The sequence below is a fragment of the Budorcas taxicolor genome, chromosome 2 (genome assembly GCF_023091745.1).
Source record: "Budorcas taxicolor isolate Tak-1 chromosome 2, Takin1.1, whole genome shotgun sequence".
Taxonomy (NCBI): Eukaryota; Metazoa; Chordata; class Mammalia; order Artiodactyla; family Bovidae; genus Budorcas; species Budorcas taxicolor.
The window spans coordinates 44,378,371-44,522,549 of NC_068911.1; the positions used below are offsets into that span (position 1 = coordinate 44,378,371).

The 144,179-nt window shown below is 38.4% G+C and overlaps 1 protein-coding gene and 1 pseudogene across 1 annotated transcript; one reads left to right on the plus strand and one right to left on the minus strand.

Moving 5' to 3' along the window:
* Positions 1–14,051: 14,051 nt before the first annotated feature.
* Positions 14,052–69,086, minus strand: LOC128060352 (olfactory receptor 5D13-like; annotated as a pseudogene).
* Positions 69,087–101,508: 32,422 nt separating this feature from the next.
* Positions 101,509–132,157, plus strand: LGSN (lengsin, lens protein with glutamine synthetase domain). The gene is given in 6 exon segments (XM_052652768.1): positions 101,509–101,586; positions 107,512–107,648; positions 117,846–117,875; positions 117,877–118,028; positions 128,924–129,090; positions 130,958–132,157. Coding segments are annotated over 6 exon segments (1,764 nt in total).
* Positions 132,158–144,179: the final 12,022 nt, after the last annotated feature.

Here is a 144,179-nt window from a genome sequence, read left to right on the forward strand (position 1 = left end):
ACTATTTTGCCTCCAGAGTGTTTCTGATCTCATTTATTGCATTATTCATTATATATTGACTCTTTTTTATTTCTTCTAAGTCCTTGTTAAACCTTTCTTGCATCTTTTCAATCCTTGTCTCCAGGCTGTTTATCTGTGATTCCATTTTGATTTCAAGATTTTGGATCATTTTCACTATCAATATTTGAAATTCTTTCTCAGGTAGATTCCCCTATCTCTTCCTCTTTTGTTTGGTTTGGTGGGCATTTCTCCTGTTCCTTTACCTGCTGAGTATTCCTCTGTCTCTTCATCTTGGTTATATTGCTGCGTTTGGGGTGGCCTTTCTATATTCTGGGAATTTGTGGAATTCTCTTTATTATGGAGTTCCCTCACTGTGGGTGGAGTTGTATCAGTGGCTTGTCAAGGTTTTTTGGTTAGGGAGGCTTGTGTTAGAGTTCTGGTGGGTGGAGCTGGGTTTATTCTCTCTGGAGTGCAATGAAGTGGCCAGTAATGTGTTATGAAATGTCAGTGGTTTTGGATTAACTTTGAGCTGCCTGTATATTGAAGCTCAGGGATGTGTTCCTGTGTTTCTGGAGAATTTGTGTGGTATGTCTTGCTCTGGAACTTGTTGGCCCTTGGGTCGTGCTTGGTTTCAGTGTCAGTATGGAGACGTTTAATGAGCTCCTATTGATTAATGTTCCCTGGACTCAGGAGTTCTCTGATGTTCTCAGGATTTGGACTTAAGCCTCCTGCTTCCAGTTTTCAGTTTTATTTTTGCAGTAGCATCAAGACTTCTCCATCTATACAGCACTGATGATAAAAACATCTAGGTTAAAGATGAAAAGTTTCTCCACATTAAGGGACACCCAGAGAGGTTCACTGAGTTACATGGAGAAGAGAAGAGGGATGGGGTAGTTAGAGGTGACTGGAATGAGATGAGGTGGGATCAAAAGAGGAGGCAGCAAGCTAGCCAGTAATCACTTCCTTATGTGTGCTCCTCAGTCTGGATCACTCAAAGATGTTCACGGAGTTATACAGGGAAAAGGAGAGGGAGGAAGTAGACAGAGGTGGCCAGGAGGATAAAAGATGGAAATGAAAAGGAGAGAGACAGATCCAGCCAGTAACCAGTTCCCTAAGTGTTCTCCACCGTCTGGAACACACAGAGATTCACAGAGTGGGTAGAGAAGAGAAGGAGGAGGGAAGAGACAGAGGCCACCTGGTGGAGAAAAAGGAGAGTCCAAAGGAGAAGAGAGTGGTCAAGCCAGTAATCCCGCTCTCAGGTAAAATTGAGTACTGAAGATTAGGTTTTTAAATGTACAAAATTGACAACAAATACCAAAAAACAAAGATTAAAAATCTAGAGTAGAGGTTTGATTTTCAAAAATACAATATTAAGGAAAAGAAGAAGAAGGAAAAGAAAGAAAAAAAATTTTTTTAAGCCACATGAATTATTAAAAAACAACAACAACCACAAAAAGAGTATATATGGCATTTGCTTTAAAAATAGGGTCATTTTTTTTTGAAAAGTAATAGTAGATTATGAAAATAAAAATTAAAGGAGAAATAGAGGACTTAAAATTTAAAAAGGTTTAAAAAAAGAAGAGGAAAAAGAAAAGAAAAAGCAATCACACAACAGTATCAACAAAAAAAAAAAATGATCATAAAAATAGTAAAGATATACCTGGTTCTTTCTCTGGTGTTGTGGGCAGTGTGGGGTCACTTCCAAGGTGGTTCCCTCTGTTTAACTTCTGTTTGCTGGTCTCTTCAGTGTCTGATTTCCTCCCTGTCACGGAGAGCGCGGTGGTGGACACTTCTTGTTTTTTAGGCTCACTTGTTCAGTCACGCTGTGGGGAGGGAGGGATGCTGCAAACAAGTACCACTGGCATGTGATTGCAGTGTCTCAGCCCCACTGGGCCTGCCCCTGCTCGCGGTGCACACCGCTCAGGCTCTACATTGCTCCACCAGGAACCATCTGAGGCCGGCCCTAGGCTACATGCACCTCCCCGGTTTAAGCTGCTTAGGCTTGGCGCTCAGGTAGCCCTCAGAGTTGCAGATTTGGTTGGGCCTGCGTTTTGTGCCCTTCCCAGTTCCGAGTAGCACAGGTGTTTGGTGAGTGCAGTCACTGGGACTTATCACCTTTCCCATCTCTGCTGCTCAGTTTTTTGGGTGTAACACTGGCATCCCTTTTCTGGAGGCTGATGACTGTCCAGAACCCCCAGAAGTCTTAGTTAGCAAAGAAGCCTGCTTGCATTTTGGTAGGTAATGTCTCTCTTGGGCTACAATTGCCCCCTTCCAGCCCTTATGGCTCTGGCTGCCTGTCACTAGAGGGGGATGGTCTGCAGCTGGTTATTTCTGTTCCATCCTTTGTTCTGTGTGCGGTCCTGGCAGTGTCTTATGTTCAAGCTTTTAGCATGGTAGCTATCCCACAGTCTGGTTTGCTAATCATAGTTTGCTCTGGTTATGCATGGGGCGTTCCAGCCCGAATCTTACAAAGCACTGCAGCCCGCGCCTCTGGCACCTCCCTGCCCAGCCCCCACTTGCTAGTGGCGGATGCAGGCGTCTGCACTGCTTCTCCGCTAGGAGAGTTACTGTTGGGCTCGTAATCTGTTGGGTTTAATTATTTATTTATTTTTCCTTCCTGTTATGTTGCCCTCTGTGCTTCCAAGGCTCGCCACAGACTTGGGAGTGAGAGTGTTTCCTGGTGTTTGGAAACCTCTCTTCTTAAGATTCCCTTCCTGGGACGGAGCTCCCTCACTACCTCCTTTGTCTCCTTTTTCATCTTTTATATTTTTTCCTACCTGTTTTTGAAGACAATGATCTGCTTTCCTGGGTGCCTGATGTCCTCTACCAGCATTCAGTAGTTTTGTGGAATTTATTCAGCGTTGAAATGTTCTTTTGATGAATTTGTGAGGGAGAAAGTGGTCTCCCCATCCTATTCCTCTGCCATCTTAGGACCGCACCCTTTTCTGAGTATTCTTGCTACCTCTTCTGCTTCTGTTAGGTCCATGCGATTTCTGCCCTTTATCGAGCCCATCTTTGCATGAAATATTCCCTTGCTATCTCTAATTTTCTTGAAGAGATCTCTAGTCTTTCCCATTCTGTTGTTTTCTTCTATTTCTTTGCAATGATCGCTGAAGAAGGCTTTCTTATCTCTTCTTGCTATTCTTTGGAACTCTGCATTCACATGCTTATATCTTTCCTTTTCTCCTTTGCTTTTCATCTCTCTTCTTTTCACAGCTATTTGTAAGGCCTACCAAGACAGCCATTTTGCTTTTTTACATTTCTTTTCCATGGGGATGGTCTTGATCCCTGTCTCCTGTACAATGTCACGAACCTCATTCCATAGTTCATCAGGCACTCTATCTATCAGATCTAGACCCTTAAATCTATTTCTCACTTCCACTGTATAATCATAAGGGATTTGATTTAGGTCATACCTGAATGGTCTAGCGGTTTTCCCTACTTTCTTCAATTTAAGTCTGAATTTGGCAATAAGGAGTTCATGATGTGAGCCACAGTCAGCTCCTGGTCTTGTTTTTGTTGACTGTATAGAGCTTCTCCATCTTTGGCTGCAAAGAATATAATCAATCTGATTTCAGTGTTGACCATCTGGTGATGTCCATGTGTAGAGTCTTCTCTTGTGTTGTTGGAAGAGAGTGTTTGCTATGACCAGTGCATCTTCTTGGCAAAACTATTAGTCTTTGCCCTGCTTCATTCTGCATTCCAAGGCCAAATTTGCCTGTTACTCCAGGTGTTTCTTGACTTCCTACCTTTGCATTCCATTTCCCTATAATTAAAAGGACAACTTTTTTGGGTGTTAGTTCTAAAAGATCTTGTAGGTCTTCATAGAACCATTCAACTTCAGCTTCTTCAGTGTTACTGGTTGGGGGATAGACTTGGATTACTGTGATATTGAATGGTTTGACTTGTAAACAAACAGAGATCATTCCATAGTTTTTAAGACTGCATCCAAGTACTGCATTTTGGGCTCTTTTGTTGACCATGATGGCTACTCCATTTCTTCTGAGCGAATCCTGCCCACAGTAGTAGATATAACCGATATAACTGTCATCTGAGTTAAATTCACCCATTCCAGTCCATTTTAGTTTGCTGATTTCTAGAATGTTGACGTTCACTCTTGCCATCTCTTGTTTGACCACTTCCAATTTGCCTTGATTCATTGGACCTGACATTCCAGGTTCCTATGCAATATTGCTCTTTACAGCATCAGACCTTGCTTCTATCACCAGACACATCCACAGCTGGGTACTGTTTTTGCTTTGGCTCCATCCCTTCATTCTTTCTGGAGTTTTTTCTCCACTGATTTCAAGTAGCATATTGGGTGCCTATTGACCTGGGGAGTTCCTCTTTCAGTATCCTCTCATTTTGCCTTTTCATACTGTTTATGGGGTTCACAACTCAAGAATACTGAAGTGGTTTGCCATTCCCTTCTCCAGTGGATCACATTCTGTCAGACCTCTCTACCATGACCCTCCCGTCCTGTGTTGTCCTGCGGGCATGGCTTAGTTTCATTGAGTTAGACAAGGCTGTGATCCTAGTGTGATTAGATTGACTAGTTTTCTGTGAGTATGGTTTCACTGTGTCTGCCCTCAGAAAGCATTAAACAGAGTTACATTTCTCACGGAGCAAAAGTGCAGTGAGTTACAACAAAAAAGAATCAATTAGCTCAAAGGTGTGATATGGTTAATTCCAAGGCTATTGCTTGTTTTTCTTAAATTCCAACTACATTAACTATTGCACTCCCAGGTGTGCAGTGGATAAGAGATATGGAACTTAGCAGCAAGCATTGGCTCAACAATGAAATCCTACACCAGCACTACTCTAATAGCTTTTAACTCTTTCAAAGGCTCTATATTTTTAGAATGTTTTAGGCTTCCCATGCCTCTCACAGTTAGGAGGCTGTGAATAATCACATACGTAGTTGCAAAGTCTGGATAAACATGTCAGGCAAGCTAGAATGCCAATAGAAGGGGTTTGAATTGAAATATTCCTTTCATGTCCAGGAGACTTATTAACTAGAGCCCTAAGTTGATTTTTTCAGAGATAGGTGGTCAGGGATAGCCCACTGTTAATGTCAGAAGAGTTGGTGAAGGGCACAAAATAGTAAGACAGACAGATTCTGATTTTGTGGTAGATGCTTGAGCAGGTCCAGGCATCCCTCGAGTCCTGATCCGCCTTGCTCACCAAGTCTCTTCAAATGACCTTGTCATGGGTGGAATCTCCCTTGCTGGCTCCCGACACTATGAAGTTTCAACAGGGGAGTCAGGCCTCATCTCGTGTGGAGACATACAAGTCAGCTTTCCTCTCAAGCTGTAAAAATAGGGTCAGGCTTCCTGTCAAGTTCACATTGGGAACTGTGACTTTCTCTCGAGGTGCCACAGGGCTGTCACACCAGCCATCATGTTTGGAGTCAATATTTGGAGTGATAGTCGAGTCAGTTCAGGGGAATTAGGTGTACCTGGAGTGGACTGGGACATCGGTGTCTTTGAATTGTGTCAAAACCCCTGGAGTTTCTCAGGAGTTTCAAGTTGAAACCGCCTCCTCGCGAGGTGCAACGGGAACGCTGGGATTCCTTTCCCAATGAAGCAGGGATGTGCACCTTATCTCGAGATGGGGAGGTAAAAATGGGGCTTTCATGAGTTGTGGTTGGACACTCGGTGTTTCTCTCGAATGGAGACGGATATGTCGGGGAACTTCTTGAGTTGCATCAAGGTTCTCAAGGACCCTTTCGAGGCTCAAGAGAGAAGTTGGGATTTCCCTCGAGACGCTGCAGCAGTAAAGGGCCTCATCTCGCATTGAGGTGAGAATCTCATGGTTTTTCTCGAGTTGCGGCAGGAAACTTGGTGTTCCTCTCAAGTTATGATGGGGACCTCAGGGACCCGCTCGTGTTGCCTCAGGAAAGTCACGTCTCCATGCGAGTTTCAAAGGGCTTCTCGGGATTCCTGTCCAGTTGGTGCCAGGTCGCAGTCCTCATCTGGAGTTGAGGCTGGAACCTCAGGTTTCCTCTCCAGTGCTGATATGGATCTTCGAGTTCCTATGTGCCAGAGTCCAGCCCCCGCAGGACCCAAGTGTACCCTCCGGAGAGATGGCATTGGTGAAGAGATTTAGAGAAATAAAGAAAGAATATTGCAGATAAAAAAATAGAGGATATAAAGAGGCTGATTTTCCTTGGTTTTGACCAAAAGTCAATAAAGCCCCAAGACAAGGGACTTGTCTGTTCATGTAGGCCGCATGCACCCTCCCTGTCTCCCAAGGGAGTGAAGATGAAGAGTGCCTTCCCGTTCAGGTCTTAGAAGCCCAGGCAGGAAAGTGAATGCAGAGAGCCTCTGTGCTCCAAGGGATCAACCTGAAAAAGAGAGTAAGAGAGAGAAAGAAAGAAAGAAAGACAGACAGACAGACAGACACGGGGTGATGAAGCTTCAGTGAGTGAGGCCCAGAACTTTATTTTCAAAGGGGACATTCATACCTTGACTTGTATATAGAGGGAAATGAAAGATGCCAAGTCATACAGAGTCAGCCCAAACATTACATCTGTTTTGTCTTTATCAAAACCAAGATTTTTTTTCTGCATACCTTTTCCATAAACAATGCATGTATATTATCTTCTGGCCTTGGAGGCCTGTGAACTTTTTATGACCCTCTTTTGATAAAGGCTGCTCAACCAGAAAACTTATTTTCCCTTGAAATGTTTTTTCTTTATATTTTTTATCTATGTCAGCCTCAGAAAGTATTAAACAGAGTTACATTTCTCACAGAGCAAAGGTGCAGTGAGTTATAACAAAAAAGAAACAATTAGCTCAAAGGTCTGATATGGTTAATTCCAAGGCTATTGCTTGTTTTTCTTAAATTCCAACTACATTAACTATTGCACTCCCAGGTGTGCAGTGACTAAGAGATATAGAACTTAGCAGCAAGCATTGGCTCAACAATGAAATCCTACACCAGCACTACACTAATAGTTTTTAACTCTTCAAAAGTCTCTATATTTTTAGAATGTTTTAGGCTTCCAGTGCCTCTCACAGATGGGAGGTAGTGAATAATCACATACGTAGTTGCAAAGTCTGGATAAACCTGTCAGGCAAGCTAGAATGCCTACAGAGGGAATTTGAATTGAAATATTCCTTTCATGTCCAGGAGACTTATTAGCTAGAGCCCTAAGTTGATTTTTTCCAGAGAAAAGTGGTCGGGGATAGCCCCCTGTTAATGTCAGAAGAGTTGGTGAAAGGCACAAAATAGTAAGACAGACAGATTCTGATTTTGTGGTAGATGCTCAAGCAGGTCCAGGGATCCCTCGAGTCCTGATCCACCGTGCTCGCCAAGTCTCTTCAAATGACCTTGTCATGGGTGGGATCTCCCTTGCTGACTCCTGGCGCTATGGAGTTTCAACAGGGGAGTCAGGCCTCTTCTCATGTGGAGACATGGAAGTCTGCTTTCCTCTTGAGCTGTAAAAGTAATGTCAGGCTTCCTGTCATGTTGACATAGGGAACTGTGACTTTATCCCGAGGTGCTGTCACACCCCCATCGTGTTTTGAGTCGATACTCGGGATGACAGTCAAGTCAGTGCAGGGGAATCAGGTCTATCTGGAGTGGATTGGGACTTCAGGGTCTTTTTGAATTGTGGCACGACCCCTGGAGTTCCTTTCGAGATTCAAGTTGAGACTGCCTCCACTTGAGGTGTGACGGGAAAGCCGGGATTCCTTTCCCAATGAAGCAGGGAAATGGACCCTCATCTCAAGATGAAGAGGGGAAAATGGAGCTCTTCTTGAGTTGTTGCAGGACCCTCGGTGTTCCTCTCGAGTACACACGGGTATGTCGGGGAACTTCTTGAGTTGTATCAAGGGTGTCAAGGACCCTTTCAATGGTCAAGAAGGAATGTGGAATTTCTCTCGAGATGCTGCTGTTGGAAAGGGCCTCATCTCACGTTGAGGGGAGAATCTCCTGGTTTTTCTCAAGTTGCGGCAGGAAGCTTGGTGTTCCTCTCGAGTTACTGTGGGGACCTCAGTGACCCTCTCGTGTTCCCTCAGGAAAGTCAAGTCTCCATGCAAGTTGCGAGGGGCCTCTCGGGATTCGTCATCATTCAGTGCAGGGTCCTAGGTCCTCATCTGGAGTTGAAGCTGGAACATCAGGTTTCCTCTCTAGTGCTTACATGGATCTCGGGGTTCCTCTGGAGTTTCAACAGGGGAGTCAGGCCTCGTCACTTGTGGTGACATGGAAGTCCGCTTTCCTCTTGAGCTATAAAAGTAGTTTCAAGATTCCTGTCGAGTTGACATAGGGATCTGTGGCTTTCTCTCGAGGTGCCACAGGGCTGTCACACCTCCCATCCTGTTTTGAGTCGATACTCGCTGTGACTGTCAAGTCAGTGCAGGGGAATCAGGTTTATCTGGAGTGGATTGGGACATCCTGTCTTTTGGAATTGTGGCACGACCCCTGGAGTTCCTCTCGAGTTTCAAGTTGAGACCACCTCCTCTTGAGGTGCGACGGGAATGCTGGGATTCCTTTCCCAACGAAGCAGGGAAAGGGACCCTCATCTCGAGATGAGGAGGTGAAAACGGGGCTCTTCTTGAGTTGTGGTGGGACTCTCGGTGTTCCTCTCGAGTGCAGATGGGTATGTCAGGTGCCCGGAGCCAACACAGGCGATCCCACCCATTACAAGGTCATGTGGAAAAGCCTGACAGGGCAAAGTGGTTCAGGTCTCAAGTGGTCCTCTGCCTGAGCATCTACCTCACAACCAAAATCTGTCTGTTTACCATCTGCTATACTACACTCTTCTTACATTAACAGAGTCTATCCCTGACCACCGTTCTCTGGAAAATTAACTTAGAGCCTCCAGTTAATAGTCTCCTACATACAAAAGGAGTGTTTCATCTCAGACCTCTCTGCTGGCTGTCTAGCTTGTGTGACAAGTTTATCCACACTCTTGCTACTACAGACATGATTGTTTATGACTTCTCAACCATAAACAGCACAGAGAGTTTGGAGTATTTTTAAAGTCTTAGTTAGCATAGGGTTTTTCTAGAGATAAAAACCATGTTGGTGAAGGGTTTCATTGCTGAGTTAATGATTGCTGCCTGCCCTCCATACCCTTAGGCACCCGGGAGTATGTTAATCAATGTAATTGGAATATAAAAAAGGAAATATAGTAGTTTTGATGTAAGCAGTACTAGACTTTTGAGTTAATGAAATTTCTCTTTGTTATAAATTACTGTACTCCTCTTTCTTTGTATAAATCATTTTATCCTTGCTATGTAAGAATGTAACTTTATCACTTTCTTAAGACTGAGCAGATTTCAGAAAAAGAAAAAAAAACATCTTAAGGGAAAACAAGTTTTCTGATTGACTAACCTTTATCAATAGAAAGAAAGATGGGCCATAAAATGTTAATTGGTCTCCAGACCAGAAGATATTGTTAACAAACTTAAGACCCTTGTAAGAACAAAGATATGCAAAGAACACTCTGTCTTTAGATATGGGTCAGAGCAACTGACCCTGCGTGACTCTGCTTCTTATATTTATCTCTATGTACAACTTAAAGTATAAAAGCTTCCCTGAAAAATAAAGAGACCAACCAGTTCCTTGAAAGACTGGTTTCCCCTGTGTCGTTCTTGCTTTCTCTCCTTTTCAGGCTGATTTCTTGGAGTGCAGGGGCTCGCAGTGTTCAGTTTCTTGCCTGGGCTTCCAAGACCTGAATGGGAAGGCGCTCTGCATCTTCACTCCATCAGGAAACTGGGAGGGTGCCTGCAGCCTATGCGAATGGTACAAGTTCCTTGTCTGGAACTTTATTGGCTTTCTGCGTAAACCAAGGAATATCAGCCTCTTTCTCTCCTATATTTTCCTAACTGCTATATTCCTTCTTTATCTCTTTCGATATCTATAAATAAATCATTCATATAGGTCACCGACACCGTCCCCTTGAGGATACCCTGGATCCAACCAGGGCTGGACCCCGGTAAGTGGTGCCTGGAACAGGCTATCCGAAGGTAGGTCTCCCCCAGTGTGCAGTTTTTGGACAGCTAGGCCCCCACTCAGGGTGCTGCGGACCCCCCTGCATAAGGTAGGTAGGGAAAGAAGGGTGGAAAGCTTTGGGTTAGAAACCCGGTTGATAGGTTGAAGGAAACCTGAAGTGTTGATTCTTGCAATACAAGACAAGAAATCTGTACTGAAATCTTAAATCTTTCTCTGTAAAATTTCTGACATGGGTACCAGTAAATCTGAAGAACGACAGCTTTTTATAGGAGTAATCTTGTGGTTGTTAAACAAGAGAGTAATTAAAGTTAAGAAAACCAATATTCAATCCCTTTTTACATTTGTATAAGAACAATGTCCTTGGTTTTCAGAAGAGGGCACTGTTAATTTAGATACTTGGGTGAAGCTAGGATAACAGCTAAAAACTTATTATACTTTGCATGGGCCTGTAGATGCTTTTGCTCTGTGGAATATGATTAGAAGTGTTCTGGACCCCCATCATGAGGCTGTTAGATAGCCTATGGGAGAGGCTATAGCGGTGGATGGTGGTGGGTCTCCACTTTCTACGCAGATATTTTCTGTCATTGACGAAGAAAAGGAGGAAGACTGTGATCTACCTCCCAAGGAAGGAGAGGGCTTACAGGAAGTTGTGGCCGGGGGCCCTGGTGATCCCCCTCCCCCTCTACACAAACCTTTAAAAATTTATCCACCACTTTCTGATTTAAAGCGACCACCACCACCTATGCTTGCACCTTCCAGAGCCCAGGAATTCCCCACTTTGCCTCCAAAGCCTCCCAGAACACTGCCTAATGCTGAAAAAGATAAAGAGATTTTTTTTTTAACAAAGGGGATTTTAAAACAGATGCATACACTCCTTGGGGAAAAAAAAATAAGAGAAAAAGAGAAAAAAATCATAATAAAAAGGATTCTACAAATAAAAAAATGTTTATCTTATGGCCAAATGGGGCATTTTTGCCGGCAATGTCCTGCTAAACAGAGACAACAAGCTGTGCCAATCAACCCCAGGTAGCTCAGGACTAGACCTCAGTTCCATCACCACAACAATATTAACCCCTGATGTGCCAGTTACTCTGATTCCAAAGGGAGCGGCTGGCCCCCTGCATTAGGACATTCTTGACTTGTGCTAGGGCGTAGCTTGCTTTCTTTTCAAGGAATTTCGGTGGTGCCTGGTGTAGTAGATTCTGATTATACTGGGGAAATTAAAGTTTTTATCTCGCCACCTGCTAAAACTGCACAAATTAATAAAGGTCAAAGAATAGCACAGCTCTTGCTTTTACCTTATTATCAGATAAGAAAAACCTTGACTTCTCAAGCTAGGGGCCCCAGAAGATTTGGATCTAGTGATCTAGCTTTTGGGGTGCAGGAAATTACCGCTTCTAGTCCTTTAGCCCCCACAGTAGTTAAGAGTTCAAAAATATTAGATTGACATTTTGAGGATACCTGTGGAACTTCCCAACCCTATGTAGTTCCTTCGCTCCCCTTTAGCTTATGAGGGAGGGCCATGCTGTCTCAAATGGGAGTGCTACTTTTTAGCCCTGATGACAAAGTGACCTCCCAAATGCTTCATATGGGCTATGACCCATTAAAAGGATTAGGTAAACAACAGACAGGAATAACTGAGCCAATCTGTCCAACTCCTCGACAGCTATGTACTGGACTGAGGCATCCAAATTTATAATGGAGGCCATTGTTTTCGCTGCCGACCCCATTACATGGAAATCTCAATATCCAGTGTGGGTAGAACAATGGCCTCTGCCTAAAGAAAACTTACTGGCAGCTAAAATGTTAATCTTTGAACAACTACAATTGGGACATATTGAGCCCTCCAATAGTCCCTGGAACACTCCTATTTTTGTCATTAAGAAAACAATCTGGCAAGTGGCGACTTTTACAAGATTTGAGAGCAATTAATACCACCATGGAAGACATGGGGGCCTTACAGCCTGGGCTCCCTTCCCCAGTAGCCATTCCAGAGGGATGTAATATAATTGTAATTGATTTATAAGACCGTTTTTTTTTTCACCATTCCCTTAAGTGCTGAGGATAAAAAGCGATTTCCCTTTAGTCTTCCATCAAAAAATCTTAAACAGCCTTATTTGAGGTTTCAATGGAAAGTGTTGCCTCAGGGAATGAAAAATAGCCCTACCTTATATCAAAAATTTGTTAATGCCACTCTAGAAGATATTAGGGCTAGATATAAACAAGTATATATGATCCATTACATAGATGATATTTTAATAGCTCATCCGGATAGAGCTCATTTGCAAACTGTCCTCCAAGATTTAACTCAAGCATTGTCAGCCTCTATAAGAAGCAAAAGTTTTCAAACCTTGCTTTTGAGTTTAGACACTATTTTTTTTCCTTTGATCTGTAAAAAGTTAATAGATGAGACCCAAACAGGGACTTAATTTAAACATGAGAATGGTCCAAGGAGGATGATTTTCAGACAAGTCTGTAAACTGAAGATTAGTTGGTCTGATTAGCTCAGCCTTGAAGCTCGAGTGACCTGCCTCATATCAGCAGAGCTACCCCAATAAATTTACTATTTCAAAGAAAGCTGTTGTTGCAACCTACTGGAGTTCATAAATTGTCAGGGAACATTTAACAGGAGGATTCCTACATGCTGTCTCTCATAAATCCTCCATTCCTTATCAGTTCCTGGCAACAGGAATGAGTGGAATGGCATGTGACTCCCAGGACTGAGGTCATAGGATGAGACACATGCATGAATCTCCTTCAGGAAACATTGTCCTTACGACAAAACTGCTTAGTCTCGATCCTCTTTCTTAAGATATGGATTGTTTCCTGACCCTATGACCATTGTTAATCCCTTGTTCCCTTGACAACGGTTGCTGTATGGTTGTTTGGTTTTCTGATCTTTATCATTGTTGAAAGAAATTCCTTGTACAACAGCCTATATATACTCACAGAAAAATCATTAAAGCACCCTTGCTCCACCAGAGGCTTGGGTCCCCGTGTCTTTCTTTCTTTCTCTCTCTCTCTCTCCCCTCCTCTCCCTCTCTCTCTCTCCCTCCCTCCAGTTAATTCTCTGGAGAGTGGAAACCCACCGAGCTCACTCTGCTGCTTGGGCTTTAAAGACCTCCTCTCGAGGGCGCCCTGTGCCTTTGTGAGCAGTGCAAGCCCTGTTCTAGGGGTTTTATTGGTTCTCTGTATAAACCAGGGAATATTAGCTTCTTTCTCTCTTTCATTTTCTTATCGTCGACTCCAGACCATCAGGTTCCGGTCCATTAAAGGACCGCGACAATAAATGTTTCTTTTTCATCAGTGAATACCTAATGCTTTATTGAAACCTGTATATTAAATCATAATCAATTTCTCTGTTGTTATTTAAACTTTAAACCATGGGAGAAATGATTTAAAGATGCCATAACTTATAATGAATCAAAAATAACCTCAGTAAAATTTCCAGTAAAATAAATAGATAAATAAATTTTAAAATGTACAACCACAATGACGTAAGTGGAAAAACTTAAGTGATAGATATATATATCTCCAACATTTGTATCATTTTCTTGTACTAGCATATAGAAAATATTTTACATCTGTTTATATTGTCAATTATAGTTTATGCCATATTCTGAACTATTTAAGGTAGACATATTTCTTATTTGTCTTTATTTGCCTAGGAATCTCCCAAAGCCAAAGTGGTTTTTTATGGAATTAATAAAGTCTTTCTTAAGATACTTACAGTTTTATGCTGAGCAGCTCTTAACTTACTACTTTTATATTAAAAAGTAAACTTCCTTATTGTAGGCTATAACTCTTTAGATCATTTCAAAAGTCCTACAGTTCACATGATTTAGATCAAACTGAAGTTTAACCAGGACAATTACAAGGTCAGATATTATACACAGAAGAAAATTACAATTCTGTATCAAAAATTTAGTTTAAGTAATCTTTTATTTCTATTTTAATTTCTAATTTTAAAGTTACTTTAATAAAATAAAAGAGTGAACAGAAATTGGCCTATCAATTGCAAGGTTAAACTAGGTTCATGGTTCAATCTGCTATTGAGATACTCTTACTCTCAAAAAATCTTTCTAGCTTTACATTTTATCATAGAACAATTTAATATTCATTACTTTCTTCACTGACTCTTTCACATCTTTATTCCTGAGGCTGTAGATCAGTGGGTTCAGCATGGGGATGATCACTCTGTAAAAGACAGAGGCCACCTTGACCATGAGCCATGAACTTCTGGAGTTAGGAACACAGTAGAGGAAAAGGGTGATCCCATCAAAGACGGTAATGGCGGTCAGGTGAGAGGCACAGGTGGATAAGACTTTGTCGCACCAACCAGTTAAGGCATCCTTAAGAGAGTGATAAAAATGCAAACATAGGAGGTGAGAATAATCATCAGGCTGCTTATTTCATTGAACGTGGCAGAGACTAAAGTGATCTCCTGGCTGATGTAGAGGTCAGAGCAGGAAACAGCCACTATGGCAGCATGCTCACAGACAAAGTTATTTATGAACTTAGTCCCACAAAAGGATAACGTTGACAAAAAGTATGTGTATATTAAGGAACAGGCTATACTCCAAGAGTATGATGCAGACACCAACAAGGAACAAAGCTTCTGGGACATGACAATTGCATAGAGAAGAGGGTTTCAAATGGCTACAAATCAGTCATATGCCATTACTGCCAAGAGGAATGTCTCTGTCACCACAAATATGCAGACAAAGAAGAACTGCATGAGGCATCCTATGAAGGAGATTATTCTGTCTTCTAAAATCAAGGTTTCTAGTAGCTTGGGTGTAACTACTGCCGACTAACAGAAATCAAAAAAAGATAAGTGGCTGAGAAAGAAGCACATGGGCGTGTGGACCCTGGAACTGGACTTGATGATCAGGATCATGCCCAGGTTCCCCAGCACAGTGACTGTGTAGATGGTCAGGAAGACTAGGAACAGGAGCAGATGGAGCTGAGGAGAGTCTGAGAAGCCCGAGACAATGAAAGTGACCTCAGCACTCTGGTTTGCTTGGTTCCTGTGGACAAAATACGAATGTTGATCTACAGGGGTAAGAACCAAAACTTGAAATAGTAAGAGATCAGAAAATGTGTTGAGAAGCTCAGTGGGTCTCCGTTAAGAGTGTTGCTGAAAATGCCAGACTCCCACTTTATTTCAATAGCTAGTGTCACTTAAATAGTAATTCCACCGTGAATGATAATTTTGTGTTGACATAATTATCGAAAACAAAGAACTAAAACAGACTAAGCCCTGCTTGCTCTATTTCAAATAATAAAATCCAGTATTTATTTATTTAGTTTTGACTGTGCTGGGTCCTGGCTGCTGCACACGGGGTCCCCCCACTGCTAGCTGTGGTTCTGGGTCTCTCATTGAGATGACGACCCCTACCCCTTGCTGCAGAGCACTGGCTCTAAAGCAAGCAGAATTCAGTAAGGGCGGCTTGCTGGCTCTCGAGAGCAGGTGCAGTAGTTGTGGAGACAGGCCCCGCTGCCCTATTGCATGGACTCTTCCTGGACCAGGGACTGAACCCATGGGTGTCCCTTACTGGTAGGCAGCCTCCCAATCACTGGACCATTAGAGAAGTCCATCAAATAATAAAATTCAGTATTATCCATTGAATTCTGGAACACTCTCTTTGCATGAATTTGAGCTTAATGAAAACAGTTCAATTGGAGGAAAAACATGAGATTCTACAATTTCTTTCCTGACACTTCTTTAGCTCTGAGACAAATTACTTTAAACTATTAAATTTTTAAATGATAGCATCCCTGAAAAATAGTTAAAAGTTTTCTTTGGTATTCTGACTTTGTACTTCTAGTAACCTAAAATCTTCAACCCTTTCGGGAATTGTGGTGTGAAAGCAAACTTTTTCACTTACGTTGAATTAATTTTGAAAATGTTTAAATGCTATTATTCATATCCTATTTTATTATTCACCGGGAGGTTCAGTCAATTCAGTCACTCAGTCGTGTGTGACTCTTTGTGACCCCATGAATCACAGCACTTCAGGCCTTCCTGTCCATCACCAACTCCCAGAGTCTACCCAAACTCATGTGCATTGAGTCGGTGATGCCATCCCACCATCTCATCCTCTGTCGTCCCCTTCTCCTCCTGCCTCCAATCCCTCCCAGCATCAGAGTCTTTTCCAATGAGTCAACTCTTTGTATGAGGTGGCCAAAGTATTGGAGTTTCAGTTTTAGCATCAGTCCTTCCAATGAACACCCAGGACGGGTCTCCTTCAGAATGGACTGGTTGGATCTCCTTGCAGTCCAAGGGACTATCAAGAGTCTGCTCCAACACCACAGCTCAAAAGCATCAATTCTTTGGCGCTCAGCTTTCTTCACAGTCCAACTCTCCCATCCATACATGACTACTGAAAAAACCATAGCCTTGACTAGACGGACCAACTTGTTGGCAAAGTAAAGTCCCTGCTTTTGAATATACTATCTAGGTTGGTCATGACTTTCCTTCCAAGGAGTAAGCGTCTTTTAATTTCATGGCTGCAATCACCATCTGCAGTGATTTGGGAGCCCCCAAAAATAAAGTCTGACACTGTTTCCACTATTTCCCCATCTATTTCCCATGAAGTGACGGGACCAGATGCCATGATCTTCGTTTTCTGAATGTTGAGCTTTAAGCCAACTTTTTCACTCTCTTCTTTCAGCAACAAAATAAGTGCTATACCTGCTATGATAATAGCTGAAACTATCTTGGACAAAAAGCTTTTCTTTTTCCAGCAGAGCACATTGTGGAATTTGGTTGACAAAAATAAGAATTATGAAGCTACTGGACAGAGTATATAAATTTCAAGATGCAATAAACCATGTATTATTGCATTTTAAGTTTTTAGCTTTTTCAAAGAAAATTGTCTGGAAAAAACCTATTTCAAATGGAACATCAGAACATTTCTTGATTATTACTGTCACAAGACATATCCTCAATAATAAGATGAGAATATTAGTATAAACTTTGAATCACCAGAATGGAACTAGATATTTCAATAATGAATCCAAAGATTATAAGACAAGGTGTGATGCATAGTAGATATTTAGCTTTCTTATTTATTTGAATTATGAGTAACAGCTATGATTTCAAAAAACTTATATGTTGTGAAAATCAGGCACAAACAGGGACAGCTGTCAATTGGTGCACACATTTGGGAAGATAGTGTAGACATCCTTTCCCCTAGAGCCCACATAATAGAAACACTACAGAATTTCATTTAAACACTTAGTCTACAATGCATAATTATATTTCTTATGTCCTATAGGTTTTCTTACCATGTTACAGCTTTCTCTGGTCCCCACATTCTGACCTTGTGGGAAAGATATCTTCCAAACACCATTCCCATACTAGATCCTCTGTAACAATAGTGTAAGGTCTCTGTACTCCTTCGCTTAATATATTCTGTGCAAGATCATGAGAATAATTTTCCATGATTACTTTAACCTGACATTCAGTGACTTTAAGATTCCAAACAAATCATATTAGTGAATGCATGACATTTCTATTATTCAGTTTGATTTTTTTCAAAACTGCTTGGATCTATAAAGATGATTATATCACTTAACGCATTCTTGCTTAGTGAAAGTTAACAGTCTATCAAACTGTTGCATAGCACATGCCATTTCCTTATATTAATACTTTGTCTCCCCACTTTATTCTCTCACTTCTAGTGTTTTATTTTACCACCTACTATTATAGACAGTGCTCCTTGTTTTGTCCCCTCTGTATACATACAAACATCCATGTTTATAACTCATAAGTATGATATGCTCTATTATTTGATTTATAAATATGATTGTTACTGTCACTTTATTTCTTGACGATTACAGGAAAAAGTGAAAAAAGTGCCCACTTTTTTTTTATTATTCTTCATTTGCCAAAATGTTTATTTTATTTCTGACTATATATTGGAAACCCAATGAGAAAACCAGGATGAATATTATTTGAAGAAAGAAAGTATCAGAATACACTACCACAAACACTTAAAATCAAACTAAATGGATTTGTGGGTACTTTGTTCTAAACATATATGTGTCTCCTGCAAAGATTGTTGTAACTCTGTATTTTCTTTTTAAAATAAAACTAGAGTATGAATCAACTCCCCTAAATACAGAAGCCCTTGAATGAATCATTTACTGAAGAACTCCTTGCTAAGAAGTAAACACCTGGAATGCTGCTGCTTAGTATTTAATAGAAATAGATCTGAAAAGGGTAGCGCAACCCACCAGTATATTTATTAGCTATTTCATATATTACTATTTTCATATATATATATATATTACATATATCACTACTATTTTACATATATTACTATTGATAAAACTCCCAGATACCAAAGGTAAGATCAAAATAAATCCTGACACCAAACTGCATCACAAATATATACCATCAAGGCCTTAGGGATGTGGAGACAGAGAATATAACTGAAGTGTTGCCTTACTGACTCAAGTAATTAGATGTTAACACTGTCTCATGTGGTATCTTGATTGTATATTATTTCCCTAAAGCCTTAGGGCATTTGAATTATTGGCTTGTTTAATCTTAAAACATAAACAAAATCGTATCTGTTTCTTGATTTTATATGGGTGCAAAATATAAAAATATTCAAGAGAAAAGTAATCTATTTGACAGTATTGTAGAAATAGCTTTGATTAAACCTTGTTTAATTTATTTTTCTATTTTCTTATGACAGTATACACTTCATGTTGTCTTATGCTTTTAAAAATAGAGTTGCTAAACAGTAGGCCATATCATTTATTTTGTACATTACACTGTTTATATTGTAAATTTCATATTATATTTATACTTTATTTTATCAAGAGATAACAACTTTCATTGGCTTTTCAAATGTAAATACAGTGTTCTTAGACATTTATATTTACTATCAAATCTTGAAAACCAACTCAATGGACATGAATTTGAGCAAACTCTGGAAGATAGTGGAGGACAGTGAAGCCCGGTGTGCTACATTCCATGGGGTAGCAAAGAGTTGGACAGGACTTAGCGACTGAACAACAACAGCATACCAAATCCACAAAATTTTTGTGTGTTAAATCCCTCTTAGATATGATATATTATCTTATTTTATATATCAATGAACTAATTTGCTATTTGAACTGGTTGCCCATGTTTATTTATGATATATTATTCTGTACATTTCTTATCTGGTGATACTGTCATCATACAATAAGTTATAAAACATCCTCTTCTTATTTTACAGAGAGGCAAAGTTTATGCAAGATTGACAACGATATCTTCTTAATGTGGAATCTTCCTTGAGGATAATACTATAATATTTATGAAGACTTTTCTGGAGTTTAGATAATAACAGTAGGAAATAAACACCAAATGTAATTAGAAAATTAATTTTTTTCCACAGAGATTGAGAATTTATTTTTTTGATGATATCCTGAATCAAAACATACAGTGTTCTTTGAGGAATGTCTAGCTGACACTGAAATCATGTTTAAAAAAACATTATTCTGTAAGGCTTTTTATTTATTTTTCTCTTTTCTTTTATTATTATTATTATTATTACTTTACAATACTGTATTGGTTTTGCCATACATTGACATGAATCCGCCACGGGTGTACATGAGTTCCCAATCCTGAACCCCCCTCCCACCACCCTCCCCATATCATCTTTCTGGGTCATCCCAGTGGACCAGCCCCAAGGATTCTGTATCCTGTATCGAACCTACACTGGCGATTCGTTTCTTACAAGATAGTATACATGTTTCAATGCCATTCTCCCAAATCTTCCCACCCACTCCCTCTCCCACAGAATCCAAAGTCTGTTCTATACATCTGTGTCTCTTTTGCTGTCTTGCATACAGGGTTATAGTTACCATCTTTCTAAATTCCATATATGTGTGTTAGTATACTGTATTGGTGTTTTTCTTTCTGGCTTACTTCACTCTGTATAATCAGCTCCAGTTTCGTCCACCTCATTAGAACAGATTCAAATGTATTCTTTTTTATTATTTTTTACTTTACAATACTGTATTGGTTTTGCCATACATTGACATGAATCTGCCACCGGTGTACATGAGTTCCCAGCCCTGAACCCTCCTCCCACCACCCTCCCCATATCATCTTTCTGGGTCATCCCAGTGCCCCAGCCCCAAGCATCCTGTATCCTGTATCAACCCTAGACTAGTGATTCGTTTCTTACCCGATAGTATACATGTCTCAATGCCATTCTCCCAAATCATCCCACCCTCTCCCTCTCCCTCAGAGTCCAAAAGTCTGTTCTTTACATCTGTGTCTCTTTTGCTGTCTCACATAAAGGGTTATCATTACCATCTTTCTAAATTCCATATATATGTGTTAGTATACTGCATTGGTGTTTTTCTTTCTGGCTTACTTCATTCTGTATAATCAGTTCCAGTTTCATCCACCTCATTAGAACTGATTCAAATGTATTCTTTTTAATGGCTGAGTAATACTCCATTGTGTATATGTACCACAGCTTTCTTATCCATTCATCTGCTGATGGACATCTAGGTTACTTCCATGTCCTGGGTATATAAACAGTGCTGTGATGAACATTGGGGTACACGTGTCTCTTTCAATTCTGATTTCCTCGGTGTGTGTGCCCATCAATGGGATTGCTGGGTCATAAGGCAGTTCTAAGCATTTCCCCTAAAGTCAGGAACAAGATAAGGATGCCCACTTTCACCGCTACTATTCAACATAGTTCTGGAAGTTTTGGCCATAGCAATCAGGGCAGAAAAATAAATAAAAGGAATCCAAGTTGGAAAAGAAGAAGTAAAACTCTCACTGTTTGCAGATGACATGATCCTCTACATAGAAAACCCTAAAGACTCCACCAGAAGAGCTAATCAATGACTATAGTAAAGTTGCAGGATATAAAATCAACACACAGAAATCCCTTGCATTTCTATATGCTAATAATGAGAAAGTAGAAAAAGAAATTAAGGAAACAATTCCATTCACCATTGCAATAAAAAGAATAAAATACTTAGGAATATATCTACCTAAAGAAACTAAAGACCTATATATAGAAAACTATAAAACACTGATGAAAGAAATCAAAGAGGACACTAATAAATGGAGAAATATACCATGTTCATGGATCAGAAGAATCAATACAGTGAAAATGAGTATACTACCCAAAGCAATCTACAGATTCAATGCAATCCCTATCAAGCTACCAGCAGTATAGTTCACAGAACTAGAATAAATAATTTCAAGATTTGTATGGAAATACAAAAAACCTCGAATAGCCAAAGCAATCTTGAGAAAGAAGAATGGAACTGGAGGAATCAACTTGCCAGATCAGGGTCTACTACAGAGCCACAGTCATCAAGACAGTATGGTACTGGCACAAAGACAGAAATATAGATCAACGGAACAAAATAGAAAGCCCAGAGTTAAATCCACACACCTATGGACACCTTATCTTTGACAAAGGAGACAAGAATATACAATGGATTAAAAACAATCTCTTTAACAAGTGGTGCTGAAAATTACTCTTAGTTGTTTCTTCTTTCAGGCTCTTCTTTCAAACTCAGGGTTATTTTTATTTACTTTCTGTTGAGTATTATCTTTGTTCTTAGAATGAAGCTATTTTTCATCTACAAAACTGTCCTTGAACTTGAATGAACTATGTATCTAGGCAGCAATATGCAGGAAAAATAGCATTGAAAAAGTGTTCCACAATCTGTTCCCCTATGAGCCCATCTAAGTTTTTCTTTATCTCTTTCAGGGATATATTTTTTAAGATGATGAATAGTAGTGAAAACCAGTAATGCAATAAAAATGTAACCTACTATCTGTGGAGTATATGTATCATATAACAGTTTCCCAGCATCAACAAATTTGCTGAAATTTTATTAATATATATGGTATGAAAATTAGTATTACCTAATGAGGTTTACAGGCTTTTGTAGAGGCTCAGGCAGTAAAGATTCTGTCTGAAATGCAGGAGAACATATTCCCCTGGAGAAGGGAATGGCTACCCACTCCAGTATTCTTGCTTGAAAAATTTCATGGACAGAGGAGCTTGTGGGCTATATCCATGGGGTTGCAAAGAGTCAGAAAAAATTGAACAACTACCATGATGAGGTTTATATTGAACTTATAACATTTTCTCCATTAGAAGGCTATTCTGTACATTCTTTGTTTATCTTATGAATAATTTCATTAAAAATATTGCCCCAACTCTTTAGAAACAACCAAAAAAAGCTGTACTTATGCAAACCACCAAGAAGAATTTAAAGTTAAAAGAGTATAATTCATTTATGGAAATAAAGAATTCATCATTAGGACTTTGTAGAACAGACTATAAAATCATTTATATTAATGGATTTCAATCTTAAAATCTTTACATTCATAGTAAAAATTTACTGTCAAAATTTATGGAGAATTTTTGGGTTAAATTTGTGTAAATAAATGTCCATTCAAAGTATTTTCCAAAGTAACAAACATTCTATTCTACAAGATTCTGCAGCCATCCAGACTTTTTTTTCTTTATAATTTATTCTGGTTTCTCTTAAAAGACAGAAACCCAGTTACAGTTTCAAAATTATACTTTACCTGAATTCTATCATCTATTTTTTTAAGATTAGAATCTTAAATATAAGGTTGTGTAACATATGTCAAGCATAATTCATTCTGTAAACTTCAGGTAAGTTTGCTAGCTTTGCAAAATTAAATCAGGTTAACCAAGATGCTCTAGCTGATATTAGCAGGGCTTCCATTCAGTCCACCAATAATGTAACTTACCAATGAAGTTCTGTTATTTTGTCATTATATACCAAAAGCATATTATACTCAATTTATGATTGACATGAAAGACTGCTTTAGATTTTGATGGAACTATTTCTGAAGTGTGACGTTCCTAATTTTATTTTTGATGTTTTATGTACAAAAAGCTAATAAATTTTATATTAACAAGTACAGTTTGACCACATCACATTCAGGACTTTGTGGGGAGAGAGATATGACATCTTTGAACTTACAATGTACTGATGTTTCTTGTGTGGGATTAAATAAATATGTCCTTTATATTTAGTGTCTTAGTGTTGAACAATTCTCAGTTTACTATATTTCTGTTGATGCAACTCTCTCATACATTTCCTATAAATTTAGCTATAAATTAGCTCTAACTTTTAGCTATACATTTTCAGGCTTCTGCTGCTGCTACGTTGCTTCAGTCATGTCTGACTCAGTGCGACCCCATAGATGGCAGCCCACCAGGCTCCCCCGTCCCTGGGATTCTCCAGGCAAGAACACTGGAGTGGGTTGCCATTTCCTTCGCCAATGCATGAAACTGAAAAGTGAAAGTGAAGTCGCTCAGTCATGTCCATCTCTTCAGGACCCCATGGACTGCAGCCTACCAGGCTCCTGCATCCATGGGATTTTCCAGACGTTTTCAGGACAACTCTATAAATTCATTGTTCGATGACTGTGCCTTGGCAGCAAATGGTAATGTGCACTTACTCAGAAAACTTTATATGACAAACCATCTAGAGACTTAATTTAAATGGTCCAGATTTTAATTATTTATTGTTTGTTATTTTATAGGTAACTACTGCGGGCAGGAATCCCTCAGGAGAAATGGAGTAGCCATCATGGTCAACAAAAGAGTCCAAAATGCAGTACTTGGATGCAATCTCAACAACGACAGAATGATCTCTCTTCGTCTCCAAGGCAAACCATTCAGTATCGCAATTATCCAAGCCTATGTCCCAACCAGTAACGTTGAAGAAGCTGAAGTTGAACGGTTCTATGAAGACCTACAAGATCTTTTAGAACACCCGAAAAAGTTGTCCTTTTAATTATAGGGGACAGGAATGCAAAAGCAGGAAGTCAAGAAACACCTGGAGTAACAGGCAAATTTGGCCTTGGAATGCGGAATGAAGCAGGGCAAAGACTAACAGAGTTTTGCCAAGAAGATGCACTGGTCATAGCAAACACCCTCTTCCAACAACACAAGAGAAGACTCTACACATGGACATCACCAGATGGTCAACACCGAAATCAGGTTGATTATGTTCTTTGCAGCCAAAGATGGAGAAGCTCTATACAGTCAACAAAAACAAGACAGGAGCCAACTGTATCAGATCATGAATTCCTAATTACCAAACTCAGATTTAAATTGAAGAAAGTAGGGAAAACCGCTAGACCATTCAGTTATGACCTAAATCAAATCTCTTAAGATTATACAGTGGAAGTGAGAAATAGATTTAAGGGCCTAGATCTGATAGATAGAGTGCCTGATGAACTATGGAATGAGGTTCGTGACATTGTACAAGACACAGGGATCAAGACCATCCCCATGGAAAAGAAATGCAAAAAAGCAAAATGGCTGTCTGGGGAAAACTTAAAATAGCTGTGAAAAGAAGAAAGGTGAAAAGCAAAGGAGAAAACAAAAGATATAAGCATGTGAATGCAGAGTTCCAGAGAAGAGCAAGAAGAGATAAAGCCTTCTTTAGCAATCAATGCAAAGAAATAGAGGAAAACAACAGAATGGGAAAGACTAGAGATCTCTTCAAGAAAATTAGAGATAGCAAGGGAACATTTCATGCAAAGATGGGCTCGATAAAGGACAGAAATGGTATGGACCTAACAGATGCAGAAGATATTAAGAAGAGGTGACAAGAATACACAGAAGAACTGTACAAAAAAGATTTTCACGACCCAGATAATCATGATGATGTGATCACTAATCTAGAGCCAGACATCCTGGAATGTGAAGTAAAGTGGGCCTTGGAAAGCATCGCTATGAACAAAGCTAGTGGAGGTAATGGAATTCCAGTTGAGCTGTTTCAAATCCTGAAAGATGATGGTGAGAAAGTGCTGCACTCACTATGCCAGCAAATTTGGAAAACTCAGCAGTGGCCACAAGACTGGAAAAAGTCAGTTTTCATTCCAATTCCACAGAAAGGCAATGCAAAAGAATGCTCAAACTACGGCAAAATTGCACTCATCTCACATGCTAGTAAAGTAATGCTCAAAATTCTCCAAGCCAGATTTCAGCAGTACGTGAACCGTGAACTTCCTGATGTTCAAGCTGGTCTTAGAAAAGGCAGAGGAACCAGAGATCAAATTGCCAACATCCGCTGGATCATGGAAAAAGCAAGAGAGTTCCAGAAAAACATCTCCTTCTGCTTTATTGACTATGCCAAAGCCTTTGACTGTGTGGATCACAATAAACTGTGGAAAATTCTGAAAGAGATGGGAATACCAGACCACCTCACCTGCCTCTTCAGAAACCTATATGCAGGTCAGGAAGCAACCGTTAGAACTGAACATGGAACAACAGACTGGTTCCAAATAGGAAAAGGAGTATGTCAAGGCTGTATATTGTTACCCTGCTTATTTAACTTCTATGCAGAGTACATCATGATAAATGCTGGACTGGAGGAAGCACAAACTGGAATCAAGATTGCTGGGAGAAATATCAATAACCTCACATATGCAGATGGCATCACTCTTAGGGCACAAAGTGAGGAGGAACTAAAAACGCCTTGATGAGTGTGAAAGAGGAAAAGGAAAAAGTTGGCTTAAAGCTCAATAGTCGGAAAACGAAGATCATGGCATCTGGTCCATCACTTTATGGCAAATAGATGGGGAAACAGTGGAAACAGTGTCAGACTTTACTTTCTTGGGCTCCAAAATCACTGCAGATTGTGATTAATTTCATGGGCCATGAAATTAAAAGACGCTTACTCCTTGGAAGGAAAGTTATGACCAACCTAGATAGCATATTGAAAAGCAGAAACATTACTTTGCCAACAAAGGTCCGTCTAGTCAAGGCTATGGTTTTTCCAGTAGTCATGTATGGACGTGAGTGTTGGACTGTGAAGAAAGTGGTGTGCCGAAGAATTGATGCTTTTGAACTGTGGTGTTGGAGAAGACTCTTGAGAGTCCCTTGGACTGCAAGGGGATCCAACCAGTCCATTCTGAAGGAGATCAACCCTGGGTGTTCTTTGGAAGGAATGATGCTAAAGCTGAAATTCCAGTACTTTGGCCACCTCATGCGAAGGGTTGACTCATTGGAAAAGACTCTGATGCTGTGAGGAATTGGGGGAAGAAGGAGAAGGGGATGACAGAGGATGAGATGGCTTGATGGCATCACCGACTCTATGGATGTGAGTCTGAGTGAACTCCAGGTGTTGGTGATGGACAGGGAGTCCTAGTGTGCTGCAATTCATGAGATGGCAAAGGGTCGGACACGACTGAGTGATTGAACTGAATTGAACTGAATAGACTGGTTCCAAGTAGGAAAAGGAGTACATCAAGGCTGCATATTGTCACCCTGCTTATTAAACTTATATGCAGAGTACATCATGAGAAACGCTGGGCTGGAAGAAGCACCACTGGAATCAAAATTGCCAGGAGAAATATCAATAACCTCAGATATGCAAATGACACCACCTTTATGGAAGAAAGTGAAGGCTAACTAAAAACCTCTAGATGAAAGTGAAAGAAGAGAGTGAAAAAGTTGGCCTAAAGCTCAACATTCAGAAAACGAAGATCATGGCATCTGGTCCCATCACTTCATGGGAAATAGAAGGGGAAACAATGGAAACAGTGTCAGAACTTTTTTGGGGGAGCTTCAAAATCACTGCAGATGGTAATTGCAGCCATGAAATTTAAAGACGCTTACTCCTTGGAAGGAAAGTTATGACCAACCTAGATAACATATTCAAAAGCAGAGACATTACTTTGCCAACACAGGTCCATCTAGCCAAGGCTATGGTTTTTCCAGTGGTCATGTATTGATGGGAGAGTTGGACTGTGCAGAAAGCTGAGCACTGAAGAATTAATGCTTTTGAACCGTGGTGTTGGAGAAGACTCTTGAGAGTCCCTTGGACTGCAGGGAGGTCCAACCAGTCCATCTTAAAGATCAGTCCTGGGTGTTCATTGGAAAGACTGATTTTGAAGCTGAAACTACAATACTTGGGCCACATCATGTGAAGAGTTGACTCATTGGAAAGGACCCTGATGCTGGGAGGGATTGAGGGTAGGAGGAGAAGGGGACGACAGAGGATGAGATGGCTGGATGGCATCACTGACTTGATGGACATGAGTTTGATTATACTCTGGGAGTTGGTGATGGACAGGGAGGCCTAGCATGCTGGGATTCATGGTGACACAAAGAGACGTACACGACTGAGTGAACTGAACTGAACTGAACATCTCTGCAAAACAGTTAATATAATATTTTCTTGGTTGTCCTATTTCCTTTCAATTCATTTCTTACTCCTTCAGTTCAGTTGCTCAGTCGTGTCCGACTCTTTGCGACCCCATGGATCACAGCACACCAGGCCTCCCTGTCCATCACCAACTCTCAGAGTTCACTCAGACTCATGTCCATCGAGTCAGTGATGCCATCCAGCCATCTCATCCTCTGTCGTCCCCTTCTCCTCCTGCCCCTAATCCCTCCCAGCATCAGAGTCTTTTCCAATGAGTCAACTCTTCGCATGAGGTGGCCAAAGTACTGGAATTTCAGCTTTAGCATCATTCCTTCCAAAGAACACCCAGGGTTGATCTCCTTCAGAATGGAATGGTTGGATCCCCTTGCACTCCAAGGGACTCTAAAGAGTCTTCTCCAACACCACAGTTCAAAAGCATTAATTCTTCAGTGCTCAGCCTTCTTCACAGTCCAACTCTCACATCCATACATGACCACAGGAAAAATCATAGCCTTGACTAGACGGACCTTAGTCGGCAAAGTATGTCTCTGCTCTTGAAAATGCTATCTAGGTTGATTATAACTTTTCTTCCAAGGAGTAAGCGTATTTTAATTTCATGGCTGCAGTCACCATCTGCAGTGAATTTGGAGCCCCCCAAAATAAAATCTGACACCGTTTCCACTGTTTCCCCATCTATTTGCCATAAAGTGATGGACCAGATGCCATGATCTTCATTTTCTAACTATTGAGCTTTAAGCCAACATTTTCACTCTCCTCTTTCACCTTCATCAAGAGGCTTTTTAGTTCCTCTTCTCTTTCTGCCATAAGGGTGGTGTCATCTGCATATCTGAGGTTATTTATATTTCTTCCAGCAATCTTGATTCCAGCTTGTGTTTCTTCCAGTCCAGTGTTTCTCATGATGTACTCTGCATAGAAGTTAAATAAGCAGGGTGACAATATACAGCCTTGACATACTCCTTTTCCTATTTGGAACCAGTCTGTTGTTTCATGTCTAGTTCTAACTGTTGCTTCCTGACCTGCATACAGATTTCTCAAGAGGCAGGTCAGGTGGTCTGGTATTCCCATCTCTTTCAGAATTTTCCACAGTTTATTGTGATCCACACAGTTAAAGGCTTTGGCATAGTCAATAAAGCAGAAATAGTTGTTTTTTTGGAACTCTCTTGCTTTTTCCATGATCTGATGGATTTGGCAATGGACTGCAGCAAGCCAGGCCTCCTTGTCCATCACCAACTCCCATAGTTTACTCAAACTCATGAGCATTGGTTTGATGACGTCATCCAACCATCTTTCCTCTGTCATCCCATTCTCTTCCCACCTTCAATCCTTCCCAGGATCATGGTCTTTTCCAAGAATCAGTTCCTCACTTCAGATGGCCAAAGTACTGGAGTTTCAGCTTCAGCATCAGTCCTCCCAATGAATATTCAGGACTGATATTCTTTATGATGGACTGGTTGGATCTCCTAGCTACCCAAGAAACTCTCAAGAGTCTTGTCAAACACCACTGTTTAAAAGCATCAATTCCTCGGTGCTCAGCTTTCTTTATAGTCCAACTCTCACATCCATACATGACTGCTAGAGAAAGCATAGCTTTGACTAGACAGACCTTTGTTGGCAAAGTAATGTCTCTGCTTTTTAATATGCTGTCTAGATTGGTCATAACTTTTCTTCCAAGGAGTAAGCGTCTTTTAATTTCATAGATGCAGTCACCATCTGCAGTGATTTTTGGAGCTCCAAAACAGTCTGTCACTGTTTCCCCATGTATTTGCCATGAAATGACAGGGCCAGATGTCATGATTTTAGTTTTCTGAACGCTGAGTTTTAAACCAACATTTTCATTCTCTTCTTTCACTTTCATCAAAAGGCTCTTTAGCTCTTCTTCACTTTCTGCCATAAGGGTGGTGTCATCTGCATATATGAGGTTATTGACATTTCTCCCAGCAATCTTGATTCCAGCTTGTGCATCATCCAGGCCAGCCTTTCTCATGATGTACTCTGCAAATCAGTTAAATGACTAGGGTGACAATATACAGCCTTGATGTACTCCTTGCCTAACTTGGAACCAGTCTGTTCTTCCATGTCAGTCAGTTCTAACCATTGCTTCCTGACTTGCATACAGATTTCTCAAGAGGCAGGTCAGGTGGTCTGACATTCCCATCTCTTTCAGAATTTTCCACAATTTATTGTGATCCACACAGTCAAAGATTTTGGCATAGTCAATAAAGCAGAAGTAGGTGTTTTTCTGTAACTTTCTTGCATTATGTGATTTATTGCAACCGATGTTGGCAATTTTTTCTCTGGTCCTTTTGCCTTTTCTAAATCCACTTTGAACATCAGGAAGTCCATGTACTGTTGAAGCCTGGCTTGGAGAATTTTGAGCATTACTTTGCTAGTGTGTGAGATGAGTGCAATTGTGTGGTAGTTTGAACATTCTCTGGCATTGCCTTTCTTTGGGATTGGAATGAAAACTGACCTTTTTCAGCCACTGCTGAGTTTTCCAAATTTGCTAACATATTGCATGTAGCACATTTACAGCATCATCTTTTAGTATTTGAAATAGCTCAGCTGGAATTCCATCACCTCCACTAGCTTTGTTCGTAGTGATGCTTCCTAAGGCCCACTTTACTTCACATTACAGGATGTCTGGTTCTAAGTGAGCAATCACACCATCGTGATTATCTGGGTCATGAAGATCATTTTTGTATAGTTCTTCTGAGTATTCTTGCAACCTCTTTTTAATATCTTCTGCTTCTGTTAGGTCCATGTCATTTCTGTCCTTTATTGTGTCCATTTGCATCAAATATTTCCTTGGTATCTCTAGTCTTTCCCATTCTATTATTTTCCTCTTTTTTTTTTTTTCTGCATTGATCACTCTGGAAGGCTTACTTAATCTCTCCTGGCTATTCTTTGAAACTCTCCATTCAAATGGGTATATCATTTCTTTTCTCCTTTGCCTTTCACTCTCTTCTTATCTCAGCCATTTGGAAGCCTTCATGAGACAACCATTTTGCCTTTTTGCATTTCTTTTTCTTGGGGATGGTGTTGATCACTGCCTCCTGTTCAATGTCATGAACTTCCATCCATAGTTCTTCAGGCATGCTATCAGATCTAATCCCTTGAATCTATTTCTCACTTGCACTGTATAAAGGTAAGGGATTTGATTTATGTCATACCCGAATGGTCTAGTTATCTTCCCTACTTTCTTCAATTGAAGTCTGAATTTGGCAATAGGGATTTCATGATCTGAGCCACAGTCAGCTCCTGCCCTTGTTTTTTCTTACTTTATAGAGCTTCCCCATCTTTGGCCGGAAAGAATATAATCAGTCTGATTTTGATATTAACCATCTGGTAGATGTGTAATTCTACACATTCCATGTGTAGAATCTTCTCTTGTGTTGCAGGAAGAAGGTGTTTGCTATGACCAGTGCATTCTCCTGGCAAAACTCTATTAGCCTTTGCCCTGCTTCATTCTGTACTCCAAGGCGAAATTTGCCTGTTATTCCAGGTATTTCTTGACTTCCTACTTTTGCATTCCAGTCCCCTATAATGAAAAAGATATCTTTCTTTGGTGTTAGTTCTAAAAGGTCATATAGGTTTTCATAGAACCATTCAGCTTCAGCCTCTTCATCATTACTAGTTGGGGCATACACTTGGAATACTGTGATATTTAATGGTTTGCCTTGGAGAGGAATAGAGGTCATTCTGTTATTTTTGAGATTGCATCCAAGTACTGCATTTCAGACTGTTTTGTTGACTATGAAGACTTCTCCATTTCTTCTAAGGGATTCTTGGCCACAGAGGTAGGTATAATGGTCATATGAGTTAAATTCACTTATTCCAGTGCTTTTTAGTTCGCTGATCCCTAAAATGTCAACATCCACTCTTACCATCTCCTGCTTGACCAGTTCCAATTTGCCTTGATTCATGGACCTAACATTACCGATTCCTTTGCACTATTGCTCTTTACAGCTTCAGACTTTACTTCCATCACCAGTTATACCAACAACTGGATGTTGTTTTTGTTTTGGCTCCGACTCTTTATTCTTCCTGGAGTTATTTCTCCACTGTTTATTCCCACTGATCTCCAGTAGCATATTGGGAATCTACCAACCTGGGGAGTTCATCTTCCAATGTCCCATCTTTTGCCTTTTCATATTGTTCATGGGGTTCTCATGGCAATAATACAGATGGCTAAAAAACACGTGAAAAGATGGTCAATATCACTCATTATTAGAGAAATGAAAATTCAAACCACAATGAGATATCACCTCACACCAGTCAAGATGCCATCATCAAAAAGTCTACAATCAATAAATGATGGAGAGGGTGTAGAGAGAAGTGAATGCTCTTGTACTTTTCTTGGGAATGTAAATTGATACAGCCACAATGGAAGATGGTATGAAGATTCCTTAAAAAACAAGGAATAAAACCACCATTGATCCAGCAATCCCACTCTTAGGCGTATACCCCAAGGAAACAAAAATCTAAAGAGACACATGTGTCCCATTGTTCACTGCAGCATTATTTATAATAGTTGGAACATGGAAGCAACCTAGATGTCCAACAACAGATGAATGAATAAAGAAGTTGTGGTACATATGCCAATGGAATATTACTCAGCCATAAAAAGGAATACATATGAGTCATTTCCAATAAGGTGGATGAAACTTAACCTATTATGCATAGTGAAGTAAGTCAGAAAGTGAAAAGTAAATATTTTAATGTAACACATAGGATATGGGTTTGGGTGAACTCTGGGAGTTGATGATGGACAGGGAGGCCTGGAGTGCTGCAGTTCATGGGGTCACAAAGAGTCGGACACGACTGAGCGACGGAACTGAATTGAACACATATATACAGAATCTATAAAAATTGTACTGAGGAATTTATTTATAGGGCCACAATAGAGAAACAGACATAGAAAATAGATTTATTGTCATAGGGAAGGGGAGGAGAGGATGAGATGTATGGAAAAAGTAACATGGAAACTTACATTACCATATGTAAAATAGATTACCAATGGGAACTTAGTGTATGGCTCAGGAAAGTCAAACAGGGGCTCTGTATCAATCTAGATGGATTGGATGGGGAGGGAGATTCAAAAGGGAAGGGATATGTGTATACCTATGGCTGATCCATGTTGAGGTTTGACAGAAAACAGCAAAATTCTGTAAAGCAGTTACCCTTAAATGAAAAATAAATAAATTAGAATAAAAGATGGCAATAAGAAACTATAAATCAATACTATCCATAGATGCAAATGGAGCAAATGATCCAACTAAAAGAAACAGAGTGATTGAATGAACACAAAACCAAGATACTGAGACTCTTTTCAGATATTAACATGCACAGACAAAAAGGAAGAGATGGAAAAAGGAAATGGAAGTCAGTATGGAATGAAAGTCAATAGAAGGTCAGGGTATCAATATGTAGAAAAAATAGACTTTAAATATATCAAAATAGCAAAGAAGGATGCTATATAATGATCAAGGAGTCAATTCAAGAAGATATAATATCAAACATAGGAGCAACTAATAGGCAAAGCAAATACTTAAAGACATAATGGGGGATAATATAATGATACAATAAATGAACTCATCCAGACAGAAAAATCAATGAGGCCTTAAATGAAACTTTAGACCAGATGGATATAATAGATATACATATAAACTATTCCATCTGGAAGTAACAGAATACATATTCTTTACAAGTGCACATGAACATTCTTCTGGATAAATCACATACTAAGTCACAGAATTAGTCTTGGTAGATTTAAGAAAATGGAAAGATGCTAAGCATCTTTTCCAAATCACAATGCTATGAGACTAGAAACAAACTACAAGGGAAAAAAACTTCAAAAAAAAAAAGAAGAAGAAGAATGTGTGGATGCTAAACTATATGCTATGAAGAAATCAATGGATCACTGAAGGAATGAAAGAGAAAATTTTTAAAAAATAATTGAAGACAAACAAACAAAAAAACAATCCAAAATGTATGGGTGGAAAAAAATCAACTCTAAGATTCTACAGTGGAGGTGAGGAATATATTCAAGGAACTAGATCTAGTAGATGGAGGGCCTAAAGAACTATGGATGGAGGTTTGTAACATTGTACAGTAAATGGTGACCAAAACCATCCACAAGAAAAGGAAATGCAGCAAGCCAAAATAGTTTTCTGAGGAGGCCCTAAAAATAGCAGAGGAAAGAAGAGAAGTGAAAGGCAAGTAGGAAAGGAAAGATATACCTAATTCAGTGCAGAATTCCAGAGATGGAAAGGAGAGATAAGAAGGTCTTCTTAAATGAACAATGCAAAGAAATAGAGAAAAGCAATAGAATTTCTAGAGATTTCCTCAAGAAATTGGAGATATCCAGGAAACATTTCATGCAAAGTGAAAGTGAAGTCGTTCAGTCATGTTTGACTCTTTGCAACCCCATGAACTAAGCCTACCATGCTCCTCCGTCCATGGGATTCCCCAGGCAAGAATATTGGAGTGAGTTGCCATTTTCTTCTCCAAGGGATCTTTCCAACCCAGGGATAGAACCCAGGTCTCCTGCACTGCAGGCAGATGCTTTACCCTCTGAGCCAGCAAAGATGGGCACAATAAAGGACAGAAACAGCAAGGACCTAACAGAAGCAAAAGAGATAAAGAAGAGGTGGCAAGAATATACAGAAGAACTGTACAAAAAATGACCTGGAAACCACAATGGTGTGGTCACTTACCTTAGAGCTAGACATCCTGGAGTGTGAAGTACCAAGCTATTGGAGGTGATGGAATTCCAGCTGAGCTATTTAAAATCATAAAAGACGATGCTGTTAATGTCCTACAATGCAATATGCCAACAAATTAGGAAAATTAATCAGTGGAAACAGGACAGAGAAAAGGTCAGTTTTCATTCCAATCTCAAGGAAAGGCAAAGCCAAAGAATATTCAAATTCTGTACAATTGCACTCAGTTCACATTCTAGCAATGTAATGCTCAAAATCCTTCAAACTAGGCTTCAGCCCTATGTGAACTGAGAACTTTCATATGTACAAGCTGGATCTAGTGAGAGGGTAACAGGCAGGAAGGCCAGGGGTCTCCAAATGGAGGAAATAGTCTGCAAGTGTCAGACATTTTTATCTCTTAAGCGGCAGGAGAAAACAAACTAGCGATATTTTTTCCTTCTCTATACAAATTTAAAAGGAGGTGTCTCTTAAAATACTGTTTTGCCATAATGACACCTGGTTTCACCTGAAGTTAACTATTCTTAAACCTACAGATAACCAATACATTTCTCTTATGGAAATGTTTATCTTAAGCTATGCTAATGTACTATGCATTTACCCCAAACTCTGTCCTCAAGTCAGTTCCACCTCTTGGCTCAGAATCTACTTGACAAACCAGTATGTTATACTCAGATATTGTTCCCCTAATCTATGAAAACGAAATTATTTGTATGGTGATCTTCTTCAAGTCAAGTTAATCATTTTATGGCTCAGGATGAACCATTTGGTGCCAAGATTATCCCAAAATGCATCTTATGGGTGAAGGACCTGGTGCCATTCTGTGTTTTAAGACATTCCTTTCTTTTATTAACAGACTGCTAATGACTATATATTTGACTATATATTTGGAGAAGGAAATGGCAACCCACTCCAGTGTTCTTGACTGGAGAATCCCAGGGACGGGGGAGCCTGGTGGGCTGCTGTCTATGGGGTCGCACAGAGTCAGACACAACTGAAGCGACTTAGCAGCAGCAGTGACTATATAACATCCAGCTGAAGACTAGTAGGGGACTCTTCTTTCTGCCCCTTTTTGATGCCTATGCCAGAAGCTTTCTCCATCTCCTTTATACTTTAATAAAACTTTATTACACAAAAGCTGTGAGCGATCAAGCCTTGTCTCTGGCCCCTCATTGAATTCTTCTCCTCCAGGGGCCAAGAATCCCAGCATCTTTGCGTGATTCAACAACCTTTCATTAGAAAAAGCAGAGAAGCCAGAGATCAAATTGCCAATATCTACTAGATCATAGAAAATGCAAGGAAATGAATAAACAAACAAACAAACTACCTCTGTTCCATTGACTATGCTAAAGGCTTTGACTCTGTGGATCAGAACAAACTGTGGGAAATTCTTAGAGAGATGGGAATACCAGACCACCTTACCTATCTCCTGAGAAACCTGTATGCAGCACAAGAAGCAACAGTTACAACTGGACAAGAGACATTGGACGGGTCCAAATTGGGAAAGGATTACATCAAGGCTGTGTTTTGTCACCCTGCTTGTTTAATTTATATGCAGAATATATCATGTGAAATGTCAGGCTGAATGACTCACAAGCTGGAATCAAGATTGCTGGGAGAAATAGCAACAACCTCACATATCCAGATTATACCACCCTAATAGGAGTTATAATTGACAGCAGAGAAATACAAAAGATCAGAAGAGACTACTACAGACAACCATATGCCAATAAAATAGACAACCTAGAATAAATGCATAAAGCCTTAGAAAAACCTCCTGACTGAAACAAAAGTAGAAAATATGAATGGACAATTTAACAGCAATAAAATGGAATCAGTAATTTAAAAACTGTCCCCCAAAATAGTTTAGGACCACATTGCTTCACAGTGGATTCTACCAAACAGTTAGAGAAGAGTTGACATGTATTTTTCTGAAACTATTCCAAAGAATTGTGGGAAAAAGGAATGCTTTCAAACTCATACTATGAGGCTAATCTCACTCTGATACCAAAATGAGACTAAGATATCACACACACAAAGAAAATTTCAGACCAATACTACTGATGCAGGTATATGCAAAAATCCTCAACAAATACTACCAAACTGAATCCAACAATACAGGAAAAGATGAAAACATTCATACACCATGATCTTCATACTTATGATATGTTTTCTTGTACCAGGATACCAGTAAATATTTTTTTCTAAGATCAGGAACAAGACAAAAATGACCATTCTTGCCACTTCTACTGAATATAGTATTGAAAGTCCTAGCCACATCAATTAGACAAGAAAAAGGAATAATAGGAATCCAAAATGGAAAGGAAGCAGTAAAACAGTCACTGTTTGTAGATGATATAAACTATACAGAGAAAATCCTAAAGATAATACCAGAAAACTGCTGCTGCTGCCGCTCCTGCTGCTGTTGCTAAGTCACTTCAGTCATGTCCGACTCTGTGTGACGCCATCGACAGCAGCCCACCAAGCTCGCCCATCCCCAGGATATTCCAGGCAAGAATACTGAATTTGGTAAAGTTTCAGGTTATAAAATTAATATACAGAAATCTGTTGCATTTCTACACACTTAAACTCTCAGAAGGAGAAATTAAGGAAATAATCCCATTTAACATTGCATGAAAATAATAAAATACCTATGTATAAGCCTGTGTAATGGAAGTAAAAGATCTGTATTCAGAAATTGTAAAGCACTGATGAATGAAATAATTATGACACAGATGGAAAGATATGCCATGTTCAAAAATTGTAAGATTTTATATTGTTAAAATGACCATAGTACTCAAGAAAATCTATGGACTCATTGAAATTCCAACCAAAATATCAATGACATTTTTCATAGAACTAGAACAAATAGTTTTAAAGTTTATGTGGGAACACAAAAGATCCTAAATACCCAAAACAATCTTGGGAAAAAATATCAAAGTTGGAGTTATCATACTCTCTGATTTCAAGCAATATTATACAGTGACAATATGCATGGGTAATGGCACACATGCATGCATGCACACACACCACACACACACACAAATAGACACATAAATCAAGAGAACAGAATAAAGAGCCTCCCCAAATCACCCACACGCTTGAGGTCAATTAATATATGACAAAGGAGGCGACAATATGCAATGGATCAAATACAATCTCTTCAATAAGTGGTGCTGGTAACACTGGACAGCTATGTGTTAAGGAACAAAGTCAGAACATTTCTCATATCATATATGAAAATAAACTCAAAATGGGTAAATACCTAAATGTAAGGCTAGAAACCATAAGAAGAAAAAATAAAACACTCTTCGACATAAATGTTAGCAATATTATTTTGGATCTGTCTCTTAAAAGAAAGGAAATAAAAGCAAAAATAAACAAATGGGACCTAACTAGACTTCAAAGCTTTTGTGCAGCACAGAAAATCATGGACAAAATGAAAAGACAAGTTACTGAATAAGATAAAACATTTGTAAATATGACAGAAAAGTCATTAATACTCAGAATATATAAAGAGTTCATAAAAGTCAACAGTTGATGAAATTAACAAAACTACAAACAATGCAATCATGAAATGTGCAGGGAACATGAATATACATTTTTTCCACAGAAGACATGCAGCTAGCTAATAGGCACATGGGAAAAATCCTTAACATTACTAATCATTCAGTTCAGTTCAGTCTCTCAGTCATATCCGACTCTTTGTGACCCCATGAATCGCAGCACGCCAGGCCTCCTTGTCCATCACCAACTCCCAGAGTTTACACAAATTCACGTCCATCAAGTTGGTGATGCCATCCAGCCATCTCATCTTCTGTCATCCCCTTCTGATCCTGCCCCAAATTCCTCCCAGCATCAGGGTCTTTTCCAATGAGTCAACTCTTCACACGCAGTGGCCCAAGTATTGGAGTTTCAGCCTCAGCATCAGCCCTTCCAATCAACACCCAGAGCTGATCTCCTTTAGGATGGACTGGTTGTATCGCCTTGCAGTCCAAGGGACTCTCAAGAGTCTTCTCCAACACCACAGTGCAAAAGCATCAGTTCTTCAGCACTCAGCTTCCTTAACAGTCCAACTCTTACATCCATACATGACCACTGGGAAAACCATAGTCTTGACCAGACAGACTTTTGTTGGCAAAGTAATGTCTCTGCTTTTCAATATGCTATCTAGATTGGTCATAACTTTTCTTCCAAGGAGTAAGCGTCTTTTAATTTCATGGCTGCAATCACCATCTGCAGTGATTTGGGAGCCCCCCAAAATAAATTCTGACACTGTTTCCACTGTTTCCCCATCTATTTCCCATGAAGTGATGGGACCAGATGCCATGATCTTTGTTTTCTGAATGTTGAGATTTAAGCCAACTTTTTCACTCTCCTCTTTCACTTTCATCAAGAGGGCTTTTAGTTCCTCTTCACTTTCTGCCATAAGGGTGGTGTCATCTGCATATATGAGGTTATTGATATTTCTCCTGGCAATCTTGATTCCACCTGGTGCTTCTTCCAGCCAAGCTTTGCTCATGATGTACTCTGCATATACGTTAAATAAGCAGGGTGACAATATACAGCCTTGACGTACTCCTTTTCCTATTTGGAACCAGTCTGTTGTTCCATGTCCAGTTCTAACGGTTGCTTCCTGACCTGCATATAGGGTTTCTCAAGAGGCAGATCAGGTGGTCTTGTATTCCCATCTCTTTCAGAATTTTCCACAGTTTATTGTGATCTACACAGTCAAAGGCTTTATCATAGTCAATAAAGCAGAAAAAGATGTTTTCTGGAACTCTCTTGCTTTTTCCATAATCCAACGGATGTTGGCAACTTGATCTCTGGTTCCTCTGTCTTTTCCAAAACTAGCTTGAACATCAGGAAGTTCACAGTTCACGTATTGCTGAAGCCTGGCTTGGAGAATTTTGAGCATTACTTTACTTGCGTGTGAGGTGAGTGCAATTGTGTGGTAGTTTGAGAATTCTTTGGTATTGCCTTTCTTTGGGACTGGAATGAAAACTGACCTTTTCCAGTCCTGTGGCCACTGCTGAGTATTAGAGGAATGTAAAATCCAGAATGAGATAGCATCTCACACATCTGAACACGACTATCATAAAAAAGACCATGAATAAAAATGTTGGGGAGGATGTGGGAAAATGGGAGCCTACATAAACTGTTGCTGGGAGTGTAAATTCGTGCAGCCACTGGAGAAAATCATATGCTAGTCTCTTTAAAAAACAAAAGTAAAATAGAATTACCATGTGATCCAGAAATTCCAATTCTAGCTACATATATTTTTAAAAATTGAAACACTGATTTTAAAAGATGCATGCATCTCAATTTTCTCAATATTACTATTTATAATCGCCCATTTAAGAGCTCCTAATTTTCAAATTCAGAGATAAAAGAAAGTAGGGAAAACCAGTAGGCCATTCACACATGACCTAAATCGAATCCTTTATGATTATCCAGTGGAAGAGACAAATAGAGTCACAGGATTAAATCTCATAGATAAGAGTGCCTGAAGAATTATGGACAGAGGTTCATAACATTTTGTAGGATGCAGTGATTGAAAACCTCCCCAAGAAAAAGAAATGCAACAAGGCAAAATGGTTATCTGAGGAGGCCTTATAAGTATATGATAAAAGAAGAGCAGCAAAAGGAAAAGGATAAAAAGAAAGATACGTGTCTCTTTCAATTCTGGTTTCCTTGGTGTGTATGCCCAGCAGTGGGGTTGCTGGGTCATAAAGCAGTTCTATTTGAAATTTTTTAAGGAATATCCACACTGTTCTCCATAGTGGTTGTACTAATTTGCATTACCACCAACATTGTAAGAGGGTTCCCTTTTCTGCACACCCTCTCCAGCATTTATTGCTTGTAGACTTTTGGATCACAGCCATTCTGACTGGTGTGAAATGGTACCTCACTGTGGTTTTGATTTGCATTTCTCTGATAATGAGTGATGTTAAGCATCTTTTCATGTGTTTGTTAGCCATCCATATTTCTTCTTTGAAGAAATGTCTATTTAGTACTTTGGCCCATTTTTTTGATTGGGTCATTTATTTTTCTGGAATTGAGCTGCATAAGTTGCTTGTATATTCTTGAGATTAGTTGTTTGTCAGTTGCTTCATTTGCCATTATTTTCTCCCATTCAGAAGGCTATCTTTTCACTTTGCTTATAGTTTCCTTTGTTGTGCCGAAGCTTTTAACACACCGAGAAAACCAGAATTGAAAGAGACGTGTACCCCAATGTTCATCGCAGCACTGTTTACAATAGCCAGGACATGGAAACAACCTAGATGTCCATCAGCAGATGAATGGATAATAAAGCTGTAGTACAGGGAGGTCCTAAGATGGCAGAAGAATAGGACGGGAAGACCACTTTCTCCCTCACAAATTCCTCAAAAGAACATTTCAACACTGAGCAAACTCCACAAAACAACTTCTGAATGCTGGCAGAGGACATCAGGCAACCAGAAAAGCAGACCATTGTCTTCAAAAACAGGTAGGAAAAAATATAAAAGATGAAAAGAGAGACAAAGGAGGTGGGGAGGGAGTTCCATCCCAGGAAGGGAAGCCTGTACCGGGAAGGGAATTTTAAGAAGAGAGGTTTCCAAACACCTGGAAACACTCTCCCTGCCGAGTCTGTGGTGAGCCTTGGAAACACAGAGGGCAACATAACAGGAAGGAAAAATAAATAAATAATTAAAACCAACAGATTACAAGCCCAACAGTAACTCCCCCAGCGGAAAAGCAACACAGATGCCTGCATCCGCCACTAGCGAGTGGGGGCAGGGCAGGGAAGCGTGGGAGGCGTGGGCTGCAGAGATTTGTAAGAATCGGGCAGGAATGCCCCATGCATAACCAAAATGATCTAACTTGGGCTAGAAACCAGACTGTGGGATAGCTACCACGCGAAAAGCTCAAACATAAGACACCACCAGGACCATGCACAGAACAAAGGACTAAACGGAAATAGCCGGCTGCAGACCATCCCCCGCTGGGGACAGGCAGCCAGAGCTATAAGGGCTGGAAAGAGGCAATTGCGGCCCCGGAGAGACTTTACCTACCAAACTGCAGGCAGACTTCTTTGCTAAGACTTCTGGGGGTGCTGGACAGTCACCATCTGCCTCACAAGGGGCGCCAGCGGTACACTCAGAAAACTGAGCAGCAGAGACAGAAAAGGTGACAGGTCACAGCGACCGCGCTTGCCAAACTCCTGAGCTACTCGGACCTGGGAAGGGCACAAAACGCAATCCCAACAGAATCTGAGCCTCTGAGGGTTACCTGAGTGCTGAACCTGAGCGGCTTAGATCAGGGAGGTGCATGCAGCCTAAGGCTGGCCTCAGATGGTTCCCGGCTGAGCATCGTAGAACCAGAGTGGTTTGTGCACTGCGAGAAGGGACAGGTCCAGCGGGGCTGAGACACTGTGTGCACACGACAGTGCTATTTGTTTGCAGCATCCCCCCCTCCCCACAGCGCGACTGAACTAAGGAGCCTAAAAAACCAGCAAACAGAAGAACTTAAACAGAGGGAACCGCCTTGGAAGTGACCCCACACTGCCCACAACATCAGAGAAGGGCCAGATATATTTTTACTATTTTTACAGTCATTCCTTTTTTTTTTTTCCCTCTTTTTTTTCTTTTCTTATTTTCTTTTTTTTTCTTTCTAACTTTTTTTTAAAATTGTCAACTCTTCTATTTCTCCTTTAATTTTTATTTCTATAACCTACTATTACTTTTCAAAACAAAGACTCTATTTTTTTAAGGCAAACACCATGTATAGGCTTTATGTGGTTGTTGTTGGAGTTTTTTAATAATTCTTGTGGCTTTTTTTTTCTTTTTTCTTTTTTCCTTCTGCTTCATTTCTTTAATATTGTATTTTTGAAAATCCAACCTCTACTCTAGATTTTTAATCTTTGCTTTTTGGTTTCTGTTGTCAATTTTGTACATTTAAAAACCCAAACTTCACTACCCAAGTTTACCTGAGAGCGAGATTACTGGCTTGACCACTCTCTCCTCCTTTGGACTCTCATTTTTCTCCACCAGGTGGCCTCTGTCTCTTTCCTCCCCCATCTCTTCTCTATCCAACGCTGTGAATCTCTGTGTGTTCTAGACGGTGGAGAACACCTAATGAACTGGTTACTGGCAGGATTTGTCTCTCTCCTTTTCATTCCTCTCTCTTATCCTCCTGGCCACATCTGTCTACTTCCTCCCTCTCATCTTCCCTGTATAACTCCATAAATACCTCTGAGCAGTCCAGACTATGGAGAGCACATAAGGAAGTGACTACCAGCTAGCTTGCTCTCTCCTCTTTTGATCTCACTGCATCTCATTCCAGTCACCTCTAACTACCCCCTCCCTCTTCTCTACTCCATGTAACTCAGTGAACCTCTCTGGGTGTCCCTCAGTGTGGAGAAACTTTTCATCTTTAACCTAGATATTTTATCATTGGTGCTGTATAGATGGAGAAATCTAGAGGCTACTGTAAAAATAAAACTGAAAACCAGAAGCAGGAGGCTTAAGTCCAAAGCCTGAGAACATCAGATAACTCCTGAATTCAGGGAACATTAAGCAATAGGAGCTCATCAAACGCCTCCATACCAACACTGAAACCAAGCTCCACCCAAGGGCCGACAATTTCCAGAGCAAGACATATCACGCAAATTCTCCAGCAACACAGGAACACATCCCTGAGCTTCAATATACAGGCAGTTCAAAGCTCCTCCAAAACCTTTGACGTCTCATAACCCATTAATGGTCACTCCACTGCACTCCAGAGAGAAGAAACCCAGCTCCACCCACCAGAACTCCAACACAAGCCTCCCTAACCAGGAAACCTTGACAAGCCACTGATACAACCCCACCCACAGTGAGGAAGCTCCATAATAAAGAGAACTCTACAAATTACCAGAATATTAAAAGGCCACCCCAAACGCAGCAATATGACCAAGATGAAGAGATAGAGGAATACTCAGCAGGTAAAGGAACAGGAGAAATGCCCACAAAACCAAGCAAAAGAGGAAGAGGTAGGGAATCTACCTGAGAAGGAATTCCGAATATTGACAGTGAAAATGATCCAAAATCTTGAAATTAAAATGGAATCACAGATAAATAGCCTAGAGACAAGGATTGAGAAGATGCAAGAAAGGTTTAACAAGGACTTAGAAGAAGTAAAAAAGAGTCAATATATAAGGAATAATGCAATAAATGAGACCAGAAACACTCTGGAGGCAAAATAGTAGAATAACGAGGCAGAAGATAGGATTCGTGAAATAGAGGATAGAATGGTGGAAATAAATGAATCAGAGAGGAAAAAGAAAAACGAATTAAAAGAAATGAGGAAAATCTCAGAGACTTCCAAGACAACATGAAACGCTCCAACATTCGAATTATAGGAGTCCCAGAAGAAGAAGACAAAAAGAAAGACCATGAGAAAATCCTTGAGGAGATAATAGTTGAAAACTTCCCTAAAATGGGGAAGGAAATAATCGCCCAAGTCCAAGAAACACAGAGAGTTCTAAACAGGATAAACCCAAGGGGAAACACCCCAAGACACATATTAATCAAATTAACAAAGATCAAACACAAAGAACAAATATTAAAAGCAGCAAGGGAAAAACAACAAATAACACACAAGGGGATTCCCATAAGGATAACAGCTGACCTTTCAATAGAAACTCTTCAGGCCAGGAGGGAATGGCAAGACATACTTAAAGTGATGAAAGAAAATAACCTACAGCCCAGATTACTGTACCCAGCAAGGATCTCATTCAAATACGAAGGAGAAATCAAAAGCTTTACAGACAAGCAAAAGCTGAGAGAATTCAGCACCACCAAGCAGCTCTCCAACAAATTCTAAAAGATATTCTCTAGGCAGGAAACACAAAAAGGGTGTATAAACCCGAACACAAAACAATTAAGTAAATGGTAATGCGACCATACTTATCAATAATTACCTTAAACGTAAATGGGTTGAATGCCCCAACCAAAAGACAAAGACTGACTGAATGGATACAAAAACAAGACCCCTCTGTATGCTGCTTACAAGAGACCCACCTCAAAACAAGGGACGCATACAGACTGAAAATGAAGGGCTGGAAAAAGATATTCCACGCAAATAGAGACCAAAAGAAAGCAGGAGTGGCAATACTCATATCCGATAAAATAAACTTTAAAATAAAGGCTGTGAAAAGAGACAAAGAAGGCCACTACATAATGATCAAAGGATCAATCCAAGAAAAAGATATAGCAATTATAAATATATATGCACCCAATATAGGAGCACAGCAAAATGTAAGGCAAATGCTAACAAGTATGAAAGGGGAAATTAACAATAACACAATAATAGTGGGAGACTTTAATACACCACTCACACCTATGGACAGATCAACTAAACAGAAAATTAACAAAGAAACGCAAACTTTAAATGATACATTAGACCAGTTAGACCTAATTGATATCTATAGGACATTTCACCCCAAAACAATGAATTTCACCTTTTTCTCAAGTGCTCATGGAACCTTCTCCAGGATAGATCACATCCTGGGCCATAAATCTAACCTTGATAAATTTTAAAAAATCGAAATCATTCCAAGCATCTTTTCTGACCATAATGCATTAAGATTAGATCTCAATTACAGGAGAAAAACTATTAAAAATTCCAACATAAGGAGGTTGAACAACACACTTCTGAATAACCAACAAATCACAGAAGAAATCAAAAAAGAAATCAAAATATGCATAGAAACTAATGAAAATGAAAACACAACAACCCCAAACCTGTGGGACACTATAAAAGCAGTGCTAAGAGGAAAGTTCATAGCAATACAGGCATACCTCAAGAAACAAGAAAAAATTCAAATAAATAACCTAACTCTACACCTAAAGCAACTAGAAAAGGAAGAATTGGAGAACCCCAGAGTTAGTAGCAGGAAATAAATCTTAAAAATTGGGGCAGAAATAAATGCAAAAGAAACAAAAGAGACCATAGCAAAAATCAACAAAGCCAAAAGCTGGTTCTTTGAAAGGATAAATAAAATTGACAAACCATTAGCTAGACTCATCAAGAAGCAAAGAGAGAAAAATGAAATCAATAAAATTAGAAATGAAAATGGAGAGATCACAACAGACAACACAGAAATACAAAGGATCATAAGAGACTACTATCAGCAATTATATGCCAATAAAATGGACAACGTGGAAGAAATGGACAAATTCTTAGAAAAGTACAATTTTCCAAAACTGAACCAGGAAGAAATAGAAAATCTGAACAGACCAATCACAAGCACAGAAATTGAAACAGTAATCAGAAATCTTCCAGCAAACAAAGGCCCAGGTCCAGACGGCTTCACAGCTGAATTCTACCAAAAATTTCGAGAAGAGCTAACACCTATCCTACTCAAACTCTTCCAGAAAATTGCAGAGGAAGGTAAATTTCCAAACTCATTCTATGAGGCCACCGTCACCCTAATACCAAAACCTGAAAAAGATACTACAAAAAAAAGAAAACTACAGGCCAATATCACTGATGAACATAGATGCAAAAATCCTCAATAAAATTCTAGCAATCAGAATCCAACAACACATTAAAAAGATCATACACCATGACCAAGTGGGCTTTATCCCAGGGATGCAAGGATTCTTCAGTATCCGCAAATCAATCAATGTAATACACCACATTAACAAACTGAAAAATAAAAGCCATATGATTATCTCAATAGATGCAGAGAAGGCCTTTGACAGAATTCAATATCCATTTATGGTAAAAACTCTCCAGAAAGCAAAAATAGAAAGAACATACCTCAACATAATAAAAGCTATATATGACAAACCCACAGCAAACATTATCCTCAATGGTGAAAAATTGAAAACATTTCCCCTAAAGTCAGGAACAAGACAAGGGTGCCCACTTTCACCGCTACTATTCAACATAGTTCTGGAAGTTTTGGCCACAGCAATCAAGGCAGAAAAAGAAATAAAAGGAATCCAAATTGGAAAAAAAGAAGTAAAACTCTCACTGTTTGCAGATGACATGATCCTCTACATAGAAAACCTTAAAGACTCCACCAGAAAATTACTAGAGCTAATCAATGAATACAGTAAAGTTGCAGGATACAAAATCAACACACAGAAATCCCTTGCATTGCTATACACTAATAATGAGAAAGTAGAAAAAGAAATTAAGGAAACAATTCCATTCACCATTGCAACGAAAAGAATAAAATACTTAGGAATATATCTACCTAAAGAAACTAAAGACCTATATATAGAAAACTATAAAACACTGATGAAAGAAATCAAAGAGGACACTAAAAGGTGGAGAAATACACCATGTTCATGGATTGGAAGAATCAATATAGTGAAAATGAGTATACTACCCAAAGCAATTTACAAATTCAATGCAATCCCTATCAAGCTACCAGCGATATTTTTCACAGAACTAGAACAAATAATTTCAAGATTTGTATGGAAATACAGAAAACCTCGAATAGCCAAAGCAATCTTGAGAAAGAAGAATGGAACTGGAGGAATCAACTTGCCTGACTTCAGGCTCTACTACAAAGCCACAGTCATCAAGACAGTATGGTACTGGCACAAAGACAGAAATAAAGATCAATGGAACAAAATAGAAAGCCCAGAGATAAATCCACACACATATGGACACCTTATCTTTGACAAAGGAGGCAAGAATATACAATGGAGTAAAGGCAATCTCTTTAACAAGTGGTGCTGGGAAAACTGGTTAACCACTTGTAAAAGAACAAAATTAGATCACTTTCTAACACCGCACATGAAAATAAACTCAAAATGGATTAAAGATCTAAATGTAAGACCAGAAACTATAAAACTCCTAGAGGAGAACATAGGCAAAACACTCTCTGACATAAATCACAGCAGGATCCTCTATGATCCACCTCCCAGAATTCTGGAAATAAAAGCAAAAATACACAAATGGGATCTAATTAAAATTAAAAGCTTCTGCACAACAAAGGAAAATATAAACAAGGTGAAAAAACAGCCTTAAGAATGGGAGAAAATAATAGCAAATGAAACAACTGACAAACAACTAATCTCAAAAATATACAAGCAACTTATGCAACTCAATTCCAGAAAAATAAACGACCCAATCGAAAAAATGAGCCAAAGTACTAAATAGACATTTCTCCAAAGAAGACATACAGATGGCTAACAAACACATGAAAAGATGCTCAACATCACTCATTATTAGAGAAATGCAAATCAAAACCACAATGAGGTACCACTTCACACCAGTCAGAATGGCTGCGATCCAAAAATCTGCAAGCAATAAATGCTGGAGAGGGTGTGGAGAAAGGGAACCCTCCTACACTGTTGGTGGGAATGCAAACTAGTACAACCACTATGGAGAACAGTGTGGAGATTCCTTAAAAAATTGCAAATAGAACTGCCATATGACCCAGCAATCCCACTGCTGGGCATACACACCGAGGAAACCAGAATTGAAAGAGACACATGTACCCCAATGTTCATCACAGCACTGTTTATAATAGGCAGGACATGGAAACAACCTAGATGTCCATCAGCAGATGAATGGATAAGAAAGCTGTGGTACATATACACAATGGAGTATTACTCAGCAGTTAAAAAGAATACATTTGAATGAGTTCTGATGAGATGGATGAAACTGGAGCCGATTATACAGAGTGAAGTAAGCCAGAAAGAAAAACACCAATACAGTATATTAACACATATATATGGAATTTAGAAAGATGGCAATGATGACCCTGTATGCAAGACAGCAAAAAAGACACAGATATGTATAGCGGACTTTTGGACTCAGAGGAGAGGGAGAGGGTGGGATGATTTGGGAGAATGACATTGAAACATGTATACTATCATGTAAGAATCGAATCGCCAGTCTGTGTCCTATGCAGGATACAGCATGCTTGGGGCTGGTGCACGGGGATGACCCAGAGGGATGTTGTGGGGAGGGAGGTGGGAGGGGGTTCACGTTTGGGATCGCATATGCACCCGGGGTGGATTCATGTCAATGTATGGCAAAACCAATACAGTATTGTAAAGTAAAATAAAGTAAAAATAAAAATTTTTTAAAAAGGAAAAAAAAAAAAAGAAAGCTGTGGTACATATACACAATGGAGTATTACTCAGGCATTAAAAAGAATACATTTGAATCAGTTCTAATGAGGTGAATGAAACTGGAGCCTATTTACAGAGTGAAGTAAGCCAGAAAGAAAAACACATACATATGGAATTTAGAAAGATGGTAATGATAACCCTCTATGCGAGACAGCAAAAGAGACACAGATGTATAGAATGGACTTTTAGACTCTGTGGAGAGGGAGAGGGTGGGATGATTTGGGAGAATGGCACTGAAACATGTATACTATCATGTAAGAAATGAATCGCCAGTCTATGTTCAATACAGGATACAGGATGCTTGGGGCTGGTGCACTGGGTTGTTCCAGAGAGATGATATCGGGTGGGAGGTGGGAGGGGGGTTCAGGATTAGGAACTCATGTATACCCATGGCTGATTCATGTGAATGTATGGCAAAACCAATACAGTATTGTAAAGCAAAATAAAGTAAAAATAAAAAAGAAAGATAAACCCATCTGAATGCAGAGTTCCAAAGAATAGCAAGGAGAGATGAGGAAGTCTTCCTAAGTAAACAATGTAAAGAAATAGAGGAAAACAATAGAATGGGAAAGACTAGAGATCTGCTTAGAAATTTAGAGATATCAAGGGAAACATCATGCAGAGATGGGCAAAATGAAGGACAGAAATGTTATGGAACAAACAGAAGCAGAAGATATTAAGAAGAGGTGGCAAGAATACACAGAAGAACTACACAAAAAAGATCTCAGAGACCCAGATAACCATGGTGGTGTGATCACTCACTTAATATCTTATAGTGAGAAGTAAAGTGGGCCTTAGGAAGCATCACTATGAAAAAAGCTAGTGGAAGTGAAGGAATACCAGCTAAACTATTTCAAATCCTTAAAAAAAAAAAAAGATGCTGTTAAAATGCTGCACTCAATATGTCACCAAATTTGGAAAACTCAGCAGTGGCCACAGGACTGGAAAAGGTTGTTTTCATTCCAATCCAAAAGAAGAGCAGTGACAAAAAATGTTCAAACTACCGCACAGTTGCACTCATTTCACATGCTAGCAAAGTAATGCTCAAAATTCTCCAAGCTAGTCTCCAACAATACATTAACTGAGAAATTTGACATGTTCAGGCCAGATTTAGAAAAGGCAAGGGAATCAAGATCAAATTGCTAACATCTGACAGGTCATAGAAAAAGCAAGAGAATTCCAGAAAAACAATTACTTCTGCCTCATTGACTACGCTAAAGTGTTTGACTGTGTCAATCACAACAAACTGGAAAATTCTTAAAGAGATGGGAGTACCAAACTACCTTACCTGTCTCCTGAAAAACCTGTATGCAGGTCAAGAAGCAACAGTTGCAAACAGATAAGGAACAATGAACTGGTTCCTAATTGGGGCAGGAGTACGTTAATGCTGTATATTGTCACCCTGCTTATTTAACTTATAAGCTTAGTACATCATGTGAAATCCTGGGCTGGATGAAGTACAAGCTGGAATCAAGATTGCCTGGAGACATATCAATAATCTCACATATGCAGATGACACCACACTTATGGTAGAAAGTGAATATGAACTAATGAGCTTCTTGATGAAAGTGAAAGAGGAGAGTGGAAAAGCTGGCTTAAAACTCAGCATTCATTCAAAAAACTAATATCATGGGATCCAGTCCCATCACTTCATGGCAAATAGATGGGGAAACAATGGAAACAGTGAGACTTTATTTTCTTGGGCTCCAGAATCACTGCAGATGGTGATTGCAGCCATGAAATTAAAACATGCTTGGTCCTTGGAAGAAAAGTTATGACCAGCCTAAATAGCATATTGAAAATCAGAGTCATTATTTTACCAACATAGGTCCATACAGTCAAAGCTATGGTTTTGTCCAGGAATCATCTATAGATAGATATAAGAGTTGGACCATGAAGAAGGCTGAGTGTCAAAGAATAATGCTTTTGAACTGTGGTGTTGGATAAGACTCTTCAGAGTCCCTTGCACTGCAAGGAGATCAAACCAGTCATTCCTAAAGAAAATCAGTCCTGACCATATATTGGAAGGACTGATGCTAAAGCTGAAGCTCCAATACTTTGGCCACCTGATGAGAAGTGCTGACTCATTAGAAAAAAACCCTAGTGCTGGGAAAGATTGAAGGCAGGAGGAGAAGAGGGTGACAGGATGAAATGGTTGGATGGCTTCACTGACTCAATGGGCATGAGTTTGAGCAAGCTCTGGGAGATGGTGAAGGACAGGGAAACCTGGCCTGCTGAAGTCCTTAGGGTTTCAAAGAATCAGACACAACTGAGTGACTGAACAACAACATATAAGAAGCAACCTATGTGTCCATCAGCTGATGAATGGGTAAGGAAGATGTGGGATATAGATACAATGGACTATTACTCAGCCAAAAAAAAAAATTGAAATTTTGCCATTTTTATAAACATGGATGGACTTTGAGGGTACTATGCTAAGTGAAACACGTCTGTCAAAGTATGTAATAGTGTATGATTTCAATGTATGGAAATTAAAGAATTAAATGAACTAGATATACAACCAAATAGAAACAGACTCACAGATACTGGCAACAAACTACATGTTACAGCTGGGAGATGGAAAGGGAGAGGGGCAATATGTGGTAGTGGACAGAGGTACAAACAATTATGTATAAAATAAATAGTAGCTACAATTATATATGTACAATGCAAGGAATTAGCCAATTTTTATAATACTATAAATGGAGTATAGCCTTTAAAATTTGTGACTCACTATGTTATATATGGACTTCTTTGGTGGGTCAAGTGGTAAAGAATTTGCCTGCAATGCAGGAGACCTGGCTTTGATCTCTGGGATGGGAAGATGCCCTATAGAAAGGAAAGGCTACCCTCACCACTATTCATGCATGGAGAATTCCTTGGACAAAGAATTCTCATGGATATTTGGACTATAGCGCATGGGGTCACAAAGAATTGGACATGACTAAATGACTAACATGTTCACTTTTCACTTTTTCATATTGTACACTTCTAACTTATATAATATTGTACATCAAATCTCCGTGAGTAAAGAAAAGAATACAATCCACTTCAAAAAAGGAAAAAGGCAACAATATTACCACACATATAGAAAAAGATAAATGAATTTTATTTTTTTCCTTTATGGAGTGCTACATTGCTTATGTAGCCATTGTAGTCAACAAGAGTCCAAAATGCAGTTCATGGGTGCAATATCAAAAATGACAGAAAGATCTCTGTTAATTTCCAAGGAAAACCATTCAATATCACAATAATCCAAGTCTATGCTCCAACCAGTAATGCTGAAGAAGCTGAAGTTAAATGGTTCTATGAAGACCTACAAGACCTTCTAGAACTAACACCCCAAAATGATATCCTTTTCATCATAAGGGACTGGAATGCAAAAGTAGAAAGTCAAGAGATATCTGGAGTATAAGGCAAATTTGGCCTTGTAGTAAAGAATGAAGCAGGATAAACGTTGATAGAGTTTTGTCAAGAGAATGCACTGGTCATAACAAACACCCTCATCCAACAACACAAGAGAAGATTCCACACATGGATATCACCAGATGGTCAATACTGAAATCAGATTGATTATAATCTTTGCAGCCAAAGATGGAGAAACTCTATACAGTCAGCAAAAACAAGACAAGGAGCTGACTGTAGCTTAGATCATGAACTCCTTATTGCTAAATTCAGACTTAAATTGAAGACAGTAGGGAAAACCACTAAACCCTTCAGGTATGACCTAAATAAAGTCGCTTATAATTATACAATGGAAGTGACAAATAGATTCAAGGGATTTAATCTGATAGAGTTCCTGAAGAACTATGGACACAGGTTCATGACATTGTACAGGAGGCAGTGATCAAGAACATCCCCCCAAAAAAAAGAAATGCAAAAAGGAAAAATGGTTGTCAGAGAAGGCCTTACAAACAGCTAAGATAGAGAAGGTAAAGGCAAAGGAGAAAATGAAAGATATACCATTTGAATGCAGAGTTCCAAAGAATAGCAAGGAGAGAGAAGAAAACCTTCCTCAGTGTTCATTGCAAAGAAATAGAGGAAAATAATGGAATGGGAAAGACTAGAGATTTCTTCAAGAAAATTAGAGATACCAAGGGAATATTTCATGCAATGATGGGCACAATAAAGTACAGAAACAGTATGGACCTAAGAGAAGCAGACAATATTAAGAAAAGGTGGCAAGAATACACAGAAGAACTATACAAAAAAGATGTTAGTGACCCAGATAACCATGAAAATGTGATCACTCACCTAGAGCCAGACATCCTGGAGTGCAGTCAAGTGGGCCTTAGGAAGCATCACTATGAGCAAAGCTAGTGGAGGTGATGGAATTACAGTTGATCTATTTCAAATCCTAAAAGATGATATCTCCCCAACACCCCATGTCCATGAATCTGTTCTCTGTGTCTGTGTCTCCATTGCTGCCCTGCAAATATTGATACAAATGTTCCCATTGCCATTTTCTTAATTCTTCTGGGTTATTTTCTTGTGTTTTCTACCTATAGAAATCCCTTTAACATGTGCTGTAAATCTGGTTTGGCAGTACAAAAGTCTCTTAACTTTTGCTTTCCTATAAAACTTTTGATTTCTTCATCAAGTTTGAATTAGATCTTTCCCAGGTATGTAATCTTGGTTGTAGATTTTTCCTTTTCAGAACTTTAAATATATTCTGCCATTTCCTTGTGGCCCACAGTTTCTACTGAAAGATCAACTGTTAATCATATGGGATTTTCTTGTATGTTACTTGTTGCTTTTCCCTTCCTGTTTCTAATATCTTTTCATTGTGTTTAATTTTTGTTAATTTGATTAGTATGTGTCTCGGCATGTTTCTGAGACACATGTATGTTTTATCCTCTATGGAACTCTGTGCTTAGTGGACTTGATTGACTGTTTCCTTTCCCATGTTGGGAAAATTTTCAGCTATAATCTCTTCAGAAATTTTCTTAAAACTTTTGTCTTTTTCTTCTTCTTCTAGGACCCCTATAATTTGAATGCTGGTACATTTAATATTGTCCCAGAAGTCTCTGAGATTATCCTCAATTCTTTTCATTCTTTTTCCTTTATTCTACTCTTTGGGAGTTCCCTCACCTCCCAGGTGTATGTCCAGTTATGCTCACTCTCCTATTTTTCTCCTCCATCCCTTTCTCTACCAAGCTTTGCATGAATCTCTATATCCCTTTCCAGTGCTCATGGATTCCTGCCATCTCTCATCTGCTGTTCTGAAGGATCTTCTGTATTATTGATGCATTGGTGGAAAAAGAAGTACTCCACATCCACCATCATGTCTCTCTCCTTGTCTGAGTTTAATATCAGGGTGATGGTAGACTGATAGAAGGAGTCTGGAAATGTCCTTTTCTCTGTAATTTTTTCAGGGATAAGTGTTGACTCTTCTCTAAATGTTTGATAGAAATTGCTTGTGAAGCCATCTGGTTCTGGACATTTATTAGTTGGACGTTTTTACATCAGTTTCAATTTCAGTACTTGTGATTGGCCTGTTCAAAGCTTCTATTTCTTCCTGCTTTAGTCATGGGAGACGTACCTTTGTAAGAATTTGTCCATTTCTTTTAGCTTATCTATTTTATTGACATATAATTGCTTGTCTCTTATCATTCTTTGTATTTCTGTGGTGTCTGTTGTGACTGCTCCTTTTTCATTTCTAATTTTATTGATTTGAGTCCTCTCCCCTTTTTTTCTTGATGAGTCTAACTAAGGGTTTATCAATTTTGTTTATATTTTCAAAGAACCAGCTTTTAGTTTCATTGATCCTTGCAACTGTTTTTCCCCCTCTATTTCATTTATTTCTCTTTTCATCTTTATGATTTCTTTCCTTCTAGTAACTTTGGGTTTTATTTGGCCTTCTTTCTCTAGTTGCTTTAGGTGTAATACTACATTGTTTATTTGAGATTTTTCTTGTTTTCTGAGGTAAAACTGGTATAAATTTTCCCTCTTAAAACTCTGTTTTTGCTTCATTTAGAGGTTTTGAATCATTGTGTTTTTGTTTTCATTTGTTGGTTTCTGAGGTAAAACTGGTATAAATTTTCCCTCTTAAAACTCTGTTTTTGCTTCATTTAGAGGTTTTGAATCATTGTGTTTTTGTTTCATTTGTTTCTAGATTTATTTTTTATTTCCTCTTTGGTTTATTCAGTGACCCATTGATGGCTTCATATTAAGTAACCTGTTGCTTAGCCTCCATGTGTTCATGGATTTTTTAAACAGGTTTTTTTTTTTTTCTTGTATGATATTTCTAATCAATAGCACTGTGGTCAGAAAATTTGCTTGATATGATTTAAGTTTTCTTAAATTTACCAAGGCTTGATTTACCAGCCAGTGTGTGATCTAATTAATATCCTTATAATGTTCTATGTTTGCTTGAAAAGAATGTGCATAATGCTACTTTCAGATAGCGTGCTCTATAAATATCTGTTAAGTTCATCTGATCTAATGTGTCATTTGAAGCCTGTGTTTCTTTTTTGATTTTCTGTCTAAATGATCATTACATTGATGAAAGTGGGGTGTTAAACAGTCCCACTATTTTTGTGTTACTGTTTATTTAATCATTTATGGTTTATATATCGAAGTCCTCCTATGTTGAGTGCATATATATTTACAAATGTTTTATTTTCTTCTGGGATTTATCCCTTAATCATTATGTAGCATCCTTCTTTATCTAATAACACTTTATTTTAAAGTTTATTTTTTCTGATATAAGTATTGCTATTCCAGCTTTCTTTTGGTTTTGATTTGCATGGAATATATTTTTCCATTTTCTCACTTTCAGTCTGTATATGTACCTAAATCTGAAGTGGGTTTCTTGTAGACATCATGTATATATGGTCTTATTTTTCAATCCATTCAGTCAGTCTGTTTCTTTTGGCTGGAGAATTTAGTCCACTTAAATTTAAAGCAATTATCCCTTTGTTTGTCCTTATTGCCATTTTGTTAATTGCTTTGAATTTGTTTTTATACATCTTTTTTTCCTTTCCTTCCTCTTTTATTCATTTCTCTTTTGATGACTCTTTAGTGTTGTGTTTAGGATACTTTTTCTTTTTGTGTGTGTATCTATTGTAGATTTTTGTTTTTAGTTTCCATGAGATTTTGATATATCCATCTCTACATAAAAGATTTTTTTAATTGCTGGTTTGTTAATTTCAAATGCATTTTTGGTATCCTGCATTAATACTCTCCTCCTCTCACAATTACCAACTTTGATATCCTATTTCTGTGTGGATGATTCCCTACTTTTAGTATATATATATTTGCCTTGGCTGTTGACCTTTCCCATTTGTAATTTTCTTGCTTTTAGTGGGTTTTTTTTCTGCCTAGAGAAAGCCATTTAGCATTTTTCATAAAGCTGGTTTGGTGGTGTTGATTCTTAGCTTTTGATTCGCTGTAAAGCTTTTGATTTATCCATCAAATCTGAATGCATGCCTTGCTGTATAGAGCATTCTTGGTTGTAGGTTTTTGCCTTTCATCACTTCCAATATAGTGTGCCATTCCCTTCTGGCCTGAAGTTTCTGCTAAGAAGTAAGCTGATAACCTTATGGGGATTCCCTTTCATGTTATTTGTTGCTTTTCTTCTGTTGCTTTTAATATTTCCTGTTTGTCTTTAATTCTTGTCAATTTAGTTGATATGTGTCTCAGCTTTTCATCCTTGGGCTTATCTTGTATTGGAATCTCTGCACTTTTTGGACTTGGATGAGTGTTTACTTTTCCATGTTAGGAAAGTTTTCAGCAATTATCTCTTCAAAATTTTTTTTTCCCCCCTCAGGACCTTTCTCTCTTTTCCTTGTGGCACCAATATAATGTGAATGTTGGTATATTTGTTGTTGTCCCAGACATCTCTTAGACTGTCCTCATTTCTTTTCATTTTTTTAAATTTATTCCACAGTGGTGATTTTCACCAATCTGTTTTCCAGATCACTTATTTGTTCTGTTTCAATTATTTTGCTATTGATTCCATCTAGTGTATTTTTCATTTCAGCTACTGTATTGTTCATCTCCCTTTGTTTTTTTTACATTTTCTAGCTCTTTGAGAAACATTTTTTATATCTTTTCAGCCTGTGCCTACATACTTTTGTGAGATTTTTTTTTATCATCTTTATTATAATTAACCTGAATTATTCCTCAAGTATATGGTCTATCTCCACCTCACTTAGGTATTCTTCTGAGGTTTTTTCTTAATTCTTAATTTTTTGTCTACTGAACATATGTCTCTGATGTCTCATTTTGTCTAAAGTTCTGTGTCTGTGAGCTCTGTTCTGCAGGCTGCAAGATTGTAGTTCTTGCCTCTGGTGTCTGCCCTTTGTTGGGTTCATTTGGTCTAGGAGCTTGTGCAGACTTTCTGGTGGGAGGTGCTAGTGTGTGGCTGGAATTGGGTCTTGTCCCTCTGATGAGTAAGGCCATATCAAGAGGTGTGTGTGGAGGTGACTATGTGCTCAAGAGGACTTAATGCTGCCTGTTTGTTGATGGATGGGGCTCTGTTCTCTTCCTGTTGTTTATTTGGCACAATGCATCTCTCCACTGGAGCCTGTGGGCTCTTGGATGGGGACATTCTCAATGGCAAAAGGGTGACCTACTGAAGTTCTCACACCTTTGAATATTTCCTAGGGGCCACCAGTGACCTTGCTCCTCACTCAAGGCCACTACAAACTCCTGGCTTCCTTGGAGACCCTCAAAGATCCTCAGGTAGTCTGGCCCATTGTCGTATGCAGTCACTACTTTGCCCTCGGTCCCAGTCCATGTGAAACTTTGTGGCTACTTTCCAAGATTGAAGTCTTTATTTCTCCCAGTCTTGTGAAGCTCCTGAACTCAAGCCCTAACTAGCCTCTGAAACCAAATGGCTTGGAAGCCTGAAGTGGGGCTCAGAACTCACTCCTGTGGGAGAACCCCTGCAGTTTAATTATTTTCCAGTTTTTAGGTCATTCCCACCTGGTGGGCATGAGATATGATTATATTGCAACAGTACCCCTCCTGTCTTGTGGCTTCTGCTTTATCTTTTGATATAGAATATCTTTTATTGGTATGTCCCAATCTTTTTTTATCAATGATTGTTCAGTAGTTACTTGCGTTTTTGATGTTTGAGTGAGAGGCGGTGAGTCCAAGTCTTCCTACTCCATTAACTTATCACCAGTCAAGTAAAAGTTATATATGCACAGTGGTTTAAATAAACAGTTCTTTGTCCCAATTGAGATATCCAGTCTCAATTTCTTTAGCTAAATATTTTTTTTACTCACTATACCTGAAAATTTTACTTAAATTACTATTTATTCATCTCTATTTTTTTCCATTAAACAACTGTCTTTGTTGTCTCTTTCCTTCCTTTTCCTTGAATGAACATGCACACTTTCAATTTTCATAATCATCCTAATAAACTATTGTAATTTTAGTAGAATAAATATTTAGTATTTACATTGTAAATACATTTCACAATTATAAAGCTGTTCAAAACTGAGCAATGTACTATTCTTATATGATAATTTTCTTTGCCCATATAAATTTTTCTTTTCCATGGAGTTGATGGGGATATATTAGGATAGTTAAATTTTTAGTTTAGAAATCCTATAGGAGAGTAAAGACAGAAAGGCAATTTTAAAGAATTGGGGGAGATTATTTTCAGCCAATGACCACTCAAGAAAAGAATCCAATAACTCTCTACACTACCTTGAAAAAAAACGAGGTGCATTTGAGTGCTGGGCATAGTCAGATCACAAGACCCATTAGTTACAACGCATGCCAATAGATACGGGGTCTGAATTTTGTTACAGGAAGTCAGGGATTAATGGACTTTGAAGAGTAGCATCTCTTCATGTAACCAAGATAAGAATATAAGTGAAAGGGGAAAGAAACTAGGTGAAATGGCACACTATACCAGAACCTGAGATGAATCCTTATCTTTTGGTATATGCTACCACCATTTTAGTATTATACATATGATTCAAGTAGTGCCATGACAGTCCCAGTTACACCATATAGGTTCAAAGGAAGGACTAATGACATAAATCTTGTTAGCAACCCAAAAATGAGGAAGAAGGTGGTCTTCTCTGCTCCCACATTTTCTTTGACTCTAAAAATATAACCCTCTTTGTTCTTTTGGCTGCACTCCATTGCTTACCTGTTTGTATCTCTCACAAGCACTCACCTTCTGCCTATCACTTTGTTTCTTTCTGAGTTCTCTCTGTGCTGAGACAAAAGAACCTCAGCTTCAGTAAATCCAGATCCGAGACCAGATGTGCAGTTTCAGTCAAAAGACTGTGGATTCGAATTCCCTCCTAAGTCAGAGACTGTGGATTCAAGTCCCAATTTGAGATGCGACTGGATTCAAGTCCCAATAAAAGAATACAGTTTCAAAGTTAATAATTGTCTTTTCTTTTCCCACTAGCTTAATGTTGCCATTGTTTTTCAGTCACTAAGTCATGTGTGACTCTTTGTGACATAATGAACTGTAGAACATCAAGGTCCTCTGTCCTCCACTGTAACCTAAAATATTCTCAAATCATGTTCATTGAATCGATGATGCTAAGAGAGTTAATTTTAGGTATATTGATAAGGAGTCCAGAGCCCTTGAGGAGGAGAAAGGGGTCCAGGGACCTCAAGGAGGAAAAAGCAACAAACTTTTTTTTTTTCCTACATTGCTTTGTCTTGGTCACAAGAGACTCTTTTTTTTTTAAATTGAACTCTTGAGTCGTTATGGCAACAATATATTTATTCTAAGACTAACTTTCTTTAAGCACAGAGCCAGTGATTACATAACAAAACAATATTTCTCAAGGGTGTTTTCCCTTAAGCTCTGTACTAATGATTGCATAACAACAATGTATCATGTTTGAGGAACTTTTTCTCCTTCTTAACAAGAACCTTCTGACTAATAGTGTTATCTTAAGGTATCTGTTGTGGGAGTGAGTCTGGTAAGACCATTATATTGTTAGTAAACAATTGAAAAATTATATAAAGCCCCACCAAAACAAGTGAATGGGGCACTTCTGCCCCTTTCTGGTGCCTATGTCAGAAGTTTTTCTATCCCTTTTTTACTGTAATAAAACTTTTGCCTCACAAAGCTCTAAGTGACTGAAACTGTGTCTTTGATCCAAAACTGAAATTCTTTCCTTCAGAGATCATGAATCTGACTCCATTCTCTGTAAGCCATCAATGTTGTCTCACCATCTCATCCTCTGCTACACCCTTATCCTTTTGCCTTCCATCCTTCCCATAAATTGGCTTTGCCAGTGAATTGGCTCTTTGAATCAGGTGGCCAAAATAATGCAACTTCAAAAACAATGAATATTCAGGGTTGATTTTCTTTCGGATTGACTGGTTTTATCTCCTTGCAGTCCAAGGTACTCTCAAGAGTCTTCTTCAACAACACAATTAGAAAGCATAGGGAAGTGATTACTGGCTAGCTTGCTCTCTCCCTTTTTGATTCCCCCTCTTCTCCTCCTGGTCACCTCTATCTCCCTCCTCCCTCTTCTCTTCTCCATGTAACTCTGTGTACCTCTCCAGGTGTCCCTCACTGTGGAGAAACTTTTCATCATTAACCTAGATGTTTTATCATCAGTGCAGTATAGATGGAGAAGTCTTGAGGCTACTGTACGAATAAGACTGAAAACCAGAGGCAGGAGGCTTAAGTTCAAAACCTGAGAACACCAGAGAACTCCTGACTCCAGGGAACATTAATCGATAAGAGCTCATCAAAATCCTCCATAACTACACTGAAACCAAGCACCACCCAAGGGCCAACAAGTTCCAGAGCAAGGCATACCATGCAAATTCTCCAGCAACACAGAAACATAGCCCTAAGCTTCAATAAACAAGCTGCCAAAAATTACGCCAAACCCATTGAAATCTCAAAACTCACTGCTGGACACTTCACTGCACTGCAAAGAGGAGAAATCCATTTCCACCCACCAGAACATCGACACATGCTTCCCTAACCAGGAAACTTTGACAAGCCACTTGTCCAACTGCACCCACATTGAGTACACTCCACAATAAAGAGGAACCACAAACTGCCAGGATACGGAAAGGCCACCCCAAACACAGCAACATAAACAAGTTGAAAAGGCAGAGAAATACCAAGCACGTAAAGGAACAGAATAAATGCACACCAAACCAAACAAATGAGGGAGAGATAAGGAAACCACCTGATAAATAATTTCAAATAATAATAGTGAAAATGATCCAAAATCTTGAAAACAAAATGGGATTACAGATAAATAGCCTGGAGACAAGGATTGAGAAGATGCAAGAAATGTTTAACAAGGACCTAGAAGAAATTTTAAAAAGAGTCAATATATCATGAATAATGCAATAAAAGAGATCAAAAACACTCTGGAGGGAACCAACAGTAGAATAACAGAGCAAAAGATAGGAGAAGTGAGGTAGAAGATAGAATGTTAGAAATAAATGAAGCAGAGATTAAAAAAAAAGAAAAAAGAATTTAAAGAAATGAGGACAACCTCAGAGACCTTTGGGACAATGTTAAACGCCCCAACAATCGAGTCATAGGAGTCACAGAAGAAGAAAACAAAAAGAAAGATCATGAGAAAATACTTGAGGAGAAAATAGTTGAAAACCTCCCTAAAAAGGGTCAGGAAATAGTCACCCAAGTCCAAGAAACCCAGAGAGTCTCAAACAGGATAAACCCAAGGCAAAATGCCTCAAGACACATATTAATCAAATTATCAAAGATCAAACACCAAGTTCAGTTCAGTACAGTTCAGTCGCTCAGTCATGTCCAACTCTTTGCAGTCCCATGAATCACAGCACACCAGGCCTCCCTGTAGATCACCATCTCCTGGAGTTCACTCAGACTCACGTCCATCGAGTCAGTGATGCCATCCAGCCATCTCAACCTGGGTCGTCCCCTTCTCCTCCTGCCCCCAGTCCCTCCCAGCATCAGAGTCTTTCCAATGAGTCAACTCTTGCATGAGGTGGCCAAAGTACTAGAGTTTCAGCTTTACAATCATTTCTTCCAAAGAAATCCCAGAGCTGATCTCCTTCAGAATGGACTGGTTGGATCTCCTTGTAGTCCAAGGGACTCTCAAGAGTCTTCTCCAACACCACAGTTCAAAAGCATCAATCCTTTGGTGCTCAGCCTTCTTCACAGTCTAATTCTCACATCCATACATGACCACAGGAAAAACCATAGCCTTGACTAGATGGACCTTAGTCGGCAAAGTAATGTCTCTGCTTTTGAATATAATATCTAGGTTGGTCATAACTTTTCTTCCAAGGAGTAAGCGTCTTTTAATTTCATGGCTGCAATCACCATTTGCAGTGATTTGGGAGCCCAAAAAAATAAATTCTGACACTGTTTCCACTGTTTCCCCATCTATTTCCCATGAAGTGATGGGACTGGATGCCATGATCTTCATTTTCTGAATGTTGAGCTTTAAGCCAACTTTTTCACTCTCCACTTTCACTTCCATCAAGAGGCTTTTTAGTTCCTCTTCACTTTCTGCCATAAGGATGGTGTCATCTGCATATCTGAGGTGATTGATATTTCTCCTGGCAATCTTGATTCCAGCTTGTGTTTCTTCCAGTCCAGTGTTTCTCATGATGAACTCTGCATAGAAGTTAAATAAGCAGAGTGACAATATACAGCCTTGATGTACTACTTTTCCTATTTGGAACCAGTCTGTTGTTCCATGTCCAGTTCTAACTGTTGCTTCCTGACCTGCATATAGGCTTCTCAAGAGGCAGGCCAGGTGGTCTGGTATTCCCATCTCTTTCAGAATTTTCCACAGTTTATTGTGATCCACACAGTCAAAGGCTTTATCATAGTCAATAAAGCAGAAAGAGATGTTTTTCTGGAACTCTCTTGCTTTTTTTGATGGTCCAGTGGATTTTGGCAATTTGATCTCTGGTTCCTCTGCCTTTTCTAAAACCAGCTTGAGCATCAGGAAGTTCACGGCTCATGTATTGCTGAAGCATGCCTTGGAGAATTTTGAGCATTACTTTACTAGCTTGTGAGATGAGTGCAATTGTGTTGTAGGTTTGAGTATTCTTTGTCATTGCCTTTCTTTGGGACTGGATTGAAAACTGAGCTTTTCCAGCCCTTGGCCACTGATGAGTTTTCCAAATTTGCTGGCATATTTCACAGCATCATTCCAGGATTTGAAATAGCTCAACTGGAATTCCATCACCTACACTAGTTTTCTTTGAAGTGATGCTTCCTAAAGCCCACTTTACTTCACATTCCAGGATGTCTGGCTTTAGGTGAGTGATCACACCATAGTGATTATCTTGATCGTGAAGATCTTTTTTGTACAGGTCTTCTGTATATTCTTGCCACCTCTTCTTAATATCTTCTGCTTCTGTTAGGTCCATACCATTTCTGTCCTTTATCAAGTCCATCTTTTCACAAAATGCCATATGACACAGCAGTCTCACTGCTGGGCCTACACACTGAGGAAAGCAGTATTGATAGAGACATGTGCACCCCAATGTTCATCACAGCACTGTTTATAATAGCCAGGACATGGAAGCAACCTAGATATCCATCAGCAGACGAATAGATAAGAAAGCTGTGGTACATATACACAATGGAATATTACTCAGCCATTAAAAAGAATACATTTGAGTCAGTTCTAATGAGGTAGATGAAATTGGAGCCTATTATGCAGAGTGAAGTAAGTCAGAAAGAAAACTACCAATACAGTATACTAACGCATATATATGTGAAGGGTTAATAGGGTAGCAGAGATGTGCCTGCAAACGGGTCTCTCTGCTCAGGCTGAGCGTCCTTGCATATGAGGCGTTCTGCCAAAGAGTCTGGACACAGCCTTGAGTTTAATGGTCCCTTGCAAACGAGGGAGCATTCCCTTCTTGAGATAAGAAGGAGATGAGGGCTTTGGGCAGACTCTTCAGTAGACAGAGATTTCACTCCCCTTTGCTATATGATAACATGTATGCACCTGCACTGTACTTAAAAGGCTTATTCTTACAGTCTGGAATTCTGCCTAAGGAGGGCTTTATAATCATAAATGGCAGTTAGTTTGCCCAGTTGTTCCTCTGGCCAGAGTGGTGTCCTGTCTGTCTTTTGTATGTCTTGTATGTTTTATGTCATTTCACTCGTAATCTCCAGAAATCTCCTACAATATGGAATTTAGAAAGATGGTAACGATAACCCTATATGTGAGACAGCAAAAGAGACACAGATGTATAGAACAGTCTTTTGGACTCTGTGGGAGAGGGCAAGGGTGGGATGATTTGGGAGAATGGCATTGAAACATGTAAATTATCATATGTGAAACGAATCACCAGTCCAGGTTTGATGTGTGAGACAGGGTGCCCAGGGCTGATGCACTGGGATGACCAAGAGGGATGGGATGGGGAGGGAGGTGGGAGGGAGGTTCAGGATGGGGACATATGTACACCCGTGGCAGATTCATGTCAATGTATGGCAAAACGACTACAATATTGTAAAGTAATTAGCCTCTAATTAAAATAAATAAATTTATATTAAAAATAAACTGTAGCATTAAAAAGAAAAGAAAAAAAAAAGCATCAGTTCTTCAGTGCTCAGGCTTCTTTATGGTCCAGCTCTCACATTCATACATGATTATTGGAAAAGCCATAGCTTTGACTATATGGAGCTTTGTTTGCAAAATATTGTCTCTGTTTTTTAATTTGATGTCTACATTTATCATGGCTTTCCTTCCAAGGAGCAAGTATGTTTTAATTTCATGTTTGCAGTCACCTTTCACAGTGATTTTGGAGCACAAGAAAATAAAATTTGTCATTGTTTCCAATTTTCCCCTTCTATTTGTCATGAAGTGATGGAGCCAGTTGTCTTTTTTGAATGTTGAATTTTAAGCCAGCTTTTTCACTCTTCTCTTTCACTCTCATCAAGAGGCTCTTTAGTTCTTCTTTAATGGCTCTCTGCCCTTAAAGTGGTATCATCCACATTTCTGAGGTTGTTGATGCTTTCCTGGCAATCTGATTTCAGCTTGTGACTCACTCAGCCCAGAATATAGTATGATGTACTCTGCATATATGTTAAATAAGCAGGGTGATACAGCTTTGTTGTATTCCTTTCCCAATTTGCAACCAGTCTGTTGTTCCATGTCTGGATCTAACTGCTGCTTCTTGACTTACATATAGGTTTCTCAGAGACAGGTAAGGTATTTCCATTTCTTTAAGAATTTTCAACAGTTTTTGTGATCCATACAGTCAAAATCTTTAGTGTAGTCAATGAGACAGAAGTAGTTGTTTTTCTGGAACTCCCTTGCTTTCTCTCCTTCAATTATCTAATGAATGTTGGCAACTTGGTCTCTGGTTCCTCTGCCTCTTTGAATGTATATACTAGAAATTCAATCTCAATTTTTTCCCCACAGTCATATACAATAACATTTATTATTTTTGTAAGTTATTTCTTTTTATGCTGCTTTTTTAATTTCAGCTTTTTATGCTGAACATATTTGATTGCACTTTATTGTTAATATTCAGCTATCATTGTGAGATTTCACCTTATCCATCTCCTGAAGATTCTTTTTACTTTCCCCATTTGGATCTCCTGTTACTTGCAATTGTGGTTTTCTTCTCTATTGGTTTTGTATTTCAGAGACACATACCTTTATCAGTTTTCTGAGAGAAGTTTATGAGTAGTGTGTGAAGCACATCTTCATTTTGCTCTTCACTTGATTATTAGTTATGAATCAGTAAAGAATTATGGGTTAATATCTTAACATATGACTCTGAAATTCTTTCTTCATTGTTTTCCAGCTCCCAGTGTTGTTAGTAAGAAGTCTTCAGTTCATTTTTATTCCTTATCTATTATATGTGTTAGCATTCTTAAAATTTGTGATGGTGAGTCTTGTATCAATTGTAATACATGTCAGTAGATATTCAGTGTATTCTTTTATTCTTGAAAGTCACGCCCTTTGGTTCTTGGAAATTAATGTTTTTGAAGATTCATCCCGCCTATATTTTATCTCTTTTAACTTTTTCTGAATCTCTTATTATTCTTATGTCCAATCGCCTGGATTGGTCATCTTTTTCTTTTTTAATTCCTTTTTCATTTTTTCCATTTCTTTGTTTCTTTTCTCTTCTCTTTCTTGTTTACTTTCTCTTAATTCTGGAAAGTTTTATGTGATACACTGCATTGTCTACTGATTATGTAGAGTTAGCTCTCTGATGTTTGTTAAAAGGTACAATTTGTCTTACTGTTTTATACCAGTCAATTCTTTTTCTGTTGTCTCCCTTTTTGCTTATCATTTTCTGTCTTTGTAAAACATTCAGTTTAGATTTGAAGAAATGTTGACTACCTTTCTTCATATTAGTTTATTTAATATTTAATTAAATTGCATGTATAAAATAACAAGCAAAACTAGACTCAGCAATTTTGAAATTAACCACAGTCAGTATACAACTAGATCCAGGGGGGGCGGGGGGAGAAGAAGCTAAAAGTTCCCTGGTCAGTGACTTTGTTAAAATGGTTAATCTTGTAGTTTACTGCCAGAGGAGCCCAATCATAATAAAGAGGGGCAAATGATAATTTGATTAGGCAGTTAGGTGATAGTGTACAAGCCCAATGAGCGCAACAGAATTCAAAAGGTGCTCAATGAGTAAACTGTCATTAGAAATGAGAATCTCTGAATTAAGATCTCGCTGACTTAATGATGTGATATTTACCCTTTATAGGGCATGTAAGAGTGCTCTGCATGACATGATATCTCATAAATGAAGAGCAACTAAATTCTAAACAGTAAGATCTAATTCTTTATCTGATTTATTTGTCAGAAATGTATAAACTCTGTTTTATGACACAATTTTTCCATTTTACCTCAAATATTAGGATTTTAGTAATTTGGAGGTCTAAGGAAAGAGAGTATGGTTATGGATGCAAAAAGTATTTAGACTGTTGTGTTTGAAATAATTTAGATTATCTGAAAACTTTGGCTGTAACTTTTGACTTCATCTTGAGACCTCAACGTAAATACTTCTGGGCTTTGTTTTGTTTTGTTTAGCCACTAAGTCATGCCTGAGTCTTTGCGACCCCCTGGACTGTAGCCTGCCAGGATTCTCTATCCATGGGATTTTCCAGATAAAAATACTGGAATGGGTCACCATTTCCTTCTCCAGGGAATCTTCCCAACCCAGGGATTGAACCCTCATCTCCTGCACTGGTAAGCGAATTCTTTACTGCTGAGCCACCAGAGAAGCCCTCAGAAAATAAATGTATGTATTGTTAAATTTTATAAAAAGAATCAGCATTTAGATTTGGAATAAATTATGAAAAACAACCATGTGAACAGGTAAATAGGCTTAATTTAATTTTTAAGAGAGAAATGAAAATCTTTCTGGTATATATTTTAGCAATTAATAACAGAGATCAAAATTTGTTGGCAATATAGTAACTGTTATATACAATATATTTGAATCTAATATTGCAATTTGATTAGAAAGAAATAAAGAGTGTAAACTAAGAAGTTTGTTCATAAGGTAGGAAAGAAAAAAAATTATGATCAAAAGACTTTCAAATAAATAAGGAAAAACTAGAGTTGATTACAACAAACAAAAATAATGACTATGAAACTGAAAAGAGAGAACAAGAGAGTTGGGCCCAGCTTAGCAGCTAGAGTTTGGCCTGGACTTCCTCAGACTTAGATGACTTGGACAGGAACGATCAGCTGTGAAGACTGTACTTCATGCATGGAGGAGGATAGAGTTTGACTGGATTCACAAAGTGCCTCCTACCACCCCTTCAACGAGTCTTGAACTTGAGGTTGAAGGCAGCAACCTCCCTTTGAGAAAGTATCTCCTATTTTCTCTGACTGATTCTGGGACAATGTAAGGCAGCTTGTAGATGATTCTGTGTACAATGTACACAGTTAGAATGGCCAAGGTTCCTCAGAGACTGGTATTTGGAGAATTGAAAAGGCTAAAAAAAGATGACAATAGTTATGCAACAAGAGATTGCAGTTAATTTAGAGACCAGAAGTGAGGCTAGAGAATAAAATAAGAATGGAAATTACAACTGAGTAGATGTTGGAAATCAGTGAAAATCTGGGTCTCTCACATGAATATTTTCCAACAGTGCTTTTGTCTGTGGACTTTGATAGCATAGTTGTCTAATAAATGTTTCATTGTCTCAGTCTAACAATGGATTTTATTCCAGAATACAATTGTTATAGAGCAAAACTTCAGTATGTTGGAGAAAATGTTGATCAGCATAGTTTCAAGCTTTGTTTGTCCTTTGTTTGCAGAGTCAGGCATAAATGCGCATTTGTGATTAGACTTTTCTAGTGCATTTCTGGTGTCCTGTGCCTTGGGCATGACACATCAGAGTCTGGTGATTATCTTTTGTTAACTGCCAGATTCCTCTGGAAAAAGGCTCCGTGCAATACATCATTTGCAGTGTTTGTTTGGGGTATACATATAAATACATGTTGAATGCATTTGTTACGGATATTGTGGTTTCCAAAGCCAACTTAAGTAAAACAGTGTGAGATGAATGATGAAGGGGACCTTCTGAAGGAGGTATGAAATTAATAATCAAAATATTATTTACCTAAATATAAAGAGAAAAGCTTTTTATTATTCTATGTCAACTATTTGAGTGCCAAAATGAATCAGGACAACATGGTTATACTTGCTTTATGTCTGCATTGGGGAGGTTTGTGAGGAAACTCTTTATGACACATTGAGTATAAAAATGTAATAAAAATTAAATTCACATTAGGAAAGTGTATTTGGTTTGATTAATCATTTAAAATAACTTCATTTGAAGCATAAGTATATTAAAATTTTTAAGCCTATTTTGGTTGTTATTGAGAGCCAAATCTGTTTTTCTCAAAGTTTTTAGTTCATTCAAACAAAAAGTGCTTTGAGCTTAAATGATTAAAGGTGAGAAGTCATTTTCAAATTATATTTCAAAGTGATAACCACTCATCTGCTCTAGAATATCTTAAACAACTCATTTGCCAACATGTAGCATTTCTCGTTATTCCTTAACGTGTCTGTACCCACCTTCAGCTCATTATTCTCACAGATCATTATGAATGTAGACAGGGAGGCATGCTGTAGTCAAGACTTGTAGTATGTGAGTTTCCATTAAAGTTAAGAAAATATCATGTGTGAGGCACAATGGTAGACCAATGTACTGTGTTTGAAATAGTGGAAAAGAGAGAGTAGACTCCTCAATCTAGTAGAGAAGACAACTAAAAATGTAAGGAAAAATGGGGTCATTGCTGTGTATGATGAGTATAAGCAGATGGAGATGAGTTCTTTCCGCAAGGAAACCAGCTTACACTTTGTGAAGAAGGAACCCACTGAGCGGTGGCTGTGGTTTATCAAGTAGCATCCTGTTACTTTCAGTGGGATCAAACGATAGAAATATTTGAGTAATAGAACAAATTAATCTAAATTAAACTTGTAGCTGCAAGTGATGACTTAGAGGAAGAAAATAATTAGTATACACGTCATTAGCTTTCTGAAATTTTTATTTCTAACTATTTAATTTTATCCTGGATTAGCTTTTACTACTCCTGAGGCTGTGGCAGAACTGTGTTTTCTTCCCCACCTTCCACGATTTTAGTTAAGAATTTCAGATGGCCCAGTTTTGTTTTTGTTTTTAATCTATAAAAGTCACATTCTCCCCAAGATGAGTGTGGACCAAATGTTGATCGTTCACTCTCACTCTTAGGAAAACAGAAAAACCAACCATGTTTTTATAGTACACAGTTTTTACAACAAAAGATATGCTATATTTTGGGTAAAAATTCCTTGCCAGCTGGGATGGAACATTATATTTAATAGATGTAGGAAAAAAAAAAAAAACCGTGAGTCTTGATGTCCACTTGACCTAATTTTTCACTGAATGACCTCCTCTGTGCTCTCCTGCACAGGGTCATATTCTCAGGAAGAGAAAGATTATGGAAGGAGCAAGGAAGATGGTGTGTGACATCCGTTACCAGTTAACTGATGCCTTGAAATGGACAATGATTGTGTTCCATACCAGATACTCTGGTAAAGTGAGCAGCAGCAGGATGAGGTTAACTGCAAAAACCAAAGGCTCAGTAGATTCAGGAGAGCAGATTGTGTGCATAAAGAAAATGCCCAGAATGGTCATGTCCCCAAACTGAACAAATTCATTGTCAGAATCTTCAGTAAAAATGAACTGTTATTAACCTTAGATATGGTATGATATTCTCTAAAGAATATTTTACTGACATTCTCTATTCCAAACAATGTCATGCAGTCATGTGTTCAGCTATATTCTTATCAAAATGAAAAGATATTAGATCAAAAACACATTCTTATTCCTCAAAATAGACCCTATTGGTGTATGAAACTGTGAAATTGAGTAAAATAGCAGCACATCTGCTTATCAAAATTAAAATCTATTTATCAAAAACCTTGAGTGTGGTACTGAGTTGGGTGATATGCCAAGTGAGTTGAATAACATCTATTATCTGCCCTGTAGATGCTTATGACTCAATACAGAAAACATTCACATAGGTTGACACAAAAGGCTGATACTTCCACATTATAATGTGGAAGAGAAATGAATGGCAGGTGGGGCGAGGCAAGAGGCTCCTCATCTTCTGCAGCCTCTGTGTGTATTGGCAGTAAGTATGGCACAGGGGAAGCTGTGGCTGATGGAGGCCACTGCATTCAATGCTAGAGACTTACCTCCCACAATTTCCCTTACTTTTCCTGCTTTATCATATTGCCTGTGCAACTTTATAAAGACTTCTTAATTCTGTTTTTATATCTTAAAGGTGCTTCTTTTAGGATTCAAAGATTTGTTTTCAGATTTCAAGGTTTTTAGTTTATTTTATACTTATTTGTATTTGCTCAATTTTACCTTCTTCCAGTTCATCAAGTGCCTCTATCAATGTTAAAAAATTAGGTTTGTGTTTCACAAGCAGTGATTAAGGGTACATTCCCTAAAGTCAAAATGTCTGTGTTTTAATCTCGATTCTACTGCTAATTACCCGTGTCATGTGGAGTAACTTATTGGACTTCTCTGTGTTTAATTTGGACATTAATAATACCATATGGAAGAGATTTTGTGGTGGAATTAAATGCCTTAATTCATGTAAAGTGCTTTGCATGGTGCTTACAATACAGTGAGCACAAAACAGAAGTTGTTTATCATACATAATTATATTGCAGACTGAATAATAATATCTCCTAAGTTTTCATTTTTACAGGCTTGAAGAGTTTCACAATTTTTCTTTTTTTTAAATAAATTTATTTGTTTTAATTGGAGCTTAATTACTTTACAATATTGTATTGGTTTTTGCCTTACATCAACATGTGTCCACCACAGGTATACACGTGTTCCCCATCCTGAACCCCCCTCTCTCCTCTCTCCCCGTACCATCCTTCTGGGTCATCTCAGTGCACCAGCCCCAAGCATCCAGTATCATACAATGAACCTGGACTGGCGACTCGTTTCACATATGATAGTATACATGTTTCAATGCCATTTTCCCAAATCATCCCACCCTCTCCCTCTCCCACAGAGTCCAAAAGACTGTTCTATACATCTGTTTCTCTTTTGCTGTCTCACATACAAGGTTATCATTACCATCTTTCTAAATTCCATATATATGTGTTAGTATACTGTATTGGTGTTTTTCTTTCTGACTTACTTCATTCTGTATAATAGGCTCCAGTTTCATCCATCTCATTAGAACTGATTCAAATGTATTATTTTTAATGGCTGAGTAACACTCCATTGTGTATATGTACCACAGCTTTCTTATCCATTCATCTGCTGATGGACATCTAGGTTGCTTCCATGTCTTGGCTACTATAAACAGTTCTGCGATGAACATTGGGGTACACGTGTCTCTTTCAATTCTGGTTTCCTTGGTGTGTATGCCCAGCAGTGGGATTGCTGGGTCATAAGGCAGTTCTGTTTCCAGTTTTTTAAGGAATCTCCACACTGTTCTCCATAGTGGCTGAACTAGTTTGCATTCCCACTAACATGTAAGAGGGTTCCCTTTTCTCCACACCCTCTCCAGCATTTATTGCTTGTAGACTTTTGGATCGCAGCCATTCTGACTGGCGTGAAATGGTACCTCATTGTGGTTTTGATTTGCATTTCTCTGATAATGAGTGATGTTAAGCATCTTTTCATGTGTTTGTTATCCATCTGTATGTCTTCATTGGAGAAATGTCTATTTAGTTATTTGGCCCATTTACAGTTTTTCTTTACATGACAGAACTTCATTACTTTTCTATGTGATAATGATAACAATTATATGTGATATACATTTATATAAATAAACACACATCTGTTTACTTCTAGCCCATTAACTCTTTCCTGAGGTACAGTGATGAGAACTATATTTAAAATTCTAGATATAGGTACATTATATTTTTAAAAAGATAGAATGCTTTCTCCTGTCATATTTAAAATATTTTTGATATTTGACCTACAGTTCTACAAAGTTCTTGGATCTTATTTGAACAGTTTTCTAAGAATCTATTATCATAAATATACATTATATTATATAATATGCTAAATGCACATTTAAAATTTTGACGTCTTTTCTGCTTTTTAAGCATATTCATTGCTTTCCTGCCCATCCATACCTTCAAAAATTGTTTTTATCCTACCCTCATAGATAAATATGCTTAGGTGCAAAACCTTAAGTTTCCTAAAGATTTCTTTTTTTGGTTCACTTATGGAAAAAGAAAATAAAATTGGTATACTAACACCAAGTCTGGGGAATTGACTAAATTTTTTTCAGCCTCCTTTGTTATTTATAATCCTGTTATGCAACTAACATGGTTTTAGACCTTTGGAGAAGGAAATGGCAATCCACTCCATCATCCTTGCCTGGGAAATCTCAAGGACAGGGGAGCCTGATGGGTTACAGTCCATGGGGTTGCAAGAGTTGGACACGACTTAGTGACTAAACCCTCACAATACCTTTATAAGATCATTTTTTCCCTTCTCTAAACCTATTGACTAGGCGTGCTTTTCTTTTATAGAATTTTCTGTTGCAGATTTTTCTTTGCTCCCAAAGTTGCAATTTGCTTTGGGCTTGATGTTGATGTTGCATAATTGCCATCTTGCTGGGAATGGAAGTAAGATTCAGAAGTCTTCATATGAGGAACAGCCATATCATTTACATTGTGAAAATTGCTTCACAGAGGTTTTTTTAAATAGATAATTTCTCTATAATTCTTAGGTGTATGTGGATATATATTATATTCCAACTAATGTGCCAACTAAGATCTATGATCAGCTAGCTCAGTTCAGTCGCTCAGTTGTGTCTGACTCTTTGTGATCCCATGGACTGCAGCACACCAGGCTTCCCTGTTCATCATCAACTCCTGGAATTACACAAACTCGACCATCAAGTTGGTGATGCCATCCAAACATCTCATGTTCTGTCATCTCCTTCTCCTCCTGCCTTCAATCTTTTCCAGCATCAGGGTTTTCCCAATGAGTCAGTTCTTCGCATCCAGTGGCCAAAGTTTTGGAGTTTCAGCTTCAACATCAGTCCTTCCAATGAATATTCAGGACTGATTTCCTTTAGGATTGACTGGTTGGATCTCCTTGCAGTCCAAGGGACTCTCAAGAGTCTTCTCCAACACCACAATTCAAAAGTATCAATTCTAGTAAGCCAGAAAGGAAAACACCAATACAGTATACTAACACATATATATGGAATTTAGAAAGATGGTAATGATAACCCTGTATGCGAGACAGCAAAAGAGACACAGATGTATAGAATGGACTTTTGGACTCTGAGGGAGAGGGAGAGGGTGGGATGATGTGGGAGAATGGCATTGAAACATGTATACTATCATGTAAGAAATGAATCGCCAGTCTATGTTCAATACAGGATACAGGATGCTTGGGATAATATGGGGTGGGAGGTTGGAGGGGGGTTCAGGATGGGGAACTCATGTACACCCGTGGCAGATTCATGTGAATGTATGGCAAAACCAATACAGTATTGTAAAGTAAAATAAAGTAAAAATTAATTTTAAAAAAAAGCATCAATTCTTTGGCACTCAGCTTTCTTTACAGTCCAACTCTAACATCCATACATGCCTACTAGGAAAACCATAGCTTTGACTGGATGGACCTTTCTCAGGAAAGTAATATCTCTGCTTTTTAATATGCTGTCTAAGTTGGCCATAATTTTTCTTCCAAGGAGCAAATGTGTTTTAATTTCATGGCTGCAGTCACCATCTGCAGTGATTTTGGAGCTCAAGAAAATGAATTTTCTCACTGTTTCCACTGTTTCTCCATCTATTTCCCATGAAGTGATGGAACCGGATGCCATGACCTTAGTTTTCCGAATGTTAAACTTTAAGCCAACTTTTTCAGTCCCCTCTTTCACTTTCATCACGAGGCTCTTTAATTCTTCTTCGCTTTCTACCGTAAGGGTGGTGTCATCTGCATATTGGAGGTTATTGATATTTCTCCCAGTGATCTTCATTCTAACCTGTGTTTCATCCAGCCCAGCATTTCACATGATGTACTCTGCATATGTTTAAAAAGCAGGGTGACAATATACAGCTTTGACATACTCCTTTACCAATTTGGAACCAATCTGTATGACCTGCATACAGATTTCTCAGGAGGCAGATCAAGTGGTCTGGTATTACCATCTCTTGAAAAAATTTCCACAGTTTGTTGTGATCCACACAGTCAAAGCCTTTGGCATAGTCTATAAAGTAGAAATAGATGTTTTTCTTGAACTCTCTTGCTTTTTTGATGATCCAACAGAGTTTGCCAATTTGATCTCTGGTTCCTCTGGCTTTTCTACATTCAGCTTGAACATCTGAAAGTTCATGTTTCATGTACTGTTGGAGCCTGGCTTGGAGAGTTTTGAGCATTACTTTGCTAGCATGTGAGGTGAGTGCAACTTTACGGTAGTTTGAACATTCTTTGGCATTGCCTTTCTTTGGGATGGAATGAAAACTGACCTTTTGCTGTCTTGTGGCCACTGCTTAGTTTTCTAAATTTGCTGGCATTTGAGTGCAGCATTTCACAACATCATCTTTTAGGATTTGAAATAGCTCAACTGGAATTCCATCACTACCACTAGTTTTGTTCATAGTGATTCTTCGTAAGGCCCACTTGACTTCACATTCCAGGATGTCTGGTTCTAGGTGAGTGATCACACCATCGTGGTTGTCTGGGTCATGAATTTCTTCTTTTGTACAGTTCTTCTGTGTATTCTTGCCACCTCTTCTTAATATCTCCTGCTTCTGTTGGGTGCTTTATTGTGCCCATCTTTGCATGAAATTTTCCCTCGGTATCTCTAAGTTTCTATAGAGTTCTCTAGTCTTTCCCATTCCATTATTTTCCTGTATTTCTTTGCACTGATCACTGAGGAAGGCTTTCTTAACTCTCCTTGCTATTCTTTGGAACTCTGCATTCAAATGGGTATATCTTTCCTTTTCTCCTTTGCCTTTCACTTCTCTTCTTTTTTCAGCTGTTTATAAGGCCTCATCAGACAACCATTTTGCCTTTTGCATTTATTTTTCTTGACGACGGTCCTGATCACTGCCTCTTGTGCAATGTCATGAACCTCCGCCCATAGTTCTTCAGGCACTCTATCAGATAGAATCCCTTGAATCTGTTTGTCACCTCCACTGTTGTAAGGGATTTGATTTAAGTCATATCTGAATGGTGTAGTGGTTTTCCCTACTTTCTTCAATTTAAGTCTGAATTTGGCATTAAGGAGTTCATGATCTGAGCCACAGTCCATTCCTGGTCTTGTTTTTGCTGACTGTATAGAGCTTCTTGATCTTTGGCTGCAAAGAATATAATCAATCTGATTTCAGTATTGACCATCTGGTGATGTCCATGTGTAAAGTCTTCTCTTGCATTGTTGGAAGAGGATGTTTGTTATGACCAGTGCATATCTATGTTATCTTATTGCAAAAGTGGTGAGAATCTATAGTAGTAGAACTGAAAGCAATCTGGGTCATCCCTAACACCTGACTATCTAATCTCTTCGTAAATGAGCTTGAGGATAAAATACATGACACTTTTCTAAAGAACCCATCCTCTTTTACCCCCTTATATTAAGCAAAATTCTAACTCTCTGTAACTTCCAAAATATATATCTGTATTTTCCATGTATGTTTAGTTTCACTTCAAAGGACTAAAATGCCACTTAGGTTGGAATGTGAAGTTATTTAAAAAGACTCAAATTTCTTGCTGCTTTTTTATAAAGCTACTCAGTACTTAGCATTCTTTAAGGACAACATTTTTAGAGCTCAGTATTTTGTTCCTGTAAAATTTACAAGTAAAATGAAGAAATAAAATAATGGTTTCAAACAGCATATTGAATTCTGCTTTAAATGTGTGAAGACAGACAAATTATTGCATCTTTCAGTTGCCTCAATAGGAAGATGGTCCCAATGATGTTTCATTCACGTAACACATGTGTACAGCTCTTTATCATGTATTATGCTTATATTCCATGGAACAATAAGCAATTTATTTATCCTAGAGCTTCTAGACCTAGGACTGACTGAGTCTAGGTGTTCATTATTTAAGATGCATTATGTTAATTAGTATTGACACATTAAATCTAGAAACAATTATTAAAGAACTTATATTAGAAAATGAGCCATTAAAATAATTATTCACAGTAATACTAAACTATTTTTTTAATTTTTATTTTATTTTAATTGGAAGATAATTATAATGTTGTGATGATTTCTGCAATCCTTCAACGTGAATCAGCCATATGCATACATATGTCTCCTCCCTTCTGAACCTCCATCCCACCTTCCACCCCATCCAACCCCTTAAAGTTGTCACAGAGCACAGGATTAAGATTCCCTAAATCATACAGCAAATTCCCACTAGCTATCTATTTTATATGTGGTAATGTATATGTTTCAATGCTTTGCTCTCAAATTATCCCACCCACTCTTTCCCCTACTGTGTCCAAAAATGTTCTTTATGTCAGTGTCTCCTTTGCTGACCTGGAAATAGGATTGTAAGTTTCATCTTTCTTTCCAAATATATACACATTAATATATGATATTATTTGTCTCTTTCTAACTTACTTCACTCTGTATAATAGGTTCTAGTTTCATCCAACTCATTAGAATTGACTCAAATGCATCCTTTTTTATAGCTGTGTAATATATGTACAACATCCTCTTTATGCATTCTTCTGTCACTGGACATCTAGGCTGCTGCTATGTCCTAACTATTGTAAATAGTGCTGCAATGAACATTGGGTGTACGTGTGTTTTTATTCAATTATGGTTTCCTCAGTGTATATGCCAAGTATTGAGATTTTTGGGTCATATGGTAGTCATGGGGCTTCCAGGTGGCACTAGTGGTAAAGAATCCACCTGCCAATGCAGGAGATGCAAGAGATGCAGATTTGATTCTCGAGTTGGGAAAATCCCCTAGAGTAAGAAATAGCAACCCACTCCATTATTCTTGTCCTGAAAATCCCATGGAAATAGAAGCCTGGCAGTCTACAGTCCATGGGGTCGCCGAGTTGGGCATGATAGAGCACACACACACACACACACACAGTAGTCTTATTCCTAGTTTCCTAAAGCAATAACCATACTGTTCTCCATACTGGCTATATCAAGTCATATTCCCACCAACAGGGCAAGAGGGTTCCCTTTGCTCTACACTCTCTCCAGCATTAATTGTTTGCAGCTTTTTAAAATGATGGCCATTCTGACTGGCCACCTAGTGCAAAAAACTGACTCATTGAAAAAGAACCTGATGCTGGGAAAGATTGAAAGCAGGAGGAGGAGGGGATGACAGAGGATGAGATGGTTGGATGGCATCACTGACTCATTGCAGATGAGTTTGAGCAAGCCCCAGAAGTTGGTGTTGGACAGGGAAGCCTGGCGTGCTGCAGTCCATAGAGTCACAAAGAGTCGGACACAGCTGAGTGAACTGAATTCTGACTAGTATGAGATGATAACACGTAGCTTTGATTTGCATTTCTCTAACAATGAACAATGTTGAGTATATTTTCATGTGTTTAATAGCCATCTGTATGTCTTTGGAGAAATGTCTGCTTGGGTTTTCTCTCAACTATTTTATTGGGTTTGATCTGGAATTGAGCTTCATGAGCTGCTTATATAATTTGGAAATTAATCCTTTGTCAATTGATTCATTTGCTATTATCGTCTCCCATTCTGAGAATTGTCTTTTTACCTTGTTTACAGTTTCTTCCATGTGCAAAATCTTTCAAGTTTAATTAGGTCCCATTTGTTTATTTTTTGCTTTTATTTCCATCGCTTTAGGAGGTTGGTGATGGAGGATCTTGCTGTGATTTATATCAAAGAGTGCTCTGCCTATGTTTTCCATTAAGAGTTTTATACTTTTTGATCATACATTTAAGCCTTTAGTTCATTTTGAGTTTATTTCTGTATATGGTGTTAGGAAGTATTCTAATTTCATTCTTTTACATGTAGCTACCCACTTTCCCCAGTACTGCTTATTGAAGAGACTGTCTTTAATCCATTGCATATTTTGGCCTCCTTTGTGAAAGAATGTACCCATAGGTGTGTGGAATTATCTCCCAGCCTTCTGTCTTGTTCCACTGATCTATAGTTCTGGTTTTGTTGCCAGTACCATGCTGTCTTCATGAATGTAGCTTTGTAGTATAGTCTAAAACCAGGAAGGTTTATTCTTCCAGCTCTATATTCTTTCTAAAGTTTGCATTGGCTATAAAATGTCTGTTTGCTTTCATACAAATTGTGAAATTATTTGTTTTAGTTCTACGAAAAATACCATAGTGGTTTGACAGGGATTGCATTGAATCTTTAGATAGCTTTGGGTAATAGTCATTTTCACAATACTGATTCTTCCAGTCCAAGAACATGGTATATCTCTCCATCAGTTTGTATAATCTTTGATTCATCAGTGTCTTATAGTTTTCTGCATATAGATCTTTTGTCTCTTTAGGTATATTTAGATATATAAATATTTATAATATTTTATTCTTCTGTTGCAGTGGTGAATGGGATTGTTTCCTTATTTTTTCCTTTTTTTCATTATTATTATATAGGAATGAAAGAGATTTCTGTGCATTAATTTTATATCCTATAGCTTTACTGTATTCATTGATTAGCTTTAGTAACTTTCTGGTGGCATCTTTAGGGTTTTCATGTCATCTGCAAACAGTGAAAGTTTTACTTCTTATTTATTTTTCTTCCCTGATTGCTGTGGCTAGGACTTCCAAAACTACACTGAAAAACGGTGGTGAGAGTGGGCACCTGTGTCTTCTTCCTGATCTTAGAATAAATATTTTCCATTTTTCACCTTTGAGAATGTTTGCTGTGGGTTTGTTGTATATGGCCTTTAACATGTAGAGGTATATTCCTTTTATGCCTACTTTCTGGAGAATTTTTTTTAAATCATCAATGGATATTGTGTTTTATCAAAAGCTTTCTCTGCATGTATTGAGACGATCATATGGTTTTATCTTTCTATTTGTTAATATGTTGTATCACATTGATTGATTTGCATATATTGAAGAATCCTTGCATCCCTGGGAAAAAGTCCACTTGATCATGACAAATGATCTTTTTAAAGAGTTGTTGGATTTTGTTTGTTAGAATTCTGTTGAGGACTTTTGCATCTATGTTCACCAGTGATATTGACATTATTATTTCTTTGTGGCATCTTTGTCTACCTTGGCTATTAGGGTGGTAGTGGCCTTGTAGACGGAGAAGGCAATGGCATCCCACTCCAGTACTCTTGCCCGGAAAATCCCATGGATGGAGGAGCCTGGTGGGCTGCAGTCCATGGGGTTGCTAAGAGTTGGACACGACTGAGCGACTTCACTTTCACTTTTCACTTTCATGCATGGAGAAGGAAATGGAAACCCACTCCAGCGTTCTTGCCTGGAGAATCCCAGGGATGGGGGAGCTTGCTGGGCTGCGGTCTATGGGGTCGCACAGAGTCGGACACCACTGAAGCGACTTAGCGGCGGCGGCAACTGCCTCATAGAATGAGCTTGGGAGTTTTATTCCCTCTGCAATTTTCTGGGAGAATTTAATCAGGATAGGTGCTAATTCTTCCCAAACATTTGGTCTATTTCAAATCCTGAAAGATGATGGTAAGAAAGTGCTGCACTCAATATGCCAACACATTTGGAAAACTCAGCAGTGGCCACAGGACTAGAAAAGGTCAGTTTTCATTCCAATCCCAAAAAAAGGCAATGCTGAAGAATGCTCAAACTACCGCACAATTGAACTCATCTCACATGCTAGTAAAGTAATGCTCAAAATTCTCCAAGCCAGGCTTCAGCAATACGTGAACCGTAAACTTCCTGATGTTCAAGGTGGTTTTAGAAAAGACAGAGGAAGCAGAGATCAAATTGTCAACATCTGCTGGATCATGGAAAAAGCAAGAGTTCCAGAAAAACATCCATTTCTGCTTTATTGACTATGTCAAAGCCTTTGACTGTGTGGACCACAATAAACTGTGGAAAATTCTGAGAGAGATGGGAATATCAGACCACCTGACCTGCCTCTTGAGAAATCTGTATGCAGGTCAGGAAGCAACAGTTAGAACTGGACATAGAACAACAGACTGGTTTCAAATACGAAAAAGTAGTATGTCGAGGCTGTATATTGTCACCCTGCTTATTTAACTTATATGCAGAGTACATCAAGAGAAACGCTGGACTGGAAGAAACACAAGCTGGAATCAAGATTGCCAGGGGAAATATCAATAACCTCAGATATGCAGATGACACCACCCTTATGGCAGAAAGTGAAGAGGAACTAAAAAACCTCTTGATGAAAGTGAAAGAGGAGAGTGAAAAAGTTGGCTTAAAGCTCAACATTCAGAAAACTAAGATTATGGCATTTGATCCCATCACTTCATGGGAAATAGATGGGGAAACAGTGGAAACAATGTCAGACTTTATTTTGGGGGGGGGGGGCTCCAAAATCACTGCAGATGGTGATTACAGCCATGAAATTAAAAGATGCTTACTCCTTGAAGGAAAAATTATGACCAACCTAGATAGCTTATTTAAAAGCAGAGACATTACTTTTCTGACTAAGGTCCTTCTAGTCAAGGCTATAGTTTTTCCTGTGGTCATGTATGGATGTGAGAGTTGGACTGTGAAGAAGGCTGAGGGCCAAAGAATTGATGCTTTTGAACTGTGGTGTTGAAGAAGACTCTTGAGAGTCCCTTGGACTGCAAGGAGATCCAACCAGTCCATTCTGAAGGAGATCAGCCCTGGGATTTCTTTGGAAGTAATGATGCTAAAGCTGAAACTCCAGTACTTTGGCCACCTCATGCGAAGAGTTGACTCATTGGAAAAGACTCTGATGCTGGGTGGGATTGGGGGCAGGAGGAGAAGGGGACGACCGAGGATGAGATGGGTGGATGGCATCACGGACTTGATGGACGTGAGTCTGAGTGAGCTCCGGGAGTTGGTGATGGACAGGGAGGCCTGGCGTGCTGCAATTCATGGGGTTGCAAAGAGTCGGACACGACTGAGCCACTGAACTGAACTGAACTGAACTGAACTGAAACATTTGGTAGAATTCACCTGTGAAGTCATCTGGCCTGGGCTTTTGTTTGTTTGATAATTTTTAAATTACAGTTTTGATTTCTTTGCTTGTGATTGGTGTTTAAGTATTTTATTTCTTCCTGGTTTAGTTTTGGAAGGCTATACTTTTCTAAGAATTTGTCCATTTCTTTGAGGTTGTCCATTTTATTGGCATATAGCTGCTTGTAGTTGTCTGTTATGATCCTTTGTATTGCTATGTTATCTGTTATAACTTCTCCCTTTTCAATTTCCAGCTTTATTGATTTGAGTCTTCTCCCTTTTTTCTTGATGAGTCAGACTAACAAATTGTCAATTTTATTTATCTTCTCTAAGAACCTGTCTTGTTTTTTTGACCTTTGCTATTTTCTCCTTCATTTCTTTTTCATTTATTTCTTTGCTGATCTTTATTGTTTCTTTCATTCTACAGACTTTGTGTTTTATGGTTCTTTTTCTAGTTCCTCTAAGTGTAACATTAGGCTGTTTATTTGTTGTTTCTCTTGTTTCTTGAGGTAGGCTTGTATTGCTTGTATAACTGCCCTCTTAGCACTACTTTTACTAAATCTCATAGGTTTTGAGTTGTTGCGTTTTTCTCATTTGTTTCCCTGAACATTTTTGTTTCCTTTTTTATTTCTTCAGTAATCTGTTGGTTCTTCAGACGCATATTGTTTCAAATCTATGTTTTTGTGTTTTTTATAGCTCATTTCCTGTAGTACATTTCTAATGTACTCTACCTTGCTGTGGTCAGAAAAGATGCCTGAAATGATTTCAGTTTTTAAAAATTTACCAAGGCTTGATCTGTGGCCAAAGATATGCTCTATCCTGGAGAATGTTCCATATGCACTTGAGAAATCTATTTAGAAGATAAACAGATGTGAAATCTATTGTTTTTGGATAAAATGCCATGTAGGTATCAATTAGGTAAAACTGGTCCAGTGTATAATTTAAAGCATTTTTATCAATTTTCTGTCTGGGTGATCTGTACATTGGTGTCAGTGGGGTATTGAAATCCCCCACTATTACTGTGTTACTGTTGATTTCTCCTTTAATAGCCGTTAACATTTGCCTTATTTATGTTGGGTGCACCTATATTTATAATTGTTACATCTTCTTCCTGTATTAATCCCTTGATCATTATGTAATGTCCTTCCTTGTCTCTTGTAATGGTCTCTAAAGTCTATTTTACCTGATATGAGTATTACTATTCCTCCTTTCTTTTTATTTCCATTTGCATGGAATCTTTTTCCAGCTCCTAAAGGAATATCCACTATTGAATCAATAACTCCTATAAGTACACATAGGGATATATAAAACATGAATTTTGGGGTGATCACTAAGCTTTTCTTACTACATGTTATGTATAATCAAGGTCCATCAGAAAAGCAGAATCAGTGGGAGGTTATATATATATGTATGTATGTACTTGTGTGTGTGTGTGTGTATTTTAGAAGATTTATTCTGGAAATTAGTTTAAGCCATTATGGGTGCTTGTATGTCCATGATCTGTTGTCTTCAAGCTGGAGAACCAGGAAAGTCACTGGTATAATTAAGCCTGAGTTCCAAGACCTTAAACTGGGGGCCACAGGTCTATGTCCAGGAGTCTGAAAGCCTGAGAACCTGTCCAAGAGAATAAGATGTCGACATCCAAGCTAAAGAAAAGAAAGAAAGAGAATTCACACTCATTATTCAATTTTTTTCTACTAGGGCTCTTCAACAGGTTGGATACTGGCCACACTGGGAAGGCTAGATCTTCTTTATTCAGTCTAGTGATTCAGATGTTCTTGTATTCTGGAAAACCCTGTCTTAGTCCATTCAGACTGTATTGGTCTTGGTTTTGTATCCATTCAGCCAATCTATGTCTTTTGCTTGGAGTATTTAGTCTATTTGCATTTAAGGTAATTATTGATATATATAATCTTATTGCCATTTAATTTACTGCTCTGGCTTTTTTTTATGTAGACATTTTCCTTCTCTTGTGTTTTCCTTTCTAGAGAAGCTCCTTTAGCATTTGTTGTAAAACTGGTATGATTATGCTGGATTCCCTTAATATTGTCTGTGAATGTTTTTATTTCCTCTGACTAATCAGTTTGCCTACTCAGAAAGTCCTCCAAGATTTTTTCAAATGTCTCTGGACATCTTGTGGACTGTGTGGGGTCAGCTCAGTCTCAGATCTTGCCTTGATCCAGCTTGTACTTGCTCTCAAAGTCTACAGCTGCTCCCACATTTCACAGTCTCAGGCTAATTGTGGGGATTTAATCCACTTCCCTGCAACTGCAAGGGCAATTTTCCCCTCTTTCCTTTACTCACAGAGCTCCTGGTGTTCCAATTGGGCCCACTTCTGCTATATGTTCCTTTCCAGGGCATGTTCTCTGCCCAGACATGAGGGGGTTTAAGTAGCCTCTTCTTAGGGCCCAATTGCTCAGCTGTAAGTGGGGAGAGGGAGGGGTACAGTAAACACAGCTGGGCTGCGTTGGGATTGTCTGCCATGGCTGGTACCTGAGGGAGGTTGCCACAATCTGAGGCAGGTCTCGCACTTCCCCAGAAGAGTTGGCCCTGGGTTATGACACCCTTGGTAGAGCCAAGTCACTTAGGCTCCCAGGAAGATGTGGGCAGTGACCTGCAGCCACTCATAATTTGGTGGTAGCTGCAATCCCTGGGGCCAAAAGAGTAGCAGACCCCACTTTCCACCTTTGGCACTCAAGCCTACTTTTCTACCTCTGAAACTGCAGACCACAGCTGGCTCATCCTCCTTCTTTGGCATTCACTAAAGTGGGGTCCTTTGTTCTGCTAGTGGGTAGAGTTAGAGTGCAAAGTTAGAGCCTTCCCATGGGAATGATTTTTTTCCTTCTCTTGGGCGCAGGCTTTTCTCTGGTCTGCCTCCACTGTGTCACACTAGTCCCCTCACAGTATCTTTATGGAAATCAACCCGAGTCCTCTTCCTGAAGTCTGACCCCTGAAACCCAAGTCTCTGTACCCATGTCCCACTCTCTAAAGCAACTGTGAGTATGTGGCTGCTTCTCAGCTGGGAAGTGCCCTTCAGCACAATCTCTGGGGTGAATTCTCTTTGTTTTGCCTTCTGAGTATCCACTGTTTAACTGCTCTCTGAGGTTCTGCTGCCCTCCCAAGACTCCCCCTTGTGAGAGGGCTTCTGAGTGTGTGGAAACTTTTCCTCCTTCATGACTCCCTTCCTGGGGAGCAGGTCCCCATCCCCAAATATTTTGTCTTGTCTTTTAATTTCCTGGCTGCAAGCACCATCTACAGTGATTTGGGAGCCAAAAAAATAAATAAATAAAGTCTGACACTGTTTCCACTGTTTCCCCATCTATTTCCCATAAAGTGATGGGACCAGATGTCATGATCTTCGTTTTCTGAATGTTGAGCTTTAAGCCAACTTTTTCACTCTCCTCTTTTACTTTCATCAGGAGGCTTTTTAGCTCCTCTTAACTTTCTGCCCTAAGGGTGGTGTCATCTGCATATCTGAGGTTATTGATATTTCTCCCTGCAATCTTGATTCCAGCTTGTGCTTTTTATAGCCCAGCATTTCTCATGATGCACTCTGCATATAAGTTAAATAAGCAGGGTGACAGTATACAGCCTTGACGTACTCCTTTTCCTATTTGGAACCAGTCTGTTGTTCCATGTCCAGTTCTAACTGATGCTTCCTGACCTGCATATAGGTTTTTCAAGAGCCAGGTCAGGTGGTCTGGTATTCCCATCTCTTTCAGAATTTTCCACAGTTTATTGTGAACCAGCCATAGGTGTACATATATCCCCTCCCTTTTGAACCTCCCTCCCATCTCCCTCCCCATCCTACCCCTCTAGGTTGATACAGAGCCCTTGTTTGAGTTTCTTGAGACATATAGCAAATTCCCATTGGCTGTCTATTTTACATATGGTAATGTAAGTTTCCATGTTACTCTCTCTATACCTCTCACTCTCTCCTCCCCTCTCCCCATTTCCATAAGTCTATTCTCTATGTCTGTTTCTCCTTTGCTGCCCTGCAAATAAATTCATCAGTACCATTTTTCTAGATTTCGCATATATGCATTAGTATACAATATTTATCTTTCTTTCTTATTTACTTCACTCTGTATAATAGGCTCTAGGTTCATCCATCTCACTAGAACTGACTCAAATGTGTTTCTTTTTATGACTGAGTAATATTCTATTGTGTATATGTACCACCAGTTTACCCATTTATCTGTTGATGGACATCTAAGTTGCTTCCATGTTCTAGCTATTGTAAATACTGCTGCAGTGAACAATGGGACACATGTGCCTTTTTCAATTTTTGATTCCTCAGAGTATGTGCCTAAGAATGGGATTGATGGGTCATATGGTAGTTTTATTCCCAGTTTTTTAAGGAATCTCCATACCATATTCCATAGTGGCTGTATCAATTTACATTCCCAACAACAGTGCAAGAGCGTTCCCTTTTCTCCACACCTTCTCCAGCATTTATTTATTTATTTATTATAGAATTTTTGATGATAGCCATTCTGACTGCTGTGAGGTGATATCTCATTGTAGTTTTGATTTGCATTTCTCTAATAATGAGTAGTGTTGAGGATCTTTTCATGTGTTTGTTAGCCATCTGTATGTCTTCTTTGGAGAAATGTCTGTTTAGGTCTTTTTTCCACTTTTTGATTGGGTTATTTGTTTTACTGACATTGAGTTGTATGATCTTGCATATTTTGGAAATTAATCCTTAGTCAGCTGTTTCATTTGTTATTACTTTCTCCCAGTCTAGGGGATGTCTTTTCACCTTGCTTATAGTTTCCTTTGCTATGCAAGAGCTTTTAAGTTTAACTAGGTCCCACTTGTTTACTTTTGTTTTTATTTCCATTATTCTAGGAGGTGGGTCATAGAGTATCTTGCTTTGATTTATGTCATCAAATGTTCTGCTTATGTTTTCCTCTTAGAGTTTTACAGTTTCTGGTCTTACATTTAGGTCTTTACTCCATTTTGAGTTTATCTTTCTGTGTGGTGTTAGGAAGTGTTCTAATTTCATTCTTTTACATGTAGCTGTCCAGTTGTCCCAGCACCACTTACTGAAGAGGCTGTCTTTGCCCCATTGTATATTCTTGCCTCCTTTGCTTTTACTCCTCTCTTTAATGCCTTCTTTTTTATTAACTCCTTTCATTAAGCATTTAAATACTTGTAAGACTTTTCTTCCTAAAAGCAACATAAGTTTTCATTGGACTTCTATGTACTCTTCCAGTGGCCGTTTCTCTATTATTTTCTTATACATTTTAGCTGCACTTCTGCCTATCTCCACTTGGTTCATTTCAATTCAGTTCAGTCGCTCAGTCATATCTGACTCTTTGCAACCCCATGAACTGCAGCACGCCAGGCCTCCCTGTACATCACCAACTCCCGGAGTCAACCCAAATCCATGTCCACAGAGTCGATGATGGCATCCAACAATTTCATCCTCTGTCGTCCCCTTCTCCTTCTGTACTCAATTTTTCTCAGCATCATGATCTTTTCTGATAAGTCAGCTCTTCACACCAGGTGGCCAACATATTAGAGTTTCAGCTTCAACATCAGTCCTTCCAATGAACACCCAGGACTGATCTGCTTTAGGATGAACTGGTTTGATCCCCTTGCAGTCCAAGGGACTCTCAAGAGTCTTCTCCAACACCACAGTTCAAAAGCATCAATTCTTTGATGCTCAGCTTTCTTTATAGTCCAACTCTCACATTCATAAATGACCACTGGAAAAACAGTATCCTTGACTAGTTGGACCTTTGTTGGCAAAGTAATGTCTCTGCTCTTGAATATAATATCTAGGTTGATCATAACTTTTCTTCCAAGAAGTAAGCATCTTTTAATTTCATGGCGGCAATCACCATCTGCAGTGATCTGGGAGCCCAAAAAAATAAAGTCTGACACTGTTTCCACTGTTTCCCCATCTATTTCCCATGAAGTGATGGGACCAAATGCCATGATCTTAGTTTTCTAACTGGTGAGCTTTAAGCCAACTTTTTCACTCTTCTCTTTCACTTTCATCAAGAGACTTTTTAGTTCCTCTTCACTTTCTGCCAAAAGGATGGTATCATCTGCATATCTGAGGTTATTGATATTTCTCCTAGCAATTTTGATTCCAGCTGGTGCTTCTTCCAGCCCAGTATTTCTCATGATGTACTCTGCATAGAAGTTAAATAAGCAGGGTGACAATATACAGCCTTGACGAACTCCTTTTCCCATTTGGAACCAGTCTGTTGTTCCATGTCCAGTTCTAACTGTTGCTTCTTGACCTGCATACAGATTTCTCAAGAGGCAGCACACCTTTCTTAGGTGGTCTGGAATTCCCATCTTTTTAAGAATTTTCCACAGTTTATTGTGTCCACACAGTCAAAAGCTTTGGCATAGTCAATAAAGCAAAAATAGATGTTTCTTTTGTTTTGTTTTGTTTTGTTTCTGGAACATCTTGCTTTTTCGATGATCCAACAGATGTTGGCAACTTGATCTCTTGTTTCTCTGCCTTTTCTAAAATCAGCTTAAGCATCTGGAAGTTCATGGTTCACGTATTGCTGAAGTCTGGCTTGGAGAATTTTGAGCATTACTTTACTAGCGTGTGAAATGAGTGCAATTGTGTGGTAGTTTGAGCATTCTTTGGCATTGCCTTTCTTTGGGATTGGAATCAAAACTGACATTTTCCAGTCCTGTAGTGGACATTTCCAGTATGCTTATTGTGTGTAGACTCAGGACTAAGCACCTCCCATTGCTCTTCAGTTTACTGCAGTCTCATTGCTCCTCACATTTTTCCACTGAAACTACACTTACCACGGCCCCCAGTACCTGGTTGCAAAAAAGGGGCGAGGCTGAGCAAGTTTTGATACTAACCTTATTTTTCATTTCATTAGCAGGCCTAGAGATTCTCCCTTCTCTTATGAATAATACAGCTTTTATCTTTTAATATCAATGAAGCCATCTTGTCCCCATTTATTCTGTCACCTTCTCATCTTTATTTTCTGACACTCTCTGGGATTCAATTTCTATATTTAATCATTAAATATCATTTTTCTCAGTTTTATTTTATTCCTCATTTTTTTTCAATTTCTGCTTTTTTTCTTTATGATTCTAACCACTGTCAGGGTTTTTCTTTTTTCATTTTGTTTTAAATATCTTTTTGATTCCGACAATATGGCTAATATTTGCTAGGTACTTCCAGAAGACATTAGATTCTATATACACAAAGCAGAACCCCAACCCCCTCAAGTCTCCTCTTTATTGGGGTTTCAGAAACCTTACCACTGTATTTGATCCTTCTGTCTTCTTTAACTCCTAAATCCAATCACCAATCTACCAAGTCTGCCTCTGAAATATACCTGTAGTATGCTCATTTTCCTTCATCTCCCAACCATTATCCTAGTTTGGACCACTGTAATCTTTACCCTAGATTGCCCACATGGAAATTGGAGGTCTAAGTAGTTCCTAGGTTTGTGACTGCAAAGATTCTTAATTCTAGAAGGAATATCTAAATATGCACTTGGCTCTTAAGGAATCATGTGATACTTAGGCTAAACTAATCACTGACTTAGGGTTTGGAGGAAAAGGTATGTAAATGAAAATAAATCTACTTTAAAAGAATAGCAAGAAGAGATAAGAAAGCCTTGTTCAGCGATCAATCCAAAGAAACAGAGGAAAAGAACAGAATGTGAAAGACTAGGGATCTCTTCAAGAAAATTAGAGACACCAAGGGAACATTTGATGCAAAGATGGGCTTGATAAAGGACAGAAATGGTATGGACCTAACAGAAGCAGAAGATATTAAGAAGAGGTGGCAAGAATACACAGAAAAACTGTACAAAAAAGATCTTCACGACCCAGATAATCATGATGATGTGCTCACTAATCTAGAGCCAGACATCTTGGAATGTGAAGTCAAGTGGGCCTTGGAAATCATCACTACGAACAAAGCTAGTGGAGGTGATAGGAATTCCAGTTGAGCTGTTTCAAATCCTGAAAGATGATGCTGTGAAAGTGCTGCACTCAATATGCCAGCAAATATGGAAAACTCAGCAGTGGCCATAGGACTGGAAAAGGTCAGTTTTCATTCCAATTCCAAAGAAAGGCAATGCCAAAGAATACTCAAACTACCCCACAATTGCACTCATCTCACATGCTACTAAAGTAATGCTCAAAATTCTCCAAGCCAGGTTTCAGCAATATGTGAACCATGAACTCCCTGATGTTCAAGCTGGTTTTAGAAAAGGCAGAGGAACCAGAGATCAAATTGCCAGCATCTGCTGGATCATGGAAAAAGCAAGAGAGTTCCAGAAAATCATCTATTTCTGCTTTCCTGACTATGCCAAAGCCTTTGACTGTGTGGATCACAATAAACTGTGGAAAATTCTGAAAGAGATGGGAATTCCAGACGACCTGACCTGCTTCTTGAGAAATCTGTATGCAGGTCAGGAAGCAACAGTTAGAACTGGACATGGAACAACAGACTGGTTCCAAATAGGAAAAGGATTATGTCAAGGCTGTATATGGTCACTCTGCTTATTTAACTTCTATGCAGAGTACATCATGAGAAACACTGGACTGGAAGAAACACAAGCTGGAATCAAGATTGCCAGGAGAAACACCAATAACCTCAGATATGCAGATGACACCATCCTTATGGCAGAAAGTGAAGAGGAGCTAAAAAGCCTCCTGATGAAGGTGAAAGAGGAGAGTGAAAAAGTTGGCTTAAAGCTCAACATTCAGAAAACGAAGATCATGGCATTTGGTCCCACCACTTCATGGGAAATAGATGGGCAAACAGTGGAAACATTGTCAAACTTTATTTTGGGGGGCTCCCAAATCACTGCAGATGGTGATTGCCGCCATGAAATTAAAAGATGGTTACTCCTTGGAAGGAAAGTTATGACCAACCTAGATATTATATTCAAAAGCAGAGACATTACTTTGCCGACTAAAGTCCGTCTAGTCAAGGCTATGGTTTTTCCTGTGGTCATGTTTGGATGTGAGAGTTGAACTGTGAAGAAGGCTGAGCGCCGAAGAATTGATGCTTTTGAACTGTGGTGTTGGAGAAGACTCTTGAGAGTCCCTTGGACTTCAAGGAGATCCAACCAGTCCATTCTGAAGGAGATCAACCCTGGGATTTCTTTGGAAGGACTGATGCTAAAGCTGAAGCTCCAGTACTTTGGCCACCTCATGCGAAGAGTTGATTCATTGGAAAAAACTCTGATGCTGGGTGGGATTGGGGGCAGGAGGAGAAGGGGACGACCGAGGATGAGATGGGTGGATGGCATCATGGACTCGATGGACGTGAGTCTGAGTGAGCTCCAGGAGATGGTGATGGACAGGGAGGCCTGGCATGCTGCGATTCATGGGGTCGCAAAGAGTCGGCCACGACTGAGCGACTGAACTGAACTGAACTGATTGATATTGAGAGTTATTTTACAAAGTCTTAAATGAGATTCCTGAGGCAACTAAACAGTTTACCAATTGTAATAAAGGAGACAATAACTGTGAGTTATTCGAACATGGTACAAAGTTTAATAAAGAGTCTACTTTGACATGGAATGATTCAAAATTGGGAAAGCAGAACGTTAAGGATATAAATTGTCACCCTGCTTTACTTAACTTATAAGCAGTGTACGTCATGTGAAATGCTGGGCTCGATGAATCACAGCTGGAATGAAAATTGCTGGGAAAAATATCAACAACCTGATATGCAGATGATACCACTCTAATGGCAAAAAGTAAAAAGGAACTAAAGATCCTCTTTATGAAGGTGAAAAGGGGGAGTGAAAAGCTTGGCTTAAAACTCACCATTCAAGGGCTTCTGACTTGAGATAGTGGTAGAAAGATGGGAGCTTATGTCCTCCTATGAGACCACCAAAATCACAACTACTTGTTTAACAACCATCAACAAGAACCCATCAAAGAAAAAAAGATACTCCATGTTCAAAGATAAAGGAAAAATCTTCAGTGAGATGATAGGAGGGGCACAATTACAATAAAATCAAATCCCATACCTGATAGGTTGATGACCCAGAAACTGGAGAACAATAATACCAAAGAAGTTCTCCCACTGTTGTGAAGGTTCTGAACCTCATGTCAGGCTTCTCAGCCTGCGTATCTGAAAAAAGTCTGGGGATCCCCAGAGAATATGACCTTGAAGGCCAGTGGGATTTGATTATAGAAATTCTACAGGATTGGGGGAAACAGAGACTCTAATCTTGAAGGGCACAAACAAAATCTTGCATACACCAAGACCAAGAGGAAAGAAGCAATGACCCCACAGGAGACTGAACCAAAACTACCTGCTGTTTTGAAGGGTCTCCTGTGGAAGCATGAGTCACCAGATGCTCACCACAGGGATGGGGGCACTGGCAGCAGCAGTCCAGGAATTCCCTCTTGGTGTAAGCCCTCTGTGAGGTCACCAGTAACCCTATCATAACACCTGTAGACCACAGGGCTGGATTGCCTCAGGCCAAATAACTACCAAGGAAGAAGTGCAACCCCAACCATCAGCAGATAACTGGATTAAAGCTTTACTGTGCAAGGCCCTGCCCATCAAAACAAGTTTGTTAGTTTTTCCCACCACAGGTTCCTCCCATCAGGAAGCTTACACACGCCTCTTAGCCTCCTCCATCACAGGGCAGACAGAAGAAGCAAGAAGAACCACAGTCCCACAGTGGCTAAAACAAAAACCACATTACAGAAAGTTAATCAGGATTAAAAAGCAGAAAGTTATGTTCCAGATGAAAAGACAAGATAAAACCCCAGAAAAACAACTAAGTGAAGTGGAGATAGGCCAACTTCTAGGAAAAAGAATTCAGAATAACGATAGAGAAGGTCACCCAAGATCTCAGGAAAACAATGAAGAAAATGCAAGAAATGTTTATCAAATACCTACAAAAACTAAAGAACAAAGAAAGAGATGAAAAATGCACTAGAAAAAAATCAATAGCAGAATGAGGCAGAAGAATAGATAAATGACCTGGAGGACATAACAGTGGAAATCACTACTGCAGAATATAATATAGAAAAAGGAATGAAAAGAAATTAAGACAGCCTAAGAGACATTTGGGACAACATTAAATGCAACAACACTCGCATTATAGGGGTCCCAAAAGCTGAAGAGAGAGAGAAAGGACCTGAGAAAATATTTGAAGAGATAATAGCTGAAAACTTCCCTAACATGGAAAAGGAAATAGTCAATGAAGTCCAGGAAGCACATAGAGCCCCAGGCAGGGTAAACCCAAGGAGGAACACACTGAGCCACATAGTAATTAAACTGACAAAAATTAAAGATAAACATAAAACATTAAAAGCAACAAGAGAAAAATGACAACACACAAGGGCTATCCCATCAGGCTATCCACTGATTTCTCAACAGAAACTCTACAAGCCAGAAGGAAATTGAATGATATATTTAAAGTTATGAAAGGTAAGAACCTACAACCAAGAACACTCTACCTGGGAAGACTCATTCAGATTTTATGGGAAAATCAAAAGCTTTCCAGTGAAAGTTAAGAGAATTCAGCACCATCAAACCAGCTTTACAATAAATGCTAAAAAATAATTAATTAATTAATTAATTAAAAAAAAAAAAAAACTCTAGATAGGAAACACAAGAGAAGGGAAAGACCTACAGAAAATAAACTCATAACAATTTTAAAAATGGTAATAGTATCATTGTTGTTGTTCAATTACTCAGATGTGTCCGACTCTGTGATCCCATGGACTGCAACATGCCAGGCTTCCCTGTCTTTCACCATTTCTTGGAGTTTGCTCAAATTCTTGTCCATTGCATCAGTGATGCCATCTAACCATCTCATCCTCTATCACCTCCTTTTCCTCCTGCCCTCAGTCTTTCCCAGCATCAATGTCTTTTCTAATGAGTCCGCCTTCCCATCAAGTGGCCAAACTATTGGAGCTTCAGCTTTAGCATCAGGCCTTTCAATGACTATTCAGAGTTGATTTCCTTTAGGATTGACTGGTTTGGTCTTCTTGCTGTCCAAGCAACTCTCAAGAGTCTTCTCCAACACCACAGTTTGAAAGCATCAATTCTTTGGCCCTCAGCCTTTTTTATGGTTCAACTCTCAAACCCATACATATTGATAATTACCTTAAATGTAAATAGATTAAATGAACCAACATGTACATGGAAGTACATGTATGCACTTCCACTTACCACATCACTCTGCTTCATCCTCCCCAAACCATATGTAATTATTTTATATTGTTAAATTAATCATGTTTCCATTATAGCTTGCAGTTGTAATTATCTTTTATCTTTTGTTTGCCTGTTGATTGTGAAAATTGTTAAGCATATTTTATTATTATGATTATGTAACTATTACTTACTTAATTGGAGAAGGGAATGGCAATCCACTCCACTATTCTTGCCTGGAGAATCACATGGACACAGAGGCCTGGAAGTTTACAGTCTGTGGAGTCACAAAGAGTCAGACACAGCTGAGAGACCAGCACACACACTCTCACTTAATACCATTGTATCAAGATGGGTCAACAGAAAATTAATAGAGCTCTATATCACCAAAACTACCATTAAAAAAAAACAACCTGTAATCACTTTTTAAAATCCAGATGCATATCAAAAGTATCTTGATTTTTTTCTTTTTTAAATATAAATTTATTTATTATAATTGGAGGCTAATTACTTTACAATATCGTATTGGTTTAACCATACATCAACATGAATCCACCACAGGCGTACACGTGTTTCCCATCCTGACCCCCACTCTCACCTCCCTCCCCATACCATGAAAAAATATAAATGCCCAGGTATCGCTTTTCTTTTCTTTCTTTTTTCTTCCGCAGAGCTCCAAATATGTTTCTAACGAGCAGCCATACTTATAAAACAACTGGTCTACATGAAAATCTTTTAATTTTATCTAATTTGTTTCAGTTTTCCTATTTCATGTTCAGTGCTCCCATTTCATTTAGTTTATGTTTTCCAATATCTCCATCTCTCTCTCTCTTTTTTAATGTTCTTTCTCAAGCCTTTGTCAGGCATAGTAGAAAAGCTTTTGTATGTGCATATATATATATAGAGAGAGAGAGAGAGAGAGAAGGAAATGATAACCTACTCCAGTATTCTTGCCTGGTGAATCCCATGGACAGAGGAGCCTGGTGGGCTAGAGTCCACAGGGTCACAAATAGTCAGACATGACTGAAATGACTTGGCACTGGCACATATGTATAATGTATATATTTTAGAAAACATATGCATTTTTGCCTAACTAAAAATTTATGACATTTTGATTCCACTTGCTTGACTTAGTGTGACTAAGATGATAGATTTCCAATTTTAAAAATATAGATATGCAACAAACAACAAAGTTTTACTATATAACACAGGGAACTATAGTCGATATCTTGTAATAACCTTGTAATAATAATAATGATAATAAAATAATAATAATCTTTTTCTGTTATTTTGCTGTTTGTTTTCCTTTTTAAATTAATTAATTTATTTTAATTAGAGGCTAATTATTTTACTATATTGTAGTGGTTTTTTGCCATATATTGACATGAATCAACCATGGGTGAACATGTGTTCCCCATCCTGAACCCCCCTCCCACCACCCTCCCCATCCCATCCCTCAGGGTCATCCCAGTGCACCAGCCCTGAGCACCATGTCTCATTCGTAGAATCTGGACTGGCAATCTGTTTCACATATGGTAATGTTTCAATGCCATTCTCTCAAATCATCCCACCCTCGCCTTCTCCCACCAAGTCCAAAAGTCTGTTCTTTACATTTGTGTCTCTTTTGCTGTCTCACGTATAGGGTCATCATTACCATCTTTCTAAATTCCATATATATGCGTTTTTCTTTCTGACTTACATTGCTTTGTATAATAAGCTCCAGTTTTGATTGAAATGCATTCTTTTTAATAGCTGAGTAATATCCATTGTGTATATGTACCACAATTTTCTTACCCATTCATCTGCCAATGGTCATTTAGGTTGCTTCCATGTCCTGGCTATTGTAAACAATGATGCGATGAACATTGGGATACACGTGTCTCTTTCAATTCTGGTTTCCTTGGTGTGTATGCCCAGCAGTGGGATTGCTGAGTCATATAGCAGTTCTATTTCCAGTTTTTTAAGGAATCTCTACACTGTGCTCTATAGTGGCTGTACTAGTTTGCATTCCCACCAACAGTGTAAGAGTGTTCCTTTTTTCCTCATCCTCTCCAGCATTTGTTTGTAGACTTTTTGATAGCAGCCATTCTGACTGGCGTGAGATGGTACCTCATGTGGTTTTGATTTGCATTTCTCTGATAATAAGTGATGTTGAACATCTTTTCATGTGTTTGTTAGCCATCTGTATGTCTTCCTTGGAGAAATGTCTATTTAGTTCTTTGGCCCACTTTTTGATTGGGTCATTTATTTTCCTGGAATTGAGCTGCATGAGTTGCTTGTATATTTTTGAGATTAATTTATCAGTTTCTTCATTTGCTATTATTTTCTCCCATTCTGAAGGCTGTCCTTTCACCTTGATTATAGTTTCCTTCCTTGTGCAAAAGTTTTTAAGCTTAATTAGGTCCCATTTGTTTGTTTTTGCTTTTATTTCCATTATTCTGGGAGGTGTAAAGTTTTACGCATAACTTTAATGCGGGCTCAAACTGCCCGTGAGTAAAAGGAACTGTCTCCTTTTGAATTGTCTCTAAAGCAGACTGTTTTTGCACACATAAGCATATATTAACATAGATTCTGAAGCCCAAGAATTAACTAACTTGGTGACTCAGCTTTCAGCCTTTCAACAGACATTACAAGAACTCTGAAGATGACTCTTTACCCAGCCTCCACAATAAGTCTAATTTCTGGGTCTGCAGAGAGCTCCCCTCCTCATCAATTGAAGGCTTCACATGGTGGGTTTCTCTGCTTCAAGGAAAAATCTTTCTTTAACTCTACAAATACCTTCACCAACAACAATATGTGACACCTCTTCTTAGTCTGATGACATTTAACAATCCTAAAATTAACTGATATAACTATGGAGATAATGTAACTTTTCTTTTTAATTATATTTTTTGTTTTTGCTGTTTGCTCCCTATATCTGTAACTGTGTAGCTGGATTTGTTTCTAGCTATACAAAAACTTTTAGGTTACAAATGGTTGTTCAAGCTGATACAAATGCCACAACCTCTGCCAACTATTATTTGGGGTCCCTGGATCAGAGACCCTCAACATAAGGGTAAGGAAAATATGCTGCCTCAACAATTTAGGGCCTATGCCCCTGGCCAGCAGGGAAGTAGGTACAGAATGAGAGAGACAACACTTTCCCCTCAGCAGCCCTATTCTTCTAAAAGAAAAAGGGGGTAATGAGAGAGATAATTCTTAAATAGGTTGATAAGGAGTCTGGGGCCCTCAAGTAAGAAGGGGTCCAGGGCCCTTGAGGAGGAGAAAGGGGTCTGGAGCCCTCAGGAGGAGAAAGGGGCCCAGGACTCTAAGGAGAATGGGACAAATGTTCTCTTTTTTTTCTACATTCTTTCATCTTAGTCACTTAAGAAATTATTAGCCCAGAGCTAATGACTACACAACTAAACAACTCATCTTGCTCAAAGGTATGTTTTTCCTTAAGTTCTGTACTAGTGATTATATAACAATGTATCTTGCTTGATGACATGTTTCTCCTTAACAAGAGTCTTTTGCCTTATCTTGTTATCTTAAGATATATGTTGTGGGAGTGGGTCTGGTAAGACCTTTCTATTGTTAGTTCTAATCTTGTTAATTTAAGATGCGTGTTGTGGGAGGGGGTCTGGTAAAAGTATGTAAGGCCTTGATAAGACAAGACTAGTGTGTGGGGCACTCTCCATCCCCCTTCTGATGTCTGTGTCAGAAGCTTTCTCTGTCTGTTTTCACTATAAGAAAACTTCTGCCAACAAAACCTGAGTGATCTGAAAGGTTGTTGCTGACTCACGAAAAGACGCCGGGATTCTTGGCCTCCGGAGGAGAAGAATTCAATCCGGGGTGAGAAATGAGGCTTGATCACTCAGAGCTTTTCTGTAATAAAGATTTATTAAAATATAAAGGAGATAGAGAAAGCTTCTGACGTAGACATCAGGAGGGGCCAGAAAGAGTATCCCCTGCTAGTCTTCAGCTGGATGTTATATAGTCACTAGCAATCTGTTAATGAAAGAAAGGAATTCCTTAAAACTCAGAATGGCACCAGGCCCCTCATCCATAACATGTATTTTGGGATAATCTTGGCACTAGACAATTCATCCTGGGCTATAAAATGATTGACTTGAATCTTGTAGAAGGGCAGATTACCATACAAATAGTTTCATTTACATAGATTAGGGGAACAATATCTGAGTATAACATACTGGTTTGTCAAATAGGTTCTGAGCCATTAGGCAGAACCGACTTGAAGACAGAATCTGGGGTAAATGCATAGTACATTAACATAGCTTAAGACAAACGTTTATATAAGACAAATGCATTGGTTAACTCAAGGTTTGAAAATAGTTAACTTCAGGTGAAACCAGGTGTCTTATGGCAACACAGTATTTTAAGAGAAACCTCCTTTTAAATTTGTATAGAGAAGGAAATAAATATCGCTAGTTTGTTTCCTCCTGCCACTTAAGAGAGAGAAAAAAGTCTGACACTTACAGCCTATTTCCTCCATTTGGAGACCACTAGCCTTTATGCCTGTTACCCTCTCATTCCCCCCTTTTCTTTTAGGAGAATTATGTTGCCTAGGGAAAAGGGGTGTTGTTCTCGTTCCATAACTGCTTCTGAGCTGACAAGGGCCATTGTCCCTAAACTGGCCAGGCAACGTTTCTCCTAACCCTCATACTGAGGATTTCTGATCAAGGGGCCCCAAGTAGTAGTTGCATGAAACTACAGCAGTAGCACAAGTTTGAGCAATCATTTGTAACTTAAAAGCTTTCATGTGGTTAGAAACAAATCCAGTTATACAGTTACAGATGCAGGGAGCAAACAGCAAAAACAAAATAATCAGAATTACTATAATTAAAATAGTTTTCCGCCATGGGGAAATAGCTAACGTCTCCCAAAGTGAGGCAATTGAGGCTTCAGGTGTATCCATAGCCCAAATCATCTTGTTCATGTATTTAGTAAAATGAGTAACATTAGTGCTCATATCAGTTATATATGTACAACATTGGGTATGAACAATGGCACAAGTTCCTCCTTGCACAGCTGTCAGGATATCTAAAGCCAATATGTTTTGTAAAACTACCTTTCTAATTTGTCCTTGTTCAGCTTTAAGAGCTGAAATCGCTTTTTGAGAATATTGTAATGCCTGTTGAGTAAAATTAGTCCAAGCATCCACTCGTAGCATAACATCTGTAGTTCCCATAGAGGGAACAAACACTACAGCCAAATAATCATACCAGTGAAATACAGACTTTGCCCACCGAGTTTTAAGGTGGGGTAAATTAGCAGGCTTTTCTGGAAGCTCTGAAGATATAAAGCCATGGGTAAAGGCTAGACCTAGGAAAGTGGCCGGATTTAATTTCCACAGACTTTAAGCTTAGTTACTGGTCCTTCTAACAACAATGACTGACATTTAAGAAGCCTATTGTCTGTCATCCAAATATTAACCTTAAAAAATAAGATTCCACTCACATCATGAGAAGTCAATACAGTAAGGTTTTGTCCACTAATTGTTTTTAAAGCTTCAGGCACTAATAAAGCCACTGCCCCAATTACTCTTAGGCAGTGGGGCCACCCACGTGAAATTACATCTAATTCTCTGGTTATATAAGCAATAGCTTGCTGGTGAGGCCCTCGGGCCTGTGTCAAAACTCCCAAGGCCATACCTTTTCTTTCAGTGACAAACAAATTAAATTCTGACCCTTTGGGCAAGCTCAAAGCAGGAGCTTGCAGGAGAGCAATCTGAAGAACTGTAAAAGCCTTTTTTGTATCTGGAGACCAAACCAGTTTGTCGGTTTGGGCCTGCTGAGTTTCAGCTATAAGTTTATATAAAAGCCAGGCAAGTTCCTCATAACCCAGAATCCAAATCACAGTAGCCTGTGATTCCCCAAAATCCTCTCAATTGTCTTAAAGTCATAGGTAGGGAATGATTTAGCATAGGTTTAATTCTCTCAGGGCCTATGACCCTAGTCCCTTCTGATATGATTAGGCCCAGATATCTAACAGATTGTTGACAAAGCTGAGCCTTTCTCTTGATGCCTTGTAACTGCAGCCTGTCAGAAAGTTTAAGAAATCTTCTGAGGCTCAAGAACAAGTTTCCTCTGTCTCAGCACAGAGGAAAATATCATCTACATATTGTAACACCACCGCTTCAGAGCTATTAAAGTTTTGCAGATCCCTTGACAACTTTGTCTAAATAAGTGAGGACTGTCATGAAATCCCTCGGGCAAAACTGTCCAGGTCAACTGAGAAGCTGGCTGCATAGGGTCTTCAAAGGCAAATAAAAATTGACTTCCCTCCACCAAAGGCACAGAATAGAAGGCATCTTTCAAATCAATTACTGAGAAATATTTGGCTCATTCAGGAATTTCAGACAATAGAATATAAGGATTAGGTACCATTGGATGTACAGGAATTACAGCCTCGTTTATTATTCATAAATCTTGAACTAGTCTCCATTTACCTTTTGATTTCTTTATACCCCAAATAGGAGTGTTTCATGGACTGTTGCAGGGAACTAATAGTCCCTGCTCCTTTAAAATTTCAACGATAGGCTTTAACCCTTCCCTAACCTCAGGTGTCAGTGGATACTGCTTCTTATGTGGAAATAAGTGCGGGTATTTCAGCTTGACAACTACAGGAATAGCATTTTGTTCTAGACCCACAGATTTTCCATCAGCCCATACTCTAGGATTTAGATTTTGTTCAACTAAAGGGAGAGAAAGGAAGGGCTCCATATTCATGAAAACAGAGGCAGGGACCTTGCTCAGTATATCCCTCCCATAAAGGGATGAAGGAGATTCTGGCACAATAAGAAACTCGTGTGAAAATAGCACAGAATCCCAGTTACAACATAAAGAATAACTGAAATAATACCTTTTGGCTAGTCCAAACAGTCCCATTACAGAAGCGGATTGGGAAGAAAGTGGGCCAGGGGCTTCAGTAAGCACAGAGTAAGTTGCCCCAGTATCTAAAAGGAAATCGATGGATTGGCCCCCAAAGTTATTAATACCTGGGGTTCTTCAGGTGTAATTAAGACAGGAGCTTGTGTGGGGAACCCCAGGCACCTTCAGTCCTGATTGTCTTGAGAGTCTGACCCCTGAGACCTATGCCTCTGGGGGCAGTCTTTCTTCCAGTGTGGTCCTTTGCAAACTAGACATGGAGCTGGGGGCAGCTAGATGCCTTAAGGCAATACCACTTGAGGTGCCCCTCCTTTCCACAGTAATAGCAAGCCCATCCCTTTTCACCTGGGTCCCTCTGGGCATTTTTCCCAGGCTGTTTAAGAATGGTTTTCATAGCCAGTGGGAAGGCTTCCGCTTGTTCCTTTGTCTTTCTCTGCCTTTCTTCCTTTTCCTACCATAATAGACTGTCTGAGCCAGTTGTAACAGATAATCTAAAGACTGATTTTGTCCATACCCCCATTTTAATAGTTTACAGCAGTTATCTGGAGCCTAGTGAGTGATAAATATATCCTTTAAGATCACATTTCCCTCTTCACTTTTGGGATCAATCTCAGTGAATCTGCAAAAGGCTTCTCTCAGTCTATCTAGGAATTTACCGGGAGCTTCCTTCTCCTCCTGTTCTATGTTTGCCAATTTGCCATAGTTTAGAAGCGTAGAACGCACCTGCCTAGTTCTTCAAGAATATATCTAACAAAATGACTCTGATCCCATCTTCCTTTAGCTGTGTCCCAGTCTGGTTCTGTAGTTGGGACCACCTGATTTCTAGTGGGGAGGGTGGTTATCTTGTCCTCCTTCTTCCCTACTGATTCATTACCAAGCCATTCATCTCCATAAGCAACCGCTTTTCCAAAATGTCAATTCTTTGAGTTAGGAGACAGCGTTTGCCCCAAGAAATACATCACATCCTTCCAAGTAAGGTCATACAGCAGAGTAACACCTTTAAAAGTTCCAATATATTTTTCTGGGTCCTCTAAATAGTCTCCCAGATCCTCCTTGATTCTTTGTATTTCTTGATAAGAAAAAGGCTTATTAACTCTCATAGACTGATTATTTCTCCCCGTGGGTGCTTCATGAAGAGGCAACAGCTTGTGTGGTTGTTCCTCAGTCTCTCTGGCTGCTCTGCATATATGATCCCAGGGGTAGATTGGAGAAACCTGCTTTTCTTTATCTCTTTGTCTCCTGTCCTCCATTTCATCTCTTACTTCAATGGTCTGAGTCTCTATTGAAACCAGAGTAATCTGAGGTAGTACTGAGACAGCCGTTGTTTGGACCTCTATGTGTACAGTTTGAATCTCAGTTTGGGTTTCCACTGAGCCCAAGGCAACCCTTCTTGGGGGGGGGGGGGGCGGTTCTCTGTCTTTCAGTTTGCTCAGTTTGGAGCCCTGGTTACTGGGGCAAAGTAGGAGGACAGGAAGGAGCTGAAGTTTGCACACCCAAATCTATACCCTTAAGACATAAGTCTGGCATATTTTGCAGAGAGAAAAAGGGCAACACATATGCTACTTCTACCTATTTCCCTTGTTTTCTATAGAATCAGTCTAACTGTAAAACAGTATTATACTCAAGAGACCCTCCATCCTCCAGTGGATACCGCAGCCATGCAGTATCACATAGGAAGACCAGGTGTGTCTTCTTTAAGCCCTGGGGATCAAATCTATCCCAGATTTTCAGAATACAGTTCAAAGGAGTGAGGCTGGAATTGTTAGCTCCCATCTGTAAGAGAGAAAAAAAAGCAACCAGCGCCATCTTTCTACTGGAGGCGTCCTTCCCTGCTCTAGATGGGAGTGTAGACAGACTTTACACCAAAAGCTTTTCTTTCCTGGTTGGACTTAGTCTGTCCCTTACTGACAAAGGCGTCCTACTCGTCCCTCTGTTCTACCACCAAGAAGGGGTGGGGATGCACCAGGGGTAGACCTGATGGCATCTCAAACTGACGTCCAGCTCTTCACCATTAAAACCTTGCTTGCCTCTGATGCTACCCGGGGTGCAATCAAAGTAACCATCCAGAATGCTTCCCAAGCTAAGACTACTGGGGGAAACATTTGTCACCTGAGTGCCTGTGCACGACCCTGAGTATATTCTTGACCACAGTAAGACTGACACAAACATAAAACTGAGATGTTCCTTCCAAGCATCACCACACCAGTATAAGAGCCTCCTCTGGTCCATTAAGAGCCAGTGTTACCAAAGGGAAAAAACCCACTGTAGTTCCAATCTGATTAACCTTTAACCTCAGAGATGTTCTTGGAGCTAGAGCTCCATCTAGCTTCCAAACTTTCGATTCCTAGTGAGGCTAGGTACTTCCTGACTACCAATCCAAGTTTGGGACCTAAGTCACAGTACACAGTAACAGCATAGATTGTCAGCTACACCTGTAACGCCAGCTAGTTGATAAACATTTCCATACAGGTTGATAAGCAGCTGCTGACAAGAATCCCTTGAAGGTCTCCCAAGCCTCTAAACTTCTCTAACTGTCTTACTGTTTCCCTGGGGCCCTTAGACCTCTTCTTAATCTATCCACTGAAGAGTTAATATCTGGTCCTTCAGTTCAGCTCAGTTGCTCAGTCGTGTTCGACTCTTTGCGACCCCATGAATCACAGCACGCCAGGCCTCCCTGTCCATCACAATCTCCCGGAGTTCACTCAGATTCACGTCCATCCAGTCAGTGATGCCATCCAGCCATCTCATCCTCGGTCGTCCCCCTCTCCTCCTGCCCTCAATCCCTCCCAGCATCAAAGTCTTTTTCAATGAGTCAGCTCTTCACATGAGGTGGCCAAAGTACTGGAGTTTCAGCTTTAGTATCATTCCTTCCAAAGAACACCCAGGGCTGATCTCCTTCAGAATGGTCTGGTTGGATCTCCTTGCAGTCCAAGGGACGCTCAAGAGTTTTCTCCAGCACCACAGTTCGAAAGCATCAGTTCTTCGGTGCTCAGCCTTCTTCACAGTCCAACTCTCACATCCATACATGACCACAGGAAAAACCATAGCCTTGACTAGACGGACCTTAGTCAGCAAAGTAATGTCCCTGCTTTTGAATATGCTATCTAGGTTGGTCATAGCTTTTCTTCCAAGGAGTCAGGGACCCTCTAAAACCCTGCCTTGACTTCCCAGCACCCCAGTAATTATTCTGGGGCATTCTGACCGACAGTATTCATTAAGGATACATTAAGCACCATGTGCTCTTAAGCCAATTGCCTGGGTTTGAATCCTGTCTCTATCATCTAGTAGTTGTGTGATTTGGGGCTAATTAATCTTTATTTGACTCAGTTTTACTCATCTCTAAAATGGAGATGATAATGTATCTATCTTGGGAAGTTGTTTGAGACTAAATGCAGAGCATTTAGAAGAGCCTGACACATAGTAAGTGAAATAAAATTGTTATTTTTATTATTTATGCATGTTAAATCACTTCAGTCATGCTTGACTCTTTGCAAGCCTATAGACTGTAGCTCACCAGGTTCCTGTGTCCATGGGATTCTCATAGAGTGAGAATTGGAGTGGGTTGCCATGACCCGCTCCAGGGAATCTTCCTGACCCAAGGACTGAACCTGCATCTCCTGCCGCTCCTGCATTGCAGACAGGTTCTTTACCACTGAGGCACCAGGGAAGCCCTTTATTGCCTGTATTAATGGATAAATATCTTAATTATCATCTCTCAGTAGTGTATTAGCCACCACTGTTGAGGAAAAACTAGGTGATTCCTATTACTATCATTGTGCCCAGAATGTCTAGTACTGTTGCATATTCTGAACATCATTCCAGTGTTTTTTGAGATCAGCGTGTATGGGACTTAAGAACTTTTCTTCTTTACCACCTACTTTATACTTTAAATTGATTGCCAACATTTAAAAAAATCACAAAAGTTCTAGTAAAAATCCAGATTTCTGGCATTCCTTGGAAATTTATAAAACTGGCATCACTGGGGCCATATTTTGTGATGGCAACTCTTGGCCAGAGCCACATATTGGCTCCTTCTTTGGACTGATGTCAACTCGGGTGTTCACCATCCAACCCACTGCATCTCTTTATTCCTTGCTTAGCACTGAGTCTGCTATCTCAGAATTAGAATAGCCTAAGTCTATCACTTTCTTTACAACATGGAAGTCTTCAATTTCCATAACAACACTTTATTGCCTATACTAGATTGTAATATTCTTCAGAAAAAGACCATGTTTTATTTATTTTTACATCTTTGATTTTGCCTTACCCATAGTCCTCATTGTTTGTACTGGTGAAATTTAAGCCAATGGTGACTTAAGATGATTTTAATCTTTATTCAGGAAAAAGTTATTAAAACACAATATAATTGTAAAAGAATATGTAACTGAGCAAGTTGAGTGGACAAATTTTTATGAATCACACAGATAATCTTATAAAATAGAAGTGGAATTTCATCCAGTTTGACTGTCTGCTATGGTGATGTAGGAAGCTTCCCCAAGCTTTAATCATGGTGACTCTGTTTATGCATTGTCAAAATGTAGGTAATAATAAATGTTCCCTGAAAGTTGTTGTATTTAATTAGATGTAAAATATTTATTTTTTGATTATGAAAATACTTGTTAATATACTTGCAGGGTACAATTGTAGCAGTGTTTACATGAAAATGCCAAGGTTCCAGAGGACTTGTACTTAGTAGAAAAGACAAAATTAGGACTCAAATCACATGAATCTTGCCTAGCAGAGTTTTTACTGAAACATCATTCACATTGTAACTAAATGTAGTAAGAGACAAAAGAGAATAAAAATACTTTATTAGAGGTGTGGTAAACCTGGGATCCACAAAATTTGTCTAAGCTATTATAGAAATGATAATTTTAGTATGTAAGAGAAAATCAAAGGACTGAATTAAATGTATTCTTCATTAAAAAAAAAAAAAAGAGCATTTATTTTAGAGTCCAGAGGTGTTATTGGTGAAATTCTCATGTTAGGAAGTGGATAAATTGTCCTTGTTTTTCTCTTAATAAATTCCCACTTTTAGTCTGGTTTATATAAAGGTGGGTTAATATTACTAAAATAAACTTTCTCTGGACTTCAGTCTCTGGCATTTAAGAAGCAGGTTGGCATTTTGGAAACCAGAAGACCTATCTGTACTCTCTACTTGCAAATCACTTCCATTGCTTTAGACGTTTTTCAGGGTCTCACTTTTCTCATTTATAAGGTGGAGATTCTGCCTCCCTGAAGGTTTTGCTGAGGACATGTGCCTGACAGAGTGCTCAATTTTAGCACATTGTTATTTAGTATAATTAGAATTTGAAACTGGAAGAAATCTTAAGGTTTGTTACATTTGATTCCCTCAATCTGTATGTGAGAGGATCCCTAATGGATCAAACTAGTTGGTGATGGACAAGGAGGCCTGGCATGCTGCGATTCATGGGGTCGCAAAGAGTCGGACACGACTGAGTGACTGAACTGAACTGATGTTAGCCTACTCAGTTTCCTTTGATACTTATGTAACTAGCCTAGTAAGTAAGTAAATAAGTGTTAGTCGCTCAGTTGTGCCAGACTATTTGCGACCCCATGTACTGCAGCTTACCAGTCTCCTGTGTCCATGAGATTTTCTAGGCAAGGATATTGGAGTGGGTTGCCATTTCCTTCTCCAGGGTATTTTCCTAGCCAGGGATCAAAGCTGGGTCTCCTGCACTGCAGGCAGATTACCAACTAAGCTAAAAAGGAAGCCCCCTTTGTATGTAATTTTCTAAATAAGACTTCTCTGAAATAACCAGAGATATGAATATATAATAACATTTACCAAAATTATAATTATCTAATGTATATTTCTGGCAATGCAACTTTAGAAGTGGTGAATACATACAATAAGACAAGTATATTACATCAGAATCTTATCCAAAGTCTGTAGGGAAAATTTGCACAAATATTTATATAAAATTATATACTACTAGGAAAAAAAAAGACTATACCTAATAATAAATAGCACGTAATTCAATATAAGATTATCTTCAGTGAAAAACCACAATTTTCTAAAATGTGAAACTTTAAAATCACATGCTTTATCCTATGAAGCATATCTTTTTTAAAACATAACAATGATAACAATATATCATAACTACACATAGACACAAAAAGTTAAATTCATTTTTCCTGTTTTAACATTTAGAGATTAATTTATATAATTGACAATGGTAAAGATGTTCACCAGCAACAACTCTAGACATATATTTGTAACTTGCCTTCAGATATGGAAACTTCAGAAATGGCTCTTCATTCTCTTCAAGAGAAAATGGCTCAAAACATTTTAGAATATAAATTTTTGACCCTGACATTCTCTCCTCAAACCACAATGAGGAGTTTGTTAAAAAAAAAAAAAGTAAAATAGAAGTGTTATCATAATTCTCTCCAGATTTATCCAAGTTGTTGCAAATGGCAAAACTTCATTTTTATGGCTGATAATATTCCATTGCGTATATATGCCATATTATCCTTAGTGAAATAAGTTGGATCGAGACAAGTTCTATATACTTTCTCTTACATGGGAATTTGTAAAAAAATGAACAAATACAGCAAAACAGAAACAGAATCACAGATACAGAGAACAACCTACCAAAGTGGAGAGAAGTGGGGAGGGATGGGTGAAATACTAGTAAATGATTAAGTGGTACAAATTACTAAATAAGCTACAAGGATATGATCTGCAGCACAAGAAATATAGTCAATATTTTATAACTTTGTATGGATTATGTGCTATAAAAATATTGAATGTTGTACACCTGAACCTAACATAATATTGTAAGTAAATTATACTTCATTTAAAAAAATATAACAATTGACTTGGTAGAACTAATAACACCTGAACAAAATTTAACATGGCAGAATCTGTAGTTGGTACATTATAATGTGTATAAAGTATCTAGCCTTCTACATAAAAATGATTGATTCTTTTAGAAATTACTTCAGTGAATTAAAAATAAAGTGGATAATTGAAAAAGTCAACATCAACTTTTAAGTTTTAAAATATACTTATTTAGCTGTATGATGCAGGGAACTCAGACCTGGTGCTTTGTAAGGAGCTAAAGGGGTGGGATGGGATGGGAAGTGGGAGGGAAGCTCAAGAGGGAAGGGGACATATGTATGCCTATGGCTGACTCATGTTTATGTATGGCAGAAACTAACACAATATTGTAAAGCAATTATCCTCCAATTAAAAATAGAGTAAAAAAGAAAAAGATATACTCTTATTTATTTCAGCTGTGTCCCAAGACAGTAGGGGTGATTCTGTCTGCTGATGAGGCAGAGACATCAAAGCTCTTCAGCCCTGCCTCAGTGTCCAGCTCCCTATGGAGAATAGCCCTTGACAACTCTGTCAAAGGATCCTGTCAAAGATTATAACTAGGGTGTTGAAGTTAGATTATTTTGTTTTAAAACGTTTTTCTGTAGGCTTTTCCAAGCTATAAAACACTTTGAGCATGACATTGTTTTACATATATAAAACAGTCACAAAATAGCATTGTACAAAAGCATGTGCTTTTTCAAAGCATTCAATAAATATTGATGCCATTAGGATGAGGGTAAGGAGAAGAGAATGCTTCGGTTCAAAAACATTAGAGATTCTAAAAAGAGAGAAAAATTATAAAAGAGAGGTTTTTTAGCTAAAATGGGTTTGGTGAAATTACTTAAGGAAAAAAATATAATGTGAAATGTCCCAGAGTAAAAAATAATGATAGACAATCTTGATTCGTTGAGCAAAACTTTCATTTATGTCATGATATTTTCTGTATCAAATATAAAGAAGATAAAGAAAATCCATCTTGTCAGCACAATGTTGAGCAACTTAATTTTGAATTATTCAAGTAGATGTGGAAACAACAAAATTTACCTTGTTGTAAAAGTCTCTATAGTCACTTTTATATTTAGCTATCCAATCATTTTTTCCCTTTATGACTTTTTGTTTATTGATTATTTTAGGACACAAGAGATGAAGATAATGAAACTAAGGCCAGCAGTATGAGTAAATTGATGGGGACAAGAGAGAAAGTCACTAAACTACATATTTTTTCAACTGAAGTAGGAGAAATGGATATATCCAACTCAAAAGGTATCTTGCCATTATAATTCCTCAAGAATATGTTATCAAAGACAATCTCTATCTGGTCTCTTTTTCATAAAGCATTTTTCTTTTTTTTAAGAGGAAGCAAAAAATTAAATAAAACTTACTCCTACATAGGCAACATAAAGGATGAACATATATGTTTACAATATAAATATATAAAATGATAAATATATATATATATATATATATATTTAGAATTTAAAGGGAGATAGAACTAAGATAGTAGTAGGGGAAAGAGAGAACCGAAGGAACATATGAGTAAAAAGAGAGCATATTTCTGCTCTGAGAATGAGTGCAAAGATCACTACTGAGGCAAGCCACAATAAAGGAGTGGCTCATGTTTTCATACCACATTTTGGAATTCCAACTAGACTCCAGTGAATTTGAAACAGCATTGAACCTAGGAGCTAGTTTGGACAGCACTCTCAATTCAGGAACAGTAGTGTTCTAAGGCAGGGGCAGTAAGAATGGTCAGTGCATAGCAACAATAAAATGCAGTCAGACTTTTGTAGAGTTTATTACTGTTTTAAAATTCTTTACAGACAATGCATCTCCATATGGCTTGCAACTAGGATGAACTACCCCCATAGCCCCATATTTGATATGTCACTGCCTAGAAATAAATTATTTTCTTAAGTATTCCTCTTCATATCATATTGAAAGACAGTTGAAAACAATTTCAACATGTTTTAACACTTTTCTTACTTTTTTTAAAATTGTAAATATAGTTGATTTACAATATTGTGTTAGTTTCAGGCATATAAAAATGTGATTATACAGAGTGAAGTAAGCCAGAAAGGAAAACACCAATACAGTACACTAACACATATATATGGAATTTATAAAGATGGCAATGATGACCCTGTATGTGAGACAGCAAAAGAGACACACATGTGTAGAGCGGACTTTTGGACTCTGAGGGAGAGGGAGAGGGTGGGATGATTTGGGAGAATGGCATTGAAACATGTACACTATCATGTAAGAAACGAATCGCCAGTCTATGTCCGATGCAGGATACAGGATGCTTGGGGCTGGTGCACGGGGATGACCCAGAGAGATGTTATGGGGAGGGAGGTGGGAGGGGGGTTCATGTTTGGGAACACATGTACACCCGTGGTGGATTCATGTCAATGTATGGCAAAACCAATACAGTATTGTAACGTAAAATAAAGTAAAAATAAAAATTAAAAAAAAATGTGATTCAGTTATATACAGTTTTTCTAATTATTTTCCATTATAGTTTATTACAAGATATTGAATATTGTTCCCTTTGTTATGTAGCAAGTCCTTGTTGCTTACATGTTTTATATATAGTGATATGTGTCTATCTGGAGAAGGAAATGACAACTCACTCCAGTATTCTTGCCTGGAGAATCCCATGGCCAGAGGAGCCTGCAAGGCTATAGTCCATGGGATTGCAAAGAGACGGACACAACTGAAGAGACTTAACACACACATATGTGTTTGTTAATCCCTTACTCTTATTTTATTTTCCCTTCCCACTCTCCCTTTCCCTTTTGGTAGCCAAAAGTTTGTTTCTGTGAATACCACAAATCTGCTACAGAAAATATAATTCTGTTTGTGTTTTATATATAGATTCATCTTATTTTTTTTTTAGATTCCACATATAAGTGATATATATTTGTCTTTGTCTGATTTACTTCACTCAGTAGGATGATCCCTAGGTCCATACATGTTTCCGCAGATAGCAATATTTATTTATTCATTTATTTATTTATTTATTCAGCTGAGTAATATTTCATTGTGTGTGTGTATGTGTATCCATATATGTGTATATATATATTTCGGAGAAGGTAATGGCAACCCACTCCAGTACTCTTGCCTAGAAAAATCCCATGTACGGCAGAGCCTGGTGGGCTGCAGTCCATGGGGTCGTGAAGAGTCGGACACAACTGGACGACTTCACTTTCACATTTCACTTTCATGCATTGGAGAAGGAAATGGCAACCCACTCCAGTGTTCTTGCCTGGAGAATCCCAGGGACAAAGCAGCCTGGTGAGCTTCCATCTATAGTGTCACACAGAACTGGACATGACTGAAGCGATTTAGCAGCAGCAGCAGCGCTTGTATATGTATGTATGTATGTATATATATATATGGTTGGTGCAAAAGTAATTGCGGTTTTGCCAGTGTTGAACTTTGCTGCTTGATGTTAGAACACATTCTTAAATAAATGTGGTTATGTTATACATTATTTTAATGCACCTTTTTTTGCTAATGACATTACTTGTTATGTATTTTATATTCACTTTAGACTATGGAAATGATGTTACACAAAAAGCAAATTCAAGAGATTTTCTTATTCAAGTGCAAAATGGGTCATAAAGCAGCAGAAACAACTTGCAGCATCAACTCATTTTGTCCAGAAAATGCAAATGAACGTATTGTGCAGTAGTGGTTCAAGTAGTTTTACAAAGGAGATGAGAGCCTTGAAGATGAGGGGCATAGTGGCCAGTCATCTGAACTTGACAACAGTGAATTTTAAGAAATCATGGAAGCTGATCCTCTTACAACTAGACAAGAATTTGTCAAAGAACTCAAGTTTGACCATTTGCTTCATTCAGGATTTGAAGCAAATTGGAAAGGTGGAAAAGCTCAATAAGTGAGCTGACTGAAAATGAAAACAAATCGTCTTTTGAAGTGTCCTCTTCTCTTCTTCTACGCAATGACAATGAATCATTTCTCGATCAGATTGTGATGTGAGGTGAAAAGTGGATTTTATATGACAGCCAGTGATGACCAGGTCAGTGACTGGATGGAGAAGAAGCTCCAGGGCACTTCCCAAAGCAAAACTCACAGCAAAAAATGTGCTGCTGGTCTGACCCAGTACAGCTTAATGAATCCTGGCAAAATCATTATATCTGAGAAATATGCTCAGCAAATCGATGAGATGCACCAAAAGTTGCAACTCCTGGTTGCATTGGTCAACAGAAAGGCCCCAGTTCTTCTCCATGCCAACACCCTAATGCACATCACATAACCACTGCTTCAAAAGTTGGATGAATTGGGGTACGAAGTTTTGCCTCATCCACCATATTCACCTTACCTCTTGCCAACTGACTACTACTTCTTCAAGCATCTCAACAACTTTTTGAAGGTAAAATGCTTCCACAATCCGTAAGAAGCAGAAAATGCTTTCCAAGAATTCATTGAATCCCAAAGCATGGTCTTTTGCACTACAGGAATAAACAAACTTATTTCTCATTCACAAAAATGTGTTGATTGCAATGGTTTCTATTTTGATTAATAAAGATGTGTTTGAGTTTAGTTATAATGATTTAAAATTTGTGGTCCAGACCCACAATTACATTTGTACCAACCTACTAATATTCCAGTAATACCTTCCAGAGACACTTGAAGGGCACAGACAAAACTTTGTGTGCATCAGGACCCAGGGACAGGAGCAGTAACCACAAGAGACTGAACCAGGCCTGCCTGTGAGTGTTTGAAGGTCTCCTTCAGAGGCATGGGTCAGCAGTGGCCTGCTGTGGGGACACAGGCACTGGCTTCAGGAGTCCTGGGAGGAGTGGCGTATGGCATAAGTCCTCTTGGAGGAGGTTGCCACTAGCCCCACCATAGAGCCACCAGGTGGGCGATCCACAAATTGCAGAAAAATATCAAAGAAGCTCTCACACTGTTGCAAAAGTTCTAGGCCCCACCACAGACTTCCTAACCTGGGAATCCAGCAAAAGGCTAAGAATACCAAGGAAATCTGATGTGAAGGCCAGCAGGATTTGATTACAGAACTTCCACAGGACTGAAGAAACAGAGACTATTGGAGAGTACAAACAAAACCTTGTGTGCACCAGGACCTAAGAGAAAAGAGTAATGAATCTACAAGAGACTGAGCCAGACTTGCCTGTGAGTGTTTGGGAGTCTCCAGTGGAGGTGTGGGTTGACAGTGGCCTGCTTCAGGGTCAGATACACTGGCAGCAGTATTCCTGGGAGGCACAGTGTGCTGGCATAAGTCTTTTGGTCAGATCAAACTACAGGAAGAGGACAACCCCATCAATAAGCAGAAAATTGGATTAATGATTCACTGAGCATGGCCTGCCAGAACAAGTCCCTCTGCCTACCAAAACAAGACCCAGTTTTTGCCACAGCCAGTCTTCTCATCAAGAAGCTTCTAAAAGCCTCTTATCCTCATCCATGAGAGGACAGAGAGAATGAAAACCAGTCAGAAAACTAACCAAAATGATCATATGCATCACAGATTTGTGTAACTCAATGAAACTATGAGCTATGCCATGCAAGGCCACCTAAGATGAATGGGTCAAAATGGAGAGTTCTGACAAAATGTGGTCCCCTGGAGAAGGGAATGGTGAACCTCTTCAGCATTCTTGCTTTGAGAATCCCATGAATACTATGAAAAGGCAAAAAGATATGACACAAAAGATAGGAAAGGTGTCAGTAGGTGTCCAATATGCTACTGGAGAAGAGCAGGGAAATAGCTCCATAAGGAATAGAGGCTGAGCCAAACCAGACAACAACAATGCCCAGTTGTGAATATATCTGACGGTGAAAGTAAAGTCTGATGCTGTAGAAAGCAATGTTGCAAGGAACCTGGAATGTTAGGTCCACGAATCAAGGAAAATTGGAAGTAGTCATACAGAAGATAGCAAGAGTGAATCAAAATTTTAGAAATCAGTGAACTAAAATGGATGGGAATTGGCAAATTTAATTCAGATGACCAATACATCTACTACTGTGGGTAAGAATCACTTAGAAGAAATGGAAAAATCCTCACGGTCAACAAAAGATCCAAAATGCAGTAATTGGGTGCAATCTCAAAAATGACAGAATGATCTCAGTTCATTTCCAAGGCAGACCATTCAATATCACAGTAATCCAAGTCTATGCTTCAACCAATGATGTTGAAGTGCAATAGTTCTTGGAGACCTACAAGACCTTCTAGAACAAACACCAAAAAAAGATGTCCTTTTCATCATAGGGGATTGAAATGCAAATGTAGGAAGTCAAGAGATACCTGAAGTAATAGGCAAGTTTGGCCTTGGAGTACAAAATGAAGCAGATCAAAGGCTAACAGAGTTTTGTCAAGAAAATACAGTGGTCATGGCAAACACTTTCTTCAAAAAACACGAGGGATGACTACACATGGACATCACCAGATGGTCAATACTGAAATCAGATTGATTATATTCTTTGCAGCCAACGATGGAGAAGCTCTACACAATCAGCAAAATAAGACTGGGAGCAAACTGTAGCTCAGATCATGAACTCCTTATTGCCAAATTCAGACTTAAATTGAAACAGTAGGGAAACCACCTACTTAGGTCAATCAGATATGACCTAAATCAAATCCCTTATGATTACACAGTTGAAGTGACATATGGATTCAAGGGATTAGATCAGGTAAACAGAGTGCCAGAAGAACTATGGATGGAGGCTTGTAACATTGTATAGGAGATGGTGATCAAAACCATTCCCAAGAAAAAGAAATGACATGAGAAAATTGTTTTCTGAGGAGGCCTTACAAATAGCTGAGGAAAGGAAAGAAACAAAATGCAAAAGAGAAAAGAAAAGGATATATCCATTTGAATGCAGAATTTCAAAGAATAACAAGAAGAGATTAAAAAGCCTTTTTAACTGAACAATGCAAAGAAATAAAGGGAAAACAATAGAATGCAAAAGACTAGAGATTGCTCAAGAAAATCTAGAGCTACCAATGGAACATTTCATGCAAAGACGGGCAAAATAAAGGACAGAAATTATATGGACATAATGGAAGTAGAAGATATTAAAAAGAAGTGGCAAGAATACACAGAATTATACAAAAAAGTTCTCAATGACCCAGATAACCATGATGGTGTGATCACTCATCTAGAGCCAGACATCCTGGAGTGCAAAGTCAAGTGGGTCTTAGGAAGCATCACTATGAACAAAGTTAGTGGAGTCGGAGTTGATGACATTGCTGAGCTATTTCAAATCCTAGTAATGATGCTGTGAAAGTGCTGCATTCAGTATGCCTGCAAATTTGGAAAACTCAGCAGTGAAAACCAGACTGGAAGAGATCAGTTTTCATTCCAATCCCAAAGAAGGGCAATGCCAAAGAATATTCAAACTACTGTGCCATTATACTCGTTTCACACGCTAGCAAGGTAAAGCTCAAAATCGTTCAAGTTAGGTTTCAACAGTACGTGAATTGAGAACTTCCATATATATAAGATGGATTTAGAAAAGGCAGAGGAACCAGAGATCAAATTGCCAACATACTTCAGATCACAGAAAAATCAAGAGAAGTTAAAAAAAAAAAAAAAACATCTATTTCTGCTTCAGTGAATATGTCAAAGCCTTTGACTGTGTGGGTCACACCAAGCTGTGGAAATTTTTTTTTAATTAGAATACCAGACCTCCTTACTTGTCTCCTGAGAAGCCTGTATTCAGGTCAAGAAGCAACAATTAGAATGAGATATGGAATCATGGACTGGTTCAAAATTGGGAAAGGAGTCTGTCAAGGTTGTATATTGTCAGTTTGCTTATTTAACATATGCAGAGTACATCATGCAATATAATGGGCTGGATAAATCTCAAACTGGAATCAAGATTGCTGGAAGAAATACCAATAACTTCAGATATGCAGGTGATACCACCCTTATGGCAGATAGTGAAGAAGAAGTGAAGAGCCTCTTGACAAAGGTGAAAGAGGAGAATGTAAAAGCTGGCCTAAAACTCACCATTCAAAAAGCTCAGATCATAGCATCTAGTCCCATCACTGCATGGCAAATAGATGGGGTAAAAGTGGAAAAGTGACAGACTTTATTTTCTTGGGCTCCAATCTCACTACAGATGGTGACTGGAGCCATGAAATTAAAAGATATTTGCTCCTTGGAAGAAAAGCTATGACAAACCTAGACACTGTGTTAAAAAGCAGAGGCATCACTCTAGTAGCAAAGGTCAAGTATGGATGTGATATTTGGACCATAAAGAAGGCTGAGCGCCAAAGTATTTAAGCTTTCAAGCTGTGTTGCTGGAGAAGATTCTTGAGAGTCCTTTGGGAAGCAAGGAGATTAAACCAGTTAATCCTAAATGAAATAAACCCTGAATATTCATTAGAAGGACTGATGCTGAAACTGAAGCTCCAATACTTTGGCCGCTTGATGCGAAGATCTGACTCACTGGAAAAGACCATGATGCTGGGAAAGATTTAGGGCAGGAGAAGGGGGTGACAGAGGGTCAGATGCCTAGATGGCATCATTGGACATGAATTTGAGGAAACTCCACGAGATAGTAAAGGACAGATAAGCCTGGAGTGCTGCAGTCCATGGGATTACAAAGAGTTGCGACTGAGCGACTGAACAACAGCAACAAATATTCCACTGTATTTATCCCACTCCAGTATTCTTGCCTGCAAACACTCATGAACAGAAGAACCTTGTTGATATGGTCCATGGGGTCCCAAAAGAGTCAGATATGATTTAGTGACTAAACAACAAAACAAAGCTTCAGGGGTTTCCCTTGTGGCTCAGTGGTAAAGAATCCACCTGCCAGTGCAGGAGACACAGGCTTGATCTCTCAGTTGGGAAGATCCCCTGGGGAAGGAAGTGGAAACCAATTCATTCCAGTATTCTCGCCTGGGAAATCCCAGGGAGAGATGAACCTGGCAGGCTACAGTCCAGGGGGTTAAAAAAGAGTTGGACATGACTTTGCAACTAAGAAACAAACAACAACATATACCACACTTTCTTAAGCTAGTCATACATTAAGGGCATTTGTGTTGTTTCCATGACTCAGCTCAGTTCAGTTAAGTCACTCAGTTGTGTCCAACTCTTTGTGACTCCATGGACTGCAGCACACAAGGCCTCCCTGTCCATCACCAACTCCCAGAGTTCACTCAAACTCATGTCCATCCAGTCGGTGATGCCATCCAGCCATCTCATCCTCTGTCGTCCCCTTCTCCTCCCACCTTCAATCTTTCCCAGGATCAGGGTCTTTTCAAATGAGTCAGTTCTTCACATCGTGTGGTGAAAGTATTGAAGTTTCAGCTTCAGTATCAGTCCTTCCAATTAATATTCAGGATTGATTTCCTTTAGGATAGACTTATTGGATCTCCTTGCAGTCCAAGAGACTCTCAAGAGTCTTCTCCAACACCACAGTTTAAAAGCATCAAGCTGAGTTCTTCAGCACTAAGCTTTCTTTATAATCCAACTCTCATATACATACAAGACTACTGGAAAAACCATAGCTTTGACTAGAAAGACCTTGATTGGCAAAGCAAAAAAACCATAGCTTTGACTAGACAGACCTTGATTGGCAAAGCAATGTCTGCTTTTTAATATGCAGTCTAGGTTGGTCATAAATTTTATTCCAAGGAACAATTGTCTTTTAATTTCATGGCTGCAGTCACCATCTGCAGTGATTTTGGAGCTCCTCAAAATAAAGTATCTCACTGTTTCCACATGTATTTGCCATGAAGTGATGGGATCAGATGTCACGATCTTACTTTTCTGAATGCTGAGTTTTAAACTAACATTTTCACTTTCCTCTTTCACTTTTGTCAAGAGGCTCTTTAGTTCTTCTTCACTTTCTGCCATAAGGGTGGTGTTATCTGCATATCCGAGGTTATTGATATTATTCCCGGCAATCTTGACTCTAGCTTGTGCTTCACCCAGCCTAGTATTTCTAATGAGGTACTCTGCATATAAATTGAATAAGCAGGTGACAATATACAGCCTTGACGTACTCCTTTCCCAACCTGGAACCAGTCTGTTGTTCCATGCTTCCTGACCTGCATACAGACTTCTCAAGAGGCAGGTCAGGTGGTCTGGTATTCCCATCACTTTTAGAATTTTCCAGAGTTTGTTTTGGTCCAAACAGTCAAAGGATTTGGCATAGTCAACAGAGCAGAAATAGATGTTTCCTGGAACTCTCTTGCTGTTTCAATGATCCAACGGATGTTGGCAATTTGATCTCTGGTTTCTCTGCCTTTTCTAAAACCAGCTTGAACATCTTGAAGTTCACAGTTCACATACTGTTAAAGCATGACTCAAAGAATTTTGAGCATTACTGCTAGCGTGTGAGATGAGTGCAACTGTGTGGTAGTTTGAGCATTCTTTGGCATTGCCTTTCTTTGGGATTGGAATGAAAACTGACCTTTTCCAGTCCTGTGGCCACTGCTGAGTTTTCCAAATTTGCTGGAATATTGAGTGGAGCACTTTCACAGCAACATATTTCAGCATTTGAAATAACACAACTGGAATTCCATCACCTCCACCAGCTTTGTTCATAGTGATGCTTTCTAAAGCCCACTTGACTTCACATTCCAGGATATCCACCTCTAGATCAGCGATCACACCATTGTGATTATCTGGGTCATGAAGATCTTTTTCGTATAGTCCTTCTGTGTATTCTTGCCACCTCTTCTTAATATCTTCTGCTTCTGTTAGGTTCATACCATTTCTGTCCTTTATTATGCCCATCTTTGCATGAAATTTTCCCTTGGTATCTCTAATTTTCTTGAAGAGATCTCTAGACTTTCCCATTCTATTGTCTTGCCAAAGTCCTGAGGAAAATGTACAAGCTGGAGGTCTAATCCTTTAAGATTTCAGACAATATTGCAGAGCTACAGTAATCAAAACATCATGGTATGGGCACAAAAACAGGCAAACAGATCAATGGAACAGAATAGAGAGCCTAGAAAGAAATCCACATACCTAAGATCAATTAATCTTTGTCAAAGGAAGCAAACCTATATAATGGAAGGAAAAAAAAGTCTCTTCAGCAATTGGTGTTGAGAAAGCTGAACAGCTGGATATAAATCAATGAAATTAGAACACTCCCTCACACCATACACAAAAACAAACTCAAAATGGTTTAAAGCCCTAAATATAACATGACACAATAAAACACCTAGAAGACATAAATTGTGACAATATTTTCTTACATCAGTCAATATTTTCTTTAGAGCAAAGCAAAAGAAATAAAAACAAAAATAAACAAATGGTATCTATAAATTTAAAAGCTTTTGCACAGCAAAGGAAACCATCAACAAAACACAAAAGACAATCTATGGAATGGGAGAAAATATTTGCAATGACATGACCAACACAGGATTAATATCAAAAATATTTATACAACTCAATATCAAGAAAACAACCTAATCAAAAATGGGCAGAAGGTCTTAACACTTTTTTTTTGTTTGTTTCTACAGAAAAAATAGAAACCTCAGAGTGTGCCACAAACAAACCAGTCATGGCGCCTGGCTCTCCTGAATCTCATTTGACACCAGATGACAAGGACTCCAAAGATCAGACAGTAGTGATAAAACCATTGCCCCTTCCAACATTAATCAATGCTCCTGGTGGTGAATTTCACCCAAACTCCAGTGATACTGGTAAGGACTATGGAACAAACTCTTTTATGGATGTAGCCACTAATCTCAAATTTGTATCTGAGTTAATGATAATGTGATGTTGGATGTTAGCTTGGGAGTCAGAATACTTGCAATTTACACACCTATCACTTTATAAAAATGCTTTAGGTTTCTTTGCCCAGTAGGCTACTCACCTGAAAAACGAAGAGTTGCAATGGATGATCTCTCAAGTCTTTTCTAAAAGTGAAAATCTGTTATTCTATTTTTTTTTTCTTTTTTAGATTCTATTCCCATGCAGGTCATTGTAGATTATTGAATAGAGTTTCCTGTGCTACACAATAGGTTCATTGGTTATCTGTTTTATATATAGTAGAGAAGGCAATGGCACCCCACTCCAGTATCTTTGCCTGGAAAATCCCATGGGCGGAGGAGCCTGGTAGGCTGCAGTCCATGGAGTCGCTGAGTCGGACACGACTGACCAACTTCCCTTTCACTTTCCACTTTCATGCACTGGAGAAGGAAATGGCAACCCACTCCAGTGTTTTTGCCTGGAGAATCCCAGGGACGGGGGACCTTTGTGGGCTGCAGTCTATGGGGTCACACAGAGTCGGACACGACTGAAGTGACTTGGCAGCAGCAGCAGCAGCAGTGCATATATGTCAATCCCAGTCTCCCAAGTTACCCATCCCCCATTCCCTGCTTAATATCCCTGTTTATTTTCTATATCTGTGACTCAATTTATGTTTTGTTAATAGGATCATTTTTACCATTTTTTTAATTTCTCATATAAGCAATATAATACGATATTTGTTTTTGTCTGACTTACTTCACTCAGTATGACAATTTTTAGTTCATCCATGTTGCTACAAATGGCATTATTGCATTCTTTTTTATAGCTGAATAATTATCATTGTATATATGTGCCACCTCTTTACCAATTCCTCCATGAATGGACATTTAGTATTGCAAGCAGTGCTGCAATGAACCTTGGGGGTGCATGTATCCTTTTGAATTATGTTTTTTTTCTGGATATATGCTCAAGAGTGGGACTATTGGATTATATGGTAGCTCTGTTTTCAGTCTTTAGGGAATTTCCATAGTGTTCTTCATAGTGGCTGTACCAATTTACATTCCTACCAACAGTATAGAAGGATTCTCTTTTCTCCATACCCTCTCCAGCATTAATGTTTGTAGGTTTTTTGAAGATGGCCATTTTAATTGGTGTGAGGTGATACCTTATTTTAGTTTTGATTTGCATTTGTCTAATAATTAGTGATATTGACCATATTTTCATGTGCCTCTTGGCCATCTATATGTCTTCTTTGAAGAAATGTCTATTTAGATCTACTTATTATGTGATTAAGTTGTTTGTTTTTATATTGAGCTGCATGTGCTTTTTGCATATTTTGGAGATTTGTTGCTTCATTTGCAGATATCTTCTCCCATCCAGTGAGTTGTCTTTTCTTTTTGCTTATGGTTTTCTTTAGTGTGCAACAGTTTTTAAGTTTAATTAAGTCTCATTTGTTTATTTTTGTTTTAATTTTTATTACTCTTGGAGGTGTATCAAAAAAAGATAATGCTATGTCAGAGAGTGTTCTGCCTATGCTTTTCTCTAAGAGTTTTTTTCAATGTAGTTCTGAAAATCCTAGCCACAGCAATCAGAGAGGAAAAAGAATGCAAATTGGAAAAGAAGTAAAAATATCAGTTTTTGCTGAAGACATAATACTATACTAAGAAAATCCTAAAGATGAAACTATTAAAATTCATGAGTGAATTCAGTAAAATTGAAAGATACAAAATTAATACACAGAAACCTCTCTCATTTCTACCCATTAACAATGAAAAATCAGAGAAAGAATTAAGGAAACAATACAATTTACCATCACATCAAAGGGAATAAAATACCTTTGAATAAACTTACCTATGGAGACAAAATACCTGTACTCTGAAAACTATAATATACTTATGACAGAAATTGAAGATGACACAACAGATAGAAAGATATAACATGTTCTTGGATTGGAAGAATCAATATTGTCAAAATGACTACTGAAGCCAATCTTCAGATCCAAAGCAATCCCTATCAAATTACCAACAGCATTTTCACAGAATTAGAATGAAAATTTTCAAAATTTGTATGGACACACAAAAGACTCCAAATGGCCAAGGACAATCTTGAGAAAGAAAAAGAGATTCTCCCAAACTCTGTTCCCTGACTTCAGACTATAGTGTTGTATTTGTTTAGTCACTATGTCTTGTCTGACTTGTTTGCAACCCTATGGACTATAGCCAGCCAGGATCCTGTATCCATGGGATTTCCCAGGCAAGAATACTGGAGTGAGTTGCCATTTCCTTCTCTATGGGATCTTCTTAATCCAAGGATCGAACCCATGTCTCCTGCATTGGCAGGCAGATTCTTTACCACTTAGCCACCAGGGAAGCCCTCAGACATAGTACAAAGCTACAAATAAAAATAGTATGTTACTGTCACAAAAACAGAAATATAGATCAATGCAACTGGATAAAAAGCCTAGAGATAAACCCACATACCTATGGTCATTTAATCTGTGAAAAAGGAGGCAAGATTATACAATGGATAAAAGATAGACTCTTCAGTAAGGGGTGCTGAGAAAGTTGGACAGCTACATGTAAAAGAATGAAATTAGAACCCTACACACACACACAAAAAAAAAACTCTAAATTGATTAAAGACCTAAAATTAAAGTCAGATACTAGAAATTCTGCTATTATAAATTCTTGGGTTATCAACAATAATATAGCTATTTTGGCTTATGAGTGAATTGGTCAAAAAATTGGGATCCTTGAGATAGACACTAATTTAAATAGTTTAAAAGCTATTTATTCCACATGGGAATTCATAATGAAAAGACTGAAGAAACAAGGTTTGGAAAAGTAAAAATATATCAGGGTGTGAGGTTAGAAGTACAGTGTCTACCAGCTGTTCACATTTCTGACACCAGTTTCAAAATGAGATGTTCCTTAATTTTTATTTTTATTTTTATTTTTTTTTTTTTTGTGATTGGCTACAAGAATTCAGAACTCACGGAAAGCTATTATGCTCAAGATTATGGTTTTTTAACAGTGAAAAAAAAATGCAGATTAAAGTCAATCAATGGAAAAGATTCATGATAAACTGTCCAAGGAATTTTAGCTCCCATTTGTTCTCTCCTAATGAAGACATGGGCAGCACCATTCTCTTGGCAATGACTTGCAACAAAGTAATTGAAGTATTGCAACCAGGGACAGTTACCTGAGCTTTGGTGTGCCCAGTTTTTATTGGAGCTCCAAAGTCAACTCCACAGTCAGCTCCAAACAGCTGATCTCAGTCTCCAGGCCCACTGGGGTCAAGTTGATACCACGTGACTCAATAATAAATGACATTGCTGGACTTTCTACTTTGGCCACAGACCAAAGACATCCTGTCCTCATCAGACAGGACATCCTAAGGGATTATGTATTACCCATCAGGGCTAAGTGTAAAGGCCAGAGCTCTTTTGGGGCAAGGTAAAATTCTCTATTACATACAAAGCCTAAGAATGACAGAGGCAAAGTGTGAACACTATCAAGACTCCATATATATTAGTTTTCTGTTGTCTATGAACAAATTTATCTTTTTAAAAGAACGCAATTCATTATATCACAGTTATGTACACTAGAAGTTTGGGCTGGCACAGTTGATTTCTCTACTTCAAGTATGGCAAAGCCAAAGTCAAGGTGTTGTCCATCTCAGATTTTAGCCAGAGACTCTAAGAAGCAATACACTTCCAAGACCATTTAGATTGTTGGGAGAACACTGTTCTTTGCAGTCACTGGACTGAGATTCCTTGTTCCTTTTTGCCTGCCAACTGGTGTGGCTCTTAGCTCCTGGAAACCTCTGGTTCTTTATCTCTGAGCCAGTTGTGCCTCAGATCCTTCTCACATTTGGAATTTCTCTAAACTCTTTTTCTTCTACACATCTTTTCTGCCTACAGCTGAATAAATTTCTCTCCTTTTAAGGGTTCACCCGAACAATCTAAGACAATATCCCTGTTTTAAAGTCCATAACCTTAATTACATATGCAAAGACCCATTTTCCCTGTAGTTTAACATATTCTATAAGTTCCAGGGTTTAGCGTATCAACATCTTGGGAAAAATTCATATCATCTCTATAATTCTCTGTGGCTTCATTAATTTCTCCATGAAGCAAAGAACATGAGCACCAACAGTCTCTAAGCATCAATGTCTATTATATTAATATAAATACCACAGAGGCCAGGCAGATAATGCTGATGAATGAGATGGGCTGGTGAGAATGTAGTGAGTGCAGGCTATGAGGAAACTAGAGCAGAGGATGACAAACTATGGCCAGATGCAAGCTCAGTTTACTGACCACTTTCAGTAAATACACTTGTATTTTCTATGTCTCATTTTAGTCTATAATGACATAGATGACATGTCAACCAACGCAGACTGCATGGTTTACAAAGCTGCAAATATTTACTATATACCCATTTACAGAAAACATTTGCCAACCCATGAATTAGAAGCTGCATACATACCCCATCTGAAGGCCACCCCAGAGTCCCAGCCAATGGTTGTGGTGGAGAAATGTTCACCCAGTGTTCCAAATTGTTCTCTTTCTTCAAGGGAAGCTTGAGCTCAAGATTTTTATATGAAATTTTCTAATATGTATGTCAAATAATTTTTTAAAGTTTCTAAAATCCTAGGAAGGCTAATAAGAAAACATCTGGTGGTCTCATTAGCTCTTCCACAGTTTGTGGCTTTTGTTTTATGTAGTTTCAGCCATAAGAGAGAAATGGAATTTAGACTCAGTATCTGAGGAGAGAACTGTGTCATGAGCTCTCTTTGCACCAATCAACTATGACCAGGGATGTAAATACAATTATTGATGGACTCAGTTTGGTTAATTCAGAATCTTCTGCTTTGGCCCAGAGATAGATTTTTTTATAGGCCCTAAGCATGAGAAAGTTCACAACTCCAAACAAACCACCAATAAATAATTTCAAAATAAATATTAAAGTCAATCCTTAAAATAAATGTAAGGAATTTCAACATATTTTCTTCTCTGTAATAACTACTTTGAACTTATTAAAACCTGTATTTTTTTCAAGAAGCAATTCCCCCAACTCTGACTTTTTATTGTTTTTGTCCTGGTTTTTATGTCAGGTTATCCAAAATTTCCTCTATAAAAGAACAATGATTTAATTTATTAATTCTCTGAGAAGAAGAGAAAGGAAAACACCACCCAGGAGCCACAATATAAGAAAACAAATGACCCCCGAGCTGGCAAATTTCTCCCTGCTCTTCATCTTACATCTGGGAAGGGCTGACCAAAACATTTAATTGTAACTAGCAAGTATGATTTATTTGAAGAAAAGAAATTCAGACAATTCAGATTAGTTGATGCCTTGGAAATGAAATTTGATTGAATAAGGCTCTCATATTTGGTAAAAGAATTAAATTTATAAATTAAAAAAATTGATACTTAGGATACATATCAAAACATGTGATGCCAAATTTTACTTTTTTTTTCTTAATTTTAAAATCTTTAATTCTTACATGTGTTCCCAAACATGAACCCCCCTCCCACCTCCCTCCCCATAACATCTCTCTGGGTCATCCCCATGCACCAGCCCCAAGCATGCTGTATCCTGCGTCAGACATTGACTGGCGATTCGATTCTTACATGATAGTATACATGTTAGAATGCCATTCTCCCAAATCATCCCACCCTCTCCCTCTCCCTCTGAGTCCAAAAGTCCATTATACACATCTGTGTCTTTTTTGCTGTCTTGCATACAGGGTCGTCATTGCCATCTTCAGGATCAAAGCACACAAGATGCATTCATTAATTAATTAAATCACATTAATTATTAAATTATGAAAGAATTAGCCAGTGAGTGCCTGTGATATATCTGTTCTGCTATAGGTACTGGAGATATACCATTGAGTACATAAATAAATAAATAGGCAAGCTCTCCTGGAGCTGACATGAAAGTGGGGAAAGACAGTAAACATGTATTAAATAATATGGCAGGTGGTGAAGGAAATGGAAACTGGGCAGTATATTATTATAGGCTGAATTCTGTCTTCTCAAAATTGATATGTTGATGTCTTAATCCCTAGTACCTTAGAATATGACTAAATTTAAAGACACAGTGTTAAAAGACATAATTATTGTTGAATAATGTTGAACAAGGTCTGTTTCCCAAGGTTCCAAGTTAAGAAAGAAGTACATCAGGTTGTATATTGTCATCCTGCTTGTTTAAATTATATCCAGAGTATATCATGTGAAATGTTGTGTGAATGAAGCACAAGCTGGAATCAAGATCGCCAAGAAAATTAACAATAACCTCAGACATGCAGATGACACCACCCTAATGGCAGAAAACAAAGAAGGACTAAGGAGCTTCTTGATGAATGTGAAAGAGGAGAGTGAAAAGCTGCCTTAAAACTCAGCATTCAAAACAACAAAGATCACGGCATCCAGTCACATCACTTCATGGCAAATAGATGGGAAAACAATGGAAACAGTGACAGACTTTATTTTCTTAGTCTCCAAAATCATGGCAGATGCTGACTGAAGCCATGAAATTAAGACACTTTCTCCTTAGAAGAAGAGCTATGACTAAACTAGACAGCATATTAAAAAGCAGAGACATTACTTTGCAGACAAAGGCCCAGCTAGTCAAAGCTATGGTATTTCCAGCAGTCATGTATGGATGTGAGTGTTGGACCATAAAGAAGTTTGAGCACCAAATAACTAATGCTTCTGAATATCAGTGTTCAGGTTGGAGGACCATCAGGACCACCAACACCATCAGTGTTGGTGTTGGAGGATTCTTGAAAGTTCCTTGGACTGCAAGCAGGTAAAACCAGTCAAGCCTAAAGGAAATCAATCCTGAATATTCGTTGGAAGGACTGATGCCAAAGCTGAAGCTCTAATACTCTGGCCACATGATGTGAAGAACTGACTCATTAGAAAAGACCCTGATGCTGGGCAAAATTGAAGGCAGGAGGAGAAAGGGATGACAGAGGATGAGATGATTGGATTGCATCACCAACTTGATGGACATGAGTTTGAGCAAGCTCTGGGAGATAGTAAGGGACAGGGAAGCCTGGTGTGCTGCAATCCATAGGGTTGGAAAGAGTAGGACACAACTGAGTGACTGGACAACAATGACAAGATCTGTAGGATGGGCCCTAATCCAATATGTCTGATAGGAAACATACATGCAGAGGGAAAACCATGTGAAGAAGATGGCCATCTACAAGCCAAGGAGAGAGGACTTCAGAAGAAACCAACCAATGCTGCTGACACCTTGATCTTGGATTTCTACCCTTCAGAACTGGAAGAAAATATCTGTTTAAGCCTCCCGGTCTGTGGTGCTTGTTATGGCAGCTCTAGGTACACTCACTGCCCAGACATAGTGCTACTTGGTGATCTTAGACTGAATCAGAGGTTTTACCTGTCCACATTCTGATCAAATCTCATAGAATTAATACTTCAGGTGATCTTTTTCAGCACTTTCACCATGGTAAATTATCCCCCCTTTGCATTTGACGGCATGTTTATTGCCTATAGTTTTCTCACTCAATAATATAAAGCTCTATTAAGGTGTCATTCTTTTTCTGGCTTCTTCCTAGATATATGTCCAGTATAAATAGTATGTGGTAACAACAACAGCAACAATAAAAAACTATACTGAGTGGATAAATCTTTTTTTATTTTAAAATAGCATACATTTATTGTAGTAATTTTTTTGAGTGGAAAACATTTATATAGATTTTTTTAATGCAAAGCAATATATGTTCAGCATGTACATATGTTGTAAAAAATTAAAACATACAGGAAAAGATACACACAAACTTCAGAATAGTAGTAATTTTAGAAGACACAGATAAAGCAAAGAACTAGATTATCTGTGATTGTATTATTCGTGAACCAGTAAGATGACTTTATTTCTTTAATAAGAGTTCTATGTTGTTAATGTATTTATATTTACATATAATTACTTATTACATTTAAAATACTTATTATCTGAAATTTTCCATATTTTGAAATGCCTATATATTTTATTTTCTTTAAGGGGAATTATTCATTTTGGGCACAACACCCAATAGTTAATAATAGGTTGGAAACACAGAAACTGCTAATTTAGCATAAAACAATGTAACTGCTAGAGCTTGTTTGTGTGAAATAGAAGGTAGTTATAAAGCCTATGGAGCCTCAGAGAAGCCAAATTTATCATTGACAAGACAGCATTCCTAATATATTTGCATAGATAGAACAAGTAACTTGTTTTCCACATGCTTCATATACTTAAAATCTACTTAAGCTGTGTTTTTAAACTGTCAGTCTTTTGGTTTAAAAGCCTAACTACATCTCAAAAAATGATATTCAAGCATCGTTTTAAAATTACAGCTGTTCAATGTCAGTGAAATGGCCACCCACTCCAGTATTCTTGCCTAGAGAATCCTGTGGACAGAGGAGCCCGTTAGGCTGCCGTCTTTGGGGTCGCACAGAGTCAGACACGACTGAAGCATCTTAGCAGCAGCAGCAATGTCAGTGATATGATAGATTGATATATTCGGATTCAGACATGATCATGGTACTGTTACCTGAGTTAGAGTAGTTGTGCCAAGTTGATAGATTTAAAAAGTATTGATATGATGCTTATTGTCTACCTGAAACTCTTAAGTAACTTGCTTAATCATCACAACTAGCCCATGAAGTAGGTAATATTGTGTCAGGGAGAAAGCTGAGGCACATAAGAAAGCCGAGATAAGAAAAGTCACCAAAGCAAAGGCAGGATATGGAGGGAGGCAGATGAGCTTCAGTGTTTGTGCCAAATCATTACAGTCTGTTGCCTCACCTAAAAGTTCAGACAGCATCTAACATTTGTGATGCATGCTGTGGGTCTGAGCTTTCTATATGCTTTTCATACATTCAGTTGTTTTATGGTATTGAGCCACCACTGGGAATCAAAAGGTCTGGATTCCAGTTTCAATTTTGGTGAAGGACAAAGAGTGTGATTCAGGGAACCTGGCTGTACTTTTCTGGGATTCAAGCTAATGAATTGGTTAAATTAGATGATTTATCTCCAAAGTTTCTTCTAATTCTAAAGTTTTAAAATTTGTAGACTATCTTAAAAGTCATGAAATGAATCTATATTTTTTAGTTTTCAAGTTTTTTAAACTGAATACTCAGTCTATATTTTTCATCTTCTACATTCTCATTCTTGAAAAAAAACTTGTATTTAAATTTTATTTACTTCTTTTAAATGAAACAAAGATGAATATTTTTAATAATAAAAGGTAAAGAACCTCCATGCAGTGTCAAAAACCTGGATTTGATCCCTGGGTTGGGAAGATACCTTGGAGAAGGGAAATGCTACCCACTCCAGTGTTCTTGTCTGGAGAATTCCGTGGACTACACAGCCCATGGGTTTGAAAAGAGTCGGACATGACTGCATGACTTCCATTTCATTCACAAAGAAAATAGACGTGATAAACCATTAGACACATTAACAACAAAGAAACAAAGACACATAAAGGAAAAATCAGAAGAAATATATGGGAAAAGAAAAGATATATAACCATAGTGAGACATTAACATTTCTCTAAGAACATTTTATTAAGTGCAGAAAAAATAAGAATAGGAGCCTCTTGAATGTTGTTATTAATAATTTAAATATAACAGATTTATATTTAGCTAATTTATATTAATCATATCCTACACAAATATATTTAAAATTTTATATCTCATACCTTGTTATTAGATGTCCATAGGACATTTAGAAAAACTGGCAAAAAGATAAAAATTACTGAATTTCAAACAGTAGAATTCTTTTTTGTGTGTGATTCAGTTATACATATACATATGTTATTTTTGAACTTATTTTTCATTTTAGATTATTGCAAGATATTGACAATAGTTCCCTGTGCTATACAGTAAACCTTTGTTGCTTGTTGCATATCTATTTTTTAAAATTAAAAATATAGCATTCTATTCATACTAAGTCAAACAAAAAACACTTATATATTCTCATTTACACAAGTTTTGAATTTAACAAATAGATGTAGATATCTTAGATTCAGATGCTATTATAAAGATATAAAGCCATTTTGCCAAAGAAAAGGAAATAAAAAAGCAAACCAACAGAAAATAAACAAAAACAAATAATTTTACCTTTAATATTACAGTAACTTTTTATTTGGGGAATACCAGAACACATTATTGTTCCCCTAGGAGCTAAATGTATACTTTCAGCTTCCAAACAGCATTTATTTACCCAATAGAAATGCAAAGCTAATTATAATTAATACTGTTAATTTTAGTTCTGCCTTGAATAATTACACTTCACAGAGCTATCATTTTTCCTCTTATGGCAATTATAAAATTATGACTTGTTTGATATGAGAAAATTATGACAGAAGACGTAGGAGTAAATATAAAAAGAAATCTTGATGACTTAATAAATATCATTAAGTTTTCAAAAATAGTGAAGCTCAAAGAAGCTCAAAGTCTTTTCAGTGATACTTATCTATATACATCTTACATGGTGCCAAAGCAGTGAGGGAAATGTATTTTAATTTCTGTAAGCAAAGACATTTTCACTAAGTATTTCCAGTAAGTACTTCTGTTTATTTAAGCAAATACTCTTAGACTGAACCCCACCCAAGTGATAATCTCTTAGGCTGTTTAGAGACTATGTTCTCAGGAATATGGCAAAGGCAGGCTAAGAAAGGTAAAATCTCCAGCTCTAAGGCAAAGACATGGAAACATGATGCTTCTGTTAATGATCATAATCACTAATTCCCTATTCTTTAGCCTCATTTTACTTCTCAGTTCATCATGATCTAATGATTCAGATAATTTTTTATTTTACAGATAACACCAGGGACAACACTCGAGTTTCTACTGCACCTCAACTATCCTCTAGAATGAAGCACATTAAACAAGAGATGGCCAAAAATCACCTTCAATTTGTGCGATTTGAAGCAACAGACCTCCATGGTGTGTCCAGGTCTAAGAGTATCCCTGCACAATTTTTCCAAGTGAGTTTTACAAGTAGTTATGACTGAATGTCGTTTCATTCAATTCATTTGCAAGTGAATGGTCCTTATTACTCTTTCTAATTTTATTGTACTCTAAACAACAATTCAAACTGAAAACCAATCTAACCTTTGTTTGATATGAGAAAACTGTGACAGAAGACTTAGAAGCAAATATAAAAAGAAAGTTTTATGACAATAAATATTATTAAGTTTTCAAAAATAATGATATTAAGAAATACTGCATTTTCAGATATTTGAGACTTGAGTTTGTTTTTTTTTTTGTTTATATCATGTGTTTATTTTAATAACTGATTACTGTGTTATTAAAACATTTCTTAGGAAGGGACATCAGTCAGTATTATACAAAAGTATCAAAAATAAGCATCCCTAAAGGTTATTATTTAAATATTACTTTCAATATTAAATTGTAATTTTCTAACTTGCTTTACACTGAGTAAAACTGAAATTTTTCAAAACATTTTTATAGAGTTCCAAATAAGTCAAACATGTATCTTAAAAAAATTATTTAGATCTGCCTACACATATATGCATGAAATTTATATATACAGGTCCTTGAGTGGTTGAAAAACTAAACAGTCATTGAATAGTGCTTGACTTATCAACTTTATTACTGGTAAAGGCAGATTCAGATCACACAAGTCAAATGGCATTTGAAAATGTGTAGAGATGGTGAAAAGTGAAGGAGGCAGTGACTCAATACCAAATGCAGAAGAGTCACCTCTTCTAGTACCAGCTGCTCCTCAGTAGCCATGCTCTTTGAGATTTAGAGGTAATATAAAAACTAAATTGGCTTGCAGAATTAACCTCACCATGTTCTCTGACATCATGGGAACTGAACTTTACAGTTAGCTTTTTCTCTACCCATTACTGTAAATTTCAACACATGAAACCTTATTGATATTCCTACCACACAATTTCTAGAAAAAATTTTATGTGTCAATTCAACTGCATACTTCATTATTTCCCAGTTGTGTGGTACATAGAAAAGTTAAATAAAAACTGAATCATTGAATCCAACAAGCATTTGACCAGAAGATGTGTCAGCAATCATTTAGTCTAACACTTGTTTCACAGATATGGAGGCTGAGGCATGTATATAGTACCATGACCTGCCTAACTTCACACAAGCAATTAATGACAAAGTTAGAACTAGAGATAGATTTGGTGATACTCAAGTCATGCTGACTTGAAGGCTATAACATTCTGGAAACTATAACTTAGGTGCACATTCATGGGCAAGTTTTTTGGAACTCTGTGCCTATGAGGTAGTTTGCTCATTAGTGGACTGTAAAGGTGAGTGAGGAGAGAAGCACCATGGTCAGCAACCCTGGCTCCTCTGTCCCATGTGTCCTGTGTGTGATCACAGTCAGCTCTCTGAGAAGGACTGCAGATTGTCTACTGACTCTTTTTGGAGGATTACAATAGAATGAGTTGAAATAAAGCCTTATCTGCAGTATTAGCAACTATGCCATGTGATAAAATGTGATTTAAAAAGTACTTTGGGTTATGATCATTTCAAATAATTCCTTTAGATTTTACCTTTTTCATTTGCCATAAAGACATTTTCTTTATTGCTATAGCTTTTATTTATGAGTGCTGTTTGCATGAGCATATAAAGTCTCCAAAGGCTAAAGTTTAAAGCTATTGACTTGTTTATAAATTACCTTTGAGAATATTATTTTAAACTATTTAAAATGTATCTGTAGTAAGCTAGTTTCAACTAACAGATGAAGCATGTATTTTTTTCTCATTAGTAATGCTCTCCCACTCCCACTTCCCATCCCCCGACTTTTTTGTTTGGTTTCAAGTTTCATAAGTTTATTGCTCTGTCCTTTAACTTATTTAGGAAAAAGTGATTCATGGTGTTTACATGCCCCGAGGTTATCTTGAATTGATACCAAATCCTAAGGACAATGAAGTGGATCACATTAGAGCAACGTGTTTTAATAGTGACATAGTCCTGATGCCAGAGCTATCAACCTTCAGAGTTCTACCGTGGGCCAAGAGAACAGCCAGGGTGATCTGTGACACGTTCACTGTGACCGGGGAGCCTCTTCTGACCTCCCCGAGGCACATCGCCAAAAGGCAGCTGAGCCAGCTGCAGGATGCCGGCTTCTCCCTGCTCTCTGCTTTCATCTATGATTTTTGCATTTTTGGTGTACCTGAAATTATCAATTCAAAAACCATATCTCTTCCTGCTTCAGCACTGCTAAATAATCACGACCAGCCATTCATTCAGGAACTTGTGGATGGTTTGTATCACACTGGGGCCAATGTTGAGAGCTTTTCCTCCTCTACCAGGCCTGGCCAGATGGAAATCTGTTTTCTGCCTGAATTTGGCATCAGTTCAGCTGATAATGCATTTACCCTCAGAATGGCTGTCAAAGAAGTGGCAAGGAAGTATAATTATATCACCAGCTTTTTCATCGAGACTGGATTCTGTAACTCAGGAATTTTGTCGCATAGTCTCTGGGATGTCGATGAGAAGAAAAACATGTTCTGTAGCAGTTCTGGAATTGAGCAGCTCACAATTCCTGGGAAAAAATGGTTGGCAGGCCTCTTGAAGCACTCTGCTGCACTTAGCTGCTTGATGGCCCCTGCTGTTAGCTGCAGGAAGCGCTACTCTAAGGAGAGTAAAGACCTGAAGGAGAGTGTGCCAACAACGTGGGGGTACAATGATAACAGCTGTGCTTTTAATATTAAGTGTCATGGTGAGAAAGGCACTAGAATAGAAAATAAACTGGGCTCAGCCACAGCAAATCCTTACCTGGTGCTGGCCGCCACTGTTGCTGCAGGCTTGGATGGACTTTACAGCGATGATGGCGTTTTGTCTGGTCCAGAGAACAGCACAGACCTTCATCAGGCCAAACCTTCTGAGATCCCTTTAAAACTGGAACATGCCCTCATGGCACTAGAGGAAGATCAATGTCTGAGACAGGCTCTAGGAGAAACTTTTATTCGGTATTTTGTTGCCATGAAGAAATATGAGTTGGAAAATGAAGAAACAGATGCTGAGAGAAATAAATTCTTAGAATATTTTATTTAGAGTGGAACCCTTAACTATTTCTGTAGCAGTGTGAGTTTTTTTAAGTTGCTGATTTGCCAGAAAGAAAAGATGGAGTTTTCTAATAACAATAAGACCACAAATGCTTTCTCTCTTTTTTGTTCCATGAAATATTTGAAGATGACATGGGGCTACTGGGAGGATTCTAATAGAAACGAACAATAAAGTTGTGGTGCAACAGTGATGTGCAAACCCAACAAGTCTTGTCACTCGGTGATCATTGCCTCTGTGTATGTTGGTTGACCTAGACACAAATACTCAGGGTTTTTTTTTGGGGGGGGGGCAGGAAACACATATATTTACACAATAAAAAAGACTTAAGAGTTAGAAAACAAAATTTAAATGATTAAAAATACAGTGAAGTAATTTTCAATTATACAAATAGAGTGTGACTGCTAAGGAAACAAAGATATTTACTGATATAATCTCATTCATATTGAGGATCTATTTTTCAAACATCATTGTGATGTTTCCAAATGATTTAATTAAGATTTTCAAAAATATGTGATGATGACAAATTAGCAGAAGTTTTCACATATGTCCCATCTCTTTCTACTCTGCATCACCAGCTCCTGAAAGTCTAAGGATGTTCAAGGCTGTAATGCCCACAAGAAATGGATTTTGAGCTGGGAACAATCAGATCAAACATTTAAAAGCAGGAAAAATCTTTCTTTAAGCCATATCTTGTGTAGAAACCTAATGCATAGAATACAGATGAAATGGAGATGGACTGGGGTAGGTGGGCTCTGCCTGGTTTGTACCAGTCTTTGGAAATTCCAAAGATACCTCTAGTGCTTTGTAAAGTGCAAGAACAGCTGCCTTAATAACCAGGGCACTGTTTCCAGCTAAAATTGCCTTTAAATTACCAATTCTCCTACTGTCATAGGCTGGTATCTTCCCAGGCAATATCAAATGTTCTAAACATTTGTTTGAATGAGATACTATTGTAACTATTACTAAAGTTTAGCTCCTTTGGGAAGGAAATTAAATATCAACCTACTAACAAACAAAACCTTATTCCACTGCTTAAAATCAAATAGGAAATTTTATGTTCAATTAAAACTATGATCTCATTTTAGACGGCAAACACACAGTCAGAGGATTAGAATATGACTCAGATCTTCCTAATTCAAATCCATGAAAGTGAAAAGTGAAAAAGTGTGAAAGTGTTAGTTGCTCAGTTATGTCTGATTCTTTGCCACCCAATGGATTGTAGTGAAACCAGGCTCCTCTGTCCATGGAATTCTCTAGGCAAGATTACCTTCCTTACCCAGGTGTCTAACCATGGTCTTCTATGTTGTGGGCAGATTCTTTACCATCTGTACCACCAGGGAAGCCTCAAACCCTTGAAACTGTCAACTAAAATATTAGTAGGGAGTTATTTTATTTTGTTGTAATGTTAAGGACTCTGAGCCCAGGAGGCAGTATCTCAGTAGCCCTGAGAAAACTGCTCCAAGGAGGCAGGAGAGGGAGTCAGAATATATACAAATTTGCAACAAAGGGGGCAGGTAGTCTGAATATCAAAGATTATTGTTAAGTAAACAAGTAAGGAAAACCAGGTATCCAGTTAGGGAATTTAGTATTCTTCTATGTATGGGAAGATGCAAGTTTCTGGGCTCACTGAATTTACTCCTTTCATGTGTACTTCAGCAATCTAGGCCAAATATTGTCTCTTGATTATTTACACCCTCAATTCCTTGTTCTCCTTGTTCACTCTACAGGGTGGCAGGTGTGACAGCTGGCTGTTTATTGCATCCCCTCAAGCTCCTCAGCAAAAATTGAGGGGGGGTGGTAACATCTTCTGGTTCGCATGAATTATGTTCCCTTTTGAGGGCTCTCATTCCCATTGGAAGCTCCAAATCACTGGTGACTGTGACATTTCTTGCCCACCAATATCACAGGAAATATTTCATTTCACAATACTCAGTAACTTGAATAGTGAAAGTCAGTTAGTCTTCTAATTGATCTCCCTCTTTCCTTTGAGCAGGAAAAGTGTGTTTGGATACACAAAAATAAGATTTTTTTAGAAGATTAAGAGGAAGAGAGAAAGGTAATGTAAGGTAGGTGGAGAAGGAAAGGAAAATGCAAGGACGCTCCAGAGAATGAAACCCCACACATTCTGGGTGGGGTGGGGGAGGAGCTCGCTGGTTGTCTCCCTGTCTTTAATTTCCCCTCTGTTCTCAGTAGTGACATACAAAAGTGTCTACTTGGAACACACTATAAAAAAGTAAAATGACATTTCTGGAGTTTTATTGTGACTATGTGCGGTCATGTTATTAGGATCAGGCCAAAGAAATATAACTTCTTCAAGGACAGATTCTCTGTTCCCTGTCCTTTCCCCATGCTTCTGCCCTTATCTTCCTGTTGGCTCCCTTGCAGAGCAAGGAGAGCAATGCCTTTGAGAATGGAGCCACAAAGGGGTAGTAACAGGATGGAAGGCAGCAGAGGATGCATGCTTTGCCAACTTTCAGACTTTTATTTCTATCTCCTTTAAGGCATAGTGACTTTGTGTCTTTGTTACCTGGACAAAATTCACCTTTCTCACTTGTGTGTGTGTGTGTGTGTGTGTGTGTGTGTGTGTGTGTTGGGGGGACATTTGAGGGGTTCAAGGATGAAACAATAAAGGTAAAAGGACTAGTGAAAGACCACTTCTTCAATCTTTCTACTACCAGAGAGGAGAATCTGAACTAAAAAATTTATACATGCCAACAAACTGTATTGTCATTCACCCTAGAAGGGTTGTATAGACCTATAAAATAAAAATTATTTTCCACCCCCAGTTCTTCAAGGATCAAGTTTTTAGCACTGCAGTCATTGACTGATGTGTGTGCATGCATGTTTAATTGCTAAGTCATGTCAGACTCTTTGTGATCCATGAGCTCTAGCTCACCAGGCTCCTCTGTCCACAATATTTTCTAAGCAAGAATTCTAGAATGGGCTTCCATTTCCTCCTCCAGGGGATGTTCCCAATCCAGGGATGGAACCCACATCTCCTGAGTCTCCTGCTTGATTCTTTACACCTGAGCCACCTAGGAAGCCCCCACTGACCAATGGTGTTCCCCAAACGGAATTCAGGATGAAAACCAGGATGAGGCACTCCATGCCTTGGAAAACAGGCCCTTAGATAGTAAGATGCATACCGGAGGAATAATTTTAATAAACCAATATTCTCGTATCTTCCCATGCATGAAAAAACACTAAAATCATTAATTGAACTACCTGTTCATTGTGGTAAGGAACCAGGTAATCTTTTATTTAATTGTATGCTTGATTATCTGCACTTATTCTCTAGCCAAAAATCATGTATATCATGTATAAACCTCTTTGGAGCAGTTCCTCACAGCTCTCTAAGAGGTTGTGTGGCAGGCTGTAGTACTCACTAAGACCTTAAATAGAATTTATTAATTTATTAAGTTTCTTTCTCAGTTTTTTTTTTTTTTTTTACTTTACAATATTGTGTTGGTTTTGCCATACATTGACATGAATCTGCCATGGATGTACATGTGTTTCCCATCCTGAACCCCTCCTCCCTCCCCATCTCATCCCTCTAGGTCATCCCAGTGCACCAGCCCCGAGCATCCTGTATCATGCATCAAACCTGGAATAGCGATTCATTTCACATATGATAATTTACATGTTTCAATGCCATTCTCCCATATAATCCCACCCTCTCCCTTTCCCACAGAGTCCAAAAGACTGTTATATATATCTGTGTCTCTTTTGCTGTTTCCCATACAAGGTTATCATTACCATCTTTCTAAATTCCATATATAGGTGTTAGTATACTGTATTGGTGTTTTTCTTTCTGACTTACTTCACTCTGTATAATAGGCTCTAGTTTCATCCACCTCATAAGAACTGATTCAAATATATTCTTTTTAGGGGCTGAGTAATACTCCATTGTGTATATGTACCACAGCTTTCTTATCCATTCATCTGCTGATGGACATCTAGGTTGTTTCCATGTCCTGGCTATTATAAACAGTGCTGCGATGAACATTGGGATACACGTGTCTCTTTCAATTCTGGTTTCCTTGGTGTGTATGCCCAGGAATGGGATTGCTGGGTCATATGGCAGTTCTATTTCCAGTTTTTTAAGGAATCTCCACAGTGTTCTCCATAGTGGCTGTACTAGTTTGCATTCCCACCAACAGTGTAAGAAGGTTCCCTTTTCTCCACACTCTGTCCAGAATTTATGGCTTGTAAACTTTTGGATAGCAGCCATTCTGACTGGCATGAAATGGTACCTCATTGTGGTTTTGATTTGCATTTTTCTGATAATGAGTGATGTTGAATATCTTTTCATGTGTTTGTTAGCCATCTGTATGTCTTCTTTGGAGAAACGCCTGTTTAGTTCTTTGGCTCACTTTTGGGTTGAGTCGTTTATTTTCCTGGAATTGAGCTGCAGGAGTTGCTTGTATATTTTTGAGATTAATTCTTTGTCTGTCACTTCATTTGCTATTATTTTCTCCCATCCTGAAGGCTGTCTTTTCATCTTGCTTATAGTTTCCTTTGTTGTACAGAAGCTTTTAAGTTTAATTAAGTCCAATTTGATTATTTTTGCTTTTTTTTTAAATTTTATTTTTACTTTATATTACTTTACAATACTGTATTGGTTTTGCCATACATTGACATGAATCCACCACGGGTGTATACGAACTCCCAATCCTGAATGGTGGGTCATAGAGGATCTTGCTGTGATTTATGTTGGAGAGTGTTTTGCCTATGTTCTCCTCTAGGAGCTTTATAGTTTCTGGTTTATATTTTGATCTTTAATCCATTTTGAGTTTACTTTTGTGTATGGTGTTAGAAAGTGTTCTAGTTTCATTCTTTTACAAGTGCTTGACCAGTTTTCCCAGCACCACTTGTTAAAAAGATTGTCTTTACTCCATTGTATATTCTTGCCTCCTTTGTCAAAGATAAGGTGTCCATAGATGCATGGATTTATCTCTGGGCTTTCAATTTTTTCCATTGATCTATATTTCTGTCTTTGTGCCAGTACCATACTGTCTTGATGACTGTGGCTTTGTAGTAGAGCCTGAAGTCAGGCAGGTTGATTCCTCCATTTCCATTCTTCTTTCTCAAGGTTGCTTTGGCTATTCAAGGTTTTTGTGTTTCCATACAAATTCTGAAATTATTTATTCTAGTTATCTAAAAAATATCATTGGTAGCTTGATAGGGATTGCATTGAATCTGTAGTTTGCTTTGGGTAGTATACTCATTTTCACTATATTGATTCTTCCAATCCAGGAACATGGTATATTTCTCCATCTATTTGTGTCCTCTTTTATTTCTTTTACCAGTGTTTTACAGTTTTTTATAATTTTATGTCTTTTGTTTCTTTAGCTAGATATCTTCCTAAGTATTTCATTCTTTTCATTGCAATGGTGAATGGAATTGTTTCCTTAATTTCTCTTTCTGTTTTCTCATTGTTAGTGTATAGGAATGCAATGGATTTCTGTGTGTTGATTTTATACCCTGCAACTTTTCTATATTCATTGATTCACTCTAGTAATTTTCTTGTGGAATCTTTAGGTTTTTCTATGTAGAGGATCATGTCATCTGCAAACAGTGAGAGTTTACTTCTTCTTTTCCAATTTGGATTCCTTTTATTTCTTTTTCTGCTCAGATTTCTGTAGCAAAAACTTCCAAAACTATGTTGAATAGTAGTGGTGAGAGTGGGCACCCTTGTCTTATTCCTGACTTTAGAGGAAATGCTTTCAACTTTTCACCATTGAGGATAATGTTTGCTGTGGGTTTGTCATATATAGCTTTTATTATGTTGAGGTATGGTCCTTCTATACCTGCTTTCTGGAGGGTTTATTTACCATAAATGGATGTTGAATTTTGTCAAAGGCTTTCTCTGCATCTATTGAAATAATCATATGGATTTTATTTTTCAATTTGTTAATGTGGTGTATTACATTGATTGATTTGTGGATATTGAAGAATCCTTGCATCCCTAGGATAAAGCCCGCTTGGTTATGATGTATGATCTCTTAAATGTGTTGTTGGATTCTGTTTGGTAGAATTTTATTAAGGATTTTTGCATCTATATTCATCAGTGATATTGGCTTGTAGTTTTCTCTTTCTATGGCATTTTTGTCAGGTTTTGGTTTTGGGGTGATAATGGCCTCATAGAATGAGTTTGGAAGTTTAGCTTCCTCTGCAATTTTCTGAAAGAGTTTGAGTAGGACATGTGCCCTAAATAGAATGTAAACTCACAGTTTTTACACTGCATTTTTCTTTCAGACAACATGAGCCCTAAAATAGCGCATGAGTTTTCGTGAAACCAGTCCCGCTTGCTTTTATCATAATGTGTAAAAGATAGTATAAATCTCTGTTAATCAAGGTATTTGTAGACTTTTTTACCCTATCACATAACATTAGTATAAAACTTAAAAGAACACAATATTTAGGATGGCAGTGTGAAAGAGTTATGTAACTGGGAATGTTATCATTAACATTCAGTACACAATAGTGAGTTGACAGAAAATCTTCAGCCATACTACCAATCATTTTATAACATAATTTGGTGTGGAAGTCTTCACAGAGATTTCCTTTAAGTGTGTACTGATGTATATATTCCATTCTTTAGGGCAAACCAAAAATTAATATTGACTTATGGAGTTTAGAGCTAAAGAAAAATTAGAGAAAATATACAAATTCAGTTGTCTGTTTCTTTCCTATTTATCTGTTAACAGGCTTTCTATTTTTGAAGAGATTATCTCTGATGTTTCTATTCTCTTAGTCTAGGTTAAGAGGGCCAGACAGTGATTCAACAGCATTCTGTATGCTAAGTTTTCTGCTGGGACTCACAGTACTAGGAGAGACTAAGACAAAGTTGACCAGACAATGAGTTTTGGATCTTTGCATCTTGAACAGAATAGGAAGGATTCTTAGAGCACTAGAATTGAAAAACACTACTTAGAAGGCTGCTTTTTGGCCTGAAAAGAATGCTTTATGAATCTCTTTGTGAAATTGGGGGCTTCCCTGACAGCTCAGTTAGTAAAAATCTGCCAACAATGCAGAAAGCCCAGGTTCAGTTCCTGGGAGTGGAAGATTTTCAGGCTTCCCTTATGGCTCGGGTGGATAAGAATCCGCCTGCAATGTGGGAGACCTGGGTTCGATCCCTGGGTTGAAAAGATCCCCTGGAGATGGGAAAGGCTACTGACTCCATTATTCTGGCCTGGAGAATTCCATGGACTGTATAGTCCATGGGATCACAAAGAGTCAGATAGGACTAAGCGACTTTCGCTTTCACTTTCTTTCATGAAATTACTCTGTTATTAATATTTTCAATTACTATAGTTTTTTAAAGATCAGGAGAAAATGTGATGACTAAATTTAAGGTTGTTATTGAATTTGTATACGTAAGAAGTATAATTTTTACAAGTTTTTTAATTTATTTATTGATGTTGCTGGGTCTTTGTTGCTGCCCAGACTTTTATCTACTTGTGGTGAGGGGGGCTACCCTCTAGTTGTGGTGCTTGGGTTTTCATTGTGTTGGTTTCTCTTGTTGCTGAGCAAGGGCTCTAGGGCACACAGGCTTCAGTAGTGTGGTGCAAGGGCTCTGTACTTGCAGTTTCCAGGCTCTAGAGCACAGGTTCAAAAGCTGTGTCCCACTGGCTTAGTTGATCTGTGCCATATGGGATCTTTCTGATAGAACCCTTGTCTCTTGCATGGCAAGAGGCACTGAGCCACCAGGGAAGCCCAAGAAGTATAAATTAAAGACTATAGTGTTTTAAGACTAGAAAAGAAATGTCAGTATCATAGTAGTGAGTTGCTTCTTGATCTAAAATATCATTTTACAGTGATTTAGCAACAACAAAGTTGGAATAATTATTTGAAAGTAATGAAAGATTTGAAAACTTCAATATGAATAAAAATTGAAAGCACAAGCAAAGTCTGAACTTAGTGACACACAATAGTCTATTGATATATCTTCAATCACCTGTTTATCAAAATAGATTACTAATATGTTTATAATGTATGCATTGTGGGTCAATACCTTTGATGTTGGGTTTCTTATTAGAGGTTAAAAATTGTATCTCTAAACATTACATATGTGCACTGTGCCTTGCATCTTCCTTGTTAAAACTCTTCTCATGTTGCATATAGCTAGTAGTTTACATGACAGGTTTTCTAATTAGAACGTGAGTTCCAAAAATGAAGGGCACAGATCTTGTTCATATTTTTTTTATTTCTTGCAGATATCCTGGAATTCATAACTGGTTTAACCAATCAATCAACTTATCAATCAACTTATATACTAAAAGAATAATACAGGTTCTATCTTTGTATGGTACAATACCATCACACACAAGCACTTAGGCAGAGATTGAGAAATAAAGATAAAGGCAGCTGAGGTTTGTGGTTTGTTATTGGCCCTAAAATTTCTGACATTAGATGCACTTCTTCAGCTTCCTCTGTTTACAGAAGCTCATACAGAAACAGAATTTAATCAGCTGATGGCAATCATAAGAAACAAAGATCAGGGTGGAATGGTTATGTTTATTGGCCAAGCAGAACCCTTCAGTGGCTTTCTTGTTTGGGGAATTTCCCTCATTTTGTCTCCTGTCTTTCAAGGTAGAAGTCAGAACCCCGCCTTTCCAGGTTATCTTACAGCTATGGTAAGTCACTTCAATCGTGTCTGACCTTTTGCGACCCTATGGACAGTAGTCAGCCAGGCTTCTCTGTCCATGATATTCTCCAAGCAAGAATACTGGAGTGGATTGCCATGCCCATGTCCAGGGATCTTCCTGACCCTGGGATTAAATGCATCTCTTATGTCTTCTGCATTGGGAGGCAGATTCCTTACCATTAGTGCCACATGGGAAGCCCTGTGCAGCTATGGTGTATACTGCCAATCAGATGATACAATCATTTAACCTTTGTGGATTCCACTCTGGGTAAGTACAAGGGAGGCAGCAGCAACAAGATTCCAGCGACAGCAGCCTAGGGTGATTCTTGAGGGACTGTTGCCAGTGGTAGTGGTTTAGATCCTGTCTGGAATAGTCAGGAGTATCTTCTAAACCTGATTTTCTGACCCTCCCATATTCTATGAATTATATAATATCTTTTAATACAATATTTTTATGCTTAAATTAACTAGAACTTGAAAATAATTCTGACTGAAAACAGTTTATAAAAAGATACAGATAGAGCAAGAAATTTTGATAAGGGGGAAGGGTGAAGGCAGAGAGTGCTCTTTAATCAGAAGAGGGGGAACAAGTTGTTTATATTAAATATACATTTATACAGGTTTATTAAGGTACATCATGCTCGTGCTTTCCCATTAGCTGCCTTATCTGATGCTCCCTACAATTTCATAATTTTGGTGCGCTCATTAGTTTATTGGAAGAAAAGTAAGACTCAAAAACGTTAAGTGTGGAGACAATTTTGGAGCTGAATTCAAGCCTACACTTTGAGTTTTATGGTTTCTGTGCTATACACCAAAACACCATTCACTACAGAGTTCTAGTGAAGACATTAAAAAGGATGTTATATTTTCATTTCAGTTTTAAGGCTCCTGGGCACCAACAAGTAAGTCCTTTTGCTAGATAACTAAATAATTGGGCCTTTTCTTTTTTGTTAATATGTACTTGAGCTTAAAGTAGCTTCACCAGGTTCTAGTCAATGTGTTTGACTATAACAAATTTCGCAAACCACATGTGTGATTGTTCAGGTAATAGCTACCTACCAGGTACTCCAATCAAGCCACAAAAATCTCATCAGAAAGGAACATCATGATATAATAACATTTATGTTACATTCAGAACTTTTCTCAGAGAAGAATAGTAATTTAAGTGATAAATATTTTTATACTTTTTGAGCATAAATATACCTGGTATCTGGTTGAAATATGTAAGTCCCATGTATTTAAACTGAAATTATTTTGTTCCATCTTCAGGTATCTTCTTTGACAAGAAGTCTGCATTCACTGAACACATAAAAGGTTTGATAGTTCTCTATGGCTGCTTAAGGAATAACACATAAGAAAGTACGGTGATTCTTTTTTTTTTTTTTTTTAAGACAGACAGCTTATCTGAAGGGGAAAGGGTAAACGAAAATGAAAAGAGAACTGACTAGAACATAGCATGCAAGAGAGTTTTTCCCCTCTTTTCTTTCCTTTTTAGAGTTTTTCTTCTCAGGTCAATATAGTCAGTTAATTCATCACCAGTCATCAGGAGAATGCATGACAAAACCACAATAAGACATCATTTCATACCTATCAGAATGGCCATTATAAAAGTTACAACAAAAAACAATTGTTAGACAGTATATGGAGAAAAGGAAACCCTCGTGCATAGTTGGGGGGATATAAATTGGTGCAGACACTAAGGAAAATAATATGGAGATTCCTCAAAAGATTAAGAACAACCTGTCATATGATCAAGTAATTCCACTCTTGGGTAGAATCACTATGTTGTGTAACCAGGAACGAACATCATGTTGTAGGTCAATTATACTTCAAAAATAAGAAATGTGTTTTTTCATAAAGCTAATAATGGAAAACCACTTACAATCACATGGCTTACATTTGAATACATTTAAATCAACAGACATTATGTAGAGACTCAATATCAGTGCGGAGAGGAGAGAGGAGCATTGGAAAGATATAATATTACTGATCAGTTCAGTTCAGTCGCTCAGTCACATCCGACTCTTTGTGACACCATGAATCGCAGCACACCAGGCCTCCCTGTCCATCACCATCTCCCGGAGTTCACTCAGACTCACGTCCATCAAGTCCGTAATGCCATCCACCATCCCATCCTCGGTTGTCCCCTTCTCCTCCTGCCCCCAATCCTTCCCAGCATCAGAGTCATTTCCAATGAGTCAACACTTCGCATGAGGTGGCCAAAGTACTGGAGCTTCAGCCTTAGCATCATTCCTTCCAAAGAAATCCCAGGGTTGATCTCCTTCAGAATGGACTGGTTGGATCTCCTTGCAGTCCAAGGGGCTCTCAAGAGTCTTCTCCGACACCACAGTTCAAAAGCATCAATTCTTTGCCACTCAGGCTTCTTCACAGTCCAATTCTCACATCCATACATGACCACAGGAAAAACCATAGCCTTGACTAGACGGACCTTAGTTGGCAAAGTAATGTCTCTGCTTTTGAATATGCTATCTAGGTTGGTCATAATTTTTCTTCCAAGGAGTAAGCATCTTTTAATTTCATGGCTGCAGTCACCATCTGCAGTGATTTGGGAGCCCCAAAAAATAAAGTCTGAGACTGTTTCTACTGTTTCCCATCTATTTCCCATGAAGTGATGGGACTAGATGCCATGATCTTCGTTTTCTGAATGTTGAGCTTTAAGCCAACTTTTTGCTCTCCTCTTTCACTTTCATCAAGAGACTTTTTAGCTCCTCTTCACTTTCTGCCATAAGGGTGGTGTCGTCTGCATATCTGAGGTTATTGATATTTCTCCTGGCAATCTTGAATCCAGCTGTGTTTCTTCCAGTCCAGCGTTTCTCATGATGTACTCTGCATATAAGTTAAATAGGCAGGGTGACAATATATAGCCTTGACATACTCCTCTTCCTATTTGGAACCAGTCTGTTGTTCCATGTCTAGTTCTAACTGTTACTTCCTGACCTGCATACAGATTTCTCAAGAGGCAGGTCAGGTGGTCTGGTATTCCCATCTCTTTCAGAATTTTCCACAGTTTATTGTGATCCACACAGTCAAAGGCTTTGGCATAGTCAATAAAGCCAAAAGAGATGTTTTTCTGGAACTCTCTTGCTTTTTCCATCATCCAGCAGATGTTGGCAATTTGATCTCTGGTTCCTCTGCCTTTTCTAAAACCAGCTTGAACATCAGGGAGTTCACGGTTCACGTATTGCTGAAATCTGGCTTGGAGAATTTTGAGCATTACTTTAGTAGCATGTGAGATGAGTGCAATTGTGGGGTAGTTTGAGCATTCTTTGGCATTGCCTTTCTTTGGGATTGGAATGAAAACTGACCTTTTCCAGTCCTGTGGCCACTGCTGAGTTTTTC